The sequence below is a fragment of the Lathyrus oleraceus genome, chromosome 4, assembly GCF_024323335.1.
Source record: "Lathyrus oleraceus cultivar Zhongwan6 chromosome 4, CAAS_Psat_ZW6_1.0, whole genome shotgun sequence".
Lineage (NCBI taxonomy): Eukaryota > Viridiplantae > Streptophyta > Magnoliopsida > Fabales > Fabaceae > Lathyrus > Lathyrus oleraceus.
Genome location: NC_066582.1, coordinates 178,438,095 through 178,582,273, shown reverse-complemented (window position 1 = coordinate 178,582,273; position 144,179 = coordinate 178,438,095). Strand labels below are relative to the sequence as shown.

Below are 144,179 nucleotides of genomic sequence, written 5' to 3'. Positions count from 1 at the left end.
TCTCGAGATGCAGCTGAGTGTGATCTTCTTTTCTTGCTCAAGAAGTCGGGAAATACCGTCAGGAATCCCTTCAAGCATCATCTTTTTCTGCTTCGAATACAGGGAATTCAAAATTGGGAGATGACGTCCGATCATTATGTTTAATGGGTTTAAAAACAACCTGCATAATGATTTTGAGTATAAAAAGCACTTTGACAATCAAACAAGACAATCGTTATGCAGATGAAAAGATTGCTTTTATTCCTGTTTTTAGGGTTTTTTGTGATCACCAATTTCATGTAAAAAGCGGAAAAGGAAAAACAATTGGAAAAATAAATGTTTAACATGCATTTATTTGAATGAAAATATCATTGCACAAAATGTTGCCAACAATGTCATCACTTCTCCTTTTGGCATGGGAGAAGGGTTTTTAAACAAAGTGATTATTACTCCGACTTATGAACAACTGTAGGAACGCCCACAGTGACCCAATTGTGATAGATCCCTCCGGGGATGACAACTGTCAGTATCTCTTGCATCAGCAGCTTCTGTTTTCTGAACAACCCTTCTGAAGAAAAAGTCGGCGCCAACCCAGGACTTGTTATCTTCAGGCTTGATTGTCACAGGGACCCAAATCTTCAAAGTTCAGAATACCTGACCTCACGAGGTCTTGAACCTTCATCTTCAACTGAAAGCAACTATCCACGTCATGACCAGGAGCACCCGAATGATACACACAATGCTGCTCAGGCCTATACCACCATCGAGGGTTGACGGGTATAGCCGGCGGGTCTCTGGGAGTAATCAAGTTCCGCTCTAACAGAGAGGGATACAGTTCGGCGTAGGACATGGGGATTGAATCAAAAATGATCTTCTTCCTCTCATTACTCGTACTGGCTTGCTGGGAAGCCTGCTGCTGAGGACGATGTTGTTGATGCTGATATTGCTGAGTTGGCCTTCTCTGCTGTTGGGGTTGAGTAGCTGGAATAGTCACAGCAGCAGCCTGACGATACTGTCCTCTATTCACACTCCTCCGTCGGTGCACAACATTTGTTTCACTTTCTCCCCTTTTGGGTGCCCCAGAGAATGGCTTCTTAGAACCGGAAGAACTTGAAGAGCCAGGATGGCGAACCGGAGCGTGGGTTGCTCTGACATTAACAGTCTCTGCAGCAAGAGGCTGTTCACTGATTCTGATCCCCCTCAATTCATCACCCACGGCATAATCATTGACGAGAATAGTGACAGCAGCATTCTCATGAACGGGTACATCCACTGGTGGAGCACGGTGGACTGGTGGAATCACGGCTTCCAGTCTCTGGGCTAAGGCACGCAGCTCCTCTTGCCCCTGAACAAGTCCTTGCATCATTGTCATGAACTGGGCCATGTTTGCCCTCATCTCAGCCAACTCTGCTTGAACCTGATCCATAATCTTCTGATGATTGAGTCTGGTTGAGTAACGATGCGGTCTCTGATCAGCTATCCTGCCTGAACACAGGAACCAAAGTGAGAAGTCGGCACAAGAACACCTGTTATGCAAATGAGATGAGTATGATGTTTAATGATGCGTATGATGCACATGATATGCTCATTTCTGAGGCATTCAAAGAGCCTGGTCCATCCTTAAAAGATGGCAACCTGCAGCAACAAAGGAACAACAGATACAAGGGAAATGAGAACAACAAGGAAGTACCAACAACCTTATCTACAAATAAAAGCAATAAGATCTTACAACCAAGTCAGCAAATATTCGACAAACAGAGTACAAACAGAATGAATCCCATCCAACAAGCCTGGAGGTGATTCTCAACAACAAAGATCCAAAAGGCGGAGTACAAACAAATGAATCCCATCCAACAAGCCTGGAGGTGATTCTCAACAAATACATCTAAGACAGACGGTCTTCCGGAATGAGGGTCTTCAGGTAATGGCACTGGTCTATCAATAGTGTGCATTCTGAACATTCTGGTAGAGGGGTAATCTTCTCCTTCAATTGTCTTCGAAGCTCCATGACTTCTCCTCCAAGATAGTCCTCTGATGCCTGTCTCAAGTCCACCTCTTTCTTCAACTGGACGTCTTTGTCTTTGAGTTGCTTCTCCAAGTCTCTGATCTTCTTCTGATAGTTGGCTTCGGCCCTCTGTAGTCTCAAGCACTCCCGATGCTCTGCATCCAACATGGACTCCATCTCTTCGTAAGATCTCTTCTTGCTCCTTGCTCTACTAGCATCCTCCCCTTGCACTTCCCTGAGTTGATGGGCCAAGTGCAACCTATCAGCTTTGGCTTTGTAGAGCTCCATCTGGGTATCCTGCTCCTTCTCTCTCAATCGGCGGTTCTCCATCAGAGCTTGCTTATAGTGCTCAGCGGGCACACTCTCAGCAAGGATCAAAGGTGGTTGTTCTTGCAACGGCTCCATCCTATCGTAGGGTAGCAACAAAGTTTCCACTCTCTTCTTTACCCAATCAGTGTAATCAGGCATTGCAATGGTGAACTTCTTCCCTAAGACAGATCCATCCTTCACCCCAACAGACCTCCAGGCTCTTCCTATTTGCTCCAATCTAGTTGGGTCACTCTGCTTCTCAAAATACACACTTTCGGCTACCTCAGCCTCAAGTGGTTTTCCTTTCATTACAAACCCTAACTGACGAAGAGAAAGAACTGGATTATAATTGATACAACCCTTGGTCCCCACGAGTGGCACGTTCCGGAATTCCGCACAGCTCATAATAACATTTCGTACGTCCATCCGGTAAGACTGCCATCCGATGTCATAGGAGGTAAGCGACATGACCCTCTGAGTCCACTTAAGAGTGCTCTGGGTATCCATAAAGGGTCCACTGGATGGCAGAAGGGACATGAACCATCTGAGCAGGAGAGGTAGACAACATCTGATAGCTCCACCCTTACCATGCCTACTGTGAATAGCATAGTAAGTGTCAGCCAACAGAGTAGGAACTGGATTCCTTCCCATAAAAATACTGATGGCAGCATGGTCAATGAAACTGGGCATGCTTGGGAATAGGACGATCCCATAGATCATAACAGCAAGCTGGGTGTGAAAAGCTTCCCAATTCCCCTTCTCGGCTTCATCTCTGGAAACCCTCAAGAGAAACTTCAACGGCAGACCCACAACTCCCCCACTGGGCTTCCAATTATCACAAACTTCCTTGACGCTCAACCGGAGGGCTCTGGCAACAACTCTGAAGTCAACCTCCTTAGGCACGTCCAGGAAAGGAACCTGATGCTGAATAGGGACACCCAATAGGATAGAATACTCCTCGAGAGTAGGCGCCAACTGGTAGTCTTGAAAGGTAAAACATCTGAGCTCCGGGTCGTAGAACTGAAGAAGTGTTTGTAGCGGCACCGGATCAACTACTGTCTTCAACATTGTCAAAATATCTCCATACTGCCCAACAAAACCCTTCAGCTGATCACTAGTCACGAGACTACCCAACTCGATCAATGAAGTCAACGGCTCACGATGAAAACTGTAGGAACAGGTCTTCCGCTTCGGCTCTGGGACTATTGCCATCTCTATCGGTGAATCAAGCTCTGGAATGTACCTGAGAAATGATATGCATGCAGAGATTAGTTTTCTTTCTTTTTTTTCTTTTTTCTTTTTTCGTTTTTTTTACGGCATTTCTTTTTTTTGAAAAAATAAATATGCTATGATGCAAATGATGCAGACTGGACTGGCTGGTTGTGCAATTCTGATCACAAGGTTGAAGCTTCGGTCTAAATTCATAACCCAAATCCAACTTGAAAACCCAAGGTCAACTGAGACACTGTCGTCTGAACCCAAAGTCACCAACAGAACCACAAGTCACCAACAGTACCTGTAATAAACAACCCTTCCCCACTCACGGGTGTAGTCTAGGCCAGGGTAAGGTCGAGAGAAACGCAGCATAAATAACCTTTCGCAGAATACCATCATGTACACACCCGAAGTATGTAACGACGATATCCCACCAGGGTCTGAACTGCTCGTGATACCAATGTTCCGCTAAGTGGCGCAATACCACCCGCTTCCCATGAATCACTCTATTCCTAATCATCCTAGATTTCACTCATGGTCTGGGTATTGGACCTTTTACCTCAAGTAACTCCCACCCCAAACAGAGAAACACAGCACAGCCAGCAAATGAATATGAATGAATGCAAACATTAATGCAAACAATAAATGCAAACAATAAATGCACATATATACAATGAATGCAATAAATAACAGCACAAAGCAACCAAAGCCCTAACCTAGAGAGCGCTAGGAGAGACTCGCTCAGGGAAGATGGACCAGCAAGAGGTCAACTTCTCTATTCCCCAGCAGAGTCGCCAGCTGTCGCATTACGCGAAAAACCGGCGGGAGAACAAGAACAACAGAGCCGCCACCGTGCGTTATTTATCCCAAAAGAGGGAAAGGAAACGCTCAGAGTAAACCTGGAAAAGACATGGTCTTGCGACCAAAGAGAATGGGATCGGGAGTCGGTTATGCGAAGGGAAGGTATTAGCACCCCTACGCATCCGTCGTACTCGACGGGATCCACGCACAATAGGAAGGAAAAATGGTTGCTAAAACACTGCTCAAACACACACACGCACTGGCTGAAAGAGACACAAGAAAACGGACTGAAATTGACTCGGCAGGATACCGCATCCTGGGCCTACTTAGTCTATCAGGCATAGACATCAGAGTCGAAGTAGTTCGGACTGGGGAAACGACACATGCTCGCTAGGATGTTGCATCTTATGCATACGTATCTCCTTTGGACGAAGGAGAATCAGAGCATTCGTAGCTCGGCTGACACGCACACAAACAAACACGTGCAAAGGCAAACGTGGAGCCCGAATGCCAATCACTGGACTTACATCAGCATCCGAACCAAACAAAACCACACTGGAACCCGAACGCCACTCGATGGACTTACATCAGCTTCCAAGCACACAACAACACACACAGAGGGGTTGAAGACACAAAGGGTGGAAAAAGAAAAAGGGCGCCCGGAGAGATCAGCTCATCTCCTGCCTACGTACCTCATCTGGTATGAGGATCAGGGCGACGTAGTTCCCCTACGCAGGGACACAGGACAAGCCTAACCAGATAACAGAGGGAGACACAACGCTAGGGAGACTACGACTCGAGCCTAGATGTTATCATGCAAAATCGTCCCTAAGTTAAGGTTTCTAGCTAACTTGCACAGGAAGCAAGCCTATCCTAAACATGACTTGCACAGGAAGCAAGCCACACAAACACTTAACTTGCACAGGAAGCAAGCCAAGCAAAACCTAACTTGCACAGGAAGCAAGTCTAAACTAAACCTAACTTGCACAGGAAGCAAGTCTAAACTAAACCTAACTTGCACAGGAAGCAAGTCAAACAAACACACAATTACAAGTAGCACACACTATATACAAGCAATGGGCTCAAGCAAGGTTAGGTTTTAGTCGAGGGGTCATATCAACCTCAACAAACAAACCACTGGAATCGGGTTAAAGGTGCTCTTAACCTTGACATTGAGAGCCAAGGTGAAGCAGATGAAAGGAGATGAGGGGTGTGCCTCATTGCTCTTATCCCTGGTCAGGGAGAGGATTCGAATATCAGAAGGTGTGGGAGTTCAGGAAGTAGGAACTCTATCCACAAGTTAGACTCTATAGATCTTGGGTTTTTTACTCACTATGCATCAACACAGGTAGTGTGAGCAAGATGAGTGACACACAGACTAGCAGGGGATAGGTTGCTTATCCCTTGGGTTCTGCCAATTGCCTCTTCACTTAGGAGGTCTTTGCATATGTACAAGGACAATTTTAAACAATAAAAAACATTGCCTCTTAAGGAGGACTTCAGACAGTTGCCTGGCCAAGTAACAGGCCAGGTCTTCCAGACTACATGAAGATAGAAAGGTATACCTTAATGCAAATTTCTTATCAAGCAAAGCAAAGCAAAAGTTCACAAGGAACTGAGCAACTAAAAGCACCTGAAACCAGTCAGACAACATTAGTACACAACTTCAAAGTTTAAAGCAAAAGGAAACAGAAATCAATCAGACAACACAAGCAAGTGAATGTGCAAGGCACAAAGATCAAGGCATGTGAGCCAAGCAACCTACAAAACAAATGGATTAGTCATGATAAACAAACACACACAACCAATTTCAATTGGTCTCATTGGATAATTGTTGGTCAACCTGAAAACATGAACTCAAATGTGAGTAACAGGACCACTAGGACAAGCCTAGGGTCAAAAGAGAATGAGAAAATCAAAACAGAAAATGGCAAGTGTCCAAAGTCATGTTCAAACAATCAAGAAACAAACCCAATTGGTTTCACATTCATATCAATCATTATCATCATTTCATGAACAAAAGAAATCAAAGCATGGCATTTAGAAGCCCATAGAAGTCAACAGCAAGACTCGAATCAAAAGCAAACTCCAACATTTCCAAAATTCATCAAATAAATCATGATCAATCACAACCCACAGCATGGTAAGCATGTTAAATTTCAACTCATTTAGACAAGTAGAAGGTGGTCAATGAAAATCAGAAAGGCAAAGCAATTCCAAACATGCTCAAAGAAGTCAACCAAACATGCATCAACTTGAAAAAAATCATAAATCAGTGATAGCATATGAGAAATGAATGGGACTAAAACCATGGCAAAGCTTAAGATGTCTAGTAATCACATGTCAAATTTCAAGTTCATCCAATAAAGTATGAGAATTTCACAAATGAAATGGGAACATGTGTCACAAAAAGTCAACATATGACCAAACAGGGGAGAAAATCTCAAACAATTAGGAAATTCCACAATTAATTCCAAGAAAAGTCATATGTAAACTAGACATCCAAGAGTACACTCATGCAAAAATTCAAGCCCATTGGAGTTCAGGAAGCATGGCATCAAAAATCATGAAGTTGCACATCAATGGTGTGACACAAATTGTCACACCCTAATTCAAAAAATCATAACTCTCAAACCAGATAAGATAAATTCACAAACTCTATATAAAAATCACCATAAATGTGTCTAGTTTGTGCACAAAAAATTTCAAGGCCATTGGATAATGCATCACCATTTCACAAATGTTTTGGCAAAAGGTACAAAATATGGATACATGTCACAAACCCTAATACCAATTAAAATCCACTTATCCAAAAAATCAGGAAAAATCATGATAAAAAAGTAGAGATCCAGATGAACACAATGCAAAAATTCGCATGAAAATTGGATTTAAAATGGATGAGATATGATTTTGGTAAGTTTAGCATCAAAATGGAATAAATATTGAAGAAATAAAATGGTTTATTCAAATAATAACACACGGAGTGGCACAATGGTAATTATGCTGAACGTTTAATGAAACGCAGCGTATGGTTTTGATGCGTGGCAGCAGGTGATTCGGCATGGCAATGAAATAGTGGAAGGCTCATGCAAAACACGACCAAACACAAGATTCTGGAAATGTTTAGGGTTTATGAACAGCAACAGTGTATCATCATCATCTCCAAACTCGTGCAGAATATTTTGGCCCAGAAAATGAAATTGATCATACCATTCAACTCATATAATCATGTACAAACACAATCCAACCCTAATTTCTATCAAATCGAGCCATCAAACAAGAACCAAGCAAAAACATATCTCATCATCATTCTTTAAATCAGCATAACTTTCAAAATAGCCAACCATTTCATGTGATTTAAAGCTCATTAGAATCAGCAAAGTGAGATCTATCATAAGCATGGCATAGTTTAGCAAATGAAGGAACTCGAAAACTTACCAAAAGTGAAGAGCAGCTGTGATATAGTTGTTGTTTGGTGGTTTTGGTCCGAAACAGATGAAGCTCCAAGCTCCAGATGATGAATGCTCAAGTTGCTTTAGCTCAAGAATGCTTGATTTTACTCCAATCCAAATCTGCCATGAGAGAGTTCTTGGATGAAACAGTAATGGAATGGCTTTACAGTCGGGTTTTTCCACTTGCAATGAGCTTAAAATGGTGAGTACATGATGAAACCAACAAGACAGCTCGAGTTCTCTTTGCTTTTTTCAGTAAAAGTTCAAAAATGAGGAAAATGAGAATTGAGAGAAATGGGATTTTTCTGTTTTGGATAATGGCTGCTAGGGTTTCAATTGGCAGAAAAAGTGATATATATTGGCTGTTTAAGGTTGGCTAATGGAATGCTAAACATAATTAACTTAAATGAAGTAAATTTTGTCATTTGCTAAAATTCAACCAAGTTGGTAATGGGGTGTAAGTCTGCACGAAATGGGCTTTGTAACATGTTTCAAATGTCATTCCAGACCTTATTCAAATGGCAAAGTGGATTGGAAATGGTTATTTCAAAAAGTCAAATTTTCACTTCACTTAAAATTAATTCAAGTAAGTCAAAAAATGCCATTTTGATCTATGATGTTTTGGTGCATGAGGGTTACATATTTTGAAAGAGGAGATCAAATGTGACTTGTTGCAAAAAACCCCACCCAATTTGGCAAAATGGTTTGAGAGATATGGCCTTTTGAAGTTCAAAAATTTCTGAAAATGATTTAATCATAACTTGCCAACCATACATGGGAATTGAGTGTTCTTGGACTTTTTGGAAATGGGAGAACAAGATCTTCAACTTTCATGTTGGGCAAAAATTAATTTGAAGCTTGTATCATGATGTAAGTTTGAGGATCAAGACTTTCCATTTTTGGCAAATTCCAATTACAAGTCAACTTTCTATTTTTGGAAATTTGTTGTCTGGCTTCAAATTCTTCCATGATGATGTTTGACATGATATATGAGGCTTATATGGACATGATTGAGCCCTCTCAAACCAAATCCCACCTTGAAATCCATAAAATCAAGCCCAGTTGACCAAGGTTGACTTTTTAGGGTTTCTGGTAAACTGTGCATTGACTGATGACTTCTGAACATCCAATCCTTGACCAAAACACTTCAAGAGGACCCCTAGGTCAAGTGAACATGTTGAACCAACCCTAGGGCCTTGGCTCAATGAAATTTGCACTTGCTTGCTTGATTGACTGATCTCCTGACCAGTTTGACCTAATTCTTCTGATGATCTTGCACTTGAGGCAAAGGTACAATGCAATGCTATGCAGTGGACCATGTTATGTTATGACCTAATATGAGAATGTATGTACAATGATAGGTGCAAATTTGAGGTGCTACAGAATGAACACCAAATCTACACTTTTAAACGGAGTTTGTATTTCCTCAAACGCTGGAATAACTTCAACATATGCTCCACGTGTTCTTCTTTATCACCTGATTTGGCAATCATATCATCAACATATACTTCAATCTCTCTGGGCATCATATCGTGAAAAGGGTGGTCATAGCTCTCTGGTAAGTTTGACCAACATTCTTTAAACCGAAAGGCATCACTCTATAACAAAATGTTCCCTAGGGAGTAATGAATATGGTCTTCTCCATATCTTCAGTTGCCATTTTGATTTGATTTTAACCGGAAAATCCGTCCATAAATGAAAAGACTTTGAATTTAGTTGTATTATCTACCAACGTATCAATGTGTGGCAGAGGAAAATCATCTTTCGGACTAGCCTTGTTCAAATCTCTATAATCAACACACATGCAGACTTTTCCATCTTTCTTCGGAACAGGCACAATACTGGCTAACCACTGCGGATATTCGGAGTTAACCAGGTGTAGCGGGGTTTTCGTTACTTTTAGGTTTATTGACTAAACCAAAAGTTAACATACAATTCGAGTCGCCACCGCACTTTTATTTGTCCAAAGGAAAGGCTAAAAAGCGAACGAAAGCCAAGGTAAGAAGTTTTTCAAATCAAAAACTAATAAAAATATCAGAGATCTGAGTAAGGGGGTTGGGTATGAAATGGGAAGGTTTTACGCACCCAAAACATCCTTAGTACTCTAAGGGAACCCTTTTTGCAAATATGTGTTGTAGGTTGGTATTTATGAAAAGATTTGTACAAAAGATTGGAGGGATGAGAAGAGAATAGATTATATTTATAAATTTTGTCGTTTGAATGGATGAACCCATTGCCTACGTACCATCACAAGGGAGTATAAAAACCTCATAGTTCGGGGTAAAAAACTCAAAGATTGGTGAATTGATTTGATCAAGATGAATGAGAATGGTGATCCAAAGCACAACGAAATTTAAAATTTCTCCTTTAATGATCCTTACGAATGGGCATGATTAGTGATAAAATCGTTACCTCTTGTGGCGATCACGAACGTTGAATGATGACAACGCCTCTACTCAGTCCACACGAACGGATTCCTTCAATCTCAGTGTTAGCTGCTACGAAAGAAGGATTTGAGTGAGAGAGAGAGAGAAATAAAATTGCAAGTGTAACAATGCTTCTACACAAGGGTTCTATTTATAGAACCACTTGTGTGGGCTGCAAGCTAAAAAGCCCACTCAAGTGTATATGGCCCATATCTTATAATATGCCAAAATCACTTAAGCGCGTGGTACCTTACCATATTTCGTATTCTACTTAGGTACATCGTACCTTACGATGTTCTATAACTCACTTAAGGGCACCGTACATTACAGTATTTCTTAATTACTCCATCTCTCATCAATCTGTCCTTTGTGTGTGACCTTATAGGTCATTATATTAAATCACGTATTTAACATAATAAACAGTGAGCGGTATCTAGCAATACATCACTGCTACCCAAGACACGAAAATGTCATGTGATCTGACAAATCCTTCTGTGATAATAATTATGTGTATAATTACCCTTTTGCCCTTATGTCTATATTGAACACAAGGCATAGACCGTGTCATCCTTGTCCAGTTCAATATTGGGCCCATAGACATTTATCCTGTTACACAGGATGGGAGAATTCCATCTAGGTCACTCATGTCCCTTAGCATGCTTCATGGAGTACCCATCAACTGTCTTTATGGTCATCCAGTTACGGACAACGTTTGATCAGCAATAAGGCACTCGACTCTACATCTAGGGTCCATAATGTTTTCAGGTCGAAGGGTGGTATACACCATTATCACCATGAGAATAACTTATGACACTTTGCATAACATTCTATATAGTATTCTCATAGCGGGTCAATCCAGCATAAATATTACTCTTAATATTCATACCTATGTTTGAGACTTGATAACTCCTTATCCATGATCCATGAGATGTGATCATCAGTCTATAAACATAATAGTCTTCATGCTTTAATGTTATCCCACTTCACAATAAAGCTCGAATACGGATACTTTAAGAATAGTGTCCTTATGTTTAATGTGATCTCATGATTAAGTCACACTTGATACATTAAACGGACTATCTATTCCAGGGACTTTATTAAACAAACATAATAAAGAAAAAGCCTTTTATTATTAATAAACAATTTGATACAAGTACCAAAAGTATTAGCCTCTAGGGCTTACGCCAACAATCTCCCACTAGCACTAGAGCCAATCAGGCATACTCCTAATGCCCATAGATCTAGTATGGCCATCATGCTTCTGCTGTGCAAGAAGCTTTGTCAGTGGGTCAGCAATATTGTCAAGTGTAGATACTTTGCATATTTTCACATCTCCTCTATCTATTATCTCTCGAATGAGGTGATAACGCCTAAGTATGTGTTTGGATCGTTGGTGAGATCTAGGCTCCTTAGCTTATGCCAAGTTCACTAATGAACTTTTTGATCCAAACAACTTCCTTTGCTGCACTTGAGGCAACAATATACTCGGCCTCGGTTGTAGAATCAGCAATTGTATCTTGCTTTGAACTTTTCCAGCTCACAGTGCCACCGTTTAAGCAAAACACATAACCAGATTGCGATCTAAAGTCATCCTTATCTGTCTGGAAGCTAGCATCGGTGTATCCAATTACAGCCAACTCTTCCTGACCTCCATATATCAAGAATGAGTCCTTAGTCCTTCTCAAATACTTAAGGATATTCTTGACAGCTGCCCAATGGGCATCACCAGGATCATATTGGTACCTACTCGTTGCACTTAAAGCATACGAGACATCTGGTCGAGTACATAACATGGCATACATGATAGATCTTATTGCAGATGCATATGGAATCTTATTCATGTGATCCCTTTCTTCCTTAGTTGAAGGGGATTGTGTTTTTGATAGACACGGGCCATGTTGCATAGGTATGAATCCTTTCTTGGAATCATGCATATTAAAGCGTCTCAACACTTTGTCTATGTACGTACTCTGACTTAGGTCAAGCAGTTTTTGTGATCTATCTCTATAGATTCTGATTCCTAATATATAGGCTGCTTCACCTAGGTCCTTCATAGAAAAGCATTTCCCCAAGTAAGACTTTACTTGTTGCAGGGTAGGGACATCGTTTCCAATGAGTAATATGTCATCTACATATAATACCAGGAAAACGATCATGCTCCCACTAACCTTCTTGTAGACACAAGGCTCATCTTTGTTCTTGATGAATCCATATTGTTTTACCGTTTCATCAAAACGAAGATTCCAGCTTCTAGAAGCTTGCTTCAATCCATAGATTGATCTTTGTAACTTACATATCTTTTGGGCTTCTTCTGGTATATCAAATCCTTTAGGTTGTGTCATGTGCACATCCTCAAGAAGATTCCCATTAAGGAAAGCAGTTTTGACATCCATCTGCCATATTTCATAATCATGATATGCAGCGATAGCAAGTAAAATCCGAACAGATTTAAGCATTGCAACTGGTGAAAAGGTTTCATCATAGTCAACCCCATGAATTTGTTTATATCCTTTTGCAACTAGTCTTGCCTTATAGGTATGTACCTTACCATCCATGTCCGTCTTCTTTTTGAAGACCTACTTGCATCCTATAGGGTTAACTCCTACAGGAGGCTCTACCAAGGTCCAAACTTGGTTTGTGTACATGGAATCCATTTCAGATTTCTTGGCTTCTAGCCACTTCTCAGACTCGGGACCAGTTATGGCCTCTTGGTAGGTCACATGCTCATCTTGATCCATGAGTAATACATCACCTTGATCAGTTATGAGATATCCATATCTCTCAGGTTGGTGACGTATCCTGCTTGACCTACGCATGTCTTGTTCTACTTGAGCAGGTTGCTCTTCCACAACTACTTGTGTTTCCTGCTCCAATTCCTCCATAGGTGTGTCGATGCTTTGTCATTCTTGAATTTCTTCAAGCTCTACTTTCCTACCACTGATTCCTTTGGAAATAAAATCCTTTTCTAGGAAAACTCCAGTTCGAGGGACAAACACTTTGCCCTCAGAAGGATTGTAGAAGTAATACCCTCTTGTTTCTTTAGGATACCCCACAAATAAGCATTTGTCAGATTTGGGCTCAAGCTTAGTTGAAATTTGTCGTTTCACATAAACTTTGCAACCCCAAATCTTCATGTAAGACATATGTGGTTTCTTACCACTCCATATCTCATATGGTGTCTTCTCAACCTTTTTGGATGGAACACGGTTAAGTGTGGAAGCTGCTGTCAATAGTGCATGTCTCCAAAAGGAGTTTGGAAGATCGGCATGACTCATCATGGATCAGACCATGTCTAACATGGTTCGATTTCTTCTCTCAGATACACCATTCCATTGGGGTGTTCCAGGAGGAGTAATTTGGGATAGGATCCCACACTCTTTCAGATGGTCATCAAACTCTAGGCTTAAATACTCACCACCTCGATCTGATCGAAGAGTTTTAATATTCTTTCCTAGTTGGTTTTGTACTTCATTCTTGAATTCCTTGAACTTTTCAAAGGACTCTGATTTGTGTTTCATTAAATACACATAACCATATCTACTGAAATCATCAGTAAATGTGATGAAGTATTGAAAACCTCCTCTGGCTGGTATGTTCAATGGTCCACATACATCAGTATGTATGAGGGCCAAAAGATCATTAGCTCTTTCACTTTTTCCTGTGAATGGAGACTTTGTCATCTTTCCAATTAAACAAGATCTGCATGTCTCATATGATTCATAATCAAAAGAGTCCAAGAGTCCATCTTTATGGAGTTTGGAAATGCGTTTCTCATTTATGTGGCCTAATCGACAATGCCAAAGGTAAGTTGGATTTAACTCATTAGGTTTCATCCTTTTAGTATTAATGTTATAAATAGGAATTTCAAGATCAAGGACATACAGTCCACTGTTCATTTATGCAGTAGCATAGAATATACCATTCAAATAAATTGAGCAACAATTGTTCTTTATTATAGATGAAAAACCAAACTTGTCCAAATAAGAAACGGAAATAATATTCCTGCTAATTGCAGGTACATAAAAACAGTTCTCTAACTGAATTATTAAACCACTAGGTAAAGTCAATACATAAGTTCCTACGACTAAAGCAGCAACCTTTGCTCCATTGCCAACTCGTAGGTCAACTTCACCTTTTGCCAAATCTCTACTCCTTTTTAGTCCCTGCACATTCGTACAAATGTGAGAACCACATCCAGTATCTAATACCCATGATGCAGAAGTAGATAAATTAATTTCAATAACAAAAATACCTGAAGTTGAAGTCTCTACTCCATTCTTCTTATCTTCCAAGTACTTTGGGCAGTTTCTCTTCCAGTGTCTGGTCTTACCGCAATGGAAGCAGGTGCCTTCTTTTGCTATGCCTCCACTAGGCTTCAAAGCAGCAACAATGGGTTTGGGTTTGGCAACTTCCTTTCCTTTCCCTTTATCACCTTGCTTGGTGGGCCTTTTGTTTTGTCTCTTTCCATTTCCGATCATCAGAATGGACTTCCCTTTTGACTTCAGATCCTGCTCAGCAGTTCTTAACATGGCTAGCAGTTCAGGAAGAGATTTGTCCATATCATTCATATTGAAATTTACGACAAATTGACTGAATCTATCTGGCAACGATTGCAAGATCAAATCAGTCGCAAGTTCCTTTCCGAGGGGAAAACCCAACCTCTCAAGGTTTTCCACATACCCAATCATCTTGAGCACATGGGGACCTACAGGGGTTCCCTCAGCTAACTTGCCTTGAAAAAGGGCTTTTGAAACTTTAAACCTTTCATGCCTTGCTTGCTCTTGATAGAGTATCTTCAGGTGTTCGATCATATCGAACGCTGCCATGTTCTCATGTTGTTTTTGCAACTCTGAGTTCATGGTAGCTAGCATGAGACGAGCAGTTTCATTGGCATCATCGACATGCTTTTTATAAGCATCTCTTTCTACCTTAGGTGCAGAACTATGAGGTTCCTCTTCAGGAACAGGTTTCTCCAAGACATACAGCTTTCTATCATGTTTGAGGACAATCCTCAGATTTCGGTGCCAATCCAGAAAATTTGTCCCAGACAATTTTTCCTTGTCAAGGATTGATCGCAAAATGTTGTTAGAGGTGTTTGTTGTCATGGTAATCTACATGAAAATAATGAAAATATAAGTATCAATAACATATTTAATTAGACCTTTAATTAAATATGCTCCCACTATTTTACTCAAAACAAATGACCCTCACCATTTGATTCGGAAAATCCCGTTAGAAGATTTTCTAGTGGGTCGAGATCCATATTTCACTTTGTTTTAAGTCCGCATAGGCGGATTACACAAAACTAGGTTATTTAGGTAGGAACTCCTTCCAATTGTATCTAATACAACTCTCGAATATTTTAGTTGGGTGAATAACTCCTTATTCCAATCCATCACATGGATCATTTCCAACTCTTGCTTCTAAACATATATACTCTTATTATAATTTATTTAGTTAAGTTTGACCCATTGTTTTAACAATTGGATATTGTAATTATCCCATCGTACCTTACTAATATAGAACATGCACCTCGCGTAGGCGAAACCTACATTATCCGATACTAGTCTTGATGAGTGCTAAAACTTGGAAAGCATAAACTTAATATTTAATTTGAGGGAATTTTCAATTATTCTGATCTCACCGGCTTATTTATCATATAAATTGTCTCTCACATGCATCAACATACATACATAATGAAATAGTTATGACCCATAGCGCAATTGTTCTCCCAAGCCAATGAGAGAACCTAAGTTAACCTAATAACGATCTAGGCTTCTCCAAGCAAGATCTTCAAGGTTATCCTCCTTTGATATTGAATTCTTCTCTTTCTTCATAACATTACATTACATAAAATAAACTCGTTTTACGTACGAGGGAGTGAGATGAGAAAAGAAGTTACATTAAGAGATTAAAAGAGAGGCACGACACGCAGGTCGAATTTTAAAACCCAAAACAAAATAAAGGAAAACTAAGGCCATAACCGATCACCACAAGACAATAATAATAAACACATTATTATTATTAATTTTAATTCTTTTAATTAATTAAAACCAAACTAAATTTCGGTGATCGATCACACTACGCAGAGTTAGCCGGGGGCCCGCTGCCCGGTCAGCGGACGGGGGTCAAGGGGGCAGCGCCCCTTGCGGGGTTGAAGGGGCAACTCCCCTGGCCGAAAATTTCGATGAACAATTCACTTAAAATCGACGTCGTTTTTCGCATCAACACTTGATACTTTAAAGCGCAACCCTTGTGCCGTCATTAACCCTAATCGCATAACTTTTTGACAACACAACCCTTGTGCCGTCATTAACCCTAATGCATAACTCTTTGACAACACAACCCTTGTGCCGTCATTAACCCTAATGCATAACTATTTGACAACACATCCCTTGTGACATCATTAACCCTAATGCATAACTCTTTGACAACACAACCCTTGTGCCGTCATTAACCCTAATGCATAACTCTTTGACAACACAACCCTTGTGCCGTCATTAACCCTAATGCACCAATTTCAGACCGTCAAACACATCTCGATTGTTGATTTAATATGATTGATCAACATGTCATTGCTTCACCATACTAATGTTGGATCAAGAAGCAAACGACAATTGATCGCTCAAAGGAAAACAACCATTAAGTGTTTGAATGAATGAAACAGAAACAGTATATCATATATACTGTATTTTGCATCAGGATTACTTATATCATATATATAACTTGATCGATCTCAATTTAATTACTCGTTTATTCTTTGATTCATTCTATCTTTTAATCGTATTAATACAGAAAATAAACAGCTATCAGATGCATGGTTTCGTAAGTGACTCTAATACCACTGAAGGAGAATGGCGATCCAAAGCGCAGCGGAATTTAAAATTTCTCCTTTAATTAATAAAGACAGGGTCGAATGTAATTCACGTAATCAATTAATAATCCAATTACTTGCTAATAGAACTACTTATGAGCAATGTTTCCTACTTTGAAAAGAACTAATTTAACAGGAACTGTCGCTTTCGCGTATTCAGAACCGAGTTGTACTCCCTAATCAAACCCTCATATTGTCACTTATAAAAAGGCGGGCATTACGTTAGAGTAGTAAACCTATTTTTAAGAAATATAGTATCTTGACTAAGTTGAAAAGTATTATAACCTGGATTTCTTAACCAAAAGAGGTTCTCACGAACTAGACTCTAAACTTTTAAACGCGTCCGAAAATAGTTTTAAAATCTCTTTTCTTCTTAATGTTAAAATCTCCTAATGAACTAAACAAAGCGCTTTCGTTGTTTTTGAAATAGTTAAAAACAATTAAGTTTAGATAGACGTTGGACGGCTTTCGATCTTACCCAACAGAATTAAAGTGCGGGAAAACTTAAGTTGAAAGTTAAAATAGCCCTTAAGTGCTTCTACGAACAATTGTACGGATTATCGGTTCAATTACGATCCTTACATTCTAACCTTATAAATTTTGTTAGACATGGTAAAGTAAAAGTGCATTAAAATAAATAAAAGTAGTGCGAGTACGGAAAGTAAATAAAAGTAGTGCGAGTGCGAGGAAATAAATAATTTAAAGCGAGTGCGAGGAAATAAATAAAAGTAAAGCGAGTGCGAGGAAATAAATAAAAGTAAAGCGAGTGTGAGAAATAAATAAAAGTAAAGCGAGTGCGAGAAATAAATAAAGTAAAGTGAGTGCGGGAAAATAAATAAAGTAAAGCGAGTGCGGGAAAATAAATAAGATAAAGACAAGTAATGAAAACCTGCTCCAATCGGAGGGTTGAATAAATTGCAAAGCGGAAATGAAAATGGCGGCAGGATTAACTTTCTTCTAAAATGCTCCAAACTCGATTACAGACTCTATCACAGACTCGATTACACAATTGTGGTAACACTTCAATGCGAAGCGATTACCACTTTAAAATACTGAATATATGCCTAAGTGAAACAAAGTTGCTCTGAGTTTGCCTCTGCTCTAAGTTTGGATGATTGTAAAAGTGATTTCGAGTTTTATTTATAAGCAAGTAAAAAGATGGAAATGACAGGGATTCCCTTCAACTTGAAAATGGGAGGGAAAAACTTTCCTCTTGTGGCGCCCGCCACAAGGCCATGGCGCCCGCCACAAGCACAAAATGAGGCGCCTTAGTGGAAGTAGTGGGGAACGTGGAAGTTGAGGGAAGTTGAACTTGGATACGGTAAATTTCAGTGTTATCAAACTCTCCCACACTTAAACCTTTGCTTATCCTCAAGCAAAACATTAAAAAGCTCATAAAAGAAAACCTGTGTAAACGAGTGCTTCAGGTAAAAATTCTAAGTTCAAGTCGGGATGCAGTGATAGGTACTAACTGAGTGAACTAAGGGTATCATGATGACACTAATCCGCAAATACGGACATAAAGCTCATTCCTATATTAACCAACCCATATTATCCCACAATACCTAGGCTTGCCTCTTCATCTCTTTTTGTGTCCTTTTCATTCAGGCGCAATCACATTAAGCCCGTTATCCGTACATGCTTCATAGTAGAGTGGCATGTTAGTGATTATGATTTGAGCATGGGATTTCTGGCACATAAATATGTGTAAACCCTTTTATTGGACCCAATTGTAGTTGTGGGGGATCGGATCGTAATCCGCCCTACCGAGTTCAGTGCCAGATACCTCTGAACCAACTAACAGTAGGAAAGTTTTTTTTTTCTTTTTGTAGCAATTTTTTACAATTCTTTGGTTTAAATGACTTTGTGAGGGTCACCAATACCGGAGTTGCCTTTTTGCTTTCTTTTATTTTTTTGTTTTTCTGGATCATTCACTTATTTGCATCGGTCCCCTACGTAGAGGATGTGTAGGCCGGAGCTGACTGTTGAGATAAACTACTAAGGACTTATACGGAAATGATGATTAAGGCCATGGTATATGGGGTTTCGGGAGTGGTTCCTATATTTACGAAGCTTATGGTGCTAAAACAGATACTGATGTTTCGCAAAGTTCTCCCAAGTCACCGCATCCTTACTCAAAACATGTCTTTAAAACCTGAAAACTTTCGGAATAACACTATTTTCTTTTGCAAAAAAAATTTCGGTGGGGCTAAAGGTATGGGGAGGTAGGATTGTACTAAAGATCTACTATATTTGGTGACTCGTCAAACTCATGCATTATGCTAAAAAGCAAAATAAACAACTAAAAGGAAATAACAATAAATAAACTATCTAAAAACAACAAAGAAAAAGCGATAAAGGAAAAAATGAGAAAAACAATAAAGAAAAGACGATAGAGTCTCCTCCCACACTTAAATCGAACATTGTCCCCAATGTTTCGAAATAATATAAGGGAAGAGTTACCTAACAACCTATTGCTGACCACTAGTGCCCTCGCCATCCTGAGGTGGACGACGGGGTCGGGTACGACGACGGTCTCTCTGATCCATCCTCGCCTGCAGGGCATCCTGAGCGGTCCTTACCTCTCGAAGGTTACCTATAATGGAACCTTGAGGGGCTTCAATGAGTGCCATGTGTCTCTGGTGGTAGTTTTGCTGACGGGCTTGTGTAGCTGTGATCGTTTGCAGAGACTGTAGAACAGTGTCATAGGACCTGTCTGTCTTCTGCTACGACTCTTGCATGAAGCGCATGTTATCCGCCATTTGTTGTTGGATGGTAGAGAGTAGGTCGTCATGCCTTTGCTCTCTAGCCATGTGGTCACGCCACATCTCCTTTGTAATATAGAAGCCAGGAGTGGTACCTGCAGAAGAAGAAGATGGTGCGGTGTGTGGTGGTGAAGGATGATGGGGGAACACATGGGGTACGGGAGATCTCTCTCGCCGATCATATTCATCATCAGTGTCATGTCCCTCCTCATCAAGAATGTTAGGAGGAAGAGGACCGAAAACAGGTGGGGCATCTAAAGCGTAGGTCCAATTCCTTTCATCTCGTACGTCTGTACGTCTAGTGCACGGTAAAACAACATACGTGATGGCTACACCATAAACCATAAGCATATAGCCTCCTTCTCTCCTCGAACGACACAATTTCATGTCTCTTAGAAATTTTAGGTTAATTGTGCGATGAGGTAAGGGGTATAGGGTAGCCATCTCATCGTTCAGGTTAAGCGCCCGAGCAATAGATGTAATCAATCCACCAAAAGAAATCGGTCCCGCTTTATTCAAAGTTAAAGTCATATGAGCAAGCATGAACGGGACCGAATTAATACGTCTATTTGTGAGGCTTCCTTGTAAAAATAGAAGCTCTCTAGCATTAACCTTATTTGGATTTTCCCGACCAAAAATAGTGCATGCCAACAGATATCTAAAAACTCTGATGGCCGGGTTATGGATAGTTGAGGCAAGAACTCCTTCAAAAGAGTTTATGGAAGTGTTTGATAGACGCTCCTAGAAGGAAAATACCTCAACAGACCATTCGGAATCCAAAGGGGCCTCACAAATAGCACCGTCCCCATGAGGGATTCCTAACAAGCTGGCTAGTTCGTCGGTACTGAATTGGTATTCAACAACAAACATTCTAAATTTGACAGTACCAACTGTGCTAGCAGTATTAGGGTTGACAATATAAATTAAGGAACTCAAAAATTCAATTGTCAACCGCTCATAGGTAGGTTCTTTATTGGAAAAGAAATTATGCAAACCTAAATTATCTAATAAATGAAATATGCTATGATAGATACCTAAAGTGTAGAGACGGTTTTCTATAACATACCTTGTCGGGAGGATTTCCCGATTTTGCAATCGTTCAATAATTTTTCTTTGTCTATCCCCCAGTTTCCCTCCTCGAAGAATGAATCCGTTAAACTCCATTTGAAAAGCTCTTGAAAAGTGATGAAGAAGATGAAGTGGTTTGTGAAAAGGTTGGATTATTACAAAATCCGACGGATGAAATCGAAAATGGAAATTGGAATAATGATTTGTGTGGTGTGGTGGTTAGAAAAGTATGAGCTTTTTGTGGGTTCAAGGATGTTTTTCCAAGGTGAAAAAATGGGTTTGGAAGGTTGTAAGTTGCAAAAATGGTGAAGAAAGGGGTTCTGCCCCGATCTTTTACAGACGCTGTGGTGGGCGCCACAGGTCCTATGGCGGGCGCCACAAGGCAAAATCTGGTTGGGCCAGATTTTGGTCCTTTGGTTTGGGCTTCTCTTGTCTTTTGGCTTTGAGGGGTCTGAATAGCATTACTCTTGTGATTTTCCTAGCATCATTGGCTTGCATAATTTTATAAAGGTAAAAACAAAAATAAAAATGAAACTGAAACAAAAATTAAATATTAGACTAATAAATAAATAAATAACTGAAAAAATAAAATGCAAATAAAACAAACATAAGACATATATAGATAAAAATAGAAATACCGATGTATAGATGTAGTTTATATAATATTCCAAATGCGATAAAATAAGATGAGTTATGTAAATATGAGAAATATAAAAAAGAGATAAAATAAGATTAAATGGTGAGATCATATAGTGGAGATGTCATCTTCCTGAGAGGAACCACGGAGCATGGCTACTTCTTGCTTGAGCTTTGCGATCTCCTGATATAGACAGTCGGCTTCAGTAGCATGGGTGAGATCAGACACTCCCATCTATAAAGTGAGGTCAGCCACCTCCTGTCTAAGCTTTGCGATCTCTCTACGACACTCAGCAATCTGAGTGCGGATGTCGGGTGTCTGCAATGAAAGATTATTAGAGAAAACAGTGATTCCGGGAGATGGTGGTGTAGGCGTGTATTCAGCAATGAGTGGTGATCTCAGTTCCTCAACGGTCTCTCCCTGACCCTCTAGAGCATAACTCCAATTTGCTGGATCATGCACACTGGTCATCATAGGATCTGGCAATGTGAAATAATGGATAGCCTCACTGTCGACTAGCAATCAACTCTGACATGGGTGGAAAGAGGCTCTCCTCATCAATCCTTTGGTCAAACAGAAGTCGATGTCCATGGTAGTGTACCCACAGTAGATCCGGAGATGTGACAGCTTGTGAGACAGACCTAAAGCGACAGCAATCTACGTGATGATTCCGCCCACATGGATGACTCCTTCAGTAGATCTGGAGATACCGCTAAGACTGTATAATAAAAAGTTCCCACATGCTACTGGGCGAGACTGGGATGCACAAAATAATAGGAAGATCTCCTCTTCACTCAGTAGTGTCTCTGCATTCGGTCTTCCCAGGAAGGAATGTGCTAATATCATCTGAAAGTATCTGAAGGCGGGATTATGTATGACATGAGACAGTTGCATAGATGGATCTTGGCTTCCGCCACCTGAGATATCACTCCAGAACTTCTCAACCTCCTTACCCAGGAAATATCCCATAGGTGTCTCCGGGATAGCATCAGGAGTGGTCTAGAAACCCAATAAGTCGCCAAACTCTTTCTGGCTGAAGGAGTACTCAACTCCGAAAAGCCTGAAAGCAGCATACCCATCTGGTCCAGAATATGGGTCGTAATCGAATGAACTCAGGAACTCTAAAGTCAGATTCCTGTAGGTGTTACTCAAGTCATCAGCAAACTCGTCCCAGTGAAGCTGGTGGCTAAGGAATCAGATACTCGACTCGATACCCAGTGCCTCCATACAGTGTTGATCAGGATAACGTGTGGGTGCCATAGGGCGCTGATACAGAGCGATGTAGTGCTCCCTCTGAGCATTATCTCTATAGGCCACGTGCATGTCATCAAAATCATGCATCCTGTAACAGTTAAGAAAGTGATCCTGAAAATACAAACCATTCAAATCTTAGTCTCAATGCAAAATATGATAAAATAAAATAAAAAAAAAATTAAATAAATGCGAAAAAGTAAAATGAAAGAAAAACCATGGGTTGCCTCCCACGCAGCGCTTGTTTAACGTCAATAGCTTGACGATTAGAATTTATACACCTATAGTGGTAGGAATCGGTGGATCAATCAGGGTGTGGCTCGAATAGTATGCTGGAATCTCTCCTCCTTCGTAGAGCTTCAGTTTTTGTCCAGTTACAATGAATGGCCTACAGGTATCGTTCTTAATTTCTACGGCTCCGGATCTATGAATCTTGGATACTTCAAAAGGACCAGTCCATCTTGAATGTAGCTTTCCAGGGAAGAGTCGTAACCTAGTGTTGAAAAGGAGAACAGGATCGCCTATATTGAAATTTTTCTTTACTATTCTTTTGTCCTGATAGGCTTTTGTCCTCTCTTTATATATTTTTGCATTCTCGTAGGCAGATTGCCGAAGTTCTTCTAATTTATGAATGTCTAGGGTACGCTTTTCTCCAGCGGCTAGGTAGTCTAAATTCAAAGTTTTAATGGCCCAATAGGCCTTATGCTCTAATTTGAACGGTAAGTGACAGGATTTTCCATAAACTAGTTGATAAGGAGTAGTTCCTATAGGGGTTTTGAAAGCGGTTCTATAGGCCCATAATGCTTCTTGAAGCTTCTGAGACCAGTCTCTCCTAGAAATAGAAACAATTTTCTCTAGGATTTGTTTTATCTCCCTATTAGATACTTCTACTTGGCCACTAGTCTGTGGGTGGTATGGTGTTGCTACTCTATGCCTAACTCCATATTTTCTTAAAAGTTTGTCAAATATTCTCGATATAAAGTGTGATCCTCCATCGCTTATGACTAAACGTGGTGTTCCAAATCTAGGGAATATATAATTTTTAAATAATTTGATTACTACCCTAGTGTCGTTTGTGGGTGCAGCTATAGCTTCAATCCACTTAGACACATAGTCTACAACTACTAAGATATACCTGTTTCCTAAGGATGGTGGAAAAGGTCCCATGAAATCTATACCCCATACATCAAAGAGTTCTACTTCCTGAATGTTTCTTAGAGGCATTTCATCACGTCTTGAAATGTTTCCAGTGCGTTGGCATCTATCACACTTGACAATGAAAGCATAGACATCGCGCCACATGGTAGGCCAGAATAGGCCAGCTTGAAGAATCTTCGTGTATGTCTTAGAGGTGCTCGCATGTCCACCATAAGGTGCAAAATGACAATGCTCGATAATATTATTTACCTCTTTTTCTGAAACGCAACGGCGAAAAATGCCATATTTACCCCTTTTGAAAAGGAGTGGTTCGTCCCAATAGAAGTTTCTCACATCATGGAAGAATTTCTTCTTGCGGTGGTAGTCAAGGTCAGGGGGTACTATATCAGCAGCTAGGTAATTAACGAAATCTGCATACCAGGGTACATTACTTATTGCTAAGGAATTTTGGGGGTGCTCATGAAGATCTAGGTTATTATCTTCAATGGTTTCTACTCTAGCGATCAGTCTATCATAGGCAAAATCATCATTTATGGGTACTAGTTCTGGTTTTAGATGTTCTAACCTAGAAAGGTGATCGGCTACTACATTTTCAGTGCCTTTTTTATCTCTTATGTCTAAATGAAACTCTTGTAGTTATAGAATCCATCGGAGTAATCTGGGCTTGGCATCTTTTTTACTTAATAGGTAACGAATGGCAGCATGATCGGTGTAAAATACAATTTTTGCTCCTACTAGATAAGATCTAAATTTGTCAATGGCAAAAACTACAGCGAGTAATTCTTTTTCAGTTGTTGCATAGTTAAGTTGGGCAGCATCTAGGGTTTTACTGGCATAATAAATGGCATGTAATTTTTTATCTTTCTTTTGTCCTAGAACGGCTCCAACTGCATAATCACTAGCATCGCACATTATCTTAAAAGGTTCTGACCAATCAGGCGGTTTCATAATGGGTGTTGAGATTAATGCTTGCTTTAAAAGATTAAATGCGTCATCACATTTTTCATCGAAAATGAACTCAGCATCTTTCATTAAAAGTCCAGTTAAAGGTTTGGTTATTTTGGAGAAGTCCTTAATAAAACGCCGGTAGAATCCAGCGTGTCCAAGGAAGCTTCAGACTTCTCTGATGGTTTTTGGGGTTTTAGGTGTTCTATAACTTATATTTTAGCTCTATCTACCTTTATACCTTTTTCAGAAACTATATGTCCTAAAACTATTCCTTCGGTTACCATGAAATGACATTTTTCCCAGTTTAGCACGAGGTTTGCCTCCACGCATCTCTCCAGGATTTTCTCAAGGTTAGCAAGACAATTGTGGAATCTGCAAAGATTGACATCATGCAGCGTTGGAAAGTAGCTGGTGCATTATAGAGGCCGAACGACATTCGTCTGTAGGCAAAAGTTCCATAAGGGCATGTGAACGTAGTTTTTTCTTGATCTTCGGGGTGGATAGGTATTTGGAAGAATCCAGAGTATCCATCTAGATAACAGAAGTAAGAGTGTCTGGCTAGACGCTCCAACATCTGGTCTATAAATGGTAAAGGGAAATGATCCTTCCTAGTTGCTTTATTTAATTTTCTATAATCTATACACATCCGCTATCCTCCTTCTAAACGTTTTGCTACATGTTCGCCTTTATCGTTTTGCACGACTGTGATGCCTCCCTTTTTAGGTACTACATGCACAGGGCTCACCCACTTACTATCTGAGATCTGGTAGATTATACCTGCCTCAAGTAACTTAAGAACTTCCTTTTTAACGACATCACTCATTATAGGGTTTATTCTTCTCTGATGTTCCCTAGAGGGTTTTGAATCTTCTTCTAGCGAAATCCGATGCATGCATACATATGGGCTTATACCTTTCAGGTCAGAGATATTATATCCTAAGGCTGAGGGATATCTTCATAAAACGTCTAAAAGTTGGTTCGTTTCCTCTTGGCTCAAGGTAGCACTGACTATAACTGGACGGTTCATCTTTTCATCGAGGAACTCATATCTCAGGTTCTTAGGCAGTTCCTTAAGTTCTAAGGTTGGTTTCTTAGGGAATGGCATAGGATCTGGGGTAAGGGATAAACATTCGTAAAGGTTATCATCGATGTAGGGTTTCTTAAAGTCATCATCTTCCCTTATGAGAGTTGATGGTAACTTAATTGTTTTTATAATTTCTTTTTGTTGTAATTCTCTAACACATTCATCAATGCTATCTAAGGCATAACACGAGTCTCCCATCACAGGTGCCATAAGAAATTTCGAAAGTATAAATTCTATTTTCTCGTCACCTACCTCAAATGTCAACTTTCCTTTCTTGACATCTATTATGGCTCCTGCAGTCGATAAGAATGGTCTACCTAGAAGGATTGGTATATCATTGTCCTCTTTGATGTCCATGACAAAAAAATCAGTAGGGATAAATAACTGACCTATCCTAACAGGAACATCTTCTAAAATGCCTATCGGATACTTAACAGATCTATCGGCTAACTGAAGTGACATCTTAGTGGGATGTAATTCTCCTAAGTTTAACCTCTCACAAACTGCTAAAGGCATCAGGCTCACACTAGCTCCTAAGTCTAGAAAAGCTTTTTCGGTGACATGATTACCCAAAAGGCAAGGAATGGAGAAATTTCCAGGATTTTTATCTTTCTTTGCTAATTTGTCCTCGGAAATAGCATTACATTCCAAAGGCTTCGGATCGTCAAGTCTACGTTTATTGGTAAGGATGTCTTTGAGAAACTTTGCATAAGAAGGTATTTGGGTGATGGCTTTTGTGAAAGGGATTTCTACATGAAGTTTTTCTATAACTTTAATAAATTTTTGATACTGTTTATTGATCTGGGTTTGTTTGAGTCTTTACGGATATGGTATAGGTGGTTTATATGGCGGGGGTGGTACATAAGTTTTATCTTTAGGTTCTTCTCCTTTTTCTCGACCTTCCTGGTTTTCAGATTCCTCTGGTTCCTTTACTTCGTCTGTGGGTTTGGTACATTCCTTAGAAGTTTCGGGTTCACTCAAACTAGGGTTTGGTGGCTCATCATAAGCGTTCCCACTTTGTAGGGTAATGGCATTGGCTTGTCCTCTCGGATTTTGTTGAGGTTGTCCAGGGAATTGTCCTCTAGGTGTAGTCTGAGGGGCTTGGTTTAAAGCTACCTGAGAGATCTGGGTTTCAAGCATCTTGGTATGAGTAACTATTTGGTCAACCTTGGTTCCTAACTGAGTAATCAATTCGTTAACATGAATGTTTTGGTTCATGAACTCCTTGTTTTGTTGGGTTTGAGCGGTGATAAAATTTTCCATAATTTTCTCAAGGCTCGGTTTTGGTGGCACAGGTTGCATAGGTTGATTTGATCTAGGGGCTTGATAATTAGGTCTCAGAGATGTATTATTTTGAATAGGGTTATTGTTTTTATAGGAGAAGTTTGGGTGATTCCTCCATCGGGGTTATAGGTATTTGAATATGGGTTCCCTTGGGTGTAGTTCACTTGCTCATAGTGGGTTTTGTTTAATAGACTGCATTCTGTAGATTGGTGTCCTTTGGTTCCACATATCTCACAATCCGACGAAACTGCGGCTACAGTATTCGGGTTTATGCACATATGCTCGACCTTAAGAGCTAATGCGTCCATTTTAGATTGCATCATGTCTATAGAGCTTAGTTCATACACTCCTCCTTGGGCTTCCTTCTTCTCAACTGTCGGTCGTTCGACTCCCCATGATTGATGGTTTTGAGCCATATCTTCAATGAGGGCACTAGCTTCATGATAAGATTTGTTCATCAGAGCACCGTCTGCGGCAGCGTCGATGGTCATCTTGGTGTTGTAATAAAGTCCATTATAGAAGGTTTGAATGATTAACCAATTTTCTAAACCATGATGTGGGCATGCTCGTAACAACTCTTTATATCTCTCCCAAGCTTCGAACAACGATTCTCCTTGGTTTTGGGTAAATCTAGTTATATGGTTTTGAAGAACGACGGTTTTACTCGGGGGAAAATATCTAGCAAGGAAAACTCTTCTAAGGTTATCCCAAGTCGTAATGGAATTGGGTGGAAGGGAATCTAACCATGATAGGGCTTTATCTCTGAGGGAAAAAGGGAATAACTTAAACGTATTGCCTTAGAAGAAGCTCCATTGGTTTTAAAAGTGTCTGCTAATTGAAGAAATATTTTTAAATGTTGGTTTGGGTTCTCAGTAGCGAGACCTGCGAATTGTCTCTGTTGTACTAGTTGCAACAGGGATGGTTTAAGTTCAAAATTATTAGCTGGGATGGTTGGGTTTACTATACTAGAACTAGGTTCTTCATTTGATGGTTGAGCAAAGTCCTTAAGAGGTCTTTGGTTTTGATCTTCGGCCATAGCTCTCTTAATTCTATGAAAGAATAAACGTGCGCGAGCGTAACGTTCAGGTTCCGCCAGAGGGTATACCAAGCTTAAACTTCCGGTGCTGCGAGTTCTTCGCATTGACCGGCGGGAAATAGCCTAAGTTTAAACGATATAACAACAGGAAAATGAAATTTGACGAAATTGGTCCCCGGCAACGGCGCCAAAAACTTGATGCGGTCTTTCACAAGTATACGAACGCGTCAGAGTAATATAAAAGATTGTCGAATCCACAGAGACCAAGTGTCAATCTATCGTTATCTATTGTTATGGTGTTTATCAAAGGCAATCGAAATAGGTGTTTTTGGATTGTGCAATGAAAAGTAAAGTATTGAATAAAGATTAATTAATAAAGACAGGGTCGAATGTAATTCACGTAATCAATTAATAATCCAAGTACTTGCTAATAGAACTACTTATGGGCAATGTTTCCTACTTTGAAAAGCACTAATTTAACAGGAACTGTCGCTTTCGCGTATTCAGAACCGAGTTGTAATCCCTAATCAAACCCTCTTATTCTCACTTATAAAAAGGCGCGCATTGCGTTAGAGTAGTAAACCTATTTTTAAGAAATATAGTATCTTGACTAAGTTGAAAAGTATAATAACCTGGATTTCTTAACCAAAAGAGGTTCTCACGAACCAGACTCTAAACTTATAAACGCGTCCGAAAATAGTTTTAAAATCTCTTTTCTTCTTAATGTTAAAATCTCCTAATGAACTAAACAAAGCGCTTTCGCTGTTTTTGAAATAGTTAAAAACAATTAAGTTTAGATAGACGTTGGACGACTTTCGATCTTACCCAACGGAATTGAAGTGCGGGAAAACTTAAGTTGAAAGTTAAAATAGCCCTTAAGTGCTTCTACGAACAATTGTACGGATTATCGGTTCAATTACGACCCTTACATTCTAACCTTATAAATTTAGTTAGACATGGTAAAGTAAAAGTGCATTAAAATAAATAAAAGTAGTGCGAGTGCGAGGAAATAAATAATTTAAAGCGAGTGCGAGGAAATAAATAAAAGTAAAGCGAGTGCGAGGAAATAAATAAAAGTAAAGCGAGTGCGAGGAAATAAATAAACGTAAAGCGAGTGCGAGGAAATAAATAATTTAAAGCGAGTGCGAGAAATAAATAAAAGTAAAGCGAGTGCGAGAAATAAATAAAGTAAAGCGAGTGCGGGAAAATAAATAAAGTAAAGCGAGTGCGGGAAAATAAATAAGATAAAGACAAGTAATAAAAACCTGCTCCAATCGGAGGGTTGAATAAATTGCAAAGCGGAAATGAAAATTGCGGCAGGATTAACTTCCTTCCAAAGTGCTCCAAACTCGATTACAGACTCTATCACAGACTCGATTACACAATTGTGGTAACACTTCAATGCGAAGCGATTACCACTTTAAAATACTGAATATATGCCTAAGTGAAACAAAGTTGCTCTGAGTTTGCCTCTGCTCTAAGTGTGGATGATTGTAAAAGTGATTTTGAATTTCTATTTATAAGCAAGTAAAAAGATGGAAATGACAGGGATGCCCTTCAACTTGAAAATGGGAGGGAAAAACTTTCCTCTTGTGGCGCCCGCCACAAGCACAAAATGAGGCGCCTTAGTGGAAGTAGTGGAGAACGTGGAAGTTGAGGGAAGTTGAGCTTGGACACGTCATGACAGGGTCTATGGCGCCAGCCATGGGGTAGGCCACAAGTACAAATTGTTGAATTTTAGGGTTTTTGGCTCTTTTTCGCTCCTTTTCTCGACCGGGGCTCCGATTAAAGTAAAAACCTGAAAACAAAGAAAAACATAACAATAACACAACAAAATGATAATAAAACAACTAGAGTGCATGTGAAATCGGAGTCGAAAATACGATAAATTTCAGTGTTATCAATAATATGCCAAAATCACTTAAGCACGTGGTACCTTACCATATTTCGTATTCTCCTTAAGTACATCGTACCTTACGATGTTCTATAATTCACTTAAGGGCAGCGTACATTACAGTATTCCTTAATTACTCTATCTCTCATCAATCCGTCCTTTGTGTGTGACCCTATAGGTTTTTCGCGGCATTGGCAATTATATTAAATCACGTATTTAACATAATAAACAGTGAGTGGTATCTAGCAACACATCACTGCTACGCAAGACACGAAAATGTCATGTGATCTGACAAATCCTTTTGTGATAATAATTATGTGTATAATTACCTTTTTGCCCTTATGTCTTTATTAAACACAAGGCATAAACCGTGTCATCCTTGTCCAGTTCAATATTGGGCCCATAGACATTTATCCTGTTACGTAGGATGGGTAAATTCCATCTAGGTCACTCATGTCCCTTAGCATGCTTCGTGGAGTACCCATCAACTGTCTTTATGGTCATCTAGTTACGGACAATGTTTGATCAGCAATAAGGCACTCGACTCTACATCTAGGGTCCATAGTGGTTTCAGGTCGAAGGGTGGTATACACCATTATCACCATGAGAATAACTTATGACACTTTGTATAACATTCTATATAGTATTCTCATAGCGGGTCAATCCAGTATAAATATTACTCTTAATATTCATACTTATGTTTGAGACTTGATAACTCCTTATCCATGATCCATGAGATGTGATCATCAGTCTATAAACATGATAGTCTTCATGCTTTAATGTTATCCCACTTCACAATAAAGCTCGACTACGGATACTTTAAGAATAGTGTCCTTATGTTTAATGTGATCTCATGATTAAGTCACACTTGATACATTAAACGGACTATCTATTCCAGGGACTTTATTAAACAAACATAATAAAGAAAAAGCCTTTTATTATTAATAAACAATTCGATACAAGTACCAAAAGTATTGGCTTCTAGGGCTTACACCAACACAAGATCCTTAAGGTCTTTTGTTATCAAAGGGAGAAAACTCATCCTAAACCAACAATCCACCATGTGAGGAAGGCTTCAACATGCTAGTGAGGGGTTAACCCTATAATAAGCATGGAAGACTTATAATCCAACCACTAAGGATGAGGTGAGATTTACATCAACCACTATGATAACTCAAACCTATGACTAATGTTTTTGAAAAGTTTTAACAAGTGGCCATTGAAACCACAAAAACAACTTGAAGTGAGTTATATTTACAAATTAGATTTATTTACAAAATGAAGTCAAAGTTGGATTAAGATTTATTCACAATGAGTATTGATGAAAATGGTTTTGAAAGGTCAAAGGCTTAAGGCCTAGGTTTCTAATTTGAAACAAAGTCAAAGTTTGAAGAAAAAAAGATTTTTGGCTTGGTTGGAGTGGGGAGAAGAAGAGAAGGGCTAGTCCTGAAGCATACAAAGATAAGAGGGGGAAAGATAAACCCTTGGAGTTCCTTTTCTCGAAGTCATAGAGATGACTCGAGATGCTCCTTTCCTTTGGACTTAGCAAATAAACAAGCAATCACACAATTGAATTCAAGCTCCTAGGATCTCCATTTAGCTTGTCTCTTAACTTGGCTATTCATGACAATGGTCCTCTTTTCACAATCTCAAGGTAGGATCCCTATCACACAAAAGAAAACATCATAAAGTTCACAACACAATAAGGGGAATGGACAAAGAATAAGTTTGGAGAAAAATTCCTTTGAGATCAACTTTGAATTTTAGCATTCTAAAGGCATGAGGCCTAGTTGCTCTTCAACAAGTTTTACATTCTAAAGGCATGAGGTCTAGTTGCTCTTGAACTCCTTTAAGCATAGCTAAGTCCTAATTCTAAGTCCTTTCTCCTTTTTTCATTTGGTTCACACAAAACAAACACAAAACAAACACAAGATAGCAATATATCTATATAAAATAATGAGCTCAAATGAGCAAAAGAAAAATGACATAAACATAAAATATGTCCTCAAGTGAGCAAAGGGAAAATCAATATGAATAATGAGCAAGAAATAAATGGCATTAAAAGTAAATGACAAGAAATTAAATTCTCAAATTAAAGTTAGTAGTTAGTAAAGTTATGTTAGCTTGTCATAAGACAATGTAGCGCTATGTTAAGAAATCGTAAGTGGACTAATGTAGTAGTCACACCTATCTGAGGTCGGTCAATAAAAATATAGGCAAAGAAACACAAGTTAGAGATCATGACTAGTAAGTCAAGCTCCAAAAACTTGCCATGCCAAACAAAAGGGGAAGGGCCTTGTATTGTCTTTAGGTTATTTGCTTGACCAAGAAGCAACCTATCTTGGACACAAAACAACTCACTTGATCATGGATCAAGTTGAGTTTGGTTTGGATCAAAGGTTAAACCTCTCATTTGTCAAGACCAACTACAAAAAATTAACTCATTGGCCATTGATGGAAAGAATGAGATGAAGATGAAAGGGAGGGGATAATAAGACCACAACCAAATCCAATTGATTAAATGTGAAACAAATCAACATCAACCAATACCAAACAGAAAAGAAATGAAGATAACAAGTCAACAAGTCAACAATATTTTTTTGGTATTTTTTGAATTAAAATAAAATGCAAATAAAATATAAACAAATAAGGTCAAACCTCAAATTCAATTCAAATCAACTTCAAAAAGTCCAATTAAATTCTCATAGGTTCAACATTGTCAAACAAGCTTTGACTAATTTTCTCAATAATTTTGGAAATCAGAAAGTAATTAAAAATAATTAAAAACAATTAAAAACAATTAAAAAATAGCACAATATGAATTAAAATCTCAAATAATCTCAAATCAAATAAGAAATCGATAAGACTATTTTTCATTGACTTATCATGATCCATAAATGCTAGGAAAATATTTTTGGATTTTTCAAAAGTCAGAAAGTATTTTAAAATGAATTAAAACTATTAAAAATCAAATAATCCATGAAAAATATCAAATGAAGTCACAAAAATAGTTTAAAAATCATAATATGAAACTAGATTTTTCAATAAAAATTTTGAAATTGGTCTCATATTTTTATGACTTCAAATGAATTTTTTATGAATTTTTGAAAATCAAATGAATTAACTGAAAATAAAAGAAAATAGAATAAATGGAAAAAAACCAGCGCCACACGATGAAGTTCATTAATTTACGTGGCATCCAAGAACGGTCCAGATGTGAAGGCGCATGGTGTGCTTGAGTCAAACGCGTGACAACATGTATTAAATGAAGTAATCCAAATGAATGAACACGGTTAGATCCTGAATACAAGATCCAAAGGCCATGAAGGTGCACACGTGGTGATGGTGGTGGAAACCACCATCTTCTCCGGCGAGATAACCACTTCCGGCCACCAGTTGCAGAGAAACTTTTTTTTAACAAAAATGGAAAATAAGGACATGAAATTGAAGCTCGTGTGAAGGAGATCGTCATTATACCATTGGATCTTCCTCACTCTTCATATATTGAGAGAAACATGAAGAAGAAGATCATGGTGTTCCAACTGTAAGCTCATGAAATGATGAATTAAAAGCACCATTGGCTTGCCTCAAGTGTGAGGACTTCAGAAAACCACGCAAACACAAGAATACTACATTGAATTGAGAGTTCTAGATCCAAAAAGTTTGAATGTATGCCTCTGAATTGGAGCACTTCAGGCCATGATTTCTTCAAGATCTTGGCTCCTCTTTGCTATAGGGATGTAGTGAAAATGAAAGGCTAAGGAATTAAGCTTTGAAGATCAGCTAATGATGCTGAATTTCAATCTCGAAAGTGAGAAAAATTTTGAACAAATTCCTTTGGTGTGGCTATGGTTTCAATGCTGCAGCAATTCAGATCTCCAAAAGGTTGATGAATGAATGAGAAGGAGTGGTTATTTATAGCTGAAGGAAGCTGAATCACACGCTTTGTTCATGTGCATGGCCATTTGAAATTGGATGCAAGGGCCTATACAGGCGTGTGGAAGGCCCAATGATGGCTGCAAAATCATGCTGAGTTCACATGGAAATGATTTGGATGTGTACATGAAATGGAATCAGCTTGCATACCAAGTTATAACATGAAATGCCAAAATGCACATAAATGGAAAGGTCTTTGAAACTCCCAAATGGTAAGTCCAAAAGAGTATTATAAGTAATGGTTGGAAAGCCCTTGAAATAAAGAACAAAAGTTATGTTAGGAAAAAATTCATTTGGCATGTGAAAATTAATGAAAACTGGCCTGGAAGATCCAAGTACAAAACATGTTTAAGTCACATTTGAAAAATTTCACCAAAAGCAAGCTTAATCAAACCCCTTTGTTCCTATGATGCAAGCATCAAATGAAAATCCTCCAACATAAAAGTTGTGTACCTTTTCAAGATGATAAATTTAGACTCAAAGTTTGTATCATTTGGATTTTCTATGACAAAGTTATGGGCATTTGAAGTTGGGTACTTTTTCAAATTCAATGAATTAGGTCCAATATGACCTATAATGTTTTGTATTATCACATGTATTTCTTTTAGGATTATGAAATTTTGTCCAGCATAACATTTGAAGTAGACATCTCAAGTTTTCCAATGAATTTAGTCTCACCTCAAAATCATAAAAATTAAGGAGGTTATTCCCTTGGTAAGTTGATCCAAAATTAGGGTTTCACTCAAAATGACCTATAATGTTTTGAAATGAATAATGACCTTCCAAGTTTCAAATGGATTTTTGATGAACATGAAAGTCTTTCATATGTTTATTAAGAACAGTTTTGTTCTTGGGGTCATCTTTATTTGGCAAACACATCAAAAGTTATATCTTAGTGGTGCTCAGCTTAGTCAGATGACTTTGACTGGTTAACTTTTCAAGGCCAAACTTCCAATCTTGATGAATAAATGATTGAGGATTCTCAAATAGGCTCACATATGCATAAAATTATGAATGAAAGAATTCCCCTTGATTAAATTTGATTAGAGGTTGAGATTGCTTTATGGGCAAGGCACAGTCAAAGCATAATGAAATTAGGGTTTCCTTGGGAAACAATCATCAAGCCCTTTGGGTTATTTTGATCAAATTGGCAAATTGAGATGCTTGGGAGACATATATGATGATTAAGAGCTTTGTGGACCATTTTCATGCTTTTTCTCATCTTCATCTAGCCATTTCATTGGGCTTAGGAGCCTCTTAGGAGCATTGGAGCACATGATCACTTGAGCTTCAAAAAAAAAAAGAGTTAGTGACATATTTTTGTGCTTTTGGTTAGTAATCAAATAAGAAAAGCAATAATATACAATACAAGCATGCTTGGTGGTCTCAAACCACTCAACAAGTCCCACCCTAGGGTTAAGGAGCCAAACATGCTATGATCCTTGAGGCAATGCACTTGTGCAATAACATTATGCCATGAGGGATCTTAAGGTCAAAATTAGGGTCTTACAGATGCCCCTATTTAAGGTCGTTCTAGTCGGAGATATGAAGGTTAAATTCTTCGTCTCGGCGAGATAGAATGAGCTTAAATAATAACAAAGAGACGAATTTTGGTCCCTAAGAGACCTCGTGATGCAAATGTATGCATGCAAAATAAAATCTTCATGGTGAATAATTGCCACAAAGGAAAAGAAATCAGGAGAAACTGAAAATCCATAGGAGTAACACACTCACTACGGGACAGAGACTCTGGGGGGAAGTAAGGTAAAAATGCGTGAGCAGGTCGCGACTTGAAAACTTGCTGGGAGACACGAAGGGATTCCACGAAAATAAATCGATGGAAAGACTCGAGTTGACGCAAAGATGCATGTATTGGGGAATATGCCAATACAACAAAACTATCCACAAAGGATACATCGGATAAAAAATCCGGACTCAGACGGGGATTTCCACAAAGGACCCAGCTGAGGAAGAAAAGACGAGATATTACCGATTACTGGGTAATAAACTCAAAGAGAGACATATCATCAAAACACCGGTTACTAGGTGAGAAAACAACACGCTCAGGGAGAAAGAGTATCTAAGGGTATAAGGGTGAGAGATATCAATCATCTGAAACATCTGAGGAGGACCCAAAAGACACATCTCAACTCAGGAAAATCTGACTCCACAGGGGACAAAAGTCAATAGGGAGCAGAAGGAAGGAAACCCAGGGATACCGGTTATTGGGCATATAATAGGTGACCAACCAGGCGTGAATTGGGAACATATCCAAGACAATCATCATCCGAAAGGAGGGCTGAAAAAAGCAAACTCGACTTACAGGATGGACATTCGATTCCACAAGGAAATACAAATCTTACTCGACCGGGGAAGAAAAAGACTTCGACTGAAGAGCGCATGAGATATATTATCTATTATCGTCATAATGTAGATAACATACTCGCATGGAAGATTATCCACAACCGGTTATTGGGTTAATGAAGGATAAATCGTCCGAAAAGAAAGGACATCGGGATACCGGTTACTGGGTATAAAATGATGACCAATCAGAAGGAGAAACAATCATCACCACACAAGGGTAAATGAGAGATGACTCGTCGGGGATAAATTACCTGACAAAAGCAATTATCCAAGAGATATATCACTGGTTACTGGGTGGTATACTAAAAAACGAAGGAATATCAATACCGGTTACTGGGTAAAGATAACCAACAAAGAGAGGATTACATCTACCGGTTACTGGGTAGAAAATCACAGAAATAGGACTTATAACTACCGGTTACTTGGTAGAAGGCCACAGAAAAAGGACTTATAACTACCTGTTACTGGGTAGAAGGCCACAGAAAAAGGACTTATAACTACCGGTTATTGGGTAGAAGGCCACAGAAAAAGGACTTATAACTACCGGTTACTGGGTAGAAGGCCACAGAAAAAGGACTTGTAACTACCGGTTACTGGGTAGAAGGCCACAAGATTCGTCGGGGAAAAGATGGTCAATTACTGGTTACTGAGCAATTGAACAACTAATCCACAGGGAACTGCAGTGGATAACAAGAAAGGAGTCAGTCTAGGAACAAACTAGAAAGACATAATCAAACAAGACTCAACCCGATGAGGGTATAACTCAGGGGAGTAATTCCATCCCGGTACACAACTGGGGAGGAAACTGAAACAATAATCATCCACGAGGACATAACTCAGTGGGGAAGAAAGAAGAAGCGATAGACACTTTCTGCCTATGGGGCTGACTCTATATGGAGAGATCAGACACAAACATCTTCTTTGGGAAGAACATTTTACCAATAGCAGGAGATAACAACAAAGATATATGGCAAAGAATGCATCATGAATATCTGAATGTTATGATTATGCATGTATATGCATGATTAGTGTATGATTAATGCTGACAAACAGACATATCTAACACAAACAAGCCCGAGAATCATGAACGGACACCCGACACAACGTCTCAATAAGAAAGGCAAAGCCTATTGGAGAACTCAGCTTGGGAACAACCTGAGCAACGATGAAAACAAATCAGCATGGATATCGAACCCTATCCCAAAGCTACACTCGCTGAGGATACAAAGAAGATGTATTCAGGAGCAGCAAAAAAGGATGAACGAACAGAGATCTCAAACTCTGGTGGGGGATTATCTCTGGAAGAAGAATAAACACAGGAAGACGTCGACCACAGCTGGGGATAGGCAAAGTCACAGCTTCCAACTGCAAGAAACAACACCCTGCACAGGAGGAGTCTACCAGGGGCAAACAATCCTGACATAAGGAAGATGCAGAAGATCTGCCCGGGAGATTCTCCCTTAACTCTCTCGGGGACAGGTCGTTGAATAACAATAAGATCCGCCGGAGAAGAAGCTCTACCGGGGAAACTTATCAAGGAATGATGTGAAACTCCGTGGGGAGCAACCACCAATCGGATGTACATCAATCAAAACACTCCCTTCTATCTGCTGGAGAGGAAACTCTGCAAAAGGGGAACAATAGCATTTTGCTCTACTGGGGAAGGAAATAAACATCTCCAACACCAGCTCTCAGTGCTAGAAGAAATCTCCATACCCGGAGAAGATACCAACATTAATCTCGGATCAGGCAACCCTACTAGGGACAAGCTGCAAATATTCTCGAAGGAACTATCCTGGCTGAGGAAATGGGAAATGAATCCTTCGTCAACAAACGACATGCTGGGGATGAAAAGGGAGACAAGCCCTTCACCAATTGCTCTAGGCAACTTCCTGCTGAGGAGATAAATATCTGGAAAGATAGCTCTGCAGGGAACATATGCTTACCTCGTGGGGGACTTCTACTCATGCTGGGGAAAGACAAACCTCCTCGTGAGTAGATAGCATATCAACTTTTATCAATCTATAAGGGATTTTAGGTTAGTCCACACAAGGGATGACAACCATATAATTGATAAAACAAAAATGCTAGTGCCTGATATAGAGGGATACACGTCTCTGAAAGATCAAGGCAAGATATGGAACAGAAGGGATTATCCACAGATCAACCATACAACCAATCATGGATTGCTAAGACTCCGTGGGGGAAACAAGTATGTATGCGCACACAAACTACCCGGGAATGCATCCAAAAAATTCTACTAGTAAAGCAATCTGATAAGATAGATCAATCTACTGCCATCAAAGAGAACTTATCATATCAGACTTTCTCGGAAGCTGATGATGTACTATTCTTTCAATGCTCGCTGGGGATATAACCTGAAAGCCGATGAAGAGGATACAAGAATGCCAGAATATGCACAAATGTCTTACCCTTTGGTGATCATACTATCCTTGGAAAAGCACTGAGGACATTCCACTTATCATTTCAGTCATTGTGAATGTTCATTTTGTTTTAAAACAGTTTATTCATGAAAACTTTATTTGTTTAAAACAATGATATTCATCAATTAGAACATGCAAACATTTGTTAAACAGAAATAAATAAGAGTGCAAAGAATTGGATAAAGGCTCAAATTTATTTAATAGAATGGTAGTCTGCAAATGGCGAGACTCCATGGATCTTTACAAATTTGAAATTGGCGATATCCATGGAAAAAGGGCTACATTGAACATAATGACCGTTTCTCCACCAACTCTGAATCCACTATATTCAAAACTTCAGTTGACGATGACTGAGCGAGAATCTTTGACAGATGACAGCTGTAGAACAAAGTCTTGTCAGGATGCAGTTACTTGCCAAATTCCTAATTTTTGCCTAGATTGCCCCAGGGTGAGGTACTCAATCTAGCGGGATATATATATATATATATATATATATATATATATATATTATATATATATATATATATATATATATATATATATATATATATATATATATATATATATATATTCATTTTTTCATGTCTCTAACTTTTGCCTGGACCGCCCTTTCGGGTTTTCAATCCACTGAGACGCTCATTTTTTGCCTAAGTCGCCCTTTCGTGTTTTTAACTTAGCGAGCTATTCTATTTTTATTTTTAGGCGAAGTATTTCTTGACTGCATCTGAATTCACAGGACGAGTGAAATCCTCCCCATCCATAGTTGTAAGCAACAAAGCGCCGCCTGAAAAGGCTCTCTTAACAACGTATGGACCTTCATAGTTTGGAGTCCACTTGCCCCTGGAATCGGGCGCGAAAGACAAGACTTTCTTGAGCACGAGGTCACCTTCTCGGAACACACGAGACTTGACCTTCTTATCAAAGGCTTTCTTCATCCTCTGCTGATATAACTGACCATGGCACATGGTAGTTAATCTCTTCTCTTCAATCAAATTCAGTTGGTCATAACGAATCTGAACCTATTCAGCCTCAGTCAACTTGGCTTCCATCAAGACTCTCATTGATGGGATCTCAACCTCTACAGGGAGCCCAACCTCCATGCCATATACAAGAGAGAAAGGGGTTTCCCCTGTTGAAGTGTTGACAGATGTACGATAGCCATGCAAAGCAAATGGCAACATCCCATGCCAATCTTTGTACGTAACAAGCATCTTCTGAATAATCTTCTTGATGTTCTTGTTAGCAGCTTCAACAGCCTCATTCATCTTGGGTCTATAGGGAGAGGAATTATGATGTGCAATCTTGAACTCACTATGCAACTCTTTCATCATCTTATTGTTCAAGTTAGATCCATTATCATTAATGATCTTGTCTGGAAAACCATATCGGCATATGAGTTGGTTCTTGATAAACTTCACAACCACCTGCCTGGTCATATTTGCATACGATGCCGCTTCAACCCACTTTGTGAAGTAATCAATAGCTACGAGAATAAAACGGTGACCATTCGACACCTTAGATTCAATCATACCAATCATGTCAATTCCCCACATGGAGAAAGGCCATGGTGAGGAAATAACATTCAGAAGTGTCGGGGGAATATGAATCTTATCCGCATAAATCTGACACTTGTGGCATTTCTTCACAAACTTGCAGCAGTCAGACTCCATTGTCAGCCAATAGTAGCCTACTCTCAACATCTTCTTCGCCATAGCATGTCCAATTGAATGAGTACCAAATGAACCCTCATGGATTTCAGTCATCAACAGGTCTGCTTCGTGTCTATCTACGCATTTGAGCAGAACCATGTCAAAGGTCCTCTTGTAAAGCACATCACCATTAAGGTAGAAACTGCCAGATAATCTCCTCAAAGACTTCTTATCTTTAACAGATGCGCCAGACGGGTAAGTCTGACTTAGGAGAAAGCACTTGATATCATGATACCATGGCTTATCATATTTCACCTCTTCAACTGCAAACACGTGAGCTGGTCTATCCAAACGCATCACGGTAATATTTGGGACTTCATTCCAATAATTGACAACAATCATTGAAACAAGCGTAGCGAGAGCATCCGCCATCTGATTCTCATCTCGAGGAATATGATGGAAGTCAACCTTAGTAAAGAAAGTTGAAATACTCCTCCCATGATCTCTATATGGGATGAGTCCTGGCTTATTCATCTCCCATTCACCCTTAATTTGATTAACAACAAGGGTCGAATCACCATAAACATCAAGATGTTTGATCCTAAGATCAACGCATTCCTCCAAACCCAAAATACAAGCCTCGTACCCGCCATATTATTCATGCATTTGAAAGTTAGCATTGTTGTAAAAGGAAAATGTGTGCCTTGAGGAGTAATAATCACTACCCCAATACCATTTCCATACTGATTGACAGCACCATCGAACACCATACGCCATCGGGAACCAGGCTCTGGCCCATCATCGAGCGTAGGCTCATCACAATCTTTCATTTTCAAATACAGGATCTCCTCATCAGGGAAGCCGTATTGCATGGACTGATAATCTTCAATTGGTTGATGCACCAAATGGTCAGCCAAGATACTACCTTTAATAGCTTTTTGAGCTCGATACTCAATATCATACTCAGACAACATCTTCCAACGGGCAATTCTCCCAGTTAAAGCAGGCTTCTCAAAGATATACTTGATCGGATCCATTTTGGATATCAACCAAGTGGTATGATTCAACATATAATGGCGTAAACGCTTAGCAGCCCAAGCCAAAGTGCACCATGTCTTCTCAAGCATTGAGTACCGAGACTCACAGTCGGTGAACTTCTTACTCAAGTAGTATATCACATATTCTTTCTTTCCTGATTCATTTTGGTGACCAAGGACACAACCCATGGAATCATCGAGCACGTTCAAGTACATAATCAATGCTCTTCCTTCAACAGGTGGAGACAGAATCGGAGGCTCGGACAGATACTCTTTGATACTGTCAAAGGCATTTTGGCAATCTTTGGTCCAATCATGACGCTGATCTTTCCGGAGGAGCTTGAATATAGGCGCACATGTGGCAGTCATGTGGGATATAAATCTCGAAATGTAATTCAAGCGACCAAGAAAACCTCGGACTTGCTTCTCAGTTTTGGATGCAGGAGTAGCAGGGTATTCGATACCATTAGAGACATTGACTAAATCTAAGGTAAATCATACAAGTCGAGTCGCCACCGCACTTCTATTTATCCAAAGGAATGGTTAGAAAGCGAACAAAAACCTAATAGTTTTAACAAAAACTAGTAAAAGAAACAGAGATCTGGGTAAGGGGGTTGGTTATGCAATGGGAAGGTGTTAGGCACCCAAAACATCCTAGGTACTCCTAGGGAGCCTTTTTCATACTTGTGAAGGTTGTTGTTTTTGTGAAAAATTTATTTGTGCAAACATGATTGAAGAGATGAGAAGAGAATATACAAGTTATTTACATTTTGTGTTTGGATGGATGAACCCATTGCCTATGTACCATCCTAAAAAGATTAGGATCAAAACCTCGTAGTTCGGGGTAAAAATCTCAAAATGAGTTGGTGAATTGATTGGTCCAAAAGTCTTAAGGTCTTTTGTTATCAAAGGGAGAAAACTCAACCAAACCACAAATCCACCATGTGAGGATAGCTTCAACATGGTAGTGAGGGGATAACCCTATAATAAGCATGGAAGACTCATTGTCCATCACTAAGGATATCGGTGAGTATTACATCTACCACAAAGATAACTCAAACCTAATAGCTAAAGGTTATGGAAAATGGATTAAGAAGGTGGACATTGGAACCACAAAAACACATTTGAATGGGTTATATTTACCGATTAGAAGTATGTACAAAAAATGGTCAAAGTTGACTTAAGGATTCAATTCAAAATAAGTGTTGTAAAAGAGAAAGTTTGAAAATCAAAAGCATAAGGCTTAGGTTTCTAGTGTTTGAAGACAACAATTAAATGTTTGCACAAATGGTTTTGGCTTGGGTTAGAGTGGAGAGAAGAAGAAGAATGGCTAAATCCTAAGCAAAACAAAAAAAAGAAGGGATAAAGGAATCAAAACCATAATGGAGTTCCTCTCTTGAGATCATATTGATGATCCAAGTAGCTCTCATCCTTTGGAATAAGCAATCACAAAGCATAAGTGTCAAACAAGTCTCACAAGAGATCCTCAATGTATCTTGTTTCTTCCACTTAGATGAACATGGCAATGGTCCTCCAATTAAGCTCAAATGGAAACTCCTAGCACAAAAGCACACACATCAAAAGTTCCAAAGAAGTAAAACAAGAATGGACAAGAGTGAGTTTAGAGATTTGGTTCTTCTAATCCATCTTCACCATTAAGATCCTTTTGCTCCAATTTTGCACAAGGAAAGGTCCTAGAAACTAAGTCCAATTCTCCATTTCTTTTCATAGGGAAAGTCCTAGAAACTAAGTCCATTTCTTTGCATTTGGTCCACAACAATCAAAACAAAACACAAGCAAAATAATATATACACAATTATATGCTCAAGTGAGCAAAAGGCAAATGGCATTAACATAAACATGTGCTCAAGTGAGCAAAGAGAAAAGCAAATGAATAATATGTGCAAGAATAGTAAATTGCATAAAAGTAAATTGCATAAAGTAAATGTTAATTGTCAATAGTTAGTGTTAGTGGTTAGTGTGCCATAAGGCAAATTTAGCGCTATGTTAAGCAATCGTAATTGGACTTATGTAGAAGTCACAACTATCTGAGGCCGGTCCATAATAATGTAGGCAACAAACACAAGTTAGGAGTCTTGATTAGTGAACCAAGTCCCAACAACTTGCCATGCCAAAAAGAAGAAGAGAATTGATCTTGTATTGGTTTAAGCCTTTTGCATGATTTAAAAGACAACCTATCCTTAATGCAAAGCCATTCACTTAATCAATTGATCAAGGTGAATTAGATTTGAATCAAGGAAGGTTAAATCTCCCTAATCAATGCTAACTTATCAACCTTTAACTCATTGATCAAAAAGAAAAGAAGAAGAAGAAGAAGGAGATGAATAAGAAAAAAGGAAATGACAAAATGGTAAAAGAAATATAAATGCATTAAATGGAACATCATGTACCAATCCTCATATGTTGACTAATAACATTGAAAGTCAAGGTCAAACAATCAAAAACAGAAATGAGATGAAGATTGGAAGTCAAGAAATGAATAAACTATTTTTGGCATTTTTTAATATTTAAAATTAAACTTGAATTAAAATAAATGGAAAGGTCAAACTTCAAAATTACTTCAAATCAACCTTGAAAGGTCCAAGTAATTTATCCTAAATTCAACAAGGTCAAACATAGTTTGACAAAAAATTCCAGCATTTTTAAAAGTCAGAAACTATTTTTAATCAATTAAAAATGAATAAAAATAACCTAATTGAACTAAAATCTCAAATAAATCTCAAATCAATTCAAAAATTGATGAGAATATTTTTCATAGATCCATCATCATTCAAATAGGTTAGGAAAATATTATTTTTTGAATATCAAAAACTATTTAAAAAGAATTAAAAATAACCAGAAAAGAGAAAATTCACAAAAAATATCAAATGACAAAATAAAAAATATTAAAAATTAGAAATAGAAACTAGAAATCATTTGGGAAATAATGCAATTGGTCCCATAATTTTTGGATAAAAAATGAAAGAGATATGATTTTTTGAAATAAAATGGAATTAAAGAAAATAAAAGGAAATAAAAACAGAAAATAGAAATTGGAAAAAAGCGTGGACCGTCTGATCTAAGCTCATTAATTGAGCTGGCAAATCATGTGGTCAAGAAGCGCGCGCCTACCATGGATCCAAGTCAACTGAGCCACACCACGCATTATAAAAAGTCATAACAAAGAAAGGATGAGATTAAATCTGGAGATTCAAACGCACGGCCTAGATTTGATCTAGAGATGATGAAGCCATCGGAGCCACCGTCTTCTCCGGTGAGCTTCAGGATTCCGGCCAAAATGCAGAAACTCGAAAGGCAACCAAAACGTGCGATCTATACATCAATAGAAAGCTGGGATGACGTACATCATCCCTATACCATCCATTTTCCTTCTAGATCTCTATAGTGTGAGAAATCAGAGATGGAAAAATCTGGTGTTCATCATGAACTCAATGAATTTCAAAAATTAAAAGCATAAACATGATGCCTCCATTGAGAGGACTTCAGCCAACACAAAATCCAAGCCAATAGGTCAAAGGATAAGGAGAATCAAAGAGAATACCAGTTGGAGTGTAAGCTTGAGTTCTGGTAATTTGAACACTATGCCTTGCTTGCTTTGCTTAAATAGAAGTTCTATGAGGTAAATGATGAAGGTTTAGAAGCACTAGATCTAAGAAAACAACCAGGTGAAGCTGAATTCTAGATCTGAAAATTTTAAGAGAAATGGAACTTGCTTCTTTAGTGATGGTTAGGGAAAGATTTCTGCAGCATTTCAGGTTGAAATTGGCGTGTGAAATGAGTGAAATGAAGTCTCTATTTATAGAGAAAGTGGCAAGGAAAGTGTGGAATGATCCGTGTGCATGGCATGTGAAGCTTCATTGCATGGGCTTGCATGATCATGCAGAAGACCCAAAAACAATGCCAAACGAGTTCTGAACACCAGCCAGATGGAAATGGACGTGTGAATTGCAAGGCAATTGCTTATGCACCAAGATTTCAAGTGAATTCCTTCTTTGTACCTAAAAATTCATCTCTTCGAAAGTACCAATTAAGAAATCCAAACATGGGCATGTGGGTAATGGTTGGAAAGGTACTTGTATAAGGAACAAATGTTATGTTGGGCAAAAACTCATTTGAAGTGTGGAAATTCATGAAATTTGAGTTTAAAGTGTGATGTGCAAAATATGTCAAGGCAAGGTTTCTAAAATTGGCCAACTTTCAAACCCTTCTGTTTTGATGATTAAAGCTTCAAATGGAAAAACCTCCAACATCAAAGTTGTAGATCTTTTCAAGACAATAAAAATGGACTTAAATTTTGCATCATTTTTATTTTTTATGAAAGAGTTATGGGCACTTGAAGTTGGACTTTTTTGACTTTTAATGCCTTTGACCCAAAAAGACCTATAATGTCTTGCATTATCACATGTATTTCCTTTGAGATTTTGAAATTTTGTTCAACATAACATTTGAATTAGACATCCTAAGATTTCCAATGCATTTGATCCCACCTCAAAATCATAAAATATGAGTGAGTTATGTTCTTGGGAAGTTGACCCAAAATTAGGGTTTCAGTCAAAATGAACATGAAAGTTGTCCATGTTGTCCTTAAGAACATTTTTGATGAACATGAAAGTTGTCCATGTTGTCCTTAAGAACATTTTTGCTTTTGGAACCATCTCCATTTTACCAACACATAAAAAGTTAGGTCTTAGTGCATTTCAAAATAGTCAGATGAATTGACTGATCAACTTCTCAAGTCCATGCCTCATATCTTGATGAATTGATGATTGAGGACACTCAAATAAGTTCAAATATGCATTAAATGATGAATTAAAGAACTTCCCTTGATTGCATTTGACCATGGGCTGAGGTTGCTTCAAGAGCAAGGCATTGTGGTGCACGGATGAATTAGGGCTTCTCTGGGGAACAAACCTCAAATCCTTTGACTTGCTTTGGTCAAAAATGATGAATTGAGATACTAGGGAGGCATATTTGAGGGATGAGAGCTTTGGGACACATTACCATGCTTGCTTTCATCTCCTCTTGACCAAGTCTTTGTACCAATGATCACCTAGAAGCTTTGGATCTTGTGATTGCTCAAACTACAAACAAAAGATGTTAGTGACATATTTTTGTGCTTTTGGTTAGTAAATAAAATGGAAAAAGCAATGATATATAATTCAAGCATGCTTGGTGATCTCAAACCACTCACAAGAAAACCCACCCAAAGGTAAGGGGAACCAAGATGCTTAATGATCCTTGAGGCTATGCAATGCAATGTTGTGATGCTATGAGGGATATTAGGGACAAAATTGGGGTCTTACAGCAGGCATCTCTTGTACGGCTTTGACCTTGGCAGGATCAACTTCAATACCTCTCTCGCTGACAATAAAGCCCAATAACTTGCCGGAACGGACACCAAATGTACACTTGTTCGGATTCAGGCGGAGTTTGTACTTCCTCAAACACTGGAAAAACTTCAACAGATGTTCTACATGTTCAACTTCCGTTTTCGACTTAGCGATCATATCGTCGACATACACCTCGATCTCCTTGTGTATCATATCATGAAACAAGGTGGTCATAGCACATTGATACGTGGCTCCGGCGTTCTTCAAACCGAAGGGCATCACTCGATAATAGAATGTTCCCCAAGGTGTGATGAATGTTGTCTTCTCCATATCCTCGGGTGCCATTTTAATCTGATTATAACCGGAAAATCAGTCCATAAAGGAAAAGACATTGAATTTAGCCGTATTGTCTACCACCATATCAATGTGGTAGCGGAATATCATCTTTCGGACTAGCTTTATTCAAGTCACGATAATCCACACACATTCGAACTTTTCCATCTTTCTTAGGCACAGACACAATATTGGCCACCCATTGAGGATATGTAGAAGTCACCAGAAACCCCGCATCAATTTGCTTCTGAACTTTTTCTTTAATCTTCACAGCCATATAAGGATGAGTTCTTCTGAGCTTTTGCTTCACATGCACACACTCAGGCCTCAATGGCAAGACATGTTGCACGATATCAGTATCTAGACCATGCATGTCTTCATACAACCAGGAAAAGACGTCGATATATTCTCGTAGCAACTCAATCAACCCCTTGTTAACACACTCTTCAAGTAGTGCCCCAATCTTCACTTCACGGATGCAGTCTTCAGACCCCAAGCTGACTAATTCCAGATTCTCAAGATGTGGCTGAATGATCTTCTCCTCGTGCTCAAGTAGATGGGTAATCTCATCAGGAATCTCTTCAACACCATCTTCTTCTGCTTCAAATACAGGGAACTCAAAATTGGGATATGGTGTTGGATCATTATGTTCAATGGGTTTGATAAACCTGCATAATTATTTTGAGTATAAAAGAGATTTCAGAATTCAAACAAGGCAAATCATTATGCAGATGAAAAGATTAATTTTATTCTCTTTTTTAGGGTTTTATGGTGATCACCATATTCATGCGAAAAGCAAAAAATGAAAAATAATTTGGAAAATAAACATTTAACATGCAATTATTGAATGAATATCATTGTATTAATCAAATTATGCCAACAATGTCTTCACTTTTCCTTTTGGCATAGGAGAAGGGTTTTTTAAACAAAATGAACACATTACGTTGACTTATGGATAACTGTTGGAACATCAACAACGACCCAATTATTGCAGATTCCTCCAGGTATGACAAAGTTGCCAAGGTCTTCCTCTTCATCTTCTTCAACGATGGCCGCAACTTCCTGATCTTCAACGGTGTGGATTAAACCTCCACTCTGAAACAACCCAAGATCATTGGAAACACCAGAAGAGTACCCTATACCAGCCCGGGACTTGTTATCTTCCAACTTGATCATTTTCCCCAAACCAGCAATTGCACCATGCTCAATGGCCAACATCGCGTCATTATAGGAGACAAATGAATAAAGTCCTTTCCTCGAAGGCTCAGCAATAGACAAGGCATGGAACGGCGTTCCAACCTCATCCTCAGCATCAATGTAGGAAAAGGAAGATAAATGGCTGACCAAGAGAGCCTTCTCTCACCCTATCACCACCAACTTCTTGTTCTTAACGAACTTCAACTTTTGGTGTAGGGTGGATGTCACGGCGCCTGCCTCGTGAATCCATGGTCTACCGAGCAAACAGCTGTATGACGGATGTATATCCATGACCTAGAAAGTGATTTGGAAATCACTAGGTCCAATCTTGATCGGGAGTTCTAATTCACCGATCATAATTTTACGCGATCCATCAAACGCTTTCACTACCACTCCACTCTGCCTCATGGGAGGCCCCTGGTATGAAAGTTTGGCAAGAGTGGACTTTGGCAATACATTAAGTGACGACCCTGTATCCACCAACACATTGGACAGGGCATCGTCTTTACAGTTCATGGATATATGTAAAGCCAAATTGTGGTCTTTTCCCTTCTCGGGAAGATCATCATCACAGAAGCTCAAATTGTTACAGGCAGTTATATTTGCAACAATGCTATCAAACTGCTCAATCGTGACATCGTGATCCACGTATACCATGTCCAACACCCTCTGCAACGCTTCGCGGTGTGGCTCTGAATTCATCAACAAAGATAGGACAAATATCTTTGATGGACTTTGTAGCAACTGATCCACAACATTATACTCACTCCTCTTGATGAGCCTCAGCATCTCATCACCATCCTCTCTTAACATGCCAGACTCGCCAACCAGGATAGGAGTATTAATAGATTTAACAGCAGCAGGGTCAACACCCTTCACAACATGAACAGACTGATTTGAAGAAGAAGTCCCCATGGTGTTGTACCTCGGGAAATGGGGACACGACCAAAGCGAAGCGCAATCGCGCGTTCGCAATGATGGACTGAACAGAGTCGCCACCGAACTTTATTTATTCCTAAAAAGGAATAGGGAAATATGGATAAAACCCAAGACAAAATGACAATGATTATGGTCGTCGCAACCAAGTCAGGGTTCGGGAGTCGATTACGCAAGGGGAAGGTATTAGCACCCCTCACGTCCGTTGTACTCAACGGGAACCATTAGGTTAGTTGTGTGTATTATTATTAGTTGAAATGTTAGGCTTTTCAAGTTATTAAGTGGGAAAGAAAGAATAGAAGAGAGGAGAATGTTTTTGGATTTTTGACGAAGGACTAAACCTAAGTTTTTTATTAGTGGGCCTGACAAGATTTACAAATCCTGCTCCTACGTATCTCAACAGAGAAATCAAGGCTTACGTAGTTCTGGGTAGAAAAATGTTTGTTTGTTGGTCGATTTTAACGAAAGCTACTTTGTGTCAAATCGACGAAAACATTGTTGGACTACCCAAAATAGGTGGAGAAACATTGCATTACATTATTTTGAAACAGAATACCTTTCATTTAAGAAAAGGTTTAAGAGATCAATCGCACGGCGGCGAGAAAAAGAAATTGATTGGTTTGATGTGTTTTGAATAATGGCGAGAACTTGGATGAGCGAGATATCCATCTTGAATCCTAGTCTCAGGAGTGCGTGGTATCTACCACATTCCATTTCCATCTTATTTGCAAAAATGTTTAATAAGAATTAAATGTTTTGAGGTTTGATTGGGAAAAGGGTTTGGAGAAACCGCATTAACAATTTTAAATGATGGCAAGAGTTAAGATAGGTGAGGCATCCACCTCGAATCTTAATTTCAGGAATGCACGGTATCCACCATGTTCCACTTCCATCTTTATTGAAAAAGTGTTTAGATAGGAATTAAGTATTTTGAGTTTTGTTGTGAAAATGGCTCGATGTTGGATCAAACATTGATGAGCGATTGAGAAATTTGAATGAGTGTTTGAGATAAACAAAGTAGATAAATTTGGATGATGGCGAGAGCTAGGATAGGCGAGACATCCATCTCGAACCCTAGTCTCAGGAGGGCGTGGTATCCACCACGTTCCATTTCCATCTTTATTGAAAAGGTCTTTAATATGAATTAATATTTTTGAGTTTGTATTATGAAAAATGGCTTGACGTTGGCTCAAGCATTTGATGAAGGTTAGAAAGAAATGGATTGATTTGTTTATTGAGAAAATACTCGACGTTGGATCGAGTCTTATTTTTGATCTTTTGGAAATGGTTGATTTTATTCTTGTGTTAGCAGCTAACTAAACAGTCAAACAAATAAAGAAATAGAAAGCAGTAAAATTATTACATGCCAGGGGAGTGGGGGTACATTTTATCGAACGGGGATTCAAAGTAATGAAATAATTAAATCGGGCCCGAACAACAAATAATTCAATGTATGAGAGTAAGTGCAAGAGAACTGTCTCATTGTAAGAAGGCCCAAGAGTAAGCCATGTGAACAAAGCAACAAATACAAAATTATATTTACAAGATAATAAAAAATCGAATCAAAAGGAGTAAAATCGGGATTTGCACGGACGGGAATTGAGGGACACACAACCTAAATAATGTGCTCAAAGCCGGTTTGTACATATTAACAACAATCGAAATGTCATATGTGATTAAAAATAATCATGGATAAACAACATGAGAATTGTTGAATCCATAGATTAAAAAAATCGATATTTAAACAATAAATTAAATAAAAGAGGTGAGTATTAATAAATGAGTGTATGAGAAATCATAATAAAACATAAACACAAAAAGATTGAATGCTAAAAGAAACAAAATGCTGTATATGGGTATCGAACCCACTACCTCGAGGGAGGCAAGACAAACCTTCCTCCACTTGGCCATGGACAGCCAGCTGTTACCTTAACAGCGACTTAAATACATAAACAAAGAATAAAAATAAAAATAAATAAAAATAAATAAATAACCAAATTAAAAATATTAAATGGGCTCTGAATTTCCCTAAGGCCCATTAGGGCGCAACAAGCTAAAAAGAAGGGGACGTGTGGTCGCCCCACGAAGCCCAAAAGGGGGCCGAATCCAAACCGGGTTATCCGGATCCACAGGCCCGATCCAGCTAACCCTCCACCTTCCGCAAGAAAACACGTGGGGGACAGGAAATTTCCATCCTAATAGTCGCATGCAGTGACCGAGAAAGGAGACTACTAAAACCTAGGGAGAAACACCACAAAGGCGGCCTCGGGCAGTGGAAAAGGCGTTGTCCACGGTAGTCTTAACTCATCAAAACGAAAATGAACAATGAGATATTCCCCTCCACCTCAAACTTTCTCTCCTCACTCTAATACATTCACACAAAACCTCTCCATCAAGGAAAAAAACAAACACTTCTCCTCACCCAAACCGAAACTCAACCTTAGGAAGAAAAGAACGTACAACAGCGATTCAGAGTTACCAAAAAAAAGGAAGATATACACGTATTTACGAATCCGAAAATGAGATGATGAAAGAGCGAGAAATCTACCGTCGGTATGCCTTGGAAGCGAATAGACAAGTATGTGGTTCTCTCTCTTCTTGCTCTTTTGGAATCAACGCCTTAGCTACTTTGCTTGGGCTCTCAAGAATCCCCCTAATCAATTTCATTGTGCCTCTCCTAAGGTTCGTCCTCTCTTTGATTTTTTTATCGATTCTTTATTTTCGCCGTACAAAAATTATTAGGGTTTTTCGTGAATAGTAATCCCTTTTTATATAGGATGCTTGGAGATTTTGTCTTCATCCCAGCTTAGTGGTCCCTCCCTCAATTCTCTCCATTTTGAAAACTTCATTATTAGTAACAGGTGAATTTACCACTGTAAACTCACAAGACGAAATAGGATATGTTTTTGATGTAAACTGATTTCTGTGTGTTTGTGTTGCAGCAGCTTCCATGGTCTTAGAGAAGTCAATGTTCGATCTATGGATTCCGTTTGAAGTTAACAAATTACTCTGGATTATCTGAAGTTCAAAATTTTCACCTTCACTTACCTGTACACGCTCATTGTTACCCCTACAATAGGGTCGTGAAAGCAATACAACCAGCAGGGTGACCACACCAACCACAAAAATAGCAGCAGTAATCGCAATAAGAACAGCAGCGACAACAGATTTCCCACTCTTTTCTGCACTTGGAGAATTATTGACTGGGACATCACTATTCTTCTTGACATCGGTTCCTCTTGTATCAACATTAACGTATGCACCAAATGATGGAAGGTCTCCTGATAGACGATTATTTGAAAGTTGCAACTGTGTCAATGCTGCCATTTTGGTGAGAGACACAGGAATTTCACCAGAGAAATTGTTATTTGAGAGATCCAAAACTTCCAGGTTAACCAAATCGTCGAAACTTGAAGGAATATTTCCACTAAAGTGATTGCTGCTTAGATTCAATGCAATCTGCAAATTCCAAGGCATTTTTGGAATATCACCACTTAGCTGGTTTTCTCCAAGCTGGAGTTCTAAAAGTTGTCTCAAGTTTCCAATGGACGGAGGTATAGACCCGTGAAGTTTGTTCCCTTGCAAGTAAGGTAATGTAAGGTTTGTTGTCATCTCAGACGGAATCGGTCCATCCAGAGAATTCTGGCTCAAATTCAAGGTAGACAACTTTTGCAATTGTGAAATTCGAATCGGAATAGTACCATTAAGATTGTTCATTTGAAGCTTCAAGACTTGAAGACTGATAAGATTTCCAAGTTCTGGTGGCAATGCACCAGTCAATTGATTCTCAGCCAAATTCAACAAGGCCAATTTCTTACAAGAACCTGATTCAGGAGGTATCAAACCTGTCAACTGATTATTATCTAGCTCTATGTATGTCAAATTATGTTCGACATCATTGCAAGTACTCGAAGGAACCTCTCCTGTCAAGGAATTTCCACCTAATCTTAACCTGACTAAACTATGTGAAATGTTTACAGGTACAAGCCCTTGCAACCTGTTATAGGACAAATCTACAAGCACTAGCTGCAGTGGAGATAAAAGGCCTTCGGGAATGGACTCGGATAAATGATTATAACTAAGATCCAACGGACTGAGATATCTTGTAATTCCAAAAGGAACTGGATCGGTAAACTGATTTTGATTAGCTGCAAATCTTCCAAGAGATGTGATGTTCATAATTGTCATTGGGATTTTGCCAACTAGTTTATTAGAGGAAAGACTCAAAAATTCCAATTTGGAAAGAATGTCAATATTTGATGGAATAAACCCAGAAAGATCATTTGCCTTAAAATCAATCACAGTCAAATTTTTATAGCTCAAAATTTGTTCAGGGATTGTTCCTTGGAAACGATTGTTTAAAAGCACAAACTGCTCCAAAACCATAGACCATCCAAGGTTAGTAGGAATTTTCCCAGTGAAAGTATTGTTACTGAGATCAAGAGACTTGAGACTAACCATTCCATCTAACTGCAAACCAATGCTTCCTTTCAAGTTATTGAAAGACATGTCAAGTGATTCCAATCCACCAAAACCATGAAAAGTAGGGAAAACACCATTCAACATATTTCTACTAAAATTCAAAAGCTTTAAACTCTCAATTTTTCCACAAGCGGAAATAAACCCATCTGGGATAGAGTCCAGAAGGATATTAGAAACATCAAGGTGCTGCAAAGTTTCAATTTTGCAAAAAAAACAGGAAGAGATTGTGAAGAGAGAGAAAATCCAGACAAAACAATTTTAATGACAAATGAATTTGAAAGGTTACAAGTGACCCCTTTCCATGTACATGGATTGGGGTGCTTGTTGGTATTCCAATCAGGGGTTTTAAGATGATTGAAGAGAGTGTTCATGGTTTGTGTTTGGTTTTGAGACAAGAAAGAGAAAACAATAGGACAAAACAAAAACATAACTAGTAAAGTGGTTGTGTATTCATACCTGACCATGTTCATGTTCATCTTTGTAGCTTCCAGTGTTATAATAATATGAATATCATGTATATTTTACTATGTCGTTGAGGTGGAAGAGAATATTAATAAAGGTGGAAATGGAATGAGAGATTGTGGAAGATATGTTTGAATTTGGTGTTGTTGTTTTTGGCAGAGAGCCAAAAGAACAACTGAAAGAATCAATGTATTGTACCTTAGAATTTTCATGTGTATATGTGAGGTACTTTTAAAATTATGAACTAATCATATACCGTGTGAATGGAAGACAATGATTGAATGAATGTGAGAAGGTAATCGAACTATGAATGAGTATGTGGAAATTCTTGAATATGAATGAAAAAATTTCCAATGTAATGAAGAAATATGAATGAAAATTTTGGATATGAAATGAAGAATCTCGAATGTGAAATGGAGAATATAAATGTGAATGAAGAAATATGTATGGAATTTCTTTGAATTATGAATGAATGAGAAAATGAATATGCATGATGACCTAAAACAAAAATGTTTTGTACTTGACACATGATTTACTTGAAAGGGGGGTGAAAATTGGTAGTAAGACAAATGACAGATGAATAATCACCTCGATGAAATTTGAACGAAAGATGAAACATGAGGTTCACTTGATTCTAACAAATGAAAGAGTTTTCAAATCTCGCATGGCTAAGGAGATTAATCATCTTATACCAAAAATCAAGAAACAAAGCCCAAAAGACAAACATGGACTGGTCGTGGTAGCGAGTCCAACAACAAACGTTTGTTTTTTGGATAGTATCATGACCAGATGGAATGGTCATGAAGAAAGAATGCAAACGGGTGATTGATGGGGAAAAATTTTCAGGGCCAAAATCGGGGTATGACACAAGGGACCGGTAGGATTGATAACAACCTTCTTCACAACGTCTTCATGGGATTTCGGCTGAGCTGAGAAAACACGACCACTACGGGTCACTCCACTAACGTCGGATATGCTTACCACAAAGGTTGAGGGCAAGGACACCTCCTTCCCATCTTCCAACATTACAGCATTATAGCGGTACGGGACCACTTTGTCTGAAACATACGGGACATGGCCCGCTGGCTTGATCACAAGAGTTGGTGACACTTTCTTCTTGCTGCCATCATCCTTGATAACAACAAGATCAGGAATTTTAAACACCGGAGTGATAACATCGACTTCATCCTCATTACGATTCTGAAGTATCTCAATCATCCCTTGATCTAGCATCTCTTGAATGTCCTTTCTCACTTGACGGCATCCTCTTTCATTGATAGTGCACACCTGGCACCTATCATGATCATGCTCATAATGAATGTGTTCACACAATAAATTATGCATCTCTACCAAGGATTTCCTTATGTCATTCATATAAAGGACTTTGTATTTGCCAGGGCAACCCTGAACCATATTGACAGTTGCCTTCCCATGCTCGGGCAATGGGTTCTTCTTAACATTTGGGCCTACGTCCTCAAAGAACACTATCCCACTCCTCAAAAGGCTTGCACCTTGGTCTTCAAAGGGAAACAATTCTCCATATCATGTTCGGGCGCATCGGAATGATACACACAGTGAAGTTCGGGCTTGTACCACCATTGGGGATTGGCTGGCACAACAGGAGGATCACGAGGAGTTATCAGCTTCCTATCGATTAATAAAGGATAAAGTTCAGCATAGGTCATAGGAATCGGGTCAAAAGTCACCCTCTTCCTCTCATAGTTGTTGGTGCTGGTGTTATTATTGTTGTGAGGCTGGTAAGCCTGTTGTTATTGACGATGATGTTGTTGTGGTTGTTGTTGAACTTCTCTGAAAGCAGGTGCTATATGAGCCACCTGGTGTTGATTAACATTTGGGCGGACTTATCTCCTCTTCTCAGAGGGCCTTCTTTTGACATGGGAGGAAACAACATGAGTCTCCCCTTCTTTCTTCCTAGCAAATCCTCCATATTTCTTTGCCGAGTTGCCATCGTCACGAGACAAGCGTCCTTCACGGACCCCCTCTTCTAGACTCATCCCCATATTCACCATTTCGGTGAAGTCCAAGGGAGCACTAGTGATCACGCGCTCGTAGTAGAAAGAACTCAAAGTCTTCAGGAAGATCTTTGTCATCTCCTTCTCCTCCAAGGGTGGCACTATCTGGGCTGCCAATTCTCGCCACCTTTGGGCGTATTCCTTGAAGGTCTCCTTATCCTTCTGGGACATTTCCCTCAACTGATCTCTGTCTGGAGCCATGTCCATATTATATTTATACTGCTTCACGAAGGCCTTGTCTAGATCATTAAAAATGCGGATGCTTGCACTCTCCAGCCCCATATACCACCTGAAAGTAGTGAATCAGCAGTTGATCATTGTCAGTTTGGGTTGATATCTTGCGAGCATACATCACAAGATGGCTGAGTGTGTAGCGAGGTATTCATTACCATTAGAGATATTGACTAAATCCAAGGTAAATCATACAAGTTGAGTCGCCACCGCACTTCTATTTATCCAAAGGAATGGTTAGAAAGCGAACAAAAACCTAAAAGTTTTATCGAATAAAAAACTAGTAAAAATGTCAGAGATCTGGGTAAGGGGGTTGGTTATGCAATGGGAAGGTATTAGGCACCCAAAGCATCCTAGGTACTCCTAGGGAGCCCTTTTCACATTTGTTGCAAAGGTTGTTGTTATTTTTTTTTGAAAATATATTTGTGCAAACATGATTGAAGGGACGAGAAAAGCGTGTATGTTTATCTAATGTACTACTTACTAAAAGAAGGGTCAAAATAAAATGACTTGCACGGACGTCGCATCCACTGCATACGTATCTCATCTGAATCTGAGAATCAGAGTCTTCGTAGCTCGGCTACCTATGGGTTAAAGAGGAGTGTGCTCGCTAAGACATCGCGTCTTATGCCTACGTATCTCATCTGGGATGAAAATCAGAGCAAAACGTAGTTCGACTAACTACGGGGTAAGGGTTGTGTTTTGGGGTGAACGACGTTACTACGCAATCTACCGGATGCTCGACCTTTGGAGACTTACTCGCCTGTAATAGAAGGAGATAACGTGTTCTTAGGAGAAGAAAAATCAATGAGTTTGGGGTGTTTAGGGATGCTCATGCAAAAAGGCAGTCCTAGATGAAGGAACCGCGCTACCTTAAATGACATGCCACGAGAGGCTATACGAAACCTAAGAAATCGGTAACATGCGAGAAAAGTAAAGGGATCGAGAGATCTACCGTACGGATAAAGATCCGAAGTAATAACAATTAGATAAATAAGAAACCCAAAGACTCTTCCAATCTAAACACCATCAAAGAAAGCGAGTCAGTACAGGTAATCGGAATAGACCTCCAGGTGGTACCCCACAAATAAAATGGAACACCAAGCAAGCTATCCCTGCAAGAGTATGTGAGCCCTCATAAAACAAAACTCAACAAACAAGTTAGAGAAATAAGATAGGGTAATCAAGAGTTGCCCCCAAATCAAAATGTAACCACATGAATCATGCAATTAAAATTCACAAAAAGGTCACAAAAAGCCACCAAGGGTAGGAGGCCTAAATCTCTTATCAAACACATGCATCAAAAGGGTATCAAATTCACCCATAATACCTCATACATTCAGAGCATTCAAATTAAAAGCATAAAGTAATGGGAATAAGGCAAACCTGACTAGAGAGATCGAATGAAATTGAATTGCCCGGTTGGGTTTGCAGAGCACTCTTGGGGTTTATATGAGAGGGAATTGGTTCTTTGCAGATGAGTTCCCTTCAGTCTCTGGAGGTTGCTCTGAACTCTGTTAGCTCTTCTCTCACTATCTTTTTCCTGCTAGGGTAATAGGAATAGAATGACCTTTTGTTTCACTAAAACTCTGAATTTATAACCTGATTTTTGTGGACCTATGGGCTCAAATGAGAGAGGCCCAAGTCCAAAAAATTTCTGTTATATTTTATTTATTTATTTATTTCTTTTTCGTTTTTTCGTTTTTCGTTTTTTTTAAACACGTGGGCTTCGCATAGCGAGCATGACAGCTCATGAACACACTTTTGCTCCTTCAAGATTAACGTTTTGACTGACGAATAGACCCCATTTGAACCTGTTGGAAGTATCTCAAGCTATTCCCTTGTGTTGACTGATCATCTAAATAGAACACACAAAGTGTCTTGGATGATACTCAAGCTTCAAACAAAAGATGTTAGTGACACATTTTTGTGCTTTTGGTTAGTAAACAAAAGTAAGAGAAACAATGATGTATAATTCAAGCATGCTTGGTGATCTCAAACCAATCACAAGGAGTCCCACCCAAAGGCAAAGGGAACCAAGATGCTAAAGATCCTTGAGGCAATGCAAATGCAATGTTATGATGCCATGAGGGATCTTAGGGTCAAAATTGGGGTCTTACAGATGCCCCTATTTAAGGTCATTCTAGTCGGAGAAGTGAAGGTTAAAATCTTCGTCTTGACGGGGTAGAATGGGCTTAAATAATAACAAAGAGACGAATTTTGGTCCCTAAGAGACCTCATGATGCAAATGTAGGTATGAAAAATGGTAGCACTTTGTGGAGATATGTGTCCACAAAAGCAAAGAAATCAGAAGCCACTGATAATCCATATGAGCAATTCACTCCATGGGACCAAGACCCTGGGAACTCTCCTGGGGATAGAAAAGGGATAAAAATGCGCGAGCAGGTCACGACTCAAAGCGTGGAGAATAGAGTTCCAAAGGGAAAATATCCAATGGAAAGACTCGAGCTGACTCGAAGATGCATGTATTGGGGAATATGCCAATACAGCAAAAAACTATCCACAGCAGATACTTCGGATAAAATCCGGATGAAAACGATCCACTAAGGGACTTCGCTGGGGATGTTCAACAAGGACACTCCTGGGGAAGCAGCGAGACGAGGTATTACCGGTTACTGGATAATAAGCTCAAGGAGACATGTGATCTGAACGCCAGGTATGAGGGTGAGAGATACAACATGCTCAGGAAGAGATGAATATCCAAGACCGACATAAGGGTGAGAGATATCAAAACTTCAAAACGTCTGAGGAAAACCTAAAAGGTATACTTCAACTCAGGGATTCTGACTCCATAAGGGACAAAAAGTCATAATAGGGAGCAGAGAGGAAGGAACACCAGGGATACCGGTTACTGCGCATATAATAGGTGACCAACCAAGGCGTGAATTGGGGAATATTCCTAAAACACTCATCATCCAAAAGAGGGCTAAAAGCAAACTCGATTTCAGGATGGATATTCGACTCCACAAAGGGGATACGAATCTTACTCAACTGGGGAAGAACAAAAGGCTTCAGACCCAAGAGTGCATGAGATATACTATCTATTACCGTCAGAACGTATATAATATACTCGCATGGACGATTATCCACAATCGGTTACTGGGTTAATAAAGGATAAATCGACCGAAAAGAAAAGGATCGGAATACCGAAACTAGGTATATAATGATGACCAATTCAGGGGAGAAACAATCGTTACCAACAACAACAAGGTAGACGAGAGATGACCCGCTGGGGATAAATTGCGTAATCAGGGCAATTGTCCAAGTAGATGAGGGGATATCATCACCGAATATTGGATGAAGATAACTGTCACCAATTAAAGATGAGCAAAAATAGTTACTCTGCAAAAAGGGAAGAAATGGGGTTTACAACTACCGGTATGAGGGTAGAGAAACACAGACTCCGCCGGGGATAATAATTACTAATTATTGAGTAATTATTCGTTTACCACGGGGAAATAGGAAAAGAGTCTCAAGAGACCGATCTAGGATCAAACTAGATAGGCACACCAAATTAAGACTTGTCCCAGTGAGGATACAACTCAATGGGGAAAACCATCCCAGTATATGTGTTGGGAAGGAACAAAAACAATCAACATCCACGAGGATATAACCCGGTGGGTGTAACACCTCAAAATTTGCCCTCCTCTCTTGGGAATAGCTTAGCATATTGCATTTCATCTTGTAGGTCATTAGTCATTTCATATTTGCATATCATGTGGAAACAATAAGCAAGTCATCCTCCTAGGTCTTGCTCAGAAGATAAAGAGGTTAAAAGATTCAAGCTTGAGGGTCTCATGAATTGATCACTAATCATCTGAGGTTTGTGCTTCAATTAGGGTTTCTTGGTTTCTCAAGGAGATTGGGTATTATCTTGGTTGAAGTGGTACATCACCATCATCATGGTCTTATCATCACCAAGAGGTTCATTGTGCCTGATCAGATTCCTTGGGATTAGGGTTTTGACCTCTGGTCAACCCTAATCAATTGTATTGTACCAATCAGGGTTTGCAAGGAGATGAGTTTTTCATGAAAATGGGGATCATCACATGATTTTATTGAGCTTGTATAAGCTAGGGTTTCATTTTGGAGCCATTTCATCAAGAGATTGAGGCTCAAATTCATCTGTGCATGACCAAGTCATCTATCAGCTGGAAAAAGTCAACCACAAGTCAACTGTTGGATTTGGAGGTGGGAAGTGGTTAGAATTACTTCATTCATGTTCAAACAAGTCTCATTTGACATTTCAAACATCAACATTGAAGAAAATAAAGTCAGGACAAAACTTTCCAAAAATAGAAAGTGACTTGTCATTCAAAATTGCCAAAAATGGAAAGGTTTTCTCCTCAAGATTACATCATAAAAAATGCTTCAAATGAAATTTTGTTGAACATGAAAGTTGTAGATCTTGTTCTCCCATTTCCAAAAAGTCCAAGATCATGTATTTATCATGTATGGTTGAAGAGATATGGATCAATCTTGGTCAAGTGAACATGGAACTTCAAAGGAGCATAACTTTCAAACCATAAGTCCAAATGAAGTGGCTCTTTTTGCAACATTCTCCTTTTAACTTCTAGTTTCCAAAATTGGAATTACATGGCATGCATTCCATTCATATAAATATTTGAAAATTCAATTCATTTTGGAGGGAAAAAATCAAGTTCAAAAATAATGCATTGTTTTCACATTTTAACATTTCCATTGGTCTTAAAATAATATTTTGAGAGAAAATGAATGCAAAAACGTGCACTATTCACATGCCATACCATGCATACGGTGAAAAAATAATTTTTGCAAAACACCTCCAAATTAACCATTTTTCATTAGCATTTGATTAGAGGTTAATTAATCATGATTAGTGAAGCATATAAATAGAAAAGCATAACAGAATTTTCACAATTTCCAATTCTAGATCTAGAATTCTCAAAGTCTCTCAAAATTCTCTCTCATTTTTTCTCCAAATTTCTTCACATTTCATGCATTTTTCTTGATCAATTCATCATTCTTAAGCATTTGTGAGCAAGATTGGACCAAGAACCAAGCCAATTCGTGCAGTTTGGAAGCATACATGAAACTTGTTCATCAATGGTGAATTTCAAATTCTGTTGAATCAAGGCCAAGTGAACATCAAGACCTCTTCCAATGAACTCCACAAGCTTGCTAGAGGAAGATCTAACCATTACAAGGCCTGGAACACGTGAATCCAAGAATTGCACTTCAAGAGGTCACTTTTTCGATCTCTTTAATTCATGAAATTGTTGATATGTTCTTGTAGATCTTTTAATGGTGATAATTCTGCACTTTGAATCGAGTGATTTGGTGTAATATTCATGAAGTTACATGCAATTAAAGTTTCACTCATGATTCTTGAAATCTTCGATTCTTGCATATTGTGTTGTTTCGTGTTAAATTAATGGTTGATTATTGATGTACTATGAGAGATCTAGGCATTAGTATGTTTAATTGCAAGAAACAAGAAATTTGTTCTTGATGATGTTCTTGAGTTTACTGTTCACGAGCGTAAAATTTTGAAGAAGAAGAACAAGGCTTTGGCAACGGTTTTTTGTGTTTCAAATCCGTTCCCTTAGATGAGCGCAGGACTTTAGGCCACGCTTTGAGCTTGTGTAGAACCGTTCCCTAATGTTTCGTTAAGGCTGAACGTGATTGGCTGCATGGAATCCCCATGCAGCGCGCCAAAAGCCTCATTTGAATAGGCAGCGTGTTCGATTCTTGGTTTTGACACTTTCCAAAGTCTTTTCTTATTTGTTGCATCACATGTTCATGTATGCTTCCTTCATGTTTTTTTTATTTTTTTTCTCACTTTAAAAATTCATAACTAAATAAATAATCATCCAAAAAATATGTGGTTTTTTTGCATTGTGTCACATTTTTTGTCTAGAATTTTATGAGTATTATTGTGCAAATTGTTCCTGGCTGGATTTAATTTTGCCCTAGGGTTTGTGTATACATGTCATATCTTGACCTTGCCATGGTTCTTCATTTGTGAAATGCTCAACTCTTATCCAATGCTCATGAAATTTGACATGCTTAAACTAGACATCTTGCTGGACATTTTGGTGTTGAGTTTGCATTTTTATCATGTGCCATTGCTGAGTTATGATTTTTCTAAGTTAGGTGTGACAATTTGTGTCACACCTTGTGATATTCATCTTGTGCTATGTGTTTACCCTATCAAATGAATTCCAATTGCCATGATTTTTTGTATGATGCTTGATATGAATGTTGTGAATAATCCTGAACTTTTCTGGAATTTTTGGATTCATTTCTAATTTGATTGGGATTTTTTATTCTGGATGATCATTTGTGAACTTTTGAATAGTCATGATTTTCATTTGTTTGTGAAATGCTTATGGTTTATCCAATGGATGGGAAATTTTGCAAATTGTTTCTAGACATATTGAAGTTTGTTTTGGCTTTGGTTTGAAGTTTTTATCATTTGTCAATTCTGTTTTAGGCTTGTGCTAAGTTGAGGTAGCATTTGGTGTCTCATTTGAGCTTGTTTTGATTGCCTTGATTTGATGAATTTGATTACCATGCTTAATCATGTCCAAATGTTCTAATTTTTTGTGTGATGATCATGTTGTGTGTTCTGTTTACTCATGATTTTTCCCAAAATTAATTGAATCATTTTTGATTTATTGGGAATTTGTTCATTCTGTTGTCTCAATGTGGTTACAATGTGCATATCTTTCAATATTTTGTTCATGAAATGAAATTGGTAATTGATATTGATGTGGGATTTTTTGGATGATGTTCTTAATTGGTTGAAGTTGATTCATGTCAATTTTCATGTTCTGTTTTGAATTTTTTCTCCCTCTTTGACCCTAGGCCTTGACCTAGTGGTTTGCCTCTCATGTTTGAGCTTTGATTTCAGGTTGAGCACTCAAGTCCCATAGTTCATGATGCAACTTCACTTGATCATTTGATGCTTGCTTTTGACTAACTTTGTGTGTTTTGTAGGGTTGTTAACTCATTTGAGTTTGATTTGTGGCTTATGCCTTGATCATGGGGATTGACTGTTGATATTCATGTTATCTGTTTGTCTGTACAGTTTAACTGACTTGTGTGATGTTTCAACAGGTACATAAGTTGCTTAAGTTCAATTTGAACTTGCTTTTGCTTGGTTGCTTAACCACATAGGTATAACTCTCTTGACTTCATGTAGTCTGGAAGACCTGTCCTGTTACTTGGGCAGGCACCTGTCTGAAGCTCTCCTTAAGAGGCAATGCTTGTGTATGTTTATCTTTGTGACAAGCAGGAAAAGTCCTTTGATAAGGCAATTGGCAGATAAAAGAGATGTGCAATCCATCTCCTGCTATTCAGTGTGTCATCCACTTTGCTCACACACCTTGTGTTGATGCATTGTGGATATTAACCCAAGATCTTTGTTGAGTCAATCATATGTGGAGAAGAGTTCCAACTTTCTGAACTCCCACTTTCATTTGTCTGAAGCTCTCCCAGGCCAGGGATAAGAGCTGTGAGGTCTTACCCTCACTTCCCATTTCATCTGCTTCACCTTAACTCTCAATGTTAGGGTTAAGAGCTGACTACGCCCGATTCCAGTTGGCTTGTGTTTCACAGCCTAACCTTGTGTGAGCCCACTTTGTTTGTATATAGTGTGTGCTAATTGTGTGTATGATTGCTTTGCTTTGCCTGTTTAGGATAGCTTGCTGCCTGTGCAAGTTAGATAGAAACCTCAACCTAGGACCATTGTGGATTGCATGATAACTATTAGGCTCGAGTCAGTCTCCCTTCTAGTTTGTCATGTCCCAGTCTCTGGTTAGGAGAAAGTTTCTCCCCTGTTAAGGGGAACTACGTTGCCCTGATCCTCATACCAGATGAGGTACGTAGGCAGGAGGTCGTACGAGATCTCTCTGGGCACCTTTTTTCTTTTTGTATGTGTTTGCTTGACAGTTACTAGGCTCGAGTTCCAGACTCCTTAGTAACTTGTTTTGTTGGTTAACCTTCTTGTGTGTGTTAGGATATGGATGTAAGACCAACGATTGGCAGTCCGTATCCTATTGGTGTTTGTTGTGTGGAGTCTGACGTAAGTCCAGCGATTGGCAGTTGGTTTCCTGTGTGTGTTTGTTGGTTCGGAGTCTGATGTAAGTCCAGCGATTGGCATTCGGTTTCCATGTTTGCCTGTTTGTGTGTTTGTTTTGACGTTTCAGCGTTTGTGCGTGTGTTTGGTTTCGGCGTGCGTGAGCCGAACTACGGTAGCTCTGATTCTTATTCCAGATGAGATACGTAGGCATAGGATGCGATATCCTAGCGAGCCCTTTCCCCTCTTCCTCCACCTGTGCTGTTTCCAGTGTGTGTGTGATGTTTGTGAGCAGTTTAGCAACCTTTCTTCTATTCTTTTGAGCGTGGATCCCGTCGAGTACGACGGATGCGTAGGGGTGCTAATACCTTCCCTTCGCATAACCGACTCCCAATCCCATCTCTCTTTGGTCGCGAGACCATGTCTTTTCCAGGTTTACTTCGAGCGTTTCCTTTCCCTCTTTTGGGATAAATAACGCACGGTGGCGGCTCTGTTTGTTCTTTGTTTTAGCCCGCCGGTTGTTTTTCACGGATGCGACAGTGGGTGTAAGACCCCAATTTTGGACCCTAAGATCCCTCATGGCCCATATCATTCATATCATAACCTCAAGGATCATTGCATGTCTTTGTCCCCTCCTAGTGGATAGATTTGCCTTGTGGGTTGATTTCTTGATCACCAAGCATACTGTGCATTTGTATATCTTTGCTTTCATATGTTTATCATTCAAAAAGTACAAAAAATATTGTCAGTCTAACCTTGTTGCTTGCAGTGGAAGCAATCATCAGCAATTAGGTCAAAGACAGTCATTGATCAGTCAAAGCAATGGATGATGGCCATTCTTGCAGAATTTGGGCATCATGATCATTAATCACAAGTTCACACATCTTGAGACATCATTTGAAGTCAAGGTCTCAAGGAATTAGGGTTTGGAAATCATCAGAAGAAGTTCAATCAGTCCAAAACCCTAGAAAAAGTCAACAGAAAGTCAAACTTGGTCAACAGTTGTTTTAATCAAGATTTGATGGATAGAATTGATTTGAAGGAGCTCATTCATGCTTGTATAAGCCTCATCTATCATGTTCAACCTCATCATGGAAGAAAATCAAGCCAATCAGAAAATTTTCCAGAAATAGAAAGTGGACCTGTAATTTCAACTGCAAAAAATGGAAACTTCTTGATCTTAAAATTACATCATGATACAAGCTTCAAATGAATTTTTGCCCAACATGAAAGTTGAAGATCTTGTCTTCCCATTTTCAAAAAGTCCAAGAACATCAAAATCCCATGTGTGGTTGTCAAGATATGATCAAATCATTTTCACCAATTTTTGAACTTCAACAAGCCATAACTCTCAAACCATAAGGCCAAATTTGGTGGGGTTTTTTCCTACACACCACATTTTTCATCCTCTTTCCAAAAATATAAATTTCATGACCTAAAACCTTGCCAATCAAAATGGCATTTTTGGACCAATTCCTTTAAAATTCAAAGTTTGACCAAACTTTGACTTTTTGATTTATGGACTTTTTCATCATTTTGCCAATTGGGAAATGTTTTAAACCATATTTGAAACTTGCTCAAAGCTTAAAACCATCATCATACCATCATTCCATCATCATTTTGGATAAAAATTCAAAATTGGCAAAAGGTGCAAATAGAAGTACATAAGGCAAAACCAGTACAACATGCTGCAGCATTCCATGTATAACCAAAAACAGCACAAACATACAGTCTGTACAGCCTGTAGCAGCCCAATTTCTCAGCAAATACACCTCCATTTCACACTTATGCAAGTTTAGCAACTTTTGGCAAATTACTTCATTAAGCTTAAGCAAGTTTAGCTTGTCATTAGTAGAGGTTAAACAGCACATATAAGGGCATTTTTCTGGCCATTTGAACCCTAGAGAACAGCAGCCACGATCAAAAAAAACACACATTCTCTCCCATTTGCATTTTGGCCATTTTGATTTTTTTTTGCTCAAAGCTTCAAAGTGTTCGAGCAACCCTTGATCCCTTCATCACCTAGCCAACTCCTGGAGGCTTTTTGAACCATTAAATCCCGACTGGAAGTTCATTCTCCACTCTGTTTTCATTAAAGCTCAGCCATGGCAGATTTGGTCTGAAGATTTTCTAAAGGTTGTTGAGCTAGAGCAACTTAGTCATTCACCATTGCAAGCTGAAAAGAACAACTGTTCCGGACCGAAGCCACAAAAACAGCACTGTTTCATTGATCTCTCCAAATCAAGTAAGTTTTTCGACCCTCCCTTTTTTCCAATCCATGGTATGTTTCTGGTAGAGTACACATCACTGAGTCCATTGCAACTTGTAGCATGTAAAATGGTTGTGTTATGACTGAAAAATCTAGATTTCATTTTTCATGCTTGAAGTTGTTTTCAATCGATTTGCTTGGATATTGTTGATTCAATGAGAAATATGTTTAGAATACGCATGCTTGATGTTTGTTGATGCTTTTGATATGCTTACATTTAATTTCTGGGCATTTTGAATTTTCGAGTTGCATGATGATGATGAAGATATGCTGTTACATGATAAACCCTAGCCATCTTTTCCAGAAAATCCAGTTCATGTGTTGGCTGCCGTTGTGTGTGTTGCTGTTGTGATGCTACATAAGTGCTAATGTTATGTCATTTATATGCTGTTGCTCGATTTTGTTTTGATGAGGATGAAACATGAACTGGTTCTTTGCTGTACTGAAACCATGCTGCTGGTTATAAAACCTTACTATGTCCAGAAAAATTCACATCCTTAATGTTTGTTGTGGATGCTTGATTATTACCTGGTTTGATAATTACATGATGATGAAACTGAAGGATGAAATACTGCTGCCATGCTAAAACCATGCTGCAACTTTGAAACATGTTGTTGCTCTTGTTTGTTCTATTTGATATGATGATTGATGACATGATGTTAACAATGCTGTTAAAGCCTGCTGCAGTTAAAACATTATGAACATGCTTAGAAAATTCCCATGAGCCATGTTGAATGCTATTGATTTGCCTGCTGCTACCAAGGCCATGCTGTTATGTGTTTGTACTTAAAACCTGTCATGATGCTGCTTGAAAAAAGTGCTGTTATGCTATTAACCACATTGCAAATTGATGATGAATATATGAGATCCCATGCTTATTGTCCATGCTGTGGTGTGCTGATTGAGATGCTTAATGAACACATTATGCTATTGCCATTCTGCTGCAATTTTGAGTCATGAATGTGTGCCTGCTATGCTGTTTATATGCTGTCCTGTACTTGTGTTTTGCTTGACATGATGCTGATAAACATATGCTGCCATGCCTTTTGAATTTTGGTTGAGATTGCATGTTGATGATGAGCTTGTTTTGATTATATGATAAACAATAGAATTGATGCTGCTAATGCCCTGGTGTTCATACCAAACTTTCCCTGACCAGATTTCCCATGTCTATGTGCGTTTTGCTGATTGATTAATATTGCTCACTGATGATATTTCATGGCCACGCTTTTTTTTTTTTTTTAATACTGTTGTTCAGGTGCTGTTGATTTGGATGATGAATCTGGTTGATGAATGCATGATATTGCTGTTATGTTTGAGCTGTTCATAAATCTTCATGTCCATGTTGTTTTGCTGTTATGCTATGAAGAATGTTGATGGCTGCTATGTTATTACATTGTTTTGGTCTGCTATTGAATTTACCTATACCATGCTGTTGTTTGTGTTGGAAGCATGAGAATACATGATACATGCTGCTGCTACATATTGCCAAATGTTTGCTGCAAATTCGAAAACATGTTGTTGCTGTTGTTTGTTCTGTTTGATATGATGAACATGATGCTAAAACCAATGCTGCTGGGTTGAACCATAAACTATGCCCAGAATTTTTCCACGATGCCATGTTGGTGCTGTTGTTTGTTTTGGTTGAGGCTGCATATTGAAGTTCTTGCTATGATGCCATGTTGAAAGCTGTTGATTGCCCTGCTGCTGTTTTAAACATGCCTAGAAAAACCATGTGGATTGTGTTGCATGCTGTTGTATGGTGGTTATGTGAACATTACATGTATGTTGCTGTTGTGTGATGGTTGTTTTTGTGTTTTGGAAGCTGAAACAAATGCCTTGCCATAGCTGAAACCCTAGGGTTTATGTTGCCCAGCAACTTGATTTTTGATTGGCTGCTGCTGTGGTGTGTACTGTTACATTGAGGGCCAACCAATCAGGTTATTTCGTTTGGCCCTCCAAAACACAGCCGTTTGGATTAGTGAGACAGAAATTACAGCAATGCCATTTGTTGACCTTGTTTGACCATGCTCTTGTTCATACTTGTTCCAATTATTCACTCAACTTAAACAATTCATTTCTCATTCAATTTTCACTCAAAAATTATGATTTTTTTTGCATGATGATCACAAAGATGTCTATTATTTAATCCTGATTTTTAATTAATTTTTGGTTGGCTGAATTTTAATTGATAATTGATTTCTTCACATGTGTGCATAAATGATACATTGTGCCATTTCAATTGTGAAATACTCATGTTGCATCCATTGCCTTTGAAATTTTTTGTGGTAAAACTAGACACATTGATCTTCATTTCCATATAAAGTTTGTGGATTTCCCACTTGTGGTTTGATAGATATGAATTTTTGAATTAGGGTGTGACAATTTGTGTCACACCAATGATATGCAAATGTATGATTTTTGTTCACATGCTTCCTCTTATCCAAATCACTTGAAATTTTGCATGAATGATCCCTTGTATGTCTAATTGATGTATGATTTTTCTTGGAATTAATCTTGCTGTTTTCCATTTGATTGAGAATTTTCTTCCATATGTGGTCATCTGTTGACTTTTTGTGCTATACCTTGCCAAATCCTTTATGAAATTCTCAAACCTTATTGTATGATCATGAAATTTCATATGTGATAACTAGACATCTCAAGCTTTGCATTGGTGCTAATCTCATTCATTTCTCTTCTGTTTTCAAATTGATATGATTTTTTGAAGTTGACCCATGCTTGTTGACTTTCACCATGCTTACTTGAATTTGATTCAACTCCATGATTTTTGTTGACTGCCTTCCTCTCATCCAAATACCATGAAATTTGACATGTATACCATGTTAGATATTAGGATTGAGTGTGGTTTATTTCATAATTTTTGGGATTGTTTGAGTTGACTTTTGAATGAAGTCTTTGCTGTTGACTTTTGTATGCTTCTCTTGCCATGCTTTGCATTCATTTGTGTATGAAATGACCATGATGCATGATATAAGTTTGAATCCAATTGTGTTTGCTTTTTACATGATTGATGTTGACTTTGATTGAATAATGCTTGCTGCCTTGGCCTTTTTCTTTCATCTTTGACCCTAGGCTAGTCCTAGTGGTCTTCTGAGCTTACAATTGAGCTATTTGTTTCAGGCTGAGCACCAATGCCCCAAAGACCTTTCAATTTTGATTGAGTTGGTTTGTTTATCATGTGCTAACACTTTGTTTTGTAGGTGACTCATACTTGAGTCTTTGTGCCTTGCACAATTGGTCCTTCTGTGTGACTATTGGTTCATTTTCTTTTGGTTTTGACTGTTGACTTGTTTGCTAATAAGTTTGACTTTTGCAGGTACTTTAGTTGCCTAAGTTCTTTGAACTTGATTGCTTGCTTTGCTTTATAGCATTTGCTTTGAGGTATAAACCCTTCTTCTTCATGTAGTCTGGAGACCCGGTCTGTTATTTGACCGGGCAAACTGTCTGAAGTCCTCCTTAAGAGGCAATGCCTGTGTTTGTTTATATTTGTCCTAAGCAGGAAAAGTCCTTCAAGTAAGGCAATTGGTGGAAGGTAGGGATAAGTAATCTATCCCCCACTATTCAGTGTGTCCTCTCTTTGCTCCCAGTACCTGGTTGAAGCAATGAGATAAATACCCAAGATCTAATCGAGTCAATAATGTGGAGAGAGTTCCTACTTTCTGAACTCCCACACTTTCTTTGATGCTCTCTCTGATATGAGATAGAAGCAATGAGGCATACTCCTCATCTCCTTTTCATCTGCTTCACCTGAGCCCCTCAATGGCCAGGTTAAGAGCGACACTTACCTATTACAGTGGACTGTTAAAGTCAAACCCTCTTGTGTGAGCCCCCATTGTTTGGCTATAGAGTATGTTGTTTGCTATTCATTGATTGATTGATTGCTTCATATGCACTTGCTTGCTTATATGTTATGCATTTATTATCATCATCAATTGCCATTAATGCATGATCATCTCATTTGTTTTGTGATGCTATCATTGTTGTTTGCCCATTGAGGACAATTGTAAGTCCATTGCTTTGGCATTTGCTCCTGTGATATGGAAGGATAGAGTGTAAGACCTCATTGGTCACTCATATCTTCTGTTCATCTGTGTGTATGTGAGGATACAGTCATAAGTCCCTGTAGGGTGGCATCTGTTATCCTGTGATCATAAGTTGATCTGTTTAATCTGTATGTGAGGTTGCAGTTATAAGTCCCTGTAAGTTGGCATCTGCTTTCCTGTGATCATAGTTTGTTCATCTGTTTGTGTGAGAGGTTGCAATTATAAGTCCCTGTAAGTTGGCATTTGCATTCCTGTGATCATATTGTTGCTTTTGTTCTTGTATGTGAGGATCCATTGTAAGCCCCTGTGATGTGGCATTGGATTTCCTGTGAGCATACTGTGGAGTTAACCTAAGTCCAGATAGATTGGCAGTTAACTTCCATATTTCATCTTTGTTTTTCTTTTGAAGAGATCGGTGTAAGTCCATTGAGTGGCATCTGATATCCTGTTCTGTTTTAGGAGACTGGTGTAAATCCATCTATTGGTATCCGGTATCCGCTTTTATTTCTTTACCTGTGGAGATTAGTGTAAGACCATTGAGTGGCTTCTGATATCCCGTTTTGTTTTAGGAGATTGGTATAAGACCATTGATTGGCATCCGATATCCGCCTTTGCTTTGTTTGTTTGTTATTATTAACTGCTATTCCAAAGGACACACTTGAATCATCTGCTATATGATCTCAAGAAGTGAACCTTCTAAGAAGTTTTACTATCCATCCCTCATCCATTCATCATTCATTACGTCTTAGAACCTTTTCACACTATACCTTTTAAATTTTGACATAAGTGATTGTGCAAACATCTTCATGTTTTTCTAACTAAAAACCTGGACTCAAGTCCTTGACCTTTTTCCAAACTTCATTTCATAATACTTATTTGAATTGATCTTAATCATATTTTGACTTCATTTTCATAATCATAATCAGTAACTCCACTCATTCACTTGTTTTGGCTTTGTCCATTAATCTTTTCATACATGAGCTATAGGTTTGATTTATCTTAGTGGTTGATGTTAATCTCACCTTCTGTCTTTAGTGATTGAATTGTAAGTCTTCCTCGCCTATTATAGGGTTAACCCCTCTCTGGCCAGTTGAAGCTGTTCTCACATGGTGGACGTTGTTGTTTGTATAAGGTTGAGTTTTCTCCCGTGGATAACGTAAGACCTGGGGTTTGTGTTTAAAATTGAACCTAACCCACTTTTGGAAATCTTTTAGCCGAACTACGGCGTTCTGATCCTTACCTTTGATGGAAGGTACGTAGGCAACGGGTTCATCCGTTCGAACCCAATAACCCAATAATAATAAAATTGTACATTCTTTTCTCACCATCCCAATCATGTTTGCACAATCTTTTTGTCATAATAAATAATAATCTTTTACAACAAGTGTGAAAAGGGCTCCCTAGGAGTACCTAGGACGTAGTGGGTGCCTAACACCTTCCCATTGCGTAATTTACCCCTTACCCAGACTCTCTGATCTTTTTATTAGTTTTCTACGTGTAAAACTTCTTAGGCTTTTGTTCGCTTTTTAGCCAGTCCTTTAGATAAATAAAAGTGCGGTGGCGACTCGAAATTTTTCATGTATCTCATAGCTTATGATTCAATCGATAGATCATATAGCGACGAATACACCGCTACAGAAAATTGGCGACTCTGCTGGGGATATCTCACCAGAATCCTTGGTGGTATTGCCTACTTTTCACCCTTGTTGTGCTATATTATTATTGTTTATCTGACATATTTTTGTACAATTTGGGATGACTGTATTGATTGTAATGTGTGAATTGCTTGATATACATTTGCTGTTTGCTTTGGTGATCTGTGAGATGAGTTCTATACCCGAACTCGAGTGCTCTCTAGGATAGGAGAATGGCATAGTCCTGTTGACTGGTGTGGAGTATTCCTTAGCCAGTTGACTTGCGAGTCCATTCACTTGGTGGAGGTCATGTTGAACTAATAATGTCACACAAGTTATTTGTGGTTAGGCATTATTCTTTCAATCATGTTCCGCAGAAGCCAAGGACCTTAGTTTACCAAACCCATCCTGGCCTATTTTTAGGACCGTAGTGCGGAGGTCGTTCAGATGTCAGTTCTGATACGATTGTTACGCGATACTACACTCATAAGAGTTTTTCTTGAGAATATTCTTGGAATACGAGTATTCGTTCCTCCGATAATATTCGAAAGATGGAACGATGATTATGGGAACCTCTGATAGAACATGTCTGGCAGGTTTAAACCCTAGTACACTCCCTTTGGGTGGTTTTTAACCGAGACTCCATGCTCGTGACTCTCAACAAACCCGTGATTCGTGGTTGAGTCGTTCAAACATTGTTAATATCAATGGATCCCGGATCAGGTGTAAAACCTAAAATCCACCAAAGCGGCTGGTTGATATTAGGAATGTTTGAACCGGTTCATGTACCGTTAATATCAATGGAACTTGGGTGTCGATAAGGTGAAAACCTAAATCCACCAAAATGGATGATTGATATTAGGGATACATAGAGCTTTCCCACGACCTTTGTTTGGTGTGCTTTGTTTGATCCTTGAGTGTGTTTGTTGCATTCATGCATTCACGCATTCATCCGCATTCATGTCATCAAAAGAGAAAATTTTCAAGGAACTTAAAGGGTTATTTGCAAAATTTTCAGACATGGAAAGACCGAAAAGGCATACAAAGAAGTACAGCTTTAAGCAGCCTGATGTAAAAGAGTTAAGGAATCTGACATCATATGTATTAGATCCCTTGGGTTTCAAGGCTCGATATGGGAAGCTTCTGCCGTTGCTGACTACTCAAGTGGATGAGGGATTGATGAGCACTCTTGCTCAGTTCTATGATCCGCTCTATCATTGCTTCTTATTTCCGGACTTCCAGTTGTTGCCGACCTTGGAAGAATACTCTCATCTTATTGGGATTCCGATTCTGGATCAAGTGCCGTTCAGTGGCTTAGAGAGTATTCCATCTGCTCGAGAGATTTCCAGTCTGTTGCACATAGATGAAGATCTGATTAGAGCTAATCTGACTATCAAAGGCGGAATTCAGGGTTTTCCTTCCGAGTTCCTTATTGCTCAAGCCATTTTCTATGGGAAGGCCATGAGTGAGGATGCCTTTGAGGCTCTATTTGTATTGCTTATCTATGGATTAGTGCTGTTTCCCAACTTTGACAAGTTCGTCGACATGAATGCCATTAGGATCTTTTCAGTTCTTAATCCGGTTCCGACCTTGTTGGGTGATGCGTATGTCTCCTTGCATCTGAGGAATATGAAGAATGGAGGAGTCATTGTCTGCTGTTTACCCCTGCTGTACAAGTGGTTTATTTCGCACTTGCCGCAGACAGTTGCTTTCAAGGAGAACAAGGGATGTCTACGGTGGTCTCAGAGACTCATGTCTCTCACCAATGATGATATCACCTGGTATGATCGCGTGTATGATACCGTTCAGATCATCAATTCTTGTGGTGAATTCCCCAATGTGCCTCTTCTTGGTACATGTGGTGGGATTACCTACAATCCTACGCTTGCACGTCGTCAGCTTGGGTTCCCCCTAAAGGATAAACCCCATAACATTCTGTTAGAAGGTGTATTCTTTCAGGAGGGTAAAGATCCCCAAGGCCTGAAAGCCAGATTTGTCCGCGCTTGGCGCAATATTCGCATAAAGAGTAGGAATGAGTTGGGTCCAAAGAACTGCATTGCTTTGGAACCCTATACCTCTTGGGTCAGACAGAGGGCTGCTACCTACCTGATGCCGTATGATCATCCAAGACCTACACTGTTGGATGTGGCTGGGCCTTCAACCCTCCCTACCCAACGTGTAGAGGAGTTGAGAGAAGAAGACCTTTCGCGTGCCTGGATCCGCGAGAGAGAGGAATTGCTGCAGCAGCTCAAGGAGAAGGATGATATGATTGAATTTCTCGAGCACCGAGTGATCGACGATCCGAACGACACTTGGACTTCTCTGCTTCCTCAGTCATCCAAATTCTGGAAAAGGAAGTATGATCAACTTGCAAAGGAGAAAGCTGATATGGAGGCTGCCTATGAGAGAGAGATCAAGAAGTTGTATACTTCCCGTCTTCCAGCATCCCGAGCTAATAGGGATCCATAGGATGTCATTTACCTTTTCTCTTTGTAATATTTAAAAGAATGCTGTACTTCTTTGACCTAATATTTTGAATGAAATATTTTCCATGAGCAATCAAAATGTTTAAATATTCAAAAATATTGCAAACAAAACCCTGAGGGTTCCTTGAAAATAAAGCATTTGCACAAGCATTTCATGCATCATTCCTGCATAAACAGGTACCCATTTTTTCTGGTCTTCTGGTTCTAACCCTTTGATCTTCATTTATTTTGAAGACAAGCTGACTCACCGGTATTATACGAGAGTCAACTCCGCCAGAATTATGGAGCAGTTGGAACAAGAGAACCAGAGTTTGAGAGATGAAGTCGCCAGACTTGGCGCATTGATGGAACAACTTCTGGCCGCCCAGAATCAGCCTGCTCCTCAACAGCCAGCAACTCCGGTTCAGCGGACTGTTATTTCTGAGATAGCTACTTCATCAGTGCCTGTTAGTGCCCAGCAGCCAAATGCCATGCCTCCCGGTTTTCCTTGGGGGATGCCTCCTGGCTTCATGCCTGATCGGCCAGCTCCTACATTCGCTCAAATGCCGGCATCTAGCCCGGTCCCTATACCAGTACCTCCTGTCGTGCATACCATGCCGAGGGTAGACGACACCATTTATCACTCTGAAGCGTCTGAGGGCTCAGATGTACATGAGAAAATGGATGCAATGAACGATCAATTCCTCGAGCTGAGAAAGGAATTGAGAACTCTTAGAGGCAAAGATCTCTTCGGCAAGTCAGCAGCCGAACTTTGTCTAGTTCCCGGTGTGAAAATACCAGTCAAATTCAAGGTCCCAGACTTTGAGAAGTATAAAGGGAACACTTGTCCTTTGGCACACTTGGTTATGTATGCCAGAAAGATGTCCACGCAGACCGACAACGATCAACTCTTGATCCACTACTTTCAAGACAGTTTGTCTGGTGCTGCTCTCCGTTGGTACATGAGTTTGGACAGTGCCAACATCCGCTCTTTCAATGATCTTGGCGAAGCTTTCGTCAAGCAATATAAATACAACGTTGACATGGCGCCTGACAGAGATCAACTCAGGTCTATGTCACAAAAGGACAAAGAGACGTTCAAGGAGTACGCCCAGAGATGGCGTGAGCTGGCAGCTCAAATTACTCCACCATTAGAAGAGAAAGAGATGACCAAGATCTTTCTGAAGACTCTTGGGTCATTTTACTATGAGAGAATGGTGGCCAGCGCTCCCTCTGATTTCACCGAGATGGTGAACATGGGGATGCGTCTTGAAGAAGGTGTCCGCGAAGGACGGTTAACAAAAGATGATAGCTCTTCCTCTAAGCGGTATGGAGCGTTCAAGAGGAAAGAAGGTGAAGCGCATGCTGTGCAGTCTCAGCCCAAGCATCGAAGACCCTCTGTTCAGAGGAAGCCTGCACATCATTCCAGACATCAGCATCAGGTGGCTAGTGTGGCACCTGTATTCAAGGATAATGCTCAGCAGTATCAGCATCAGCAGCAATATCCACAACCGCAATATCAACAGCAACAGCAACGTCCACAGCAACAGGCTTACCAGCCTCGTGGAAGTACAACCAACCAAGCGAATGTGAATTATGATAGGAAGAAGGTCAGCTTCGACCCGATTCCGATGACATATACAGAGCTTTATCCCTCCTTGTTGGAGAGGAAGTTGGTTTCGCCTAGGGATCCTCCTGCTATTCCTGCAAATCCGCAATGGTGGTACAAACCAGACCAGCATTGTGTCTACCATTCCGGTGCTCCGGGCCACAATGTAGAGAACTGTTTCCCGCTGAAGAATAAGGTTCAAGACCTTATGAGAAGTGGAATTCTGAGTTTTGAAGACTCTAACCCTAATGTTACCAGGAACCCATTACCTTCGCATGGGAAGTCTGTCAATATGATCCAGGAAGACCTTGGGAAATACAAAGTGAAATATGTCAGCCATATCCGGCAGTCATTGGTTGGATTACATAAGATGCTGTGTCAGCACAGTTATTTGGAGCATAACCATGACCAGTGCCGTGTCTGTTCTGTTAATCGCTTGGGTTGCGATCAGGTTCGCCGAGAATTGCAAACGCTGTTGAATGAAGGTACCATTGAGATTCTCCAGAATCGCAATGTGGATGTAGTTGAGCCCGAAGTGAGTGTCATCTCCCCGGTGTTCAAATTGCCAGAGCCCGTTGTCATTCGGTATAATAGCAACAAGCCTAAAGCTTCGCCTTCTCTGATTATCAAGCCAGCCGGCCCTGTGCCCTATTCATCTGATAAAGCCGTACCTTTCCGGTACAATCCTGTTGCTGTCCAGGATGGGGTCGAGGTACCTTTACCTTCTACTTCCGTGACCACTATCGCTGATGTTAGTGGATTGACCCGCAGTGGTCGTGTCTTTTCTGCGCCTGCTAAGGCTGTTGCTTCTGAATCTGTTGAGCGTCCTGTGGGGACTGCTGTGAATGTTCAGAATCCGGCACTTGATGTTGCCAAACCCTCCTCGTCTGTACAAAAGACTCCTGTTTCTTCAGATGGCCCGAGTGGCATTGTTGATGAAGAATCTGATGAGATGCTGAGGCTCATCAGAAAGAGTGAGTACAATATTGTAGACCAACTTCTACACACGCCTTCCAAGATTTCCATTCTTTCTTTGTTGCTGAATTCAGAGCCTCATAGGGAGTCTCTGCAGAAAGTCTTGGACCTGGCATATGTCGATCATGACGTCACCCTGGAACAGTTTGATAGCATCGTTGCAAACATTACCGCTTGCAACACTCTAAGCTTTTGTGACGCTGATCTCCCTGAGGAGGGAAGAGACCACAACATGGCTTTACATATCTCAATGAATTGCAAATCTGATGCAATGTCCAATGTACTGGTGGACACTGGATCGTCCCTTAATGTATTGCCAAAATCCACACTCTCACGATTGTCATATCAAGGTCCTCCTATGAGGCAGAGTGGGGTTGTTGTTAAAGCTTTTGATGGGTCGCGCAAGACCGTGATTGGGGAAGTGGACCTCCCGATCAAGATTGGACCAAGTGATTTCCAGATCACTTTTCAAGTAATGGATATTCACCCATCATACAGCTGTCTCTTGGGCAGACCATGGATTCACGAGGCTGGCGCCGTGACATCCACCCTACACCAAAAGTTGAAGTTTGTGAAAAACAAGAAATTGGTTGTAGTAGGGGGAGAAAAGGCTCTCCTGGTCAGTAATTTATCCTCTTTCTCGTACATTGATGCAGAGGATGAAGTTGGAACTCAGTTCCAAGCTTTATCTATTGATAAACCAATCGAGAAGAAGTCTCCTTCATTCACTTCCTACCGTGATGCTAAGCTGGCCATTGAATGTGGTGCAGTCGCTGGATTAGGAAAAGTGCTTGAACTTGAAGATAATCGATCCCGGGCAGGCATTGGCTTTGGTTCTGGGGCATGCAACGAGCAAGGTCTGTTCACGAGTGGAGGATTCATCCATGCTGATCAGCCTGCAGAAGAGGAAGCTGCTGCTATCATTGAAGAAGAAGATGCAGAAGATCTGGACAATTTTGTTATTCCTGGTGGTGTCTGCCACAATTGGGTCGCTGTGGATGTTCCTGCAGTTATCCATAGATCAGAGTAATTGTTCATTTTGTTTAAAACCCTTCTCCCATGCCAAAAGGAGAAGTGATGACATTGTTGGCAAAGCATATATACAATGATATTTTCATTCAATTTTTGCATTGTTAAACATTTGTTTTTCCTTTGTTTTCACTTTTTGCTTTTCTTTATGAAATCAGTGATCACAAAAAACCATAAAAACAAAAATAAAAGCTGTAAAAGCAACATCCCTTCATCTGCATAATGATTTATTTGCTTAAAATTATGAAGTTTTTCTTAACCAAAATCATTATGCAGGTTGATCCTAAAACCCATTGAACATAATGATCCAACGCCATCTCCCAATTTTGAATTCCCTGTATTTGAGGCAGAGGAAGATGATGTTGAAGAGATTCCTGATGAGATCACCCGTCTCCTTGAGCACGAAGAGAAGATCATTCAGCCGCATCTCGAAGACTTGGAAACAGTCAACTTGGGATCTGAAGATTGTGAGCGCCTGGTGAAGATTGGGGCACTTCTTGAAGGGTCTGTTAAGGAAGATTTGATCAGCTTGCTACGAGAATATTCAGATATCTTTGCTTGGTCCTATGAAGACATGCCGGGTTTAGATACAGATATTGTGCAACATTTCCTGCCTTTGAAGCCTGAGTGCGTGCCTGTGAAGCAGAAGCTCAGAAGAACTCATCCAGATATGGCGGTGAAGATCAAAGAGGAAGTTCAGAAGCAAATTGATGCGGGGTTTCTGGTGACTTCGACATATCCTCTATGGGTGGCCAACATTGTGCCTGTTCCTAAGAAGGACGGAAAAGTCCGTATGTGCGTTGATTACAGAGATTTGAATAAAGCTAGCCCAAAAGATGATTTTCCTCTACCACACATTGACATGTTGGTAGACAATACAGCTAAATTCAAAGTCTTTTCCTTTATGGACGGATTTTCCGGATATAATCAAATCAAGATGGCACCAGAGGATATGGAGAAGACAACATTCATCACACCTTGGGGAACATTCTGTTATCGAGTGATGCCCTTCGGTTTGAAGAACGCCGGAGCCACGTATCAACGAGCTATGACTACCTTGTTTCATGATATGATGCACAAAGAGATAGAAGTCTATGTTGATGATATGATTGCTAAGTCCCGAACGGAAGTTGAGCATATTGAGCATTTGTTGAAGCTTTTTCAGCGTTTGAGGAAGTTCAAACTTCGTCTGAATCCGAACAAATGTACTTTTGGAGTCCGTTCCGGAAAGTTGTTGGGTTTTGTGGTAAGTGAAAGAGGTATTGAGGTTGATCCTGCAAAGGTCAAAGCAATACAAGAGATGCCCGCACCCAAAACTGAGAAGCAAGTCCGAGGTTTTCTTGGCCGCTTGAACTACATTTCCAGATTTATATCCCACATGACTGCCACATGTGCGCCGATATTCAAGCTCCTCCGGAAAGATCAGTCTCATGATTGGACCGAGGATTACCAGAAAGCTTTCGACAGTATCAAAGATTATCTGTCCGAACCTCCGATTTTGTCTCCGCCAGTGGAAGGAAGACCTCTGATTATGTACTTGACAGTTCTTGAAGACTCGATGGGATGTGTACTCGGTCAACAAGATGAATCAGGGAAGAAGGAGTTTGCTATATACTACCTTAGTAAGAAGTTTACTGATTGTGAGTCTCGGTACTCTATGCTTGAGAAGACGTGCTGTGCTTTAGCTTGGGCAGCTAAGCGTTTACGCCAGTACATGATTAATCATACAACTTGGTTGATATCCAGAATGGATCCAATTAAGTATATCTTCGAGAAGCCTGCTTTAACTGGGAGGATTGCCCGTTGGCAGATGTTATTGTCTGAGTATGATATTGAGTATCGAGCTCAGAAGGCTATCAAAGGTAGTATCTTGGCTGACCACTTAGCGCACCAGCCAATTGAAGATCATCAGTCTGTTCAGTATGACTTCCCTGACGAGGAAATTCTGTATTTGAAGATGAAAGATTGTGATGAGCCTACACTTGATGAAGGTCCAGAACCTGGTTCCAGATGGACGATGGTGTTTGATGGCGCTGTTAATCAATATGGAAATGGAATTGGGGCAGTAATTGTTAATCCCCAGGGAACGCACATTCCATTTACAGCAAGGCTAACTTTCAAATGCACGAATAATATGGCGGAGTATGAAGCCTGTATTATGGGACTTGAAGAATGCATTGATTTGAGAATCAAATATCTTGACGTCTATGGTGATTCAGCTTTGGTTGTCAATCAGATCAAAGGTGAATGGGAGACAAATCAACCAGGTCTCATTCCATACAGAGATTATGCAAGGAGAATTTCAACTTTCTTCACAGAAGTTGAATTTTATCATATTCCTCGAGAGGATAATCGGATGGCAGATGCCCTTGCTACGCTTGCTTCCATGATTGTTGTCAGATGGTGGAATGATGTTCCCAATATTACTGTGATGCGCTTGGACAGACCCGCTCACATATTTGCAATTGAAGACGTAAAAGATGACAAGCCTTGGTATTTTGATATCAAGAATTTCCTCCAGAACCAGGTCTACCCGCCTGGGGCATCTGTGAAAGATAGGAAAACTTTGAGAAGGTTGTCAGGCAGTTTCTACCTCAGTGGTGAAGTGCTGTACAAGAGAAATTTTGATATGGTTTTGCTCAGATGCGTGGATAGACACGAAGCAAACCTATTGATGACTGAGGTCCATGAGGGTTCATTTGGTACTCATTCCAATGGACACGCCATGGCTAAGAAGATGTTGAGAGCAGGCTACTATTGGCTGACAATGGAGTCTGACTGTTGCAAGTATGTGAAGAAATGTCACAAGTGTCAAATTTATGCGGATAAGATTCATATTCCTCCGACACTCCTGAATGTGATTTCGTCACCATGGCCTTTCTCTATGTGGGGAATTGACATGATCGGTATGATTGAGCCGAAAGCGTCCAATGGACATCGTTTTATTCTCGTAGCAATTGACTACTTCACTAAATGGGTTGAAGCCGCGTCGTACGCGAACGTAACCAGACAGGTGGTTGTGAAGTTTATCAAGAACCAGCTGATTTGCCGTTATGGTGTGCCAGAAAGGATCATTACTGATAATGGATCCAATCTGAATAACAAGATGATGGATGAGTTGTGCGCTGAATTCAAGATTGCACACCATAATTCCTCTCCTTACAGACCTAAGATGAATGGGGCTGTTGAAGCCGCTAACAAAAATATCAAGAGGATTATCCAGAAGATGACTGTCACCTACAAAGATTGGCATGAGATGCTGCCATTTGCTTTGCATGGATATCGTACGTCTGTACGCACTTCAACAGGGGCAACCCCTTTCTCTCTTGTTTATGGCATGGAAGCCGTTCTCCCAGTAGAGGTGGAGATCCCATCAATGCGAGTCTTGATGGAAGCCAAGTTGACTGATGCTGAATGGATTCAGAGTCGTTATGACCAGTTGAATCTGATTGAAGAGAAGCGTTTAACTGCCATGTGTCATGGTCAGTTATATCAACAGAGAATGAAGAAAGCATTCGACAAGAAGGTCAAGCCTCGCGTGTTCCGAGAAGGTGACCTCGTGCTCAAGAAAGTTTTGTCTTTCGCGCCCGATTCCAGGGGCAAGTGGACTCCAAACTACGAGGGTCCATATGTTGTTAAGAGAGCCTTTTCAGGCGGAGCTTTGATGCTCACAACAATGGATGGGGAGGATTTCACTCGTCCTGTGAATTCAGATGCAGTTAAGAGATACTTTGCCTAGAAAGAAGTATATGCAAATAAAAAAAGAAAAAAAAACAGAATTGCTCGCTAAGTTGAAAACCCGAAAGGGCGGCTTGGGCAAAAATGAGCGTCTCGGTGGAGAACCCGCAAGGGTAATTCAGGCAAAAATTAGAGACTTGAAAAAAGAGATATATTTGCATCCCGCTAGATTGAGTACCTCACTCTGGGGCAATCTAGGCAAAAATTAGGGATTTGGCAAGTAACTGCATCCTGACAAGACTTTCTAGTTCATCAGTCGTCATTTCGTCAGAAGATTCTCGATTCGTCGTCAACCGAAGTTTCGGATACATCGAGATTCAAATTGGTAGAGAAAGGATCATTATGTTCAATGTAGCCCTCTTCCAATATATATCACTGATTTCAAATTTGTACAGATCTATGGAGTCTTGCCATTTGCAGACTACCATTCCATCAAATCAATTTGAGCTTTTTATCCAATTATTTGCACTCTTATTTGTTTTCAATTCAACAAATGTTTTGCATGTTTTAAATTGATAAAATGTCATTGTTTTAAACAAATCAAATTTTTCAAAATTTTTAACAAAATGAACAATTCACAAGGTTGAAAGGATACTCAAGAATATCTCAGTGCTCTTCCGAGGGTAGCATGATTCCCAACAGGTAAGACATTTGTTCATATTCCTGGTTTGGTGGTATCTTCTTTCTTCAGATCTTTGTTGGGGTTGTTCCTCAAACAGAGTTGTTGTTGGGGTTGTTCCCCAGTACAGTCGCAAGTGATTTGTTGTTGAAGACTTCGTTCTCTCCAGCAGCAGTTTTCCCAGCGTGGGTGTTTCTTGAGAAGTTTCGGTGGTTAATGGTTTGTCATCTTGGTGCCCCGTCACTTTCTTCAGTGGGTCGTATACCCCCAGACTTTATTTGTCTCCTCAGCAGTCATGAGTAACTGATTGATTGGTACTCCCCTCGGAGTTGCGAGTAGAGCTGTTATTAATATCCCCACCAGGGTTGCAAGTGGAGTTGTTACCGCTTTTCCCCGTGCAGTGTGCCAGTAGGATTTGTCTGTTTCCTCAGCACGTTTGTTTTCTTTTGAAGGCTCGGTAAGTCAGTGGTTTGATACCCAGTACTTTACCCTTTCCCCGGCGAAGTCGTCTGCGGAATTGTTGCTATCTCTCCATCAGAGTGCTTATGTCTCTCCAGCAGAGCAGGATTTATTTTCCTGAGCGGTTTTGATTTGGGTTGACATCCCAGTATTGCAACCATCTTTTCCTCAGCTTAGTCTGCAGTTGTTTGTTGTGGCAGTTTCGCCTGTTGATTGCTCCTTCAATCCCCGTACGGTCGGATGATGGCTCTAGCCTCCAGTGAACGGATTGATTTCCTGACTGTTTGTGATCCTCAGTAGAGTGGCTTATATTGCAGAATCTACCTGTTGTGATCAGTTTGCTATGTGTATTCTTCCCAAGTGGAGTGGTTTATCGCAGAATATATTTGTTTGATCTGTCCTCCCTCAGTGGTTTGTTCCCAAGAGAGTAGCCGACAGTTTTCCCCAGTAGAGTTGCTTATGCATGTTACACTCTATTTGGATGATATCATTCTCCCTCAGTGGGTTGTCCCCCAGTGGAGTTGTGTGGAGTTGCTTCTACAGCAGTTTGTGCTTGTGCAATGCACCCTTTGTTTCTCAGTTGACACTGGGATCCCCTGCAGATATATCTTTGGGATTTCTCTTGTTCCCCTACGGATTTGTCTTGGTGGCTGTTTCGCCCGTTGCGACTTTCTGTACCCTGATTGGGTTGTTCCCTGATATCTCTGATTCTCTGCTTCTTCAGCAGTACTTGCAGATCTTTGCTCTTCAGCATGTAGATCTCCGCAGATTGGTTTTCCAGCTAGTTTTTCCCCTGGAAGTATAATACCGGATGTTTGTTCCTGAACCTGTTTGTGTTAGAATTGTCTGTTTTGTCAGCATTCATCAAACATAAATCACGCATATTCATGCATATTCATAAACATTCAGATATCCATGTTGCATTTCTTGCCATATATCTTTTGTTTGTCGTGTCTCCTGCTATGGTGATATAGATCTCTTTACAGATCTCCCCAAGCGGATGTCGGGTGTTTAAATCTCTCCATATAGAGTCAACCCCATAAGCAGAAAATGTCTGTCTTTTCTTCTGCAGTTCCCCACCGAGATATGTCCTCGTGGATGACGGTTTCTTCCGTTTCCTCCCAACACATATATTGGGATGGATTTTCCTATTTGAGTTATATCCTCATTAGGACGTGTCTTGATTAAGTCTGTCTTTTTGGATTATTCCCGAATTGGCTATTTGTCAGATATCTTGTGCTTCTCAGTGGGTTGTTCCCCAGCGGAATGTTTTTTTGGGCCTCTACCCAGTAACCGGTAGTTGTAAGTCCTATTTTTCCTGGCTTTCTTAACAGAATTTGTGGTTGTACACCTTTTATTCTCTAGCCAGAGTTTTTTGGTTTTCTACCCCGTATTCGGTAGATATAAACCCTAATATTTTGTTGGTTATCTTCATCTAATATTTGATGATGACTTTCCTTTGCTTGTATAAGTTGCTCAGATCAGCACTTATATCCCCAACAAGTCTTTTGTGGATAATTGCCGTATGCTAGCAATTTTATCCCCAGTGGGTCTTTTCACCGTATGCTAGTGATTTGTTCCCCGGATCATTGGTTGTTTACCAGTGCATCCCCAGTTAGTTTTCTGTCGATAATTGCCGGATGCTTGCAATTTATCCTCAGCAGTTTGCCTTTCATTTGCCCTTCTGTTGGTAATGTCTGTGGCTCTTTTTGATTGGTCATCATATATACCTGATTTGGTATCCCGATGCCTTTCTTTTCGGTTGATTTATCCTTTATTAACCCAGTAACCGGTTGTGGATAATCTTCCTTGCGAGTATATTATTCACGGTCTGCCGGTAATGAATAATATGTCTCATGCACTCTTCAGTCGAAGCCTTTTGTGTTTCCCCAGTCGAGTAAGATTCGTCATTTCCCTTTGCGGAGTCGAATATTTTCTTGTTGTTGGATAATTGCCGGATGCTTGCAATTTATCCCTTTGAGTTGTCTTTCGTTTACCCGTATGCTTGGTATCGATTGTCTCTCTTTTTGGTTAGTCACCTATTATATACCCAGTAACCGGTATCTCTGGTGTCTTTTCCTTTCGAGTGTATTATTCACGGTCTGCCGGTAATGAATAATATATCTCATGCGCTCTTTAGTTGGAATCCTTTGTTGATTTTCCCCAACTGAGCAAGATTCGTATTCTTTGTAGAATCGAATAACCATCCTTTAACCAGTTTGTGTTTCGGATGATGAGTGTTTTGGAAGTGAAAACCAATTCACATTTTCGGTAGATCACCTATTATATGCCCAGTAACCGGTATCTCTGGTGTTTCTTACCATGCGAGTTTATTATCTACGTTCTGACGGTAATAGATAATATATCTCATGCGAGTATCTTATCCACGGTCTGCCGGTAATGGATATTATATCTCATGCACTCTTTGGGTTTGTGTCCCCAGTTGAGTAAGATTCGTTTTCCCGTGGTGGATTCGAATGTCCATCCTGTAAGTCGATTTGCTTTTTCAAGCCCTCCTTTCGGATGATGAGTGTTTTGGAAGTGAAAACCAATTCACGTCTTCGGATTTTATCCTTTAAACAACCCAGTAACCGGTTCAGGATAATTTTCCGTTCGAGTGTTATTCACGGTCTGCCGGTAATGAATAATATGTCTCATCTGAGTATTCTACCCACGTTCTGACGGTAATGGATATTATATCTCGTTCGCGCTTGAGTCAATCTTTTGATTGTTTTTCCCTCAGAGTAAGATTCATTTTCCTTGTGGAATTGAATATCCGTCCTATAAACAAGTTAGCTTTTTTCTAGCTCTCTTCAGGATGATGAGTGTTTTGGAAGTGGAATCCAATTCACGCTTTGGTTGGTCACCTATTATATACCCAGTAACCGGTATCCTTGATGTTCCTTCCTGAGTTTGTTACCCGTATGCCTGGTAACATCTCATTTTCTTTGTTGCCTTCCCCAGTGGAACTTTTTGTTGCTTCTCCCCAGGAGTCAGCTTGTGTCTTTCCAACGGATTTATGTTCCTTTGGAATTATCTCTTCCCAGTGTGAGTCCTTCACTCCCCAGTGAGTTCTCCTGTCTGTTTTTCTGTTTTCCTTAATCAGAGTCGTGTTCTGATCACGTTATGTCAGTTTTGTTTTTTCCCAGTTTAGAGTCGCGTGTTGTTCACACATTTCTTTTTCTTTTTCTTTTATTATCCCCATAGAGTCTTATTAGAGTCTCCATTCCTGGTGAGGGTATTGCTCCGATTGGATCGTCTTTTCTTCTGTGTGAATCATATTCCCCACAGAATTTGCGTCTTTTGCACGCATACATCTGCATCATGAGGTCTCTTAGGGACCAAAATTTGTCTCATTACTGTTATTTAAGTCCATTCTACCGCGTCGAGATGAAGATTTCTAAACTTCACTTCTCCGGCTAGAATGACCTTAAATAGGGGCATCTGTAAGACCCCAATTTTGGACCCTAAGATCCCTCATGGCCCATATCATTCATATCATAACCTCAAGGATCATTGCATGTCTTTGTCCCCTCCTAGTGGATAGATTTGCCTTGTGGGTTGATTTCTTGATCACCAAGCATACTGTGCATTTGTATATCTTTGCTTTCATATGTTTATCATTCAAAAAGTACAAAAAATATTGTCAGTCTAACCTTGTTGCTTGCAGTGGAAGCAATCATCAGCAATTAGGTCAAAGACAGTCATTGATCAGTCAAAGCAATGGATGATGGCCATTCTTGCAGAATTTGGGCATCATGATCATTAATCACAAGTTCACACATCTTGAGACATCATTTGAAGTCAAGGTCTCAAGGAATTAGGGTTTGGAAATCATCAGAAGAAGTTCAATCAGTCCAAAACCCTAGAAAAAGTCAACAGAAAGTCAAACTTGGTCAACAGTTGTTTTAATCAAGATTTGATGGATAGAATTGATTTGAAGGAGCTCATTCATGCTTGTATAAGCCTCATCTATCATGTTCAACCTCATCATGGAAGAAAATCAAGCCAATCAGAAAATTTTCCAGAAATAGAAAGTGGACCTGTAATTTCAACTGCAAAAATGGAAACTTCTTGATCTTAAAATTACATCATGATACAAGCTTCAAATGAATTTTTGCCCAACATGAAAGTTGAAGATCTTGTCTTCCCATTTTCAAAAAGTCCAAGAACATCAAAATCCCATGTGTGGTTGTCAAGATATGATCAAATCATTTTCACCAATTTTTGAACTTCAACAAGCCATAACTCTCAAACCATAAGGCCAAATTTGGTGGGGTTTTTTCCTACACACCACATTTTTCATCCTCTTTCCAAAAATATAAATTTCATGACCTAAAACCTTGCCAATCAAAATGGCATTTTTGGACCAATTCCTTTAAAATTCAAAGTTTGACCAAACTTTGACTTTTTGATTTATGGACTTTTTCATCATTTTGCCAATTGGGAAATGTTTTAAACCATATTTGAAACTTGCTCAAAGCTTAAAACCATCATCATACCATCATTCCATCATCATTTTGGATAAAAATTCAAAATTGGCAAAAGGTGCAAATAGAAGTACATAAGGCAAAACCAGTACAACATGCTGCAGCATTCCATGTATAACCAAAAACAGCACAAACATACAGTCTGTACAGCCTGTAGCAGCCCAATTTCTCAGCAAATACACCTCCATTTCACACTTATGCAAGTTTAGCAACTTTTGGCAAATTACTTCATTAAGCTTAAGCAAGTTTAGCTTGTCATTAGTAGAGGTTAAACAGCACATATAAGGGCATTTTTCTGGCCATTTGAACCCTAGAGAACAGCAGCCACGATCAAAAAAAACACACATTCTCTCCCATTTGCATTTTGGCCATTTTGATTTTTTTTTTGCTCAAAGCTTCAAAGTGTTCGAGCAACCCTTGATCCCTTCATCACCTAGCCAACTCCTGGAGGCTTTTTGAACCATTAAATCCCGACTGGAAGTTCATTCTCCACTCTGTTTTCATTAAAGCTCAGCCATGGCAGATTTGGTCTGAAGATTTTCTAAAGGTTGTTGAGCTAGAGCAACTTAGTCATTCACCATTGCAAGCTGAAAAGAACAACTGTTCCGGACCGAAGCCACAAAAACAGCACTGTTTCATTGATCTCTCCAAATCAAGTAAGTTTTTCGACCCTCCCTTTTTTCCAATCCATGGTATGTTTCTGGTAGAGTACACATCACTGAGTCCATTGCAACTTGTAGCATGTAAAATGGTTGTGTTATGACTGAAAAATCTAGATTTCATTTTTCATGCTTGAAGTTGTTTTCAATCGATTTGCTTGGATATTGTTGATTCAATGAGAAATATGTTTAGAATACGCATGCTTGATGTTTGTTGATGCTTTTGATATGCTTACATTTAATTTCTGGGCATTTTGAATTTTCGAGTTGCATGATGATGATGAAGATATGCTGTTACATGATAAACCCTAGCCATCTTTTCCAGAAAATCCAGTTCATGTGTTGGCTGCCGTTGTGTGTGTTGCTGTTGTGATGCTACATAAGTGCTAATGTTATGTCATTTATATGCTGTTGCTCGATTTTGTTTTGATGAGGATGAAACATGAACTGGTTCTTTGCTGTACTGAAACCATGCTGCTGGTTATAAAACCTTACTATGTCCAGAAAAATTCACATCCTTAATGTTTGTTGTGGATGCTTGATTATTACCTGGTTTGATAATTACATGATGATGAAACTGAAGGATGAAATACTGCTGCCATGCTAAAACCATGCTGCAACTTTGAAACATGTTGTTGCTCTTGTTTGTTCTATTTGATATGATGATTGATGACATGATGTTAACAATGCTGTTAAAGCCTGCTGCAGTTAAAACATTATGAACATGCTTAGAAAATTCCCATGAGCCATGTTGAATGCTATTGATTTGCCTGCTGCTACCAAGGCCATGCTGTTATGTGTTTGTACTTAAAACCTGTCATGATGCTGCTTGAAAAAAGTGCTGTTATGCTATTAACCACATTGCAAATTGATGATGAATATATGAGATCCCATGCTTATTGTCCATGCTGTGGTGTGCTGATTGAGATGCTTAATGAACACATTATGCTATTGCCATTCTGCTGCAATTTTGAGTCATGAATGTGTGCCTGCTATGCTGTTTATATGCTGTCCTGTACTTGTGTTTTGCTTGACATGATGCTGATAAACATATGCTGCCATGCCTTTTGAATTTTGGTTGAGATTGCATGTTGATGATGAGCTTGTTTTGATTATATGATAAACAATAGAATTGATGCTGCTAATGCCCTGGTGTTCATACCAAACTTTCCCTGACCAGATTTCCCATGTCTATGTGCGTTTTGCTGATTGATTAATATTGCTCACTGATGATATTTCATGGCCACGCTTTTTTTTTTTTTGCTAATACTGTTGTTCAGGTGCTGTTGATTTGGATGATGAATCTGGTTGATGAATGCATGATATTGCTGTTATGTTTGAGCTGTTCATAAATCTTCATGTCCATGTTGTTTTGCTGTTATGCTATGAAGAATGTTGATGGCTGCTATGTTATTACATTGTTTTGGTCTGCTATTGAATTTACCTATACCATGCTGTTGTTTGTGTTGGAAGCATGAGAATACATGATACATGCTGCTGCTACATATTGCCAAATGTTTGCTGCAAATTCGAAAACATGTTGTTGCTGTTGTTTGTTCTGTTTGATATGATGAACATGATGCTAAAACCAATGCTGCTGGGTTGAACCATAAACTATGCCCAGAATTTTTCCACGATGCCATGTTGGTGCTGTTGTTTGTTTTGGTTGAGGCTGCATATTGAAGTTCTTGCTATGATGCCATGTTGAAAGCTGTTGATTGCCCTGCTGCTGTTTTGAACATGCCTAGAAAAACCATGTGGATTGTGTTGCATGCTGTTGTATGGTGGTTATGTGAACATTACATGTATGTTGCTGTTGTGTGATGGTTGTTTTTGTGTTTTGGAAGCTGAAACAAATGCCTTGCCATAGCTGAAACCCTAGGGTTTATGTTGCCCAGCAACTTGATTTTTGATTGGCTGCTGCTGTGGTGTGTACTGTTACATTGAGGGCCAACCAATCAGGTTATTTCGTTTGGCCCTCCAAAACACAGCCGTTTGGATTAGTGAGACAGAAATTACAGCAATGCCATTTGTTGACCTTGTTTGACCATGCTCTTGTTCATACTTGTTCCAATTATTCACTCAACTTAAACAATTCATTTCTCATTCAATTTTCACTCAAAAATTATGATTTTTTTTGCATGATGATCACAAAGATGTCTATTATTTAATCATGATTTTTAATTAATTTTTGGTTGGCTGAATTTTAATTGATAATTGATTTCTTCACATGTGTGCATAAATGATACATTGTGCCATTTCAATTGTGAAATACTCATGTTGCATCCATTGCCTTTGAAATTTTTTGTGGTAAAACTAGACACATTGATCTTCATTTCCATATAAAGTTTGTGGATTTCCCACTTGTGGTTTGATAGATATGAATTTTTGAATTAGGGTGTGACAATTTGTGTCACACCAATGATATGCAAATGTATGATTTTTGTTCACATGCTTCCTCTTATCCAAATCACTTGAAATTTTGCATGAATGATCCCTTGTATGTCTAATTGATGTATGATTTTTCTTGGAATTAATCTTGCTGTTTTCCATTTGATTGAGAATTTTCTTCCATATGTGGTCATCTGTTGACTTTTTGTGCTATACCTTGCCAAATCCTTTATGAAATTCTCAAACCTTATTGTATGATCATGAAATTTCATATGTGATAACTAGACATCTCAAGCTTTGCATTGGTGCTAATCTCATTCATTTCTCTTCTGTTTTCAAATTGATATGATTTTTTGAAGTTGACCCATGCTTGTTGACTTTCACCATGCTTACTTGAATTTGATTCAACTCCATGATTTTTGTTGACTGCCTTCCTCTCATCCAAATACCATGAAATTTGACATGTATACCATGTTAGATATTAGGATTGAGTGTGGTTTATTTCATAATTTTTGGGATTGTTTGAGTTGACTTTTGAATGAAGTCTTTGCTGTTGACTTTTGTATGCTTCTCTTGCCATGCTTTGCATTCATTTGTGTATGAAATGACCATGATGCATGATATAAGTTTGAATCCAATTGTGTTTGCTTTTTACATGATTGATGTTGACTTTGATTGAATAATGCTTGCTGCCTTGGCCTTTTTCTTTCATCTTTGACCCTAGGCTAGTCCTAGTGGTCTTCTGAGCTTACAATTGAGCTATTTGTTTCAGGCTGAGCACCAATGCCCCAAAGACCTTTCAATTTTGATTGAGTTGGTTTGTTTATCATGTGCTAACACTTTGTTTTGTAGGTGACTCATACTTGAGTCTTTGTGCCTTGCACAATTGGTCCTTCTGTGTGACTATTGGTTCATTTTCTTTTGGTTTTGACTGTTGACTTGTTTGCTAATAAGTTTGACTTTTGCAGGTACTTTAGTTGCCTAAGTTCTTTGAACTTGATTGCTTGCTTTGCTTTATAGCATTTGCTTTGAGGTATAAACCCTTCTTCTTCATGTAGTCTGGAGACCCGGTCTGTTATTTGACCGGGCAAACTGTCTGAAGTCCTCCTTAAGAGGCAATGCCTGTGTTTGTTTATATTTGTCCTAAGCAGGAAAAGTCCTTCAAGTAAGGCAATTGGTGGAAGGTAGGGATAAGTAATCTATCCCCCACTATTCAGTGTGTCCTCTCTTTGCTCCCAGTACCTGGTTGAAGCAATGAGATAAATACCCAAGATCTAATCGAGTCAATAATGTGGAGAGAGTTCCTACTTTCTGAACTCCCACACTTTCTTTGATGCTCTCTCTGATATGAGATAGAAGCAATGAGGCATACTCCTCATCTCCTTTTCATCTGCTTCACCTGAGCCCCTCAATGGCCAGGTTAAGAGCGACACTTACCTATTACAGTGGACTGTTAAAGTCAAACCCTCTTGTGTGAGCCCCCATTGTTTGGCTATAGAGTATGTTGTTTGCTATTCATTGATTGATTGATTGCTTCATATGCACTTGCTTGCTTATATGTTATGCATTTATTATCATCATCAATTGCCATTAATGCATGATCATCTCATTTGTTTTGTGATGCTATCATTGTTGTTTGCCCATTGAGGACAATTGTAAGTCCATTGCTTTGGCATTTGCTCCTGTGATATGGAAGGATAGAGTGTAAGACCTCATTGGTCACTCATATCTTCTGTTCATCTGTGTGTATGTGAGGATACAGTCATAAGTCCCTGTAGGGTGGCATCTGTTATCCTGTGATCATAATTTGATCTGTTTAATCTGTATGTGAGGTTGCAGTTATAAGTCCCTGTAAGTTGGCATCTGCTTTCCTGTGATCATAGTTTGTTCATCTGTTTGTGTGAGAGGTTGCAATTATAAGTCCCTGTAAGTTGGCATTTGCATTCCTGTGATCATATTGTTGCTTTTGTTCTTGTATGTGAGGATCCATTGTAAGCCCCTGTGATGTGGCATTGGATTTCCTGTGAGCATACTGTGGAGTTAACCTAAGTCCAGATAGATTGGCAGTTAACTTCCATATTTCATCTTTGTTTTTCTTTTGAAGAGATCGGTGTAAGTCCATTGAGTGGCATCTGATATCCTGTTCTGTTTTAGGAGACTGGTGTAAATCCATCTATTGGTATCCGGTATCCGCTTTTATTTCTTTACCTGTGGAGATTAGTGTAAGACCATTGAGTGGCTTCTGATATCCCGTTTTGTTTTAGGAGATTGGTATAAGACCATTGATTGGCATCCGATATCCGCCTTTGCTTTGTTTGTTTGTTATTATTAACTGCTATTCCAAAGGACACACTTGAATCATCTGCTATATGATCTCAAGAAGTGAACCTTCTAAGAAGTTTTACTATCCATCCCTCATCCATTCATCATTCATTACGTCTTAGAACCTTTTCACACTATACCTTTTAAATTTTGACATAAGTGATTGTGCAAACATCTTCATGTTTTTCTAACTAAAAACCTGGACTCAAGTCCTTGACCTTTTTCCAAACTTCATTTCATAATACTTATTTGAATTGATCTTAATCATATTTTGACTTCATTTTCATAATCATAATCAGTAACTCCACTCATTCACTTGTTTTGGCTTTGTCCATTAATCTTTTCATACATGAGCTATAGGTTTGATTTATCTTAGTGGTTGATGTTAATCTCACCTTCTGTCTTTAGTGATTGAATTGTAAGTCTTCCTCGCCTATTATAGGGTTAACCCCTCTCTGGCCAGTTGAAGCTGTTCTCACATGGTGGACGTTGTTGTTTGTATAAGGTTGAGTTTTCTCCCGTGGATAACGTAAGACCTGGGGTTTGTGTTTAAAATTGAACCTAACCCACTTTTGGAAATCTTTTAGCCGAACTACGGCGTTCTGATCCTTACCTTTGATGGAAGGTACGTAGGCAACGGGTTCATCCGTTCGAACCCAATAACCCAATAATAATAAAATTGTACATTCTTTTCTCACCATCCCAATCATGTTTGCACAATCTTTTTGTCATAATAAATAATAATCTTTTACAACAAGTGTGAAAAGGGCTCCCTAGGAGTACCTAGGACGTAGTGGGTGCCTAACACCTTCCCATTGCGTAATTTACCCCTTACCCAGACTCTCTGATCTTTTTATTAGTTTTCTACGTGTAAAACTTCTTAGGCTTTTGTTCGCTTTTTAGCCAGTCCTTTAGATAAATAAAAGTGCGGTGGCGACTCGAAATTTTTCATGTATCTCATAGCTTATGATTCAATCGATAGATCATATAGCGACGAATACACCGCTACAGTGGGGAATATGGAAGAAAGGATAGACGCTTTCTGCTTATGGAGCTGACTCTATATGGAGAGATCAGACACACACGTCAGCTTGGGGAAGTATATCACCAAATAGCAGGAGATAGCAAACAACGATATATGGCAAAGAATGCAACATGAATATCTAAATGTTATAATTATGCATGAATATGTGTGGTTTATGTATTATGTATGCTGACAGACAGACATATCTAACACAACCAGGTCCAGGAATCAACCACCCGGTACTACATCTCAAGAGAGAAAGCCAAGTTCACCGAGGAGTATCCAATCTGCTGGGGATCAGAGATACCAGGAAGCAAAGAACTCTGCAAGGGATGAATCATCAATCATTCCAGCTGGGGACGAGAGTTATCACAGACAAGGTCCACCACACCAACAACTCTATTGGGGAATCTATCCGGGGGGATAAAGGATTTATCGGGATCAACCACCAAATACCGCTCTTGCCCAAAGAGATCCAAGCTGCTGAGGAAGAAAGATTGCTACTCTGCTGAAGGCCATCTTAACAACATACGAACCCTCATAGTTCGGAGTCCACTTGCCCCTGGAATCGGGCGCGAAAGACAAAACTTTCTTGAGCACAAGGTCACCTTCTCGGAACACACGAGGCTTGACCTTCTTATCAAAAGCTTTCTTCATCCTCTGCTGATATAACTGACCGTGGCACATGGCAGTCAATCTCTTCTCTTCAATCAAATTCAGCTGGTCATAACGACTCTGAACCCATTCAGCATCAGTCAACTTGGCTTCCATCATGACTCTCATTGACGGGATCTCCACCTCTACTGGGAGTACAGCCTCCAATCTTGACTTAGCGATCATATCGTCAACGTACACCTCAATCTCCTTATGCATCATGTCATGGAATAAGGTAGTCATAGCTCGTTGATACGTGGCTCCGGTGTTCTTCAAACCGAAGGGCATCACTCGATAACAGAATGTTCCCCAAGGTGTGATGAATGTTGTCTTCTCCATATCCTCGGCATCCATTTTAATCTGATTATATCCGGAAAATCCATCCATAAACGAGAAGACCTTGAATTTAGCTGTATTATCTACAAACATATCATGTGGTAGAGGGAAATCATCTTTTGGAATAGCTTTATTCAAGTCTCTATAGTCCACGCACATCCGGACTTTTCCATCTTTCTTAGGCACGGGCACAATATTGGCCACCCATTGAGGATATGTAGAAGTCACCAGAAACCCCGCATCAATTTGCTTATGAACTTCCTCTTTGATCTTCACTGCCATATCAGGATGAGTTCTTCTGAGCTTCTGCTTCACAGGCACGCACTCAGGCTTTAAAGGTAGGAAATGTTGTACAATATCAGTATTTAGACTAGGCATGTCTTCATATGACCAGGCAAAGACGTCAACATATTCTCGTAGCAACTTAATCAACCCATTCTTAACAGATTCTTCCAGAAGTTCCCCAATCTTTACCTCTCGCACACAATCTTCAGACCCCAAGTTGACTGTTTCCAGATTCTCAAGATGCGGCTGAATGATCTTCTCTTCATGCTCAAGTAGCCGGGTGATCTCATCTGGAATCTCTTCAACATCATCTTCCTCTGCCTCAAATACAGGGAATTCAAAATTGGGAGATGGTGTTGGGTCATTATGTTCAATGGGTTTAGAAATCAACCTGCATAATGATTTTGGATATGAAAAGCTTTTAGAAATCAAACAAGGCAAATCATTATGCATATGAAAAAGATCGATTTTATTCTATTTTTTAGGGTTTTATGTGATCACCAATTTCATGCAAAAAGCAAAAGGGAAAATAATTGGAAAAACAAACATTTAACATGAATTTATTAAATGAAAATATCATTGTACTTATGCTCCAACAATGTCATCACTCCTCCTTTTGGCATGGGAGAGGGTTTTTTTAAACAAAGTGATCATTACGTTGACTTATGGACAACTGTTGGAATATCCACAGCGACCCAATTGTTGCAGACCTCTCCAGGGATGATGAAATTTCCAGAATCCTCTGCATCTTCTTCTAAGACGACAGCAGCCTCCTCATCTAGACCAGTGTGGATGAAACCTCCACTCTTGAATAACCCTTGCTTGTTGAAAGTACCAGAAGAAAAACCTATGTCAGCCCGGGACTCGTTGTCTTCTAACTCAATCATTTTTCCTAAACCAGTGGTTGCACCACGCTCAATGGCCAACTTTGCATCTTTGTAGGAAGAAAATGAAGGAGTTCTCTTCTCAATAGGCTCAGCTATAGATAAAGCTTGGAAAGGAGTTCCAATTTCAACCTCAGCATCTATATAAGAGAAGGAAGATAAATGGCTAACCAGGAGAGCCCTTTCTCCCCCTACCACTACCAGTTTCTTGTTCTTCACAAATTTCAGCTTCTGGTGTAGGGTGGATGTCACGGCGCCTGCCTCGTGAATCCATGGTCTGCTTAAGAGACAGTTGTATGATGGGTGAATGTCCATAACCTAGAAGGTAATCTAGAAATCACTTGGTCCAATCTTGATTGGGAGATCAACTTCCCCAATCACAGTTCGCGGTTCTCTTGCTCTAAGTGATCCATCAGTCTTGAAATATTGGCTCTAGTGTAGTACCGGTGAGTTGTCTTCAAAATAAATGAAGGACACAGAGTTAGACCACAGGGCAAGAGACCGGAAACAAAACCTGCTTATGCATATGATGCATGCAATGCTTGTGCATATGATTTCTTTTTTATTTCAAAGGAACTTTAGAGTTTTATTTGCAAATTTTGGAAATATTAAGCATTTTATCACATATGGAAATATCTCATCAAATAATATCAGGTAAAAGAAGTGCAGCATCGTCAATCATATACAAGAGAAAAGGAAAATAATCATCCTATGGATCCCTAGAAACAATCATCCAAAGCTCGGGACACAGGAAGATAAGATGCGCGAAGCCTCTTCACCTCCCTCTCGTAGGTTGCCTCCATATCGGCCTTCTCTTTGGCGAGTCGATCATACCTCCTCTTCCAGAACATAGAAGACTGAGGAAGTAGAGAAGTCCATACATCATCAGGGTCATCAATAACCTGATGCTCAAGAAACTTAATCAACGCATCCTTCTCCTTAATCTGCTGAAGCAACTCTTCACGTTCACCGATCCAAGCACGTGAACGGTCTTTGTCTCTCAACTCCTCTACTCCTTGATTAGAGAGGGTTGAAGGCCCAGCCATAATCATAGGTATAGGTCTCGGATACTCGTAAGGCATGAGATACTCAGACGCCCTCTTCCTAACCCAAAAAGTGTAAGGCTCCAAAGCGATGCAATTCTTAGGACCCAACTCTTTCCTTCCTTTCTTATGAATCTTGCGCCAAGCGCGGACCATACTAGCTTTCAAGCCTTGGGGATATTTACCATCTTGAAAGAATACACCTTCTAACAGAATGTTATTGGGTTTATCCTTTAGGGGGAACCCAAGCTGACGACGTGCCAAAGCAGGATTGTAGTTAATCCCACCACATGTACCAAGAAGAGGTACATTGGAGAATTCGCCACAAGAGTCAATAATCTGCACACGATCATACACACGGTTATACCAAGAGATATCATCATTAGTGAGAGACATAAGTCTCGTGGACCACCGTAGACATTCCTTGTTCTCCTTGAAAGCGACCGTCTGAGGTAAGTGAGAAATAAACCACTTATACAACAGAGGCAAACAACACACAATGGCGCCACCACCCTTTGCATTCCTCATATGCAAAGAGAAATAGGTATCGCCCAACAGAGTCGGAACGGAATTAAGAGTAGAGAAAATCCTAATAGCGTTCACATCCACAAACTTGTCGATGTTGGGGAATAACACTAGCCCATAGATGAGAAGTACAAATATGGCCTCAGGGGCGTCCTCACTCATGGCCTTCCCATACATAGTAGCTTGAGCAATGAGGAACTCAGAAGGGAGACCTTGAATTCCCCCTTTGGTAGACATATGAGCACCAACCATAGATTCATCTATGTGTAACATGTCTGCTATCTCTTGAGAAGTGGGAACCTTTTCCAAGCCACTGAATGACAACTGGTCTAAAATAGGTATACCCACAAGGTAAGCATACTCCTCAAGGGTAGGCAAAAGCTGGAAATCCGGAAACATGAAGCAACGGTACAAGGGATCATAAAACTGCACCAATACACTCACCAATCCTTCATCCACCTGAGTAGTCAGAAGAGGAAGAAGCTTCCCAAAACGAGCCTTGAAACCCAAAGGATCTAATACATAAGATGTCAAATTCCTTAACTTTTTCAAGTCTGGTTGTCTGAAATTGTACTTCTTTGTATTCCTTCTTTGTCTTTCCATGTCTGAAAATTTTGCAAATAGACCTCTTAAGTTCCTTGAAAATTTTCTTATTATTTTGATGATATGAATGCAAATCGGTGCATGAATGCATGAATGCAACTATCACACTCAAGGATCAAGCAAAGCACACCAAACAAAGGTCATGGGATGGATCATGTTATCCTTAATATCAACCATCCATTTTGGTGGATTATGGTTTACAGCTTATCAACACCTAAGTTCTATTGATATTAAGGCTACATGAACGGATCAACCATGAATCAAGGGTTTGTTGCAAATCACGAGCATGGAGTTTAGGTTAAGAACCACCCAAAGGGAGTCTACTAAGGTTTAAACCTGCCAAACATGTTCTACAAAAGGTTCCCATAGTCATCATCCCATCTTTTGGATATTATCGGAGAAACGACTACTCGTATTCCAAAAATATTCTCAGGAGAGACTCTTATGAGTGTAGTATCGCATAACAATCGTATCAAATCTTACACTTGAACGACTTTTGCACTACATCCTAAGAATAGGCCAAGATGGGCTTGGTAAACTAAGGTCCTTGGCTTCTAAGGTCTATCTTGGAAAGAGTAATGTCTAACCACAACTTACTTGTTGACATTATTGATCCCAACATAACCTCCACCAAGTGAATGGACTTGCAAGTCAACTTGCTAAGGAATAACTCCACACAAGTCGACAAGACTATGCCATTCTCCTATCCTAAGTGCACTCGAGTTCGGGTATATAACTCATCTCACAAAGATCACCAAGCATACAAGGAATTAATATCAAGCAATTCTATCATTACATACAATACAATAATCCCAAATTGCACAAAAATATGTCACAAAACAAATACAATACAACAAGCATGAAAAGTCGGCAAAACCCACTAGGCAAATATTCTCCCCAGCAGAGTCGCCATTTTTCTGTAGCGGGGTATTCGTTACCATTAGAGATATTGACTAAATCCAAGGTAAATCATACAAGTCGAGTCACCACCGCACTTCTATTTATCCAAAGGAATGGTTAGAAAGCGAACAAAAAACTAAAAATTTTATCGAATCAAAAACTAGTAAAAATGTCAGAGATCTGGGTAAGGGGGTTGGTTATGCAATGGGAAGGTATTAGGCACCCAAAGCATCCTAGGTACTCCTAGGGAGCCCTTTTCACATTTGTTGCAAAGGTTGTTGTTTTTTTTTTTTTGAAAATTTATTTGTGCAAACATGATTGAAGGGATGAGAAAAGCGTGTATGTTTATCTAATGTACTACTTACTAAAAGAAGGGTCAAAAGAAAATGACTCGCACAGACGTCGCATCCACTGCATACGTATCTCATATGAATCTGAGAATCAGAGTCTTCGTAGCTCGGCTACCTATGGGTTAAAGAGGAGTGTGCTCGCTAAGACATCGCGTCTTATGCCTACGTATCTCATATGGGATGAAAATCAGAGCAAAACGTAGTTCGACTAACTACGGGGTAAGGGTTGTGTTTTGCGGTGAACGACGTTACTACGCAATCTACCGGATGCTCGACCTTTGGAGACTTACTCGCCTATAGTAAAAGGAGATAACGTGTTCTTAGGAGAAGAAAAATCAATGAGTTTGGGGTGTTTAGGGATGCTCATGCAAAAAGGCAGTCCTAGATGAAGGAACCGTGCTACCTTAAATGACATGCCACGAGAGGCTATACGAAACCTAAGAAATCGGTAACATGCGGGAAAAGTAAAGGGATCGAGAGATCTACCATACGGATAAAGATCCGAAATCACAACAATTAGATAAATAAGAAACCCAAAGACTCTTCCAATCTAAACACCATCAAAGAAAGCGAGTCAGTACACGTAATCGGAATAGACCTTCAGGTGGTACCCCACAAATAAAGTGGAACACCAAGCAAGCTATCCCTGCAAGAGTATGTGAGCCCTCACAAAACAAAACTCAACAAATAGGTTAGAGAAACAAGATAGGGTAATCAAGAGTTGCCCCCAAATCAAAATGTAACCACATGAATCATGCAATTAAAATTCACAAAAAGCTCACAAAAAGCAACCAAGGGTAGGAGGCCTAAAACTCTTGTCAAACACATGCATCAAAAGGGTTTCAAATTCACCCATAATACCTCATACATTCAGAGCATTCAAATTAAAAGCATAAAGTAATGCGAATAAGGCAAACCTGACTAGAGAGATCGAATGAAATTGAATTGCCCGGTTGGGTTTGTAGAGCACTCTTGGGGTTTATATGAGAGAGAATTGGTTCTTTACAGATGAGTTCCCTTCAGTCTCTAGAGGTTGCTCTAAACTATGTTAGCTCTTCTCTCACTATCTTTTTCCTGCTAGGGTAATAGGAATAGAATGACTTTTTGTTTCACTGAAACTCTGAATTTATAACCTGATTTTTATGGACCTGTGGGCTCAAATGAGAGAGGCCCAAGTCCAAAATTTTTCTGTTATATTTTATTTATTTATTTATTTATTTATTTATTTACTTTTAATTTTTTTTTTTTTTCGTTTTTCGTTTTTTTTTTCGTTTTTTTTTTAAACACGTGGCCTTCGCCTAGCGAGCATGAAAGCTCATGAACACACTTTTGCTCCTTCAAGATTAACGTTTTGACTGACGAATAGACCCCATTTGAACCTGTTGGAAGTATCTCAAGCCATTCCCTTGTGTTGACTGATCATCTAAATAGAACCCACAAAGTGTCTTGGATGATACTCAAGCTTCAAACAAAAGATGTTAGTGACACATTTTTGTGCTTTTGGTTAGTAAACAAAAGTAAGAGAAACAATGATGTATAATTCAAGCATGCTTGGTGATCTCAAACCAATCACAAGGAGTCCCACCCAAAGGGAAAGGGAACCAAGATGCTAAAGATCCTTGAGGCAATGCAAATGCAATGTTATGATGCCATGAGGGATCTTACGGTCAAAATTGGGATCTTACAGAGTGGACATGTATTTCCCTTGTACTTCTCAAAGTCAGGCACTTTGAATTTAACTGGGATCTTTACGTTGGGCACCAAGCACAAATCAGCAACACTCTTCCCAAAAAGGTCTTTACCTCTCAAAGTCTTCAGTTCCTTGCGCAGCTCAAGGAATTGATCTTTCATCTCATCCATTTTCTCATATACATCCGGGCCCTCAGATGTCTCGGAATGATAAATGGTATCTTCTACACATGAGAGAGTGTGCACAACGGGAGGTGGCACAAACATGACCGGGCTAGATGCCGGCATAGAAGCAAGAGTGGGAGCAAAACCCTTTGGCACGAAGTTAGATGGCATTCCCCAAGAGAATCCAGTTGGCATATGAGGAGCAAAGTGGGCAGTGGCACCAGGCACTGTTGAAGTCACCACTTCAGAAATGACCGTCCTCGCGGGAGGAGTTGCAGGAGTCGGTGAAGCTTGACTTTGCGCAGCAAGGACTGACTCCATCATGGCAATCAGTCTAGCAATCTCTTCCTTCAAGTATCTGTTCTCTTGTTCGAGGTGTTCCATGATCTTCTGATGATTTTCTCGAGTGTTATACCAGTGCGTCAGCTTGTCTTCAAAATAAATGAAGAGCAAAGAGTTAGACCACTGATCAAGAGCTCGGAACAAAACCTGCTTATGTATATGATGCATGTAATGCTTGTGCATATCATTTGTAATTAATCAGAGGAACTTTATAAAGATCTATTTGCAAATGTTTTGAAAATATTGAACATATATGGAATACTCATAGCAATAATATTTGGAAACTTTTAACACCAACGAAGTAGTACAGTCTTGGTAACCAAATACAATACAAGAGAAAAGGAGAAGGAACATTCTATGGAGCCCTAGAAGCAATCGTCCAAAGCCTTCGAGATCGGAAGATAAATTGCACGAAGCCTCTTCACCTCTCTCTCATAAGCTGCTTCCATGTCGGCCTTCTCCTTGGCGAGTTGATCATACTTCCTCTTCCAACACCTAGATGAGTGAGGAAGGAGAGAAGTAACTACATCATCAGGCTCATCAATAACCTGATGCTCTAGAAACTCTATCATTGCATCCTTATCCTTGAGCTACTGAAGAAACTCATCATGCTCACGAACCCATGCACGCGACCAGTTTTTGTCTCTCAACTCCTCTACTCCTTGATTAGGGAGGGTTGAAGGCCCAACTATAACCATAGGGGTAGGTCTCGGATGTTCGTACGGCATGCGGTACTCAAGATCCCTCTTCCTTACCCAAGCGGTGTAAGGTTCCAAAGCAACACAATTCTTCGGACCAAGCTCATTCCTCCCTTTCCTATGAACTTTGCGCCAGGCGCGGACCATCTTATCCTTCAAGTTATAGGGTCTTTACCCTCTTGAAAGAATAAGCCTTCCAACGAAATGTTGTTAGGTTTATCCTTTAAGGGGAACCCAAGCTGACGACGAGCCAAAGCAGGGTTGTAGTTAATTCCACCACATGCACCAAGAAGAGGTACATTGGAGAACTCACCACAAGAATCAATAATCTGAACACCATCATAAACACGATTATACCAAGAGATATCATCATTAGTGAGAGACTTAAGTCTCGTGAACCACCGTAGACATCCCTTGTTCTCCTTGAAGGCAAACGTCTGAGGCAAGTGCGAAATAAACCACTTATACAATAGAGGCAGACATCACACAATGGAACCACCACCCTTTGCATTCCTCAAATAAAAAGAGAAATAAGTGTCACCCAACAGAGTCGGAACGGGATTAAGATAAGAGAAAATCCTAATAGCGTTCACATCCACGAAGTTGTCGATGTTGGGAAATAACACTAGCCCATAGATGAGGAATACAAATATGGCTTCAAAAGCTTCCTTACTCATGGCCTTCCCAAACAAAGTAACTTTGGTAATCAGAAAGTAAGACGGGAGACCTTGAATTCCACCTTTGGTAGCCATATTGGCAACAATGTCAGATACATCCACATGAAGCATGTCAGCAATCTCTTGAGAAGACGGAATCTTCTCCAAGCCACTGAACGGCAACTGATCAAGAATAGGTATACCCACATGATAGGCATATTCCTCCAATGTAGGCAAAAGCTGGAAATCCGGAAAAGTGAAGCACCGATACAGAGGATCATAGAACTGCACCAACACACTCATCAGACCCTTATCCACCTTAGTAGAAAGAATAGACAGAAGCTTCCCATGGAGAGCTTTGAATTCCAAAGGCTCTAATACATAAGATGCCAAACTCCTTAACTCTTTCAAGTCGGGTTGTCTGAAACTGTACTTCTTCGTATTCCTTCTTTGCTTATCCATGTGTGAAAATTTGCAAATAGACCTCTTAAGTTCCTTGGAAAATTATTGTTTGATGACATGAATGCGAATGAATGCATGAATGCATGGATGCAACAAACACACTCAAGGATCAAGCAAGTCACACCAAACAAAGGTCACGGGATGACTAAAGTCATCGTCAATATCAATCATCCATTTTGGTGGATTATGGCTTACACCTTATCAACACCCAAGTTCCATTGATATTGAGGATATACGAGAATGGATCAACCGCGAATCAAGGGTTTGTTGTAACTCACGAGCATCGAGTCTCGGTTAAGAACCACCCAATAGGAGTGTACTACAGTTTAAACCTAACAATCATGTTCTAATAAGGTCCCCATAGTCATCACCCCATCTTTCGGATATTATCAGATAAAACGACTACTCGTCTTCCAAAAATATTCTCAAGAGAAACTCTTATGAGTGTAGTATCATGTAACAATCACCTCAAGTCTTACACTTGAACGACCTTCGCACTACGTCCTAAAATAGGCCAAGATGGGCTAGGTATCTAAGGTCCTTGGCTTCTAAGGATCCTATTGGAAAGACTAATGCCTAACCACGACTACTCATGTGACATTATTGATCCCAACAAGACCTCCACAAAGCGAATTTACTTACAAGTTAACTTGTTAACAAATAACTCCACACAAGTCAACAAGACTATGCCATTCTCCTATCATAAGTGCACTCGAGTTCGGGTATAGAACTTATCTCACAAGAAACCACCAAGTATACAAGCAATTAATATATCAAGCAATTCATACATTACAAACAATACATTCATCCCAAATTTGCATAAAAATATGTCACAAATAAATATAAACATACAACACATACAAGCAAAAAGTAGGCTAAACCCACTAGAGAGGTTATTTTCCCCAGCAGAGTCGCCACATTTCTATAGTGGGGTTTTCGTTACTTTTAGGTTTATTGACTAAACCAAAAGTCAACATACAATTCGAGTCGTCATCGCACTTTTATTTTTCCAAAGGAAAGGCTAAAAGGCGAACAAAAGCCAAGGTAAGAAGTTTTTCAAATCAAAAACTAATAAAAATGTCAGAGATCTGGGTAAGGGGGTTGGTTATGAAATGGGAAGGTTTTCGGTACCCAAAACATCCTTAGTACTCTAAGGGAACCCTTTTTGCAAATATGTGTTGTAGGTTGGTATTTGTGAAAAGATTTGTACAGAAGATTGGAGGGATGAGAAAAGAATAGATTATATTTACAAAAGATTTGAATGGATGAACCCATTGCCTACGTACCATCACAAGGGAGGATCAAAACCTCGTAGTTCGGGGTAAAAATCTCAAAGATTGGTGAATTGATTTGATCAAGAGCCTAAAGGTCTTTTGTTATCAAAGGGAGAACACTCAACCTAAACCAACAATCCACCATGTGAGGAAGGCTTCAACATGCTAGTGAGGGGTTAACCTAATAATAAGCATGGAAGACTTATAATCCAACTACTAAGGATGAGGTGAGATTTACATCAACCACTATGATAACGCAAACCTTTGACTAATGTTTTTGAAAAGTTTTAACAAGTGGCCATTGAAACCACGAAAACAACTTGAAGTGAGTTATATTTACAAATTAGATTTATTTACAAAATGAAGTCAAACTTGGATTAAAATTTATTCACAGTGAGTATTGATGAAAATTGTTTTGAAAGGTCAAAGGCTTAAGGCCTAGGTTTCTAATTTGAAACAAAGTCAAAGTTTGAAGAAAAGAAGATTTTTGGCTTGGTTGGAGTGGGGAGAAGAAGAGAATGGCTAGTCCTAAAGCATACAAAGATAAGAGGGGGAAAGATAAACCCTTGGAGTTCCTTTTCTTGAAGTCATAGAGATGACTCAAGATACTCCTTTCCTTTGGACTTAGCAAATAAACAAGCAATCACACAATTGAATTCAAGCTCCTAGGATCTTCATTTGGCTTGTCTCTTAACTTGGCTATTCATGACAATTGTCCTCTTTTCACAATCTCAAGGTAGGATCCCTATCACACAAAAGCAAACACCAAAACGTTCACAACACAATAAGGGGAATGGACAAAGAATAAGTTTGGAGAAAAAGTCCTTTGAGATCAACTTTGAATTTTAGCATTCTAAAGGCATGAGGCCTAGTTGCTCTTCAATAGGTTTTGCATTCTAAAGGCATGAGGCCCAGTTTCCCTTGAACTCCTTTAAGCATAGGTAAGTCCTAATTCTAAGTCCTTTCTCCTTTTTGCATTTGGTTCACATAAAACAAACATAAAATAAACACAAGATAGCAATATATTTATATACAATAATGCTCAAAAGAAAAATGACATAAACATAAAATATGTGCTCAAGTGAGCAAAGGGAAAAATCAATATGAATAATGAGCAAGAAATAAATGGCATTAAAAGTAAATGACAAGAAATTAAATGCTCAAATTAAAGTTAATAGTTAGTAAAGTTATGTTAGCTTGTCATAAGACAATGTAGCTCTATGTTAAGCAATCGTAAGTGGACTAATGTAGTAGTCACACCTATCTGAGGCCGGTCAATAAAAATATAGGCAAAGAAACATAAGTTAGAGATCATGACTAGTAAGCCAAGCTCCAAAAACTTGTCATGCCAAACAAAAGGGGAAGGGCCTTGTATTGTCTTTAGGTTATTTGCTTGACCAAGAAGTAGCCTATCTTGGACACAAAACAACTCACTTGATCATGGATCAAGTTGAGTTTGGTTTGGATCAAAGAAGGTTAAACCTCTCATTTGTCAAGACCAACCACAAGAACTTAACTCATTGGTCATTGACGAAAAGAATGGGATGAAGATGAAAGGGAGGGGAAAATAAGACCACAACCAAATCCAATTGATCAAATGTGAAACAAATCAACATCAACCAATACCAAACAGAAAAGAAATGAAGATAACAAGTCAACAATATTTTTTTGGTATTTTTTGAATTAAAATAAAATGCAAATAAAATATAAACAAATAAGGTCAAACCTCAAATTCAATTCAAATCAACTTCAAAAAGTCCAATTAAATTCTCATAGGTTCAACATAGTCAAACAAGCTTTGACTAATTTTCTTAACAATTTTTGAAATCAGAAAGTAATTAAAAATAATAAAAAATAGCATAATATGAATTAAAATCTCAAATAATCTCAAATTAAATAAGAAATTGATGAGACTATTTTTCATTGACTTATCATGATCCATAAATTCTAGGAAAATATTTTTGGATTTTTCAAAAGTCAGAAAGTATTTTAAAATGAATTAAAACTATTAAAAATCAAATAATCCATGAAAAATATCAAATGAAGTCACAAAAATATTAAAAATCAAAATATGAAACTAGATTTTTCAAGAAAAATTTTGGAATTGGTCTCATATTTTTATGACTTCAAATGATTTTTTTATGAATTTTTGAAAATCAAATGAATTAACTGAAAATAAAAGAAAATAGAATAAATGGAAAAAATCAGCGCCACAGGATGAAGTTCATTAATTGACGTGGCATCCAAGAACGGTCCAGATGTGAGGGCGCATGGAGTGCTTGAGTCAAACGCGTGACAACATGTATTAAATGAAGTAAGCCAAATGAATGAACACGATTAGATCCTGAATACAAGATCCAAAGGCCATGAAGGTGCACACATGGTGACGGTGGTGGAAACCACCATCTTCTCCGACGAGACAACCACTTCCGACCACCAGTTGCAGAGAAAAAATTTAACAAAAATGGAAAATAAGGACATGAAATTGAAGCTCGTGTGATGGAGATCATCACTGTACCATTGGATCTTCCTCACTCTTCCTATATTGAGATAAACGTGAAGAAGAAGATCATGGTGTTCCAACTGTAAGCTCATGAAATGATGAATTAAAAGCACCATTGGCTTACCTCAAGTGTGAGGACTTCAGAAAACCACACAAACACAAGGATACTACATTGAATTGAGAGTTCTAGATCCAAAAAGTTTGAATGTATACCTCTGAATTGGAGTACTCCAGTCCACGATTTCTTCAAGATCTTGGCTCCTCTTTGCTCTAGGGATGCAGTGGAAATGAAAGGCTAAGGAATTAAGCTTTGAAGAATAGCTAATGATGCTGAATTTCAAGCTCGAAAGTGAGAAAAATTTTGAAAAAATTCCATTGGTATGGCTATGGTTTCAATGCTGCAGCAATTCAGATCTCCAAAAGATTGATGAATGAATGAGAAGGAGTGGTTATTTATAGCTGAAGGAAGTTGAATCCCACGCTTTGTTCATGTGCATGGCCATTTGAAATTGGATGCATGGGCCTGTACAGGCGTGTGGAAGGCCCAATGATGGCTGCAAAATCATGCTGAGTTCACATGGAAATGATTTGGAAGTGTACATGAAATGGAATCAACTTGCATACCAAGTTATAACATGAAATGCCAAAATGCACATAAATGGAAAGGTCTTCGAAACTCCCAAATGGTAAGTCCAAAAGAGTATTGTGAGTAATGGTTGGAAAGTCCTTGAAATAAGGAGCAAAAGTTATGTTGGGAAAAAATTCATTTGGCATGTGAAAATTAATGAAAACTGGCCTGGAAGATCCAAGTACAAAACATGTTTAAGTCACATTTGAAAAATTTCACCAAAAGCAAGCTTAATCAAACCCCTATGTTCCTATGATGAAAGCCTCAAATGAAAAAACCTCTGACATCAAATTTGTAAATCTTTTCAAGATGATCAATTTAGACTCAAATTTTGCATCATTTGGAATTTCTATGACAAGGTTATGGGCATTTGAAGTTGGGTACTTTTTCAAATTCAATGAATGAGGTCCAATATGACCTATAATGTTTTGGATTCTCAAATAGGCTCACATATGCATAAAATGATGAATTAAAGAACTTAACTTGATTAAATTTGATCAGAGGTTGAGATTGCTTTATGGGCAAGGCACAGTCAAAGCACAATGAAATTAGGGTTTCCTTGGGAAACAATCTTCAAGCCCTTTGGGTTATTTTGATCAAATTGGCAAATTGAGATTCTTGGGATACATATATGATTATTAGGAGCTTTGTGGACCATTTTCATGGTTTTTCTCATCTTCCTCTAGCCATTTCATTGGGCTTAGGAGCCTCCTAGGATCATTGGATCACATGATCACTTGAGCTTCAAAACAAAAAGAGTTAGTGACATATTTTTGTGCTTTTGGTTAGTAATCAACTAAGAAAAGCAATAATATACAATACAAGCATGCTTGGTGGTCTCAAACCACTCACACCAGTCCCACCATAGGGTTAAGGAGCCAAACATGCTATGATCCTTGAGGCAATGCACTTGTGCAATAACATGATCCCATGAGGGATCTTAGGGTAAAAATTAGGGTCTTACAACAGGAAACCAGCATCTATCTATTTCTGCACTTCCTCTTTGATCTTAACTTCCATATCGGGATGAGTCCTTCTCAACTTCTGGTTGACTGCAGGGCATTCTGGTTTCAACGGCAATCTATGCTTCACGATCTCAGAATCCAACCCAGGCATGACTTGATAGGACCAAGCAAACACATCTAAATATTCTTGAAGAAGATCAATCAACCCCTTCTTAGCCTCTGGAATCAGTTGAGACCCATTCTTGACTTTCTTCACATCATCCTCGGAACCCAAGTTGACTAATACAATCTGCTCTTCGAACGGCTGAATGGCCTTTTCCTCATGCTCAAGTAGATGGAACAATTCATCAGATACTTCATCATCAGTCTCTTCCTCGGCCTCAAACACAAGGAACTCAAAGTTTAGAGAGGGAGTAGGATCATTGTATTAAATGGGTTTGGGAATCAACCTGCATAATGATTTGATATTTTGATTCTAGAGAATTGAATTGTGACCAAATATTATGCAGATGGAAAATTGTTATTTATTTTATGATTTTTGTGATTACCATTTTCAGAAAAGCAAAAATTAAAAATAAAACATCATAGATGTGGATGAATAAAATTGCATTTTATTGATGATAATCGAAGTGCCAAACAATGTTCACTTCTCCCTTAGGCATAGGAGAAGGATTTTTCTTAAAATGAAAGAAAATTACTTAGAGCGATGAATAATAGTAGGAACATCAACAGCAACCCAATTGTTGCAGGTCTGGTCATGCGTCACAAAGTTGGCGCAAGATTCGTCTTCATTATCCTCATCCTCGATCACAGTAGCTAAGTGTTGATCATTACCATGAATGAACCTTCCACTACGGAAACTCAATTGAACACCTTTAGCTTTGACATTAAATGACCCTAATTGAAATCCCAATCCGGTCCTATTCTTGTTCTCAACAATTTCTATTACATAGCCCCGCTGATTGGTGTTGCCAGTTTCAATAGCTTTCTATGCGTCCTTCAAAGAAGACATGGGTGCCCCAGTTTTCTTCAACTCATTAGCAATAGACAAAGCTTGGAACTGCATTCCAACTTCCTCCTCAGTATCAACATATGTGAAAGATGACAAATGGCTTACCAACATTGCCTTCTCTCCACCAACAACGACAAGATTGTCGTTCTTCATAAATTTGAGCTTCTGGTGTAAAGTCGATGTCACAGCTCCTGCTCATGAATCCATGGCCTTCCTAATAAACAGCTATAGGCCGGGCGGACATCCATTACTTGGAAAGTAATTTGGAAATCACTCGGACCTATCTTAACTAGCAGGTCCACTTCACCAATGACGTTTTTTCGAGAACCGTCGAACGCTTTGACAATCATGCCATTGTACCTCATAGGGGCACCCTGATAAGAAAGTCTGGACAGAGTTGACTTTGGAAGCACATTCAAAGATGACCCAGTGTCTACCAACATATTGGATAATGCGTCCTCCTTGCAAATCATTGAAATGTACAACGCCAAATTGTGATTTCTGCGTTCCTCAGGAAGTTATTCATCACAAAAACTCAAGTTATTGCAGGAATTAATGTTGGCGACTATGTGATCAAAATGATCCACAGCTACACCATGTTCAACATAGGCTTTCTCAAGCACCTTCTGCAACGCCTCTCTATGTGCCTCAGAATTCATCAATAGAGACAGCACTGAAATCTTTGACGGGGTTTGAAACAGCTGCTCCACCACATTGAATTCACTCCTCTTTATCAACTGCAATACCTCATCATCATCATTAGTCTTCAGTTTTCTGGATTCATCAGACTGATATATTGAAGTACTAACTGGATTCGCTACTGGAATCTCTGCCTTCTTACTGATTGAGACATCCTTTGTCTCCTTCGGAAAGACCGGTCCAAAAACACGACCACTACGGGCCATCTTTGCAATATCAGCTATATTCACCACAGAGTCTGGTATGGGTAAAGGAACTTCTTGACCATTCTCCACCATTGTGGCATTATACTAATAAGGAAAAACTTTATCGGATGAATACGGGATGGGACCCATTAACCGTATAACCAATAGCGATATCGATCTATTGACGATGTTGCTGCTGCTGCTATCAAATTGAAACACCACCCGCTCAGGGGTTTTGAACACCTGAACAATCACATTAACATCGTCTATATCCCTTGACTGTTGAATCTAGATTACATTCTCATCCATCAACCTCTGGATATCTCTCTTGACAATCATACACCCATGGGGGTTCATGCTACAAATTACACAACCATCATGGTCGTGCTCACAGTCACTGATTGTACACAAGGTCCTGTGCATTTCCACCAATGACCTACGAATACGTCGTACATAAAACACTCGGAAGTTCCCCGGATAACCATCCACCATGTTGACGGAAGCATTACCATGAGCAGGTAACGAATTAGCTTTTACATTCGGCGCACGGTCCTCAAAGGACACCATCCCACTCTTAACAAGCTTTTGTACTTCATACTTCAGTGGGTAACAGTTCTCAATGTCGTGGTCAGGGGCTCCCTGGTGAAAAGCACAATAGAGTTCAGGTTTGTACCACCATGGAAGTGAGTCAGGAATTTGTGGAGGATTTTTGGGTTGAATAAGGTTCTTGAGAACCAAAGATGGATATAATTTTGCATATGACATAGGAATAGGGTCAAAAGAGACCTTCTTCCTCTCAAAACTTTATTGTTGATGGTTGTTGTTGTTGTTGTAGCTTGTTCTTTGCTGTGGTTGCTATTGACGTTGTTGTTGAATCAGAACAGATTGATTATTGGAATTATTGGAAAACACAAGAATTACAGATGAAACTTGATGTTGATGCTAACGAGGTTGAGAACTCCTTCTGAAATGAGGCCTCCTCTGCCTCCCTACAGATCCTGAATTGGTTTCCCCCTCCTTCCTCTTGGAGAAACCACCACCGTACTTCTTACTATATAACACTTCTTCCTTGGACAAACTTCCTTCACAGACTCACTCTTTTAACCTCATCCCCATATTTACCATTTAGGTAAAGTCACTGAGGGAACTGGAAATCATACGTTCATAGTAAAATGAACTCAGGTTCTTCAGGAAAATCTTCGTCATCTCTTTCTCCATCAATGGAGGACTAATCTGAGCAGCAAGTTCCCTCCACCTTTGAGCATACTCTTTGAACGTCACTTTATCCTTTTGAGACATAGACCTCAGTTGGTCTCTATCAGCCGCCATATCAACGTTGTATTTTTATTGCTTAACAAAAGCTTCACCCAAATCATTGAAAGTACAGACACTTGCAATGTCCAACCCCATATACAAAATCTTAGAGAAGCACCAGTCAAGTTGTCTTGGAAGTAATGAATCAGCAACTGATCATTATCAATTTGATTTGACATCTTTCTGGCGTACGTAACAAGGTAACTTAGTGGACAAGTACTTCCCTTATACTTTTCAAAGTCAGGGACTTTGAACTTCATTGGGATCTTCACATTCTGAACTAGGTAGAGTTCAGCGACAATTTTACCAAACAGGTTTTTTCCTCTCAATGTCTTCAACTCCTTTCGCAGCTCAAGGAACTTATCCTTAATCTCGTCCATCTTTCCATATACATTTGGGCCCTCAAATGGCTCAGAGTGGTAGATAGTGTCCTCAACACGAGGTAAAGTATGAACAACTGGCAGTGGCACAGACATGACCGAGCAAGATGCCAGCATAGAAGCAAAGGTGGGTGCAAACCCTTCAGGCATGAAGTTTGGTGGCATTCCCCAAGGGAATCCAGCTGGCATGGAAGGACTAGATTGGTTTAAATCAATGTGAACATTTGACGTAGCAACCTCAGAAATAACAGTCCTCTAGGGAGGAGTTGCAGGATTTGGGGAAGACTGGCTTTGTGCGGCAAGAACATACTCCATCATGACAGTCAACCGTGCAATCGTATCTTTCATCTCTCTATTCTCTTGCTCCAAATGTTCCATGATCTTGGGTTGATTAGCGCGAGTGTTGTATCGGTGAGTCAGCTTGGCTGAAGCACAGAAGAATAACTGATAAGACATCTGGTAGAAGAAAACCTGATATGCAAATGATGCATGAAATGCAATGATTTTGTTTGTTTTTTTAATTTCAAGGAACATATGAAGTTCTATTTGCAAATATTAAATAGTAACAATAGTAACAATTTGATCCACCATAAAATATCTTTTTATTCATAAAGTTTGGAAAGATTACACTCAGTATAATTTCAAAGACCAAAATACAAATACAAGAGAAAAGGAACTAATCATCCTAAGGATCCCTTAGCAACGGTGTCAGATGATCTGGATGTGGGCATGTACTTCCTTCGGATGCGTCGAATCTCGGACTCAAAAGATGCCTTCATCTAAGCTTTCTCGAGGACAAGCTGATCAACAATCTTCTTCCAAGCACCGGAAGGCTGAGGCATACTAGAGGAAGATGAACCCTCTGGCTTTCTCTGTCTCTTCACTTCTCTTTCTTCAAAAAGTTCAATAAGTGCATTCTTGTCTTTCGACTCAAGCTGCAACTCCTCATGTTTTCGGCTCAAAGCATGGAACCACTCTTCCCACACATCTCTTTCTTGCTTCATCTTGGCAAGCGCGTCTTCCAACTCCTCTACATCTTGGTTAGGGAGATTTGATGGCTCATCCATAACCAAAGACATAAGTCTTTCACAAACATATGGCATCTTCAACTCCAAAGCTCTTTTCTTCACCCAAATAGTGTAAGCTTCCAAAGCTACACAGTTGCACGGACCAAGCTCGGATTTTCCTTTCCTATTCACATTATGCCAAGCATGTATCATCTTCTGCTTCAAATGTTGGGGATCTTTACCCTCTTGATAGAAGAGACCTTGTAATTGAGTGTTATTAGGTTTTTCTCTCAAGGGAAACCCAAGATGACGAAGAGCCAATGTTTGGTTGTAGTTGATTCCTCCTTGTATACCAATGAGAGACACATTAGAGAACTCACCAAAACTGCTAATAACATCCATACTGCTCAATGCAGAATCATACCAAACAGTATCGTCACTAGTGAGGGACATAAGTCTCTGAGACCACCGTAGACATCGCTTGTTCTCCAAAAAAGCAGGCGTCTGAGGCAAGTGCAAAATAAACCACTTGTACATAAGAGGAACACAACACATAATAGTTCAACCACCTTTAGAATTCCTTAGATGCATAAATAAATACATATCACCCAACAGAGTAGGAATAGGATTCCTAATCAAGAAAATTCTAATGGCATTAACACCAATAAAACCGTCATTGTTAGGGAACAAAGCCAAACCATAGATGAGCAAAACAAATATGGCTTCAAAAGCATCCACACTACCAGCTTAAGCAAAGACAATAGCTTTTCCAATGAGGAACTCAGAAGTTAACTCAAGCATTCCTCCCTTCTTCACCCAATGAGTCTCAATCTCAGACTTCTTCAAATGAAGAGCTCCAATTATGATATGAGATCTAGGAATCTCCTCCAATCCACTAAAAGACATTTTGTTAGAAACGGGTATTCCCAAGAGATGGGCATACTCCTTTAATGTAGGCATAAGTTGATAATCGAGAAAAGTGAAGCAACGGTAGAGCGGATCATAAAATTGAACCAGCATATTCAGAAGTCCTTCAACTACATTAGCAGATAACATAGATAACAGATTCCCATGACGTTGCTTGAAGTCCAAAGGATCTAATACAAAAGATGATCACTTCCTTAGCTCCTTCAAATCAGGACATCTGAAACTGTACTTCTTAGTGTTCCTTCATCCATAATCCATGGTCTGAAAATATTTGCAAATAAGACCTTAGTTCCTTGAAATTTACTTTCTTTGATGTTCTATGGTCCTCGGCTTCTCAGATCCCAAATCAGAGAAACTAATGCCTGTCCACAAATAACTTGTGTGACATCAGTAACTCCAAAAGGGTCTCCACATAGTAGATGGATCTCAATCCAACTTGTTAAGAACTACTCCACACAAGTCGAACATGACTATACCATCTTCCTATCTTAATTGCACTCAAGTTCGGGTTAGAACTTATCTCGCCAGCCAGAGATCACCAAGCACAACAAGCAGATCATATCACACAAACAAGTGTACAAACATCAAATATACAAATATATACACATATAAAAAAGTAGGCTAAACCCACTGAGGACTACTCCCCAACAGAGTCGCCACTTAATTTCTGTAGCGGTAAATTCATGACCATCAAGCTATGGATAAGCTTAATGTCAATAAAACCAGAGTCGCCACCGCGCTTTTATTGTTTCCAAAGAAAAAGGGAAAAGTACGAACAAAACCCAAAGAAAAGAATTTTTCAAATCAAAACTAATAAAATGCCAGAGATTACAGGTAAGGGGGTTGGTTACACAGAGGGAAGTGTCGCAACGCGAAAAACAACCGGCGGGAAAAGACACAGAGCCTCCACCGTGCGTTATTTATCCCAAAGGAGGGAAAGGAAACGCTCGAAGTAAACCTGAAAAAGGGAAAGGAATGGTCTTACGACCAGAGATTGCAAGGTACGGGAGTCGGTTACGCAAGGGGAAGGTATTAGCACCCCTCACGTCCGCCGTACTCGACGGGATCCACGCTCAAAAGAATAGAGAAAGGTTGCTAATAAACTGCTCAAAAAATGCACACACACTGGAATAAACAGGTGAAGGGAGATGGAGGAAGTGGACTCGGCAGGATGTCGCATCCTGGGCCTACGTAGTTTGTCAGAAACAAACATCAGAGTCGACGTAGTTCGGGGAAATGAGGAACAGGCTCGCTAGGATATTGTATCCTATGCCTACGTATCTCATATGGAATGAGAATCAGAGCTACCGTAGTTCGGCTAACGCACGCCGAAACAAAACACAACACAGAGACGCTGAAACGTCAAAAGAAACTCAACAAGGAAATGGAATGCCAATAGTTGGGCTTACATCCAACTCCAAACAAAAGCAAACAAGGAAACGGAATGCCAATCGATGGGCTTACATCCAACTCCCAATAAACAGCACAAGGAAACTGAATGCCAATCAATGGACTTATATCCGACTCCAAACAAACAAGCAATCACTAACCAGCGAACACCAAAGGTAGAAAGCAAATTGACAAACTAAAAGGGAGTCTGGAACTCGAGCCTAGAAGTTGTCAAGCAAAACACACGCAAAAAGAAAAAGGGTGCCCAGAGAGATCTCGCGCGATCTCCTGCCTACGTACCTCATCTGGTATGAGGATCAGGGCGACGTAGTTCCCCTTAACAGGGGAGAAACTCTCCTAACCAGAGACCAAGGGAATAACAGACTAAAAGGGAGACTGACTCAAGCCTAATAGTTGTCATGCAATCCACAATAGCCCTAGGTTGAGGTATCTAAACAGAACCTAACTCGCACAGGCAGCAAGTCAAAACGAACACCAAATCAACATGTATGAAAAGAAAACACACAAGCAATCATCACACTCTATATACAAACAAGAGGCTCAGACAAATGGTTGGGCTTTAGTCAAGGGGTCATATCAGACAAACAAGCCAAAACTGTAGGGGTTCTGAAACTCTTAACCACTGACATTGACCGTCAGGGTGAGCAGATGAAAGGTAATGAGGGTTAGACCTCATAGCTCTTAACCCTGGCCTGGGTGAGCTTGAATCAATGAAAGCGTGGGGGTCCAGAATGAGGGACCCTATTCCACTTGACTGACTTTATACAGGGATCTTGGGTTAGGTTCAAGAGCATCAGCACGTAGTGCGAGCATAATGAACGACTCAACGACTAACAGGGGACTGGCTACTAGTCCCTTCTATCTGTCAATTGCCTCTTCACTTAGGAGGACTTCACAAGTAATAGCACAAATGTAAACAAACACAGTCATTGCCTCTTAAGGAGGACTTCAGCTAAACGCCTTCCAAAAAAGCGACAGGGCTTCCAGACTGCATGGAGTTAGAAGGCTAATACTACCTTAGTGGTGTACCAACCACACTCCAAAGAAGAGCAAAGCTATCTAGCAAGAGCTAAAAGCGGCTAATGTACATGTACAAAAGCCAAACAGTCAGTACTGTATTCAGACAAATCAAACAGACAACAATAGTGAGACATTTCCAATATGTACACAAGGATTCAACTAATTCCATCACACTCAATGAACCTACAACACAATCAAAGGTTAGTAAATCAAAGCAACTTGCATCTCAAGTAATGAGATCACATCAGCCATTAGAGCTAAGTGCTTGAACCTGAAATACAAAGCTCAAAAGGTGAGTACAAACCACTAGTACCAAGACTAGGGTCAAAGGCAAAGCAAAAAGTCAAAACAGAAGTTGATATTCCACATGACTCACATTCAATCCAACAAGAACATGTCCTAAAAAGGATCAAGGCTAATTCATAAAGCAAAACCATCAAATAATCAAGATAAGGCAAAGGTAGCAAGGTGGTCACAATTGGACATTCAAATGAGAAAATTCACATTAAAACAGAAATGAATCCAATGATCATGAAATGTACATACAAGCTCAACATGTTAAACACAAGCATCATACAAAAAATTAGGTCCAGTAGGTATCAAATGGCATGTAAATGAAAATGGACAAGAGCAACATCCAAATGTGTGACACAAATTGTCACACCCAAAGTTCATGTGTCTAAAACAGATATGGAATGTGCTAATATTGCCAAACAAAAACCAAAACATCATGTCACATGTTATGAATGAGCATGTTAAATTTCAAAGCAATTGGATCAAATATGAGCATTTCACAAGTCAATTGGCACAACATGTCACATTTTACACCATGTTCAATCAAGCAAGCATATTCAAAATTCCAGCAAGGCACAAATCAGGAAATTCACATCACAAAAAAAATAGACATTAAGATGAACATGTAGAAAAAAGTTTGAATTAAATTGGATGCATATGCTATTTTTAGTGATTTTTTGAATTAATGAACAAAAATGAAATAAAGTTGAAAAGCAAATGGAAATGATATTGAAATGAGAAAAGGAAATATGCATCAGGAAGAATCGAACCAAGGCACTCAAGCATGTACAAGGAGCGCTCAGCATAAAACAAATGGAAAATCAAAACATTACTAGCAGGGAATCAAACTGGTGTGTGTGTGGTTACCAAGCGCGTTCAACACTGAAACGCAGCGTTTGGATGTAACAGAGGAATTAAAGTGAAAATAAAATCGCACGCAGGGAGAATCGAACACAGGACATGCACGTTCCAGGCGCTCAAACAGTGAACCCTAACCATCTGAACCAGATGACCGGAACAGTACTTCTGGTCATCTTCTCCGGTAGGTATTCCGGTGACGGTAATGAACATTCCTAATTTTTTTCCAGAATTTCGCACGCCATACATCAATCGAACCGTCTCGATGCCAGGAGCAAGAATCTAACAATCGTATAGCCTAATTCTCACTAACAAACACGGATCGATCCAAAACATAATGCACATCAAAAGTTCAACTCAACATATCTCATGCAATTCTTCACCAAATCAAATTCTATTTATATCAGCATCATCAGTGAGAATAACTCTACATGTCCATGGCAATAAAACAGCAAATAGTGAGATTCGATTTCTGACCTTCTTGAAGAACAGTGAGTTGAAACAGTGGATTCAAGGTCTCAAAAGTGTCCAGATCTGCTCCTCTACCCTTGTTATGAAGCTTTATGCACGAATTGATGCTTGCCACGGCCTGGATCTAGCTCAGATTGAAGCTTCCATGTCTATCTTCATATGCTAATATAGCTTGATTCTTGGTTCAAATCTTCAATCCAATAGCTTGATCCTACTCCATGAGGCTCAATGAACACGATTGTGCAATAAAATCAATGGATTATGTGAAGAAATTTGAAGTTTGAGATGAGAGCAAAAATGGAGGGAAAACCAATTTCTAGATCTAGAATGTGTAAAACCCCTCCAATTCTATTATGATTAGCCTTATATACTCCTCCTTAATCATGTTGAAATTAAGTTTAAGCATGGCTAATGAAAAATTAATGAAATATGGGGTGTGATGCAAAATTGGTAAGTGCACCTTATGCATGGCAAAATGGACGTGAACAGTGCCATGTGAGTGTGTAAAATCATTTAAAATCAGTTCATGAACACAATTGGATTGGAATTAAGCATGTATGATGCACCAAATTTGAATTAGGCATTTTCCCTCCAAAATACTCATGCATGGACAAATGATCATGTGATGTTATTTCATGCAATGCAATGATGGATTTGGAAAATATAGGTCACAAGAAGCAATTTGCAAAAAGAATGGACCAATTTGGAGCTTTGAATCAAAAGTTATGCCATGTTGAACCTCCATGTACACTTTGTCATCCTTTGGCCTTAACTTCTCAACCATCCATCATATGATCATGATCTTGGACTTTTTGTAAATAGGAGAGAAAGATCTTTAACTTTCATGTTCACCAAAAATCCATTTGAAGCTTATTTAATGTTGGAAAGTCAAGTTGAATGTGGACCAAAAACTTGCCATTTTTGGAAACTTTCAATTACAGGTCACTTTCCATTTTTGGAAACTTTTGTCCTGACTTCAAAATCTTCAAGATAGATGTTTGAAATGACAAATGAACCTCTTTTGAACATGATTGAGATGTTGAAACTCATTTCCCCACCTCAAAGCCCTCAGTTGACTGCACAGTTGACTTGTATGGGCCTCAGTTGACCTGGACATGCTCTGATCAGCTTGAACCTCCACCACTTGAGGAATTTGCTCAGAAATGAACCCCTAGCTCCAATAAGCTCTTCAATATAACCATGTGATCTTCATCTTCAACAAATACCTCATTTCCTTGAGAAACCCTGGTTGAAAGAATGGCACTGATTAGGGTTGACCAGAGGTCAAAACCCTAATCCAAGGGAACATGAGACTGAATGACGAAACCCTGGATGATGACATAACCATGATGATGGTAATATATCCTTGTAAACAATATAATGCTCAAGCTCTGAAGAACCAAGAAAACCCTAATTGAAGCACAAACCTTCAGATGCTTGGTGATCAACTTAAAGAAACCCTCAGGCTTGAATCATGTGACATCTCCCTCTTCTGAAAAAGACTTTGGAGGATGACTGTTTATTTCAAATGATATGCAAAATGCAAATGCCTAATGTCCTAAAACATGAAATGCAATGTGCTGAATTAGTCCCAAGAAGAGGAGAGCAAATTTTGAGGTGTTACAGGAAGGTGTTAGCACCCAAAGTGTCCTAGGTACTCCTAAGGAGCCCTTTTTTATGTGAGTATGTGTATTTGGTATAAAATTATGTTTTGGTGAAAATAGAGTGTGAGGATGAGAAAAGAATTCATTGATTATATTTTTGTGTTTGACAAGACCTTCGGTCTTGTTCCTACGTACCAACATAAAAATGAGGGATCAAAACCTCATAGTTCATGGTAACAATTTCAAAATGAGTAGATTGCTTTTAATCAAAATTTAATTTAGAAGAGGCACAAAGGGGCCAAAAGTTTGAATGGGTGTTAGTTCTTTTTTTCTTTTGAAACTTTAAGTCAATATGATTAGATTTATTTACAAAATTGATTTAAGAAAAAGTTTGAAAATTCATTGGCATAAGGCCAAAGTTTCTAATTTGAAACATGTCTAAGTTTGAAATCACAAGTGAAGAAAGTTTTTGAAAAGGGGGAGATATTTTGAAATTTAAGAAGTGGGAGAAGATGAAGAGGGTATCCTAAGCACAAATTTAAAAGTTAAGCGTTGAAAAGATCTGACCAATGGGATGCAATCCAACAGACAAGAGTGTCATATAGAAAACCCATTTTCCCTTTGGACTTGGAATCAAGCAATAATCAGCAAGCAATTAGCAATATGAATATCAAGGCATCAAATAAAGATGGCCACATCCAAGCAGGAAAATCCATAGCTAGCAGTCTTCTTTTGTCTTCTCATGCATCAGATGAAAGACTCCTTGATCAACTCAGAGAAAAGCATCAGACACCAGTTCAAAACGAAAATTGCATCAGGACCATGTAGCATATAAGTTCAATTAGATTCCAATACTTGCATCAGATGAAGGCTCAAATCACAATAACTTGGTCTCAAAATGTTGGCATTGGCCAAGTCCTTTTGCATATGGAATGTTGCCTAATCTTAAGTCCAATAGTTCAGATCAAACTCAACAGTCCACATAAACATTTTTTTAACTATTTTGTTGTTTATTAAGTATTTTAAGGTCCTAAAACCACAAACACAAACAAAATACACAAACAAATATATACAATCACAATATATGGCTCAAATGAGCAAAGTGAAAATGGCATAATCATAAACAAGTTTAATGAAATGAAAATGGCAATGAATGATAAATGACTTGAAATTAAATTGCATAAAGTAAATGACTTGAAAGTAAAGCAAAGTTAATAATAGCTAGTGTTATTCAAAGTTAATTAAATGTTAGTGGAGTTTTGCTTTTAAATTGATTAAGTCATTCTTTGGAGAACACTCAACCCTCTATTCACAAGCATGGATCCTTGAACCAGGACATCTTCCATAGGAAAGAAAAAAGGCCAAGTTTCCACATGATACCATGAAAGGGGGGATATTTACAATCCCACTTGCTAGAATTTTATGCCTTTAGGGTCAAAATTTAGCTCTATGTTAAGCAATCGTAATTGGACTTATGTAGAAGTCACAACTATATAAGTCTGGGTAATAAAAATTTAGGTATTAATGCATGTTAGAGCTTTGGTATAATGAACCAAACTCCTAAAACATACCACACACTAAAAGAAAAGATCAAAAAGGGTGGACCTATCTCATCCATACTTGTATTGGTTCATCTGACACAAAGTCATTGATGAAAGGGAAAGGGAGATAAGAGAAACATAAATTGGTCATGGGAGGAATTTAATCAAATTAAAATCATTCATTCATTTTGGGAGATGAAATGTACATTTCATCAATCCCCTAAATTCAATGATTTTAATCCAACAAAAGTCAAATCAACCTTGACTAAGGCCCAAACAAATAGTCAAACATAACAAGACCAAGGCAGTAGTTCAACATAATTTTTACATAATTAATCAATTAAAAATCAAATTAAAAATGAATTAAATTTCTATTTAACTAGGCCAAAACCTAAAAGCTCTTTAAAACACCAAATAAATGGCCAAGATATTTATCCTAGGTCAATGAAGTTCAAAGGACATTGGACAAAAAATTTCATGATTTTAGAAAAGTCATAAGTATTTTTAAACAATTAAAAATATGCACAAAAACAATTAATTCATGAAAAATACCAAAATTAATCCAAACAATAATTTTAATTCAAAAAATGAAAGAGAAAAATATTTAAAGATTTCTAGTGAAAGTCCCATATTTTTTGGATTAAAAATGAAATTAATATGAATTAATCAAAATAAATGGATTAAATGAAAAATCAAAAAATACAAAAAAACAAGGGCCATCAGATCTCCCTCATTAATTGAGGTGGTAGATCTGATGGCCACGCGCATCATGTCCATGGTGTTCCAAAGTCACGTGTGTGTACATGTGGTAATCAGATTGAATTGATGATTAAAATGTTGGACAAAGAGCAAATGGCTCAGGTCAAGCCAACACATCACCGGGGCCCTAGCTCCGGTCATCTTCTCCGGTGAGGGTCACCGGACTGGTCCAACTAAAACTTCATGAAAAATAAAAAATGAATACACTAATTTGAAGAAAAAATGCTCAGTGGCACGAATCTCACCTCCATTTCTTCCAATTCCAAGTATATTGAAAGATACATGGATTTGAAATTTGAGGTTCTTGATCTGAGTCGCTTCAGTTTGACCTCAAAGCAACTCAATCTTATTGCCTACATTGGTAGGACTTCAGCCAACCAAAAATCACAAAGAATGGTGAAGAATTGAGAGAGATTCGAAGAGATGAAGTTTCTGAAAAATCACCTTCGAGTTGCTTCAAATTCACTTGATCTTGATCTGGATTTTCTTGCTTTCACTTCCTCTTGCTTGCAGAAACCAATTGAGATGAAAATGGCAATGACTTCTTGGAGTTTGAAATTCCAAACAGAAGATTAAGTTCAAGCTCGATTTCAAATGAAATCTTCAAGAATTCTATGGAATTGAGGGTTTGGATTGCTCTGGAAAAGCTTGGGCAAGGTGTTGATGAAGTTCTGATCACATTGCTTCTCTATTTGTAGCCAATTCAAATGCTTTTCACACACTTTCATTTCAATGTCCAAAATTAGCAACTTCCTTCCTGAAATATCATAGGCGTGTGCAAAGCCCAAACAATCATTTGAAAAGGTCCAAAATCGTGCATAGGTCATGCTGAAAGCATTGCATTAAGCCATGCAATGTTGAAATGAGTTTGATCATGAAATCCTTCCAAATGGTACCATACATTGCATCCATGCGTAAGCCTTTCAATATTGATCCAAATGAGATTATCTTGGACTTTTTGGAAAGGTGAGATCAAGGGGACTAACTTTCATGTTGAACACTTTTCCATTTTAAGCTTGGATCATGATGAATTTTGAGGTGGAAGTTTGGAAAATCAAACACATCTGAAAATTTTTGAAGTACCAAGTCATATGTTCACTTCTTCCACCTTGAATAACTTTTTTTATGGACTTCAAATGGAAAAACTTCCTTCACCAAAGTTGTAGATATTTAAAACCTCTTCAATTTGGTCACCAATTGGATCCCAAGAAAAAATAGATCTTAACCTCAACATGAAAGTTGTTTGTAATGTCATTTTGAGTAACATTTCTCTTGGAATCATTTTCATATGACAAAACGTGTAGGAGATAGGGTCTAGGGAACTCCAGTTTTGACCAATTGACTTTCTCTGGTCAACCACCATGAACCATCTTGCTAACTTGACATTCTATTTATTTTTGGAACTCATGGAGGATCATATATGTGTAAGATGATATAATATGAAGTATCCCTTGAAATATTTAAGCACATGTTGAATAAACTTGTTGAGGAAGTCACACAAGATACCTAGAGGAATTAGGGTTTCCAAGGTAAACAAACTTCAAACTTTTGATGAAGTTTTGATCAAAATGATATGTGAAGACCATGGGGATCCATATATGATGTCTAGAGTCATTGTGAACCATTTCTTGATTGGTCTCCTTGCATTGAGGGTCTCAAACCTTATATATGAGCTTGATGATATTTTTGGAATTTTGGAATTTTGGTTAGTAAATAATGAAAAACAAAGTAGGATACAATCAAATGTGCTTGGTGATCTCTCCCAATGCAAACCGAATGAATGAGGGGTAAGGAGGATGCCAATGTGTGATCCCAAAGCCAATGCATATAATAAGATATCATGAGGGATCTTAGGGTCAAAATTCGGGTCTTACAATGTGCATGGAGTGTTCATGGAGTACATGAATAGAATATTTGATTCGTACTTAGGTCAGTTTGTGGTTGTGTTCATCGACGATATCTCGATATATTCGAAGCCCGAGGAAGAGCATATGAAGCATCTGAGAATTGTGATATAGACCTTGAATGATAAAAAAACTATACGTGAAGTTGTTTAAGTGTAAGTTATGGCTGAAAGAATTGAGTTTCCTTGGGAACATGATTTCTAGTGGTGGTATTGATTTGGATCCATCTAAGATTGATGTTTTGTTGAAATGGGAGACTTTGAAGTCTGTGACTGAGATAAGAAGTTTTCTTAGTTTAGCTAGTTGCTACAGAAGGTTCATCGAAGGCTTTTCAAAGTTAGAATTACCTTTGACGCAGTTGACTCGAAAAGGGAAGGCTTATATGTGGAGTGTTCAGTGTGAAGAGATTTGAGGTTGACGTCTACTCTAGTTTTGGTTTTGCCGAGTCCCAACGAATCCTTTGGTGTGCATTATGATGCTTTGAAGATGGGTCAGGGTGGTGTGTTGATACACAATGGTAAGGTTGTGGCTTACGCTTATAGGCAGTTGAGGGCCCATGAGAGGAATTACCCTATGCATGATCTGGAGTTGGTAGTCGGGTGTTCGTGTTGAAAATTTGGAGACATTATATGTTTTGTTCCAGATTTGAGGAGTTTAGTGATCACAAGAGTTTGAAGTACTTATTCAATCAAAAGGAGTTGAATATGAGACAGAGGATATGGCTCGAATTTATAAAGGATTATGATTTTGATTTGAGTTACCATCCTGGTAAAGACAATGTTGTAATTGATGCATTGAGCATGAATTCTTCACATATGTGGATGCTTATGGTTTGAGAGTTAGAGTTGATCAAACAATTCGTAGTTTGGTATGTGAAGATACTCATAACAGTGTGAAGTTAGGTATGATGAAGGTGGCTAGTGGTATTCTTGAAGAGATCATAGAAGGTTAGAAAGTAGATTAGGGGTTGGTTGACCGTCTTGTGTTAATCAATCAAAGGAAAAGGAGGCGATTTCATAATCATCGAGAATGGTGTGACGAGGTTAAGAGGCATGGTTTGTGTACCAGATGCGCCAGATCTTAAGAAGATCATTCTTGAGGAAGGTCATAGGAGTGGTCTGAGTATTCATCCTGGTGCCATAAAGATGTATCAAGACTTGAAGAAATGTTTTGGTGACCAAGAATGAAGAAAGAGGTAGCTCAGTTCATTTATGCTTGTCTGACTTGTTAGAAATCAAAGATTGAACATCATAAGTCGTTAGGTCTAATGCAATCGCTGAGTATTCCTGAGTGGAAGTGGGACAATATTTCCATGGATTTTGTGGCAAGTTTTCCAAAGAAGATGAAAGGATGTGATTTCATTTGGGTTATTGTTGATAGGTTGACTAAATCGGCTCACTTCATACGGATTAAGATCACGTATCTTTTGCAAAAGTTGGTTGAGTTGTATATTGAGAAGATTGTTATCCAATTCTGTCGAGCATTGAGTCAGATAGAGTTCTGAGGTTTATGTTGAGGTTTTGGCAAAGTTTTTAAGAGGTGATGGGTACTAAGATGAAGTTGAGTTATGTCTATCATCCACAAATAGATGGTCATACATAGAGGACTATTCATTTTGTAGAGGATTTACAAATTTCCTATATCCCACAATAGTTATTACATATTTTTCAAAGATTTCTCTCAATAACACATAAACATCAACAATGGTGAAAAGATGGGGAAAACTTAGAGGAGGGTGAAGATCCATATCTATCCTTCATGCATATAAAACAAATATTAGAGTAATTCCCTCTTACCTTAATTTCCATCAAGAATAAGCTTTATCTATGGCTTCTTCATCTCTCTCAAACCCTTGTTTTGCCTCTTCTCACAATTGCCTCTTTTTCCAATTTGGACAACTTCTACGTATTAGTAACTTTTTTATTCCCTCACATGTTCTATTTATTTTAACCTAAAATATAATTAACTCTCTTTTTACACTTTTATCCCTCCATGCATCTCTATTTTCACCACTTTCTCTTATTTCTCTAATAATTATAATTTATGCATCAATATCATTATTCCTCCTATTTTATTATTATTTTAATCAACTAAAGCTCCACTAAATTCTAATACCCCCCCCCCAAAAAAAAAGTCACATAACACATGATATCACCAAAATAAATATTTAAAGGTATCACAAATCACCCCAATAATTAAATAAAAGCAATGAAAGTTTAATTAAATAAATTAATTGAATTCAGAGTGTCACAATCTCGACCTCTGGTGCCTTGATCTCTCCTTCCTTTGGTTTATTCGGAAGATCCTATATATTTAATACTTTGCAGACATGTTTCTTTCGAGTGGAGCTAGTTTCTCCGTCCCTTGCAAATCCATTTGCAATAGTATTTAGCATATGGGGTACAAACTTATCGCCCCATCTTTGGATGGATCCTTTCCATTTTAGGTTTGGCGTTTCCTGCATCTTCTCGCCCGTGGGAGTTAGAACCGCCTGACCCTTGAGAGGAATCGCCTTTGACATACTTCTAAAGGTGTCCCTCCTAAATCATGTGTTCAATCTCCTTCTAGAGCTAGTAGCAATCTTCTATATGGCGTCCTTTAAGTTTATGAAACTTACACCATCTTCCAAGCTCGTGTCTCATAACCTCCTCCTTTTGGGATGGCGGCACGGGGATATTATGTAAGTGGAGAACCTTCTGCCAAATTTATTCATGGCAGGTGTTCAAGGGCCTGAAGCTCTCCACGACCTTTCCTACTTGCTTGAACATGGATTTCTCCCTGATGGAAGGGTGTAGCTGCTCTTTTGTTAGTGTTATGAGCCTTTGGCACTAGGTACATGCTCTTTTACATCTCATGACTTCTTCTCAGCATTGTTTTCTTCGCCCTTTGTATAAGATTATTCCCTTGCAACCAACTCTGCTAACGAAGATCTTGACCTTTGGGCGAGAGACTAGTTGAAGTGCCCTACCTTGAGACCATTTTGAAATTCCCCCACTAACTTTTCTTAGTTTGGATGGACGACTATTATGGTTGCTTCATTAAAATGGGAGAGGTATTCTCTCAACGACTCTGAGGGGCCCTTTCGAATGTTAACCAGACTAGTGGTGGACATCTTCCTGTGTTGAATGGTTGGAAAGTAATGCACGAGCTTCTTCACTAGCTCTTAGTAGCTGGTAATAGAAGCTCGGGATAGGCCCATATACCATCGTATGGCCGCATCTCTAAAATTTCCATACAATAACTTGCACTTCAGAGAGTTGGGCACTCCAATGATGGAAATCTAAGTGTTGATGGAGGTGACATACTCATATGGGTCGTTGCGGCCAGCGAACTTTGCCAAAGAAGGAGGCTTGAAAACTTCAAGAATAGATGCTTCTCATATTTCGTCTGAAAGGGTATAGGGATTCTGCACTTCCATCTCCTATGTGGAAGCAACCTCCAGTTGGTGTTGTTGGATGTTATGGACATTGTCCTCATTGTAGCAGTACAATTTTTTAGATTAACCTATCAATTAATTTAATTCCCAAAGTAAGATTCGCCACCGCGCTTTTATTGTTCCCAAAGGAAAATGGAAAAAGTACTAACAAAACCCGAAGAAGTTTTAAAACAAAACTAATAAAAAGAGAACAAGGGTTCGGGGGTTGGTTATGCAAAGGGGAGTTATTAGCACCCTAAACATCCATGGTAATCCATGGCAACCTCTTTAAAAATGTGTACATTTTGGCTTGAAAAGGGTGTTATTTGTAAAGACTGGAGAGATGGGAAAAGAAGTATATTTTCTCTTTTTTTGTGTTTGCCAAGACTTTTGAAGTCTCATGCCTACGTACTAACAAAGTGCAATGAAGGATCAAAACCTTGTCGTTCATTTTTATGGGAAAAGACATTTTGTAATTTTAAGGAGAATACTTAACTAGTCACCCACAAGTATGAGTACTTTGCATCATCATGAGAAGAGCTCCAACTTGGATAAAGATCAACAAGTATTCCACTAGCTCTCACAAATGGAAAAGAATTGTCTTCAATACCATGGGGGTAGGATAATTATATCTCAACTATGGAAATGACTCATGTCTAATACCTTGGGAAATGTTTTAAAAGGAAAAGTGCACAAGGGCGCAAAATGATTTGAATGAGTTATGCATTTTTTAGTCTTTTGAAATTGGTTTAAACGTGCTTAAGATGAATTAACATTTATTCAAGAAAAAGGGTTTTGAAAGTCACTTGACAAAAGTCAAGGTTTACTGAGAAAATGGTTCAAGTTTAAAAAATAAGAAGGTTATGAAAAAAAGATAGAAGATTTTGAAAATTAAAGAAGGGGGAAGGAGAAGAAGGGATTATCCTAAAGTATAAAGTAAAAGATATGGAGGAAAAATCTAACTAAGAGATAGAAAGCTTTGTGGCATAAGTCAATCAAGAATTCCCTATTTTGGATTAAGCCTCAAGCAAGTAAAATAAGAAAATAATAATACATGCATCAGATGAAACCAGAGTAAACTCAACCAAGTCTTCAAAAGGAGATCCCAAGTCAAAGGTACCAGATGAATTCCAAGTTCTCAAATCATAAGTCCAAAGTAAATGTCAAGGTCCTAATTATAAGTCCATAACTCCCCACTGATGCCAATGGTAGTAACCACAACAAGTCCATGAGTCAAGATAATCAAGTTTGTTTTTAGGTTTTTCTTTATTAATGTCTTCTTTCTAATGATATAAAAGAGAGGTCCAAATGGACAAAGAACAAAATGACAAAAACATAGATAATATGATATGGAATGCTAAATATAAAGTATAAAGTAAATGTTATAAAGATAAAAGCACAAAGTAAATGACTTGAAAATAAAAGGAAATACAATAAAATGTTAGTAAAAGAGGTCAGTAATCAAAGATGAAAGACGCTTTAGTTATTTTTTAGAGAACACTCAACTATCCACTCACAAGCATGAAAATATGAACATATACATCATTTATGAGAATGGATCTAACTTGGATAGAATCAACAAGTATGCCACTAGATCTCACAAATGGAAAAGGAGAAACATTTTCACACAACATCATGAGGAATAGGAGACTTACAATCTCACGTATAAAAATGCATTTGTTTTCTTTGGGATAAATTTAGCGATATGTTAAGCAATTGTAATTGGACTTATGTAGAAGTCACAACTATCTGAGGTCGGTCAATAATAATGTTTGTGTTAATACATGCTAGAGAAATGATATGCAAATCATTCTCCTAAAGACATGCCACACAAAAAAAATGGATGATCAAGCACAAAGGCTAGGAGGATGATCCATTACTTCAATCCACACTTCATGACACTTAGGATAAACTTGTGCATCAATCCAAAGTACCTTAAATGATTTATGATCAACTAGGAGGTAGATTTGAAATGATGAAAGTTCATCAAGTACCAATTCATGCATGATGAACAAGATGGACACAAGCCATCCAATTGATCAAAGGGAAAAGAAAGAGATGAATAAGAGAGACAAAAGAGAAGTCACACCCAAATTGGACCAAAAGTTTGATCAAGTCATCATCAAAATCAATCATCCATTTTGGTGGATTAGGGTTTTCACCCCATCAACACCCAAGATCCATTGAGTTTGATGAGACTTAAAGTCCAAACCATCATGATACAAGGCCAACAGAAGTTCACAAGGGTCACACAAATAAAAATGCAATTAAATGAAATAAAAATGCATCAAAGGTATTTTTTAAATGAATCTAAAAATAGAAATAAAATGGAAAATTCACAAAGTCCTTCAAAACACCAAATATGGCTAAGAAAATTATGGGAGGTTGGAAATAAAATAAGAAGTATATAATAATTTTTTCAGAATTTTAAAATGCAAAAAAGTATTTTTTTTAACCAATTAAGACAAAGGCGAAAAGATAAAATTCATGAAAAATAGAAAATTAGTGAAATAAAATATGGAAAAATAAAAATCAAATGAAGAAAAATAAAAGAAAATTTTGGAAATTATTTTGAGATTTTTTGGATGAAAAATGAAATTACTATGAATTTTTAAAGAAAAAGCAATTAAAAAAATAAAATAAAAACAATTAAAATCAGAAAAAGTACGGAGCATTGCATCACGCCTCATTAATTGATATGGCAGATCCAACACTCCAAATATTAGAGAGCACGATGGAACACGCTGCAAGCCAAACACATGATCCAGTTTAAATCCAACCAATCAAAAAATTTCATTCTGCCAACGTGTCTGATTAAACTCAGACAACCTGAGAAAGCTCTGGTCATCTTCTCCGGTGAGCTCCCACTGGAGTTTCATCGTTTGTTAAATTCAAGACACAAGACCACCACCATTGTGATCCTCTTCTCATCCTGAATTCAACCTTATGCTCCAAATTCATTTATGTGAACAGAGCAAAGGGAATTTTAGAGAAGTTTCTTAAACAAGAAATCCATGAAAAATAAAATTAAATGATAAACACGATCAATCAACACCAGATAAGTTAGGGGAAAGCATCAGAGAGTGAAGGACTACATTGTGGTAACTTGTTTAAGTTTAAATGATGATCAGAACTACCTTGTTTAGATGGTGATCAGAAGTTGATGAAGCTCGATTTGGTTAGAGTACTTCAGGAGGTCTCAGAGCTTGGGAATTCTTACAAAAGTTTCAGAGGATGTCAAAGGTGCTAATGGAATCAAGAAATTAAATTGAAACAAAGTTGAAACTTAAAAGACAATAATTGAATTTTCTAGAAATATTTCAAGTTGTAGTAGGGATTTCTTGGCTCTCCAAAGCTTGAAAATGAACGTAATAGCTTCCTTTGTTTATAGGGAATGTGATTGGATCCAAATACGTGTGAAATGATGATGATTCATGCAAAACGAATTTGATCTGAGTGTGTGAAAAGTGTGACTTAAAACTCAGCCAAATGATGTGTTTCAAAGGTCAATTAACTTTTGGAGACTTGGATAAACATGTTTAAGTCCAAAACACATGTTAATTTGGCTTGGAATTGAGATTAGTGAAGTTCAAAACTCGGGCAATGGCAATTTCTTCAATTACAAGTCACCATGTTCAACCCAATGGAGCATCTTGCTCAGGAGGCTTTTTCATCCCATTCTTTTTGCAATGTGTTAACATCATGGCAAAGATTACAATGTGCCAAGAAATGTTGCATTTGGATATTTGAGCACAAAGTTATGTCATGTTGAAGTTGGCATAAAAAACTGATCATATAACTTAGAAACATTTGAGTGTTTCATGGCTGAAAATGACTTGTAATGTCTCAATGAATACCATGGACTTCCAAGCATATTTTGACATTGACCCTCGAAGCAAACATGTATAGGGCATCCCAAATGACATTTTGCAAAATGAATCAGCCTCATGAGTTGAAAATTGAAGAAGTTATTATCTTTGAATGTTGGGGAAAAATCACTTGAAAATAGGACAAATTTAAGTAAGTACACAAATGACATATAATGTCTCCAAACTTTTGATGATCCTCCAAGCCTAATTGGATCTTGTAATGTAAAGATAAGTTGTATAGGATGTTGATAAGAGTCACATGAAAAAATAATCCTTCAAAAATGTCGAGAATTGAAGGAGTTCTGATCCTTGGAACCTTGACTTCAAAATATTTACTTTTTGGTCAAACCCCTGGGAACAAGCTTGTGTACTTGGACTTTCCTTGCATTCCAAAGCACATGGGTAATCATATGAACTCAAAATAAGGTGACCTTGATTTCCTCTTGATTAAATTGCTCAAAGCTTGAAGTTGCTTATTGAAGAAGGCATGGAAATAAACACATGAACTTTTGACTTTCCTTGAGAAGTAAGCCACAAAACTTTGAGATGCTCTTGATTGAAAATTACTATCTTGTGCAATAAACTTAAGGAAAATAAAACATATTTTTGGTATTTTTATTAGTGGTTAGATAAGCAATTAATCATGTAAACACAAAGGTAAACCAAAACAGAGAAGTGCTTGGTGATCCCTGGAAGAAGCAAACCCAAAGATGGATAAGGGGAAAGACCAAGATGTGACCTTGTTTGTATGTAATGATGCAAATGATAAGTGGGATCTTAGGGTTAAAAATTAGGGTATGACACTCATGAGTTTAATTCTAGCTGCGCAATTCGTCCATGGTGGCTCTCATTTCCCCCATGGTGTTGGGATCATTCCTACCTCATATATTGATGCTCTCCGCAAGTGCAACAAAAATATTGAATTTAGTGTAAAAGATTATCGATCCCATATATGCTAATATTCAGGTACCATTCTCTGCTTTCATTGTGTTTAGCTAAGGCGACGAGATTGTGATTTGGTTTAAAAAGGAAAAGGGAAATAATTGTTTTTGAAATAAATTGAGATTTGGATATCGGAATGTGGTCTGGTCAACCATTGGCACTCTAGACGTCGTTAGATTATACTTAATACGGGACAATATTTTCTTTTAATAAAAAAAAACTAATTTTTAAGGATCAGTTCACTTTCGTGCAGTCGGAACCGAGTTAAGCCTATACTCTATACTACCCCGTTTCCCGATAACATATGTTATAGTTCAAAAATTCTTTTTGGGAATTAATTACTTTTAATTAATTGAAAAGTTTCTCATGGCGAAAAAGAGTTTAAATGTGTTGTCGTCTTTCGCTCGCACAACATCGGGTTTTAAGTGCATAACCGCCCGCTTTCGCGTTTTCGGTTATGTTCTTAAAACCACTCATTTTGAAAAGTTAATTTTTCCTAATCTATTAATAAAATGTTTTCACTTTTTTATTAATCTAAAACCAATTTAATTCCTTAAGTTAGATACCGGTTTGTTCTTTTGAATCAGAATCGGTATCTTTATAGTACTATTTTCACAGTATCTTTTTAATCTCAAAAACTGAAGTTAAATTTAAATCAAAAACAGTCTCATATTAAATATAATTTTTAACAATTAATTAGAGTACCATCGGCACGACGGTCCTCACATCCTGAATTCTAGTGAATTAGCCAGACATAACTAGTACAACTAAACTATGGTAATTAAATTGCATATCGAATAACCTAAACATAATAATTATTGATAATAATAAAGTAGCAATAAATATTAATATATATATATATATATATATATATATATATATATATATATATATATATATATATATATATATATATATATATATATATTCATACCCTCAAATCCTAAGCATACATCTCATATACTTTTGTACTTTATGATCATAATAATCCACAAGCCTAAGGCATGTGGTTCATATGCAAAGCCCTAAGATCCTCTGGTCATGTTGAGGTGTGCCCAAGCGACCTTAGCCCTAATCTCATCCTCAAGCATCCCACAAAGCTTAGAGGATCACTCAATACATCTCACCCACTCCCCAAGCCTAATTTGGATGGTGAGTCCCCTTTGAAGAAGTCCCAAGATTCATCTGGTCACCCAAGGACCAAACCCTAGATCTTGACCCTCATTTGGCTTGAACATTCTTGATTCTTCATGGATCTTTACCATATCATTGGGTATCCCTCAAATCCAAAGTTTATTTATGCCACATGATCTTTAAATATCTCAATTTGATCCTTACATCCCAAACCATAGTTCATTTGGCTTTGGTTCTTGATGAAACTTGTGGCTTAAGAAACCCTAGTCTGAGGATCCTTTGATCATTGACCTTGCTCACTTTTGACCATCCAATCACCCAACCATTCATTCAACATCGTTTCATGTCCATTACAATCAAAATCAACCATTTAACCTTCCATTCAATCCATGTTTCAAGTAGTTGGTTTGTACATGATTTCTCAATTTTCCATGACTTGATTCATCCACCAATTTAACCTAAAATCACCCCACAAAGGTCCAAACCTCATTTCCAATCATCATATGACCACGTGAACTTAAAACATCCATCATTGTGCCTTAGAAATCAAGAAATCACAAAATCCCCAAATTAGGTCATGTTGGTTGGTCACGTTTTGGCAAGAATGGCCTATGGGAAGTTCCAAAGACCATAACTTACTCATTTCTTAAGATTTTTGAATTACACTTACCTCCAAATTACCAAAATAACTTCCTCTCCTACTTATTTTGAAGGTCCAATACCTAATTCATTGAAGAATAGGTTCAATTTTGCTATTGGCCAAGCTGGTCCAACATGTCCACCATGCCCTAGAATCATGTCATGACCCCTACTTTGATACATTGCCATTTACAAACCAAAAACCCTTTTGATATGGTTATTTTTTCATTCAACCAAGATCATAGTAAGGATCAAATGGCCCAAAATTAAGACAAAATGTACGAGTCAATTTATTTGGCCTTGGTTCAAAAATGAGTGTTCATCCTGATGTGCAAGAGAGACCAAGTCAAGACAGATTTTGCAAATCAATGCACCAAGCTTCTAAATAATTCCAATCCTTATTCCTTTTGACCTCTAACACATTTCATATCATACTGTGACATGTTTTGAAGTCAACTTGCAAGCCAAAACCTCACAAATGAAGGAAATTGATCACATGTGCAAAAATCAGGTTTTGCCCAAAATGGCAAAAAGTAAATTTTGCAGCAGAGCTTGTCAATGCCCTTGGTTGTTCCAAATCAATGTAAGATGCCAAAACCAACTTGTATATGGTGCAAACAAGCTTAGAACTCAGCCTCATTTGTTCCCCATGATCCCACCTTGAGTGTGCTTCGATCCACTCCCCATTTCTGACCAAGCCACTCCATTCTCCCTCCAAAACCATCCACATAGCTTCCCCATAAATAGGGGAAGGTGTTCCACTTCAAAACCAAGCTCTCAAGCCCCTTAAACCTCTGTTACACTTTTCACCTAAAGCTCTAAAAACAGAACATCATGTTTTGAGTTTCAGTGAGTTTTAACTCCGAACAACCACCCAGAAACCTTCACCAACCATCCTCCAAGATTTCCAAATGCCTAACTCCCCTTCCCTAAGCCTCACCTGGCCTGAGCTATACCATCGGAAATCCTCCCTGAGCTACTTATGACCAGGTAGATTTCTCCATCACCATCATCCAAACAAGTTACCACTTCCCTCAAAATGTTATTCTGATCATTTCCTCTAAGGTTGCAGCACTTATTACTTGACATTTAGAATTTAATTTTTGTTTTAGGTTAAGTTTATCTTTCTAGTTTTTGAGAGAGAACTCCAAACTCAAAGCCAATCAATGGCTCAAGAAGGTGGAGTATGATTTGTTTTTGTTTATGCAATGAGGTTCCATGAAAAAATATGGTTGATTTTGCTTATTTCCAACTTTGCATTTTCAAAAATCTCGAGGTCGAAGACCACCCTGAGTCATTACCTTGCGCATTTTTCAAATTCAAACCAAAACCGTGTCTTACTGTGATTGGTTGTTGAGTGCGCGGATCTTTTTTAAACTTTGTTTTATTATTTTATTACTTCAGTGAATTTGGTTATCACAATCGGGCTTGTGGCTCAGTGGGAGAGGGGGTTTACCCCCCATGACCTCAAGGTCAGGGGTTCAACCCCCAGCATGTGCAAATCTTCATTTTTTTTTTAACTTGTGTTATTTTTATCCATTTTCTTTTTTCTATTTTACTTTCCACTTTGATTTATTTTTTACCACTTTCATTTTTATTATTTTGCAAATATGTTGAACAAAAACTCCCATTATTTTTGTCTCTAGAATTTATTGATGACTTGTTTTATTTAATTTGAGTTTTTTTTGTGTGGACTTATGAAGGCTTGAACTTATGGATTAATGAAATCTATTTAAGTCATGACGTGTTTGGATTAGGTTTGATTAAAACCTTTCATGCTTCAAACCTACCATTGGATGATCATGTATTCATCCATGGTACTTTGAAGCATGGATAAGTTTCCCCTACTTCAAATAGCTTGGTCATTTGACTTTTGGATGAAGTCTTATTTTGTTAACTTGGACTCATCTGATACATTATGTTTCCTTTTGGTTTATACTAACCCAATAACCCTTTATTTACTTGTATTTACCATATTAACCCCTTTTATACTCATTTACTTATCATATTGACTTGTTAACTTAACTTAACTTTACTAAATTTTGATTACTACTAACCTTTTGTTATTGTTATTATCATTGTTATTATTCATTTCCATTTACTTTTATGTCTTTTACATTTAAGCACTCATCATCATCATTGTCATTGTACAAACTTCATCATGCATGTTTATTATCTTGTCTTTACCTTACTGTCATCATACACCTAAAAATAACAAAAAAACATGATATAAATTATAAGACCAAAAACAATCCATTGCACTTTGATCCACTTGGAATTAGAGGATCTCATGTTAGGGCCTTTGCTTGGAGGCTTTTCTCTTTACTCTTTTTTGATACTTTGTTTCAAACTTTGAGTTTCCTCTGTACTTACATACCTGTTATAAGAATGGCATCATGGCACCACCTTAGGGGACATGTTTGTAAGATCATTATCCTTTGTTTAGCGTAGGTCAATTTTGCACACACAAGCATTTATCTTGGGCTACCTTACAATGAGATCTTTTACTTTATTGTTGGTTACTTTGCATTCATGTTACATAAGCCAAATTTCTTAATTGAATAAACAAACCGTTGATTCAATGTCAAGTGGCATTTTCCTAATCAAATCTAAAACACTTAATAACTATGTTTAGTATTGTGCACCACGAGCTTTAAGTGGTGGAGAATGAGTGAGAATGGAACATTCTTACCCTCACTCTGATTATTTTGGACGCAAGACGTTTGACTTGTTGTCTAGAATATTCACCTCCGTCCCTAGACTTTAGTGCAATCTAATCACAAACTTATTTCTTAAACCCTTGTTTAAGGTAAAATCCATACAACCCATCAAGCCTAATTTTTGTGTGCCTTAGGGCATCCATTCCAAAAAACCATTTTCTAAAAGGTAAAATCAACCAACACATAAAAATTTTCTACTCCGAACTATGGAGCTCTGATTCCTCATCCCCGATGAGTGATACATATACAAAAGGGACACAATCCTTGGCGAGCACCATAATAAAAAACCCAAAACCCCTCTCTTTGACACATCCTTTCTTTTAGAAAATAAAACAATAACGAGATAAATCCCCGTGTACATAAACAACCCAAATGGTTTCCATGGAATACCATGGACGTGAGGGGTGCTAATACCTTCCCCTTGTGTAACCGACTCTTGAACCCTAATCCCGGTTGCGAGACTGATTCCTTATCATTTTCTAGCTTCTCGTGCGCTTATCTTTTTTAGGGTTTTATCGACTATTTCCCCTCTCCTCTCTGATAGAGGCACACAAATAAAATTCGGTGGCGACTCTTTTGACTTTAGTTCAAAAGTCCCTAGTTTTTTCGTTATCACGTTTAGCCTCGGTAGAGACAGCTGGCGGCTCTGCTGGGGACCCGGTTTTCCCTAAGCGAGTCTATCCTAGTTTGGGTTGTCTTCCTTTTACATATGTGGAGGTTTATCTGTTATTTACTTTTCTGTATATATTACTTTTATTGTTAACCTGTGTTTATTTTATTTGTTTGTCCATTGGTTCGTAACCTTAACTCTGTAACAAAGAAAATTGGAGGCAATAACGATTGCAAAGAAAACATTGTGTGAAAGACTCTCCACCCGAGTCTGAGAGCTTGCTAGAGATATGAGAGGTTAAGTAGTATTGGTCCCCGAGGTGCCTTCCTCATTAGAGTCATACGAGAACCATACTTAGTGGTAGATTCTCTTAAGAGGGTTGATGATCGTCATGATTTCGACGTAAGCATCCTTTCCTTTACTAGAGTTTGTGACTGTCATGCTTTCAGCCTAGATCGATGGTCACGTAGTATAGGTCCCCAAGGTGCTTTCCTCGTAGGGGTCAATATGAAGATCTCACTTAGAGTAGACGACATTGATGGAGCAGTCGTCTGGAAAGTAAATTGACATAAGCGGCTGGCAGTCAAGGAAGTTCATGACTCAAGGGGCAGTGTCTTACACCCAATTTCTCAAAAGCCCTAGATCATACAAAGCGGGAACCTTGGTTTTTAAAGAAGTCATTATTAAACCTCATGCTTTGTCACGATGGTCTGGAACTTTAAACCCATGCCTAAGTTCTATGGAAATTAATAAAAACCAATCATTCATTCATCATCAAACTAATAAAGCAAAGCTCTTAAGATTTTCGTTTTTTCAAACCAGAATTACAAGACCTTTTACCGACACAATCATGGGTTCCTCAACAAGGAAAAACACTTCTACCTTCCGATTCAAGAGTCCCGGAATTATCTCATTGAAGGTCCTTAGCTCAAAGGTAACAACCCTCAAGGATAACAAGCTTAGAGCCAATTTTGGGAACATAATAGATCTTCTAACCGAGAAAGTTGACTATGGTGATATCACTACGATGGCCCAATACTATGACATCCCTCTAATATGCTTCACTTTCCCTAACTTCCAAATCTCTCCAACCTTGGAAGACCTTGAGAGACTTCTCAACCGATCAATAAAAGAATACAACCCATTCCCCAAATTGGAAGAAGGTTTATGTTTGATCGAGCTCTCCATTGTCTTGGGTATCAATGCCAATAACCTAGTAGCCAATTAGAGCATTAAAGGTCTCGTCAAGGGTTTGACTCAAAAATTCCTCGAAGCCCATGCTTGGGAGTTGTTAAAGGAAGAAAGGACCGACTTTTATAGTGCAACCTTAGGACTTATGATTCATGGAATTGTTCTATTCCCAAATGTAGACTAGTTCGTGGATCAATTGGCAGTTGAAGTCTTTCTAACAAAGAACTCGGTGTCGTTTCTGCTTGCTGACTTCTATCATACCTTCCATACAAGGCATGAGAAGAAAGGAGGTACTTTCCTCTATTGTGCTCCTCTATTGCAACTTTGGGTGATGGCTCGCATGCCTCAACGTGGACCTTTTGCTCAAAGCAATCTAACATGGCCTCAAAAGGGAGTAAATCATCCACAATCTCCAAACCCTTTATAATGAGTGGGCGGAAAATACGCCAACATGGCGGTGCTGACTAACTATGCCCTCCAAGACTTTCCCGACAAGTTAACTGAGGTTGATTTGATTATGTTCCTAGATAATACTCCTGAGAAGGTCTATCACTTCGTCAAATTCTGTAAGAAGACGATGGCTAAACTCATTACCGGCATTGAGGCTCTCCGCAAGTCTCAAGGGGTCACTTTTAGGGTTGATATCTAGTTAGTTTATTTGTTTCAACTACTTGTACTTTTCTACTTCCATGTATTTTAACATGTTTGATTTCCCTTCAAAGGATGAATGAAGCTTCGTGATTCACTCTAATGTGTTTTCCTTTATCTTTGATTGCAAACGTAAATCGTTAAGTATTTCTTGCAATGACTGAATGTGATTAACTAAAAGAGCTTTGCATTAACATAAAAACAAAAATGCATGCATCATTTGCATATTTCAAAACATAAAAACTAAAACTCACCTGTCCACCCTTTTATGACCAGAACCACTATCAAAAGCTGACTTTCCAATACAATATGCGAAGACACCAACAAGTCTTCATGGAGCAACTTCAGCAAAACTAAGCTGCACTCCAAGAAGAAGTATCCCAAGTGAGATCCCAGATGGGTAAACTTATGGGGACGATCCAAGCGGTCGCTAGGGGACAAGAGATTATGGCAAAGATGCAAGAATACATGAACCAGCATGTCAACGCTGTTAATCCTTCCATTCCTCCTATGGTTGAGACTCTGATTCCTCCTCCTCAAGTTGACCCTCCAGTCCACGTAGGCGCACCCGTCTGTGTCCCAACAGTCAATTTTCATCCTCCTTTCGTCGAGGTAGATGATCGACATGATTCTTTCTTCAGCCCTAGGGCTGCCTCCCAATACGATGCTTTTGGTCCGACGAACAATGAAGTGGAAAAGAAGGTAAAGGCTATTGAGGAAAAACTTAGAGCAATGGAGAGTACTAATGCATTAGGTCTTGATGCAGTTGAAATGTGCTTGGTGTCTAGCGTGGTTATCCCAGCCAAATTCAAAGTCCCCGACTTTGAGAAGTATAAGGGAAACAATGACCCTAGAATCCACATCATAGCATATTGTCGGAAAATGGTTGTGATGACCGACTTTTGATGAACGTTTTCCAAGATTCACTCAGTGGGGCGTCCCTAGATTGGTACATGCAATTGGAGGGAATCCATATTCGTACTTGGAGAGAGATGGTTGAAGCTTTCCTCAAACACTATCAGTACATAACTAATATGGCACCGAACCGTACGCAGTTGTAGAATTTAATACAAAAGTCTGAGGAAACCTTTAAAGAGTATGCTCAGAGATGGAGGGAGCTAGCAACCAGAGTACAACCACCATTGTTGGAATGGGAACTGATAGATATGTTCATGGGAAACTTACAAGGATCGTACCTTGATAGAATGGTGGGAAGCACCTCCTCCGACTTTCTTGATTTGGTGTTGGCTGGTGAAAGGATCGAGAACATGGTCAAGATGGGAAAAATTCAGAACTCTGTAAGTACATCCGGTGTAGCAAAGAAGCCTTTTGTCCGCTATGGCAAGAAAAGAGAACGCGAGACTAATGCAATAGCATTCGTTCAAGCAAGGACTCCAGCTTATCAAGTTCCATATCAACAACAACAAAAACAACGTCAGTAACGTTATTAACCACAACAATAGCAACCTCAACCATAGTATCAGCAACAACAACAACAAAGAGCAAGAAGGCCTGAAAGAAGGTTTAACCTGGTTCCTATGTTGTACAACCATATTTTACCATACTTACTAAGAGGGTCACTTGTACAACTAAGGGAGTTAGGACCCCCACCGGCAGTTCTTTCTCCTGGTTAGGATGCAAATGCCCATTACAAGTTCCATTTTGGTGCTCCCGGATATTCTATCCAAAATTGTAAAGCTTTGAAGTACAAAGTCCAAGGTCTAATTGATTCAAAGGCAATTAAGTTCGCGCCCAATGGCCCGAATATGAACAAGAATCCTATTCCTCCACTCAATAAAGTAAATGTGAATATGGTAGAATTGGACGATGAAAGGAAGGTGATAACCTCTATCAGTAAATTGAAGACTCCGCTCATTGAAATCAAGAACATACTCATGAAAAGTGATGCATTCTCAGTGTGCACCAATACTTGTGAACATTGTTTAAAGAACCCACAATAGTGTGAGGTATTGAAGGCCTTCATTCAGACTCTGATGAATCAAGGAATTCTTTTAATTCATCGACCCTCTACACTCGAAGATGTGTCCACCCTCGAAATACCATACGATGAAGTACCCCCTCTGCAGATTCCGTATGACCTATCTCAGTTAACTCTCTCAACAAATCCTGTTACACAAATGGTAATAACAGTTCCAACATTGTTCCTCTACGACAACACCAAGGCAGCCCCATGGGTGTATTATACTTAATTCTACATCCATGGTCAGAAAATTCAAGAAGAACTAATGAAGTCTAATGATCCAATAATCAGCATCACCAGAACTGGAGGAGTCACAAGAAGTGGAAGGACTTTTGCACCTGCATCTCCTCTGATTGGTACTAGCAATCCTTCAACCTTAGACAAGGGCAAGCAAATTGACGATACTCAGCAAAGGCAAGACCTTGTACCTGCCAATGAGGTAGAAGAGTTCTTACGCATTATCGAGAAGAGTGATTATCAAGTGGTTGAACCAATTCAACCAAACGCCATTAAAAATCTCGTTGTTATCTTTATTGATGTGCTCAAAAGAGCATAGGGATGCCTTGGTGAAATTCTTGAAAATAGCACATATGCCACAAGAGAATTCAGTGTGTCAGTTTGAAGGAGTGGTTAACAACATTGTTACTAGTATAAGCTTGGGTTTTAGTAACAATGAGCTCCCCACCGAGGGAAGAAATAGCTACAAGGCTCTCCATGTTTCTATTGAGTGCATGGAAACAGTTCTATCAAGAGTTTTGGTAGACACTGGATCTTCCCTCAATGTGATGCCAAAGGGCTCCCTTGCCAAGTTAACCATCGAAGGACTCGCAATGAAATCGAGTGAGCTTATGGTAAGAGCATTTGATGGGTCAAGGAGGACCGTGGTCGGTGAAGTAGATATGCCTATGAAGATTGATCCTCACACATTCTTCATCACTTTCTTTGTAATGGGCATCCATCCAGCTTACAGATGTCTACTGGGAAAGCCTTGGATTCACTCATCCGAAACCGTTACTTCAACGCTCCACCAAAGGTTAAAATTTTGGTTGACGATAAAATGGTTATCATAGAAGGTGAGGAGGATATTGTGGTAAGTCATCTCGCATATTTCTAATATGTTAAAGGAGAATAAGAAATGAAGGAAATCTTGTTTCAGTCGTTTGAAGTTATCAACGTCGAAATGGTTTTCCCTATAAGGGATGAATCGAAGAATGCCGAATTTCCGATGGTCTCTCTCAAATACACCTTGACTATCATAAAGAACGGACACCCCCAAGGATGGGGAAGAATGCTTGAGCTGCCCAAAAATAAGGATCTCTTGGGATTGGGATACAACTCCTAAAACTTGAAGAAGTTGCCACCAATAGCTAAGGAGGGACAAGTGCTCCCATTGTCAGAATATTTCTCAAGTGTCGACCACCTTGTTGACGACCACGTCTGTGCTTTGGAGGAAGATGAGGAAGAAGATATTGGATTGATCTTCATGAAGACCAAAGGAAGGGGTGCCACCAAGTGGGCCATGATGGAAGTGCCTGAAGTAACCATGATTACAATGTAATTTTCCTTGTTGATTTCCCTTTTAATCAAAAGAAACCATGTCAAGCCCAAGGCATGAGGGAATCATTTGTAAGGCCTCAATGAATTTCCCATTTTTAATCATTAATGAAAAATCCATGTTTTGCATTCAATTTTGTGATCCTTGTCTTTCATTTTTTTATTTCACCTTTCAAATATGGCGATATTCTTTTTTCCTTAAAATTATTTTCAAATCATGTTTCTTCTTCACATACCAATAAAAGCATGAACCCTAAATCGTGTAGATCATCCTCGACATCCACCAATGACAATTCTGTTATAGTCTCATATGACTTTGATAACCTGATTAATCAAGCCGACGAGGATTTATGAAGATTCCAAGCTCCCCGGGGAATTGGTAAGACTGCTCAAGCAAGAGGAAAAGGTCATCTAGCCGCACGAAGAATCAGTTGAGGTGGTTAACCTTGGAAAAAACGAGGTTCGAGTTGGCTCGGATCTACAAGATGAGGTGAAGATACAGTTTATCAAGCTCTTGAAGGAGTACATAGATATGTTCACATGGTCATGCCAAGACATGCCCGACCTCGATACTGACATCATGGTCCACCGTCTGCCTATTAGAGAAGATTTCCCTCTCATGAAGCAAAAGCTATGAAGGACTCATCCTGACATGGCT

General features: G+C 38.9%; 1 protein-coding gene and 1 non-coding gene across 2 annotated transcripts; one reads left to right on the top strand and one right to left on the bottom strand.

The window, feature by feature from the left end:
* Positions 1-27,802: 27,802 nt before the first annotated feature.
* LOC127076904 (small nucleolar RNA R71) lies at positions 27,803-27,909 on the top strand. The gene has a single exon (XR_007786919.1). It is a non-coding gene; the product is annotated as a small nucleolar RNA R71 (small nucleolar RNA).
* Positions 27,910-52,229: 24,320 nt separating this feature from the next.
* Positions 52,230-111,422, bottom strand: LOC127136576 (probable leucine-rich repeat receptor-like protein kinase At2g33170). The gene is made up of 2 exons (XM_051063117.1): positions 111,192-111,422; positions 52,230-54,101 (listed from the first exon to the last, which is right to left on the bottom strand). Exons 1-2 carry the CDS (start codon positions 111,420-111,422, stop codon positions 52,230-52,232), a joined length of 2,103 nt encoding a protein of 700 aa, XP_050919074.1.
* Between the last annotated feature and the right edge of the window lie 32,757 nt (positions 111,423-144,179).

What these genes read in the sequence shown, in the direction of transcription:
- LOC127136576 (XM_051063117.1), bottom strand. Translation starts at nt 111,422, where the DNA reads ATGGTGGAGAATGGTCAAGAAGTTCCTTTACCCATACCAGACTCTGTG. An exon ending in AGACTAATGATGATGATGAG is followed by an intron (nt 54,102 to 111,191) that starts GTATTGCAGTTG and finishes GAAACTTTGCAG; the next exon opens with CACCTTGATGTTTCTAATAT.